Source organism: Carex rostrata, chromosome 5 (genome assembly GCF_964058835.1).
Source record: "Carex rostrata chromosome 5, lpCarRost1.2, whole genome shotgun sequence".
NCBI classification, from domain to species: Eukaryota; Viridiplantae; Streptophyta; class Magnoliopsida; order Poales; family Cyperaceae; genus Carex; species Carex rostrata.
The window spans coordinates 5,513,965-5,648,694 of record NC_135922.1 but is presented as its reverse complement, the minus strand read 5'-3'; the positions used below and the strand labels follow the sequence as shown (position 1 = coordinate 5,648,694).

At 34.0% G+C, this 134,730-nt stretch overlaps 5 protein-coding genes and 2 long non-coding RNA genes across 8 annotated transcripts; 5 read left to right on the top strand and 2 right to left on the bottom strand.

The window, feature by feature from the left end:
* Positions 1-15,085: 15,085 nt before the first annotated feature.
* LOC144554623 (uncharacterized) lies at positions 15,086-17,461 on the bottom strand. The gene is made up of 3 exons (XR_013511667.1): positions 17,369-17,461; positions 17,035-17,105; positions 15,086-15,316 (listed from the first exon to the last, which is right to left on the bottom strand). It is a non-coding gene; the product is annotated as an uncharacterized LOC144554623 (long non-coding RNA).
* Positions 17,462-18,104: 643 nt separating this feature from the next.
* LOC144554127 (uncharacterized) lies at positions 18,105-18,566 on the bottom strand. Its single transcript, XR_013511544.1, has 3 exons — positions 18,472-18,566; positions 18,288-18,380; positions 18,105-18,197 (listed from the first exon to the last, which is right to left on the bottom strand). It is a non-coding gene; the product is annotated as an uncharacterized LOC144554127 (long non-coding RNA).
* Positions 18,567-38,617: 20,051 nt separating this feature from the next.
* LOC144554590 (ricin B-like lectin R40G2) lies at positions 38,618-39,220 on the top strand. Its single transcript, XM_078302901.1, has 2 exons — positions 38,618-38,726; positions 38,833-39,220. Exons 1-2 carry the CDS (start codon positions 38,619-38,621, stop codon positions 39,070-39,072), a joined length of 348 nt encoding a protein of 115 aa, XP_078159027.1. The 5' UTR covers position 38,618; the 3' UTR covers positions 39,073-39,220.
* A 30,100-nt stretch (positions 39,221-69,320) lies between these two features.
* On the top strand, positions 69,321-129,878 carry LOC144554315 (glyoxysomal fatty acid beta-oxidation multifunctional protein MFP-a-like). 2 transcript variants are annotated; one of them, XM_078302643.1, is made up of 18 exons: positions 69,321-69,477; positions 70,220-70,291; positions 70,423-70,479; positions 70,595-70,651; positions 70,820-70,887; positions 71,484-71,565; positions 71,908-71,963; positions 72,141-72,443; positions 73,231-73,317; positions 73,392-73,566; positions 73,808-73,933; positions 74,650-74,809; positions 75,250-75,504; positions 75,889-76,010; positions 76,144-76,265; positions 128,756-128,904; positions 129,072-129,209; positions 129,708-129,878. In XM_078302643.1, exons 1-17 carry the CDS (start codon positions 69,384-69,386, stop codon positions 129,178-129,180), a joined length of 2,094 nt encoding a protein of 697 aa, XP_078158769.1. In that variant the 5' UTR covers positions 69,321-69,383; the 3' UTR covers positions 129,181-129,209; positions 129,708-129,878. The 2 variants fall into 2 exon arrangements, with proteins under 2 accessions (XP_078158769.1, XP_078158768.1); XM_078302642.1 differs by lacking the exons at positions 128,756-128,904; positions 129,072-129,209; positions 129,708-129,878 and adding exons at positions 76,689-76,837; positions 76,994-77,132; positions 77,610-77,926.
* LOC144554307 (putative disease resistance RPP13-like protein 1) lies at positions 87,402-95,234 on the top strand. Its single transcript, XM_078302632.1, has 8 exons — positions 87,402-87,887; positions 88,117-90,828; positions 91,148-91,338; positions 92,037-92,085; positions 92,622-93,974; positions 94,394-94,515; positions 94,657-94,778; positions 95,220-95,234. The coding sequence occupies exons 1-3, from the start codon at positions 87,522-87,524 to the stop codon at positions 91,229-91,231; spliced, it is 3,162 nt and encodes a 1,053-aa protein (XP_078158758.1). The 5' UTR covers positions 87,402-87,521; the 3' UTR covers positions 91,232-91,338; positions 92,037-92,085; positions 92,622-93,974; positions 94,394-94,515; positions 94,657-94,778; positions 95,220-95,234.
* On the top strand, positions 116,232-118,288 carry LOC144554316 (putative disease resistance protein RGA3). Its single transcript, XM_078302645.1, has 2 exons — positions 116,232-116,642; positions 116,816-118,288. Exons 1-2 carry the CDS (start codon positions 116,283-116,285, stop codon positions 118,271-118,273), a joined length of 1,818 nt encoding a protein of 605 aa, XP_078158771.1. The 5' UTR covers positions 116,232-116,282; the 3' UTR covers positions 118,274-118,288.
* LOC144554320 (disease resistance protein RPP4-like) lies at positions 123,124-127,184 on the top strand. The gene is made up of 4 exons (XM_078302649.1): positions 123,124-124,373; positions 124,704-125,055; positions 125,755-125,803; positions 126,805-127,184. The coding sequence occupies exons 1-2, from the start codon at positions 123,477-123,479 to the stop codon at positions 124,980-124,982; spliced, it is 1,176 nt and encodes a 391-aa protein (XP_078158775.1). The 5' UTR covers positions 123,124-123,476; the 3' UTR covers positions 124,983-125,055; positions 125,755-125,803; positions 126,805-127,184.
* Positions 129,879-134,730: the final 4,852 nt, after the last annotated feature.

The window sequence follows — 134,730 nt, the reverse complement described above, 5'->3', positions numbered from 1 at the left end:
TCTCCTGAAACTTTATCCTTCCCAGTGACTTCGTTAGGATATCGGCACGCTGGTCTTCGGTACGAACATGCTGAACTTCAATCAATCCCGATTCCACACAATCTCTTATGTAATGAAACCGAGTGTCAATATGTTTACTCCTCTCATGATGAACTGAATTCTTGCTTAAGGCAATTGCGGACTGATTATCGATCTTTAGAACCACTTTCTTAACCTCGGTCTTAAGCAAATCAGCTAACAATCGTCCCAACCATACTCCTTGACACGCTGCTGCACATGCAGCGATGTACTCTGCTTCACATGAAGACAGTGCAACCACTTTCTGTTTCTGTGAACACCAACTGATAGGATTTGACCCAAAGAAAAACATCGAACCTGAGGTGCTTTTTCTGTCATTAACATCACCTGCTAAATCGCTATCAGAATATCCAATCAGTTCCGGATTTTCTTCTTTCTTCTCATACACACAACCGAAATTCAATGTTCCCTTCACATACCTTAGTATGTGCTTTACTGCTGCCATGTGTTCCAGCGTGGGTTTCTCCATAAATCGGCTTACCATTCCAACGGCAAATGCCAAGTCTGGACGTGTGTGCAGTAAGTATCTCATACTGCCAACAATACTTCGATACAAGGTTACATCTACAGGAGGTTCAATGCTGTCCTTGTTCAATTTCAGACGGGGCTCCATAGGAATCTGTGTTGGGTTACAGTCCTTCATCCCACATTTCTCCAGTACCTTCTTTGCAAAACCCGATTGCTTTAAGGTGATTCTTGTTGGAGTCTGACACACTTCAATCCCCAAGTAATAGCTAAGTAATCCAAGATCACTCATGCTAAATACACCTTTCATCTGAGATTTGAATTTGTCAACACCTCGAATACTCTCTCCGGTGATGATCAAATCATCTACGTATACTCCAACAATTAAATTACCTTCCTTTCTCGTGTACACAGCATGTTCTAATAGACATCTCTCAAAACCCAGTGCCTTCAAAGACTTATCCAACTTGGAGTTCCATGCTCTAGGTGCTTGTCGCAAACCGTACAAAGCTTTATACAGTTTCAGCACCTTATGCTCTTCTCCTTTTATCTCAAAACCCGGTGGCTGCAGAACATACACATCCTCCTCCAATTCACCGTTAAGGAAAGCGGATTTTACATCCATGTGATGCACTTGCCACCCCTTTTGTGCAGCGATTGAAATCAATAACCGTACAGTTTCCAATCGAGCAACAGGAGCAAAAACTTCGTCAAAATCTATCCCGTGCTTTTGAACATACCCCTTTGCTACTAACCTTGCCTTGTGTTTGATTATTCTCCCTTGAGTATCTTTCTTCAATTTAAACACCCACTTCAAACCAATTGGCTTATGTTTTTCTGGTAAATCAACTAACCTCCATGTTGCATTCTCCCGTATGCTGGAAATTTCTTCTTCCATAGCCTTTCTCCATGCTAAATCTGTTCTTGCTTCTTCATAATTCGCAGGCTCCTCCTCTCCTAGCAAACATAGCCCCGTATAGTAAAGGCTTTTGATATCTCGTGTTCCTCTTGGCCCTATTTCCAAATCCTCTGGATGGTTCAATTCGGATGCCCTCTGCTCAACAGGAAACGACACTGGAGTTTGTGCATTTCCAGAGTCGAATCCATCTGCTCTGTTGCTACCAGTAGGTGTATCCTCAGGCTGGTCAGATTGATTGAACTCTTGCTGTGGAGACGCCATATTAGGATGCAGCATTTCTTCCTCAATTCGTTGATGGGCAGCAGCACTTGAATCTGCAACAGGAAAATTCAGAACAGTAAAGATATCCTTTGCTGGTCTAGATTCTGTAACCGATGAATCAGTCCAGTCCCACTTCTTTTCTTCATCAAACACGGCATCACGAGTCACTACCACCCTCTTTGTCTTTGGATCAAACATCCGATAACCCTTGGTATTCAAATCATACCCAATAAACACCATAGGTTTGCTTCGATCTTCTAGTTTCGGAAGGTGAGGTGTGACATTCTTCACGTGAGCAATACATCCGAAAACCCGCAGATGTCCTACTCTTGGTTTTCGATTGTAATAAGCTTCATAGGGAGTCTTATCTACTAGACTCTTGGTTGGTGCTCTGTTCAGCAAGTAAATTGCCGTTGACACCGCTTCTCCCCAAAATTCGCCGGGAACACTTTTACTTTTCAGCAAACTTCTTGCCATGCCAACCACTGTCTGATTTCTCCGTTCCACAACACCATTTTGCTGCGGAGAATAAGGTGTAGTAAGGTAGTGTTTAATACCATTTAATTCACAAAAGCTCTTGAACTCATTTGATGTGAATTCACCACCACGATCACTTCGAAAGCCTTTCAACTTACACCCCTTCTCCATTTCGGCTGCAGCTTTGATCCTTTTAAAACTTTCGAACGCCTCGGCTTTGCTTGAGATCAGAACCTGCCACATAAACCTTGTGCAATCATCGACAATTAGCATAAAATAACGCTTTCCTCCATTCGTAGTCGGTGTGATTGGCCCGCACAAATCTACATGCCATAACTGAAGAGGGTACTCGGCTCTGAAATTTGATTCAGCAGGGAATGGTTTTCGTTGTTGTTTTCCAATCAAACATCCATCACAAATGCGATCTTCATGATCTATCAAGGGCATGCCATGCACCATCCCATTCTTACCCATGATTTTTAAAGCATGAAAATTCACATGACCATACCTTGCGTGCCAGAGCCAAGCTCCTTCTTTGCTTCTCGCCAGGAGGCATTCTGGATGGGTTGGAGAAGTACGCAAAAGGTATAACCGATTCCCAGATCTGGTCACTTTGACTAGCACCTTCTGTGTTCTGTCCAGGATAGACAGTACTCCTCTTTCAATCACTATCTTACATCCATTCTCATCTAACTGCCCAAGACTAATTATGTTACTTTTTAACCTTGGAATATAGTAAACGTTAGTGAGTAATCTGTGTTCACCAGTGAAGCATTCAAAGAGTATCGAACCCCTTCCTTGTATCTCTACTGTTGAACCATCTCCAAACTTCACAGAGCCTCTGACTGTAGTATCAATCTCTGCAAATCTTTCAATGCAGCCGGTCATATGATTGCTTGCGCCACTGTCCAAATACCAGGTTGTGTCCAGGTTGCTGACAGCCTTTAGCGCTATTTCATCTTCTTTTAGCACCTTTCCTTCCTTCGGTATTGTGTGGATAAGTTCACAGGTTTCAGTCAACAACAGTGCTGGTTCGTCATCATTATTCTTTACAATCAAATTAGCCTTTTCTCTTCTATTTGGTTTGGGACATTCTTTAGCGAAATGACCATAATCATTGCAATTGTAACATTTCACCTTAGCAATATCAAACTTTCGTGGTTTTCGATCATCTCCCGTGTGATCAAAGCCTCCTCGGCCTGCACCTTGACCACGTCCACGGCCCCGACCCCTTCCATGTCGGCCTCCTCTTTTGGTACTGCCCGAACCTTCTTCTCTTCTACCTTTTGAGAACTTAGCCTCCCATTCGGCTTGACTAAGAAGCAACTGCTCCCCTGTGCCCTTTGTATGATGCCGCCCCTTTAGCCCTTCTTCATATGTTCTCAATCTACCAATTGCTTCAGAGACTGACATCGTGTCTAAATCTCCAAATTGCTCAATTGTTCCGATGATCTGAAGGAACCGATCTGGAACCGAACTGAATAACTTCTCTACCACTTCAGTATCTTCTAGTTTTGTGCCAAGGGATCGGATCTCACCAACTAATCCAATCAACTTCATCGAATACTCATTCACAGTTTCCGATTCTTGCATATGCAATTTGTTTAGTTGCCGTTTCAGGACTTGTACACGTGCCTTCTTGACACGATCCTCGCCTATACGCATCTCCTTGAGAGCGTCCCAGGCCTCCTTGGCCGACTGTTTCTCTGCGATTGCCATCATCACGTCGTCCGGCACTGCCTGAGATATTGCAACCATCGCTCCTTGATCCTTGTCCTCATCTTTGACCCCTCCTTCTATCACAGACCAAACTCCCAGCGAACGTAGGACTATCTTCATCTTGATAGCCCATATGCCGTAATTAATCTCGCTTAACATGGGATATTGGATCGGTATAGAGACACTTTTGGCCATGGGAACTGCAAGTGTCTTTGATTGATCTCCTTCATCACCGGCCATTGCTTTGACAACCTTGGCTCTGATACCAAATGTTGGCTATTCTTGCATACGGCCAGTGACACAATCACAGAGAGAAAAACAAAAGACAGATATTTGCGATGCTTAAAAAAACTTACTGCATCATTTTCTGGTTTTTCTTATATATACAAATCATAACTGCTATAAGAAAGGTTACATCCACTAAATAAAAAACTGGAATCTAAAATAACTGCTCACTAAGAATAACCTCTACTCTATTCTTAGCCATCCGTTAGGATTACTCTTGACAGTACACTTTATCTAAAAACAGAAAACTTAAACTTCTGCTAGAATTAAAACAAAACGTAAACAAAACAAACTGAAACATAACAACAAGATTAATTCTATCAGTTGAATCGGATTGACTCAGCCAAGTTATTTGATTTTTTGTCTGAGTCAGGCCGAGTCAAGTCCAAGTCCTTCGATTAGTCCATGCCGTGTGATCTTTACTTTTTAAGAAGAACCTTATTGGTTCATCCATTTGGTTTTATAAGCTTTAATGAATTTCGTTGTATTGCTGTTAATTAAAATGTGTGCTCTTGATGTAGTCGTATCTTTACTAAAAGCATAATTAATAGCTAAACGTATAAAAAGAAAGACGGTGGTCTGCAATTTGACAGACACCCTCATATATGCTGAAATTTTTATTAATAGAAAAATAAATTTAAAATATCGACAATAGGGAAGGAATATGGATAAATTCGACATGTAAGAAAAACGTGATAGTTTATAATGTTCAGGGGACATTATATACCATCACGTCCTGCTTAGCAAAAAATATTAACCCCTGACTAAACAACTAAAAAAAAGGGACTTCATTGTCTATCAAAACAAGCAAAAAAAAAGAAAGAAACATGACTTCATTGTCTATCACGACCAGGAAAAAAATTCCGGTATGAAAAGGAGAAAGAAAGCTAGGATGGGACGCATGGGTTATGGGGACCAATTGTGTGGTTTTTTTTTTGGTCTTTTCAACCTCTATGATAATTTGTTCGGTGATATTTTCCATCTCTAAATATTCAGGAACTTGCTCCTTGTCTAGTTTATGGCGTTTTAGTAGTGGTCCGATCAACTTTGCAACACTGGCTCCTTGGATAGTATACATAATAGGATTAATTAATTAAATGATTCATTTAGGCAATGTTTTTTTCTCAATTTACATGAAAGTTTTTGTTTAAGATCAAAATAAGAATTTAAAGTTTATCACTAACTTGATTTTAAGATAATGAGAAATCTGATACATAATTTCTAAATAACATGAATTTGTTTTGATATGTATGTTTGATAAGTCAACAACTGCATTTCTATTAATCGATTGTGATATCCAGATTGTTTGACAAATTTTCTTTAATGAGAACAAAAAATTGATTTGGACTATTCCGTTTAAAATAGTTTGATTTGAAATTGTGGAATTTTAAACTGGCAACTGATATTAACACAACGTAATTTATTATTGACATAACACTATATATTTTTTGCTATTTTATAGTCAATTTTTCCTTGAATAATCTTTCTTCTAGCATTGGACTCTCTTTCATCAACTACTGCACAATATTAGTTTCCTTAAATTCCATTATAAAAAAGTAAACAAATTTCTTATACATTTCCTACTTCTAGTAGATCATTTAAATTATTTAATTGAATAAAAAGCTGTAAGAAAATTATTTAAGGCTGTACGAAAATTTACTAAACAAAAATATTAAATTATGATAAAAAGAAAAGAAAATACTCCTATTGTCCTTGCGGTTTGTAAAAAACACTAAATTACATAATAGGCTACAAAAGTAATAAAAACAAATTGAAGCCTTATAATTCCACACCGATGTGATTAACCTCTTTCTCTTTCTTTATGGGCAATCACACTAAGAACTGAATAACCCATATTATAAAAATCTGATATCAATAAGAATTTTAGAATTTTAAGAATATTTAAATGTTCTCTCTTCCACTATTAAATTACCACTAAAATCATACTAAAATCATTTGAAATACTAAATGACACTCGTAAGTAATAGAACATATATAATGGTAACAATTATAATAAAATAATAATAAAGTAATAATAGAGAAGGTTATAATAAAACACAGAAAGATTGAAGACAACATAAAATCTTTACCTTGTAAGAGATATGATCCAAAGTAGAGAAGTTGTTGCTCTAGCATTCCATGTGTTTCTCTATTTTGTAGTTTGTTGTTCTGCTTTTGTAATTCTCCCTTAACACTGAGCACTAAAATTGATGCTCAAATTCAACTATATGTAAGATAAAAGGAAAATTAGTTGTCCGAAATTACCAAAATCTAGAAGTGCTAGTGAGAGGAGACAAGGAGATATCTTGCTCTATTTCTAAAGAAAAATAAATAAATAAAAAAGTACAAAAAGATACCCAGCTGAACAGAGAAGTAGAAGAAAGAGAGATAAAAATACTCCTAGTATACCTCTCTTTCTCTTTTAAAAGTAAAACAAAGATACCCCTATATAATATACCTATCTTCCTCTTTTAACCTGTTTGGAAGAGGAAAAAAAAGAGAAAGGGAAAAAAATGATAAAGTAAGGAAAAGAAATCTAATTGTTTGTTAAGACGAAACTTTTATTTTCACCATTAAAAAAATGATAAATAAAAAAATCACGATTTTGTGAGAATTCAAAATTTAGCATGGACACAACTTCACGAGGAGTCTTGCATCCAAAAACTTCTTCTTTTTTAACCAACTTGAGTGGCCAAAAAAAATGTGGGGCCCACCCAATATTTGGACGCAACATGAAGTTGCGTCTATGGTGAATTTTGAATTCTATAGAATTCGTGGTGAATTGGTTTCTTTTTTTTTAATGAATGGTAAATTTAAAATTTTTGGTTTGTTAAGGGGTTTAAAAGTGGAAAGAGTATGTAGCTAGTCTCTCAAGCAAAGAATTTCCATGTCATCAAAGAGGAAAGAAGAAGTAAAGAATAAAACATATCGATATCCACATTACTAAAAGCAAGAGCATTTCACCATTTCCTTGTCTTGCAATTATGCTTTACACATCTTAGGAATTATTAAATTAAGCTTCAAATTTACAAAAGAGAAAACTAAAACAAAAGGAAAAGGTACCACACACAGAACGAAAGGAATATTAAGATCATCTCTATCTCATAATACATTTAGAAATTAAAAGTAGCCACGCCACTAAATTTAACAATAAAGGGATTCATAATATCTAAATCAGCCAAAAAATTAATTATGAATTGCAATTAAGAGAGTGAGAGTGCTACATATAAGTGAAAAAGTATTTGAACTAATTAATTAGCCAGTGTGTCATTAAAAAAATATTTTATTTTAAGAGAAAAGGTTTCTATCCATCTCTGTCTGTCCACATTTTGTCCACTAACTAATTTTATCCAATTCTAACGAATTTTAACGGTCTGACAGCTACTTAGATAAACCTTCCGTTCTTCCCTTTCTTCATTAACGCCATTTAATCATTTTAAAAAATTCCGATCTCATCCTCTTTTCTTTCCAGATCTCTCTCCCCGTACAGATTTCCAATTGGAATCCCTCCACTCCTCTCATCTCAATCGGGCGCGGCACCACCGATCGACTCGGTACCACTGATCGGAGTTCTTTTTGATCTCCCTGTCTCGCTAATCCACCACCAATCGGACCCGGCACCACTGATCGGAGTTCTCTCTCTGCCTGTCTCACTAACCCCTTTATCTCTCTACAGATGACACCGATCCCTTTCAAGCAAGGTCCCAGCAGCGTCAAACAGGCGACAGCGACGGAGTACGAGCGTACGACTACGAAAGGGACCACACTGGTCGGAGTATTGGAGCAATTTTCTCTTGCCTCCACACATGGCCATCTGACCCGAAGTCGTCACAATCACTGACAAATCCTTTGTCAGCAAGTTCAAATTATTTGTGTAGCTGGCTGGGTGGAAAATCAGTAAGTACTCTTTGAGTTTCTTAAGTTTCATGTTTCATGCTGGACTCTTAAGTACTTGCAATAATTTCAAAGCAAAGAATTCTAATACCAAATCAGCACGGCGAGAAGCTGGTGGGAGTGTTAGATCAAGTTCAATATGACAATCTCGTGATATTGTGCCATGGATTCCAAGTTTCTAAGGTTTATTTAATCAGTTTTTCAAAAGTCAGTGCCATCAAGTTCGATGTGACAATTTATTAATGTTCTAAGCTTGCTTGTTAAGCTTTCATGCAATTAAATTATGGTAAATTATGGTAAGTTCAATGTGACAATTTATTAACTTCTCTCCATCTCTGCTGCTCGTGAATTGTTTGATTAAATTCTTCAAAGATTTTGGCTAGTTTTTCTGCAACAAGTAATAGCCTTACTGATATATTATGCATCCTCTTAATTTGGAGAACATTAATAAAATTGAGTGTTATTGCAGGTTTGTTGTAGATAAGACCGTGAAATGAGATCATTTAATGATCCTTACGCTTTGAGATCGGTCTTAGAGTTGCCGAACAGGCACCGTAGAACCTGGCCTTGGTCCTGGTGCATCCGTACAGTGTGCTCGGAGGCTTCCAAGGACTCCTACGTGGGATCATCACTGGACTAGCCGAGAAGGGGTATCATGCCATCACCTTCGACATGCGAGGAACGGGTCGGTCCATACAGTGCCAATTGAGTTCTCGCAACTTTGAATTTCAGGTTGTGACAGGTTTACTTGTTGCAGAAGTAAATGTAAACACCATGTGTGAGCTAGGATCTGGAGGTGTCTTGTTGGTAATTTCACAATATCTTTTCTTGATTTTACCTCAATTTTCCAGTATGAACCTCTTGGACCTGCACAGATCTTAGTTTTTTCTTTCATCTTTCCTTTTTTATTTCCAATCTTTTATTTTTCAATGTTTCCCTGGTTATATGCACTAATGCACAGCTTGAGGATTCAAGGCTTATGGTTTATGATCAATCCAATAAAGTAAATTAAGTAAAAAGATTTACAAACACATATTTTGCCAGTAATTGCAGTCTCTGACAGCATGGAACCATAAATGGTGACAGTAAATACTTACACCTGCTAGTGTATAGACAGTTTTATAAAAAATAGCAAATAATCACTTTGTTTAATTAATATCTTAATTCAGGTATATATGGCCATGCGAACTCTAGGGAAGGTTGGAGTACAAGTTGCTTGGTATGTCAGAGGCCAACATTTCAATTCCTACAGCCTTTTTATTTTTCAGAGCTTTGCAACTTAATTGGTTTTCTTCTAAATTTATTGAACACATGAGATCATGCATATGTACATAATGTCATCAATTGTATATATACACATGAAAAAATGCTACTTTGGTTGTACCAGAGTTAGAAAAGACCTCGCTTTGACAGGATTCTAGGTGTGCTTGATTTTTTTTTTTTTATATGATTTTTGGGCCACAAGTTGTAAGAACACTGACTGTATGCAATTATTCAAAATTGTAGTGTGATTTCCAAGACATTTTTTCATGTGGGCCATTTCATAAATTCACTAAGAGATGAGGTCAGAATAGTAAAGAAACTACCATCAAGGTTGACAAAGCGGTTTGAGCTTAGATTGGTGCCCTTGATGCCCCCTATAAGTTGGTATAACATCTCTTATTACCATGATAAGGTTTGTTGAAACTTTTTAGCTATTATAAAGTTTGATTGTACGTACATTTGATATACTCCTAAAGAAATACTTTTCTTTAATCATGTCTTGTTAAATGTAGAAGCCGATGAATTATTCTTTTGGATTGATATTTGATTTTTTTTATTTTGAATTTGATATCTGCATTCAAAATTACATAAATTGTTTTCGTAATATCGTCGATTTGAATTTTCTGATTTAGGAACTTACATAATTTGATATTTTGATTTACAGTATTCGATTTCACTTTTGAAAAGAAAACACGACGAATCATCATTTGCGATTTGGATTGAAGAGCAGCGGCGAAATATAAATTGAGTGAGTTATTTACGGATTTAAATTTTCAAGATGCATATAATCAGTTTATAGGTTCTATACATTATTTTACAGGATCGGTTAGTTAGGTTTTGAATTTCTGTATAGTATTTTTTATGATATGTTTCATAGTCTTACAAGATATATCATATATTTTATATGAGCTATGCATTGTATTGTTTTTATTTTATTTTATTTTACTGGATCTGTTTAATAGTTTCAAATGATATATGTGCAACAGCTTACAACATATATGCAATATTTACGAGATCTAGTTAAGAGTTTTACTTATTTAAATTTTCAGTATTTTTCTAATATATTTACATAATTTATACAATATTTTACATGATATATGAATCAAGTTCTAAGGTTATATAGAGTAATTTTATATGATATAGTTCACAATTTTACATAATATATGCACCATCTTACAGTATCTATTATTATTGATATTTATAGGTTTACAGTATATAATTCACAATTGTACATGATATAGTTTATAGTTTTACATGATATGTAGAGTTTTTTACAGGATATAGTCACAGTTTTACAGTACCTACATGATATGCAATATTTTACAGGTTATTGATGTTTACAGCATATATGCAATATTACAAGACCAAGTTAACAATTTTATTGACTTAAATTTCAAGTATTTTTCTAATAGATTTACAGGATCTATACAATATTTTACAGGATATATGAATCAGGTTTAAAAGTTATGTAGATTATTTTATCAGATATAATTCACAGTTTTACATGATATATGCATCATTTTACCATTTCTATTATTATTGATGTTTAAAGGTTTACAGTATGTAGTTCACAATTTTAAAGAATATAGTTTACGGTTTTACAGGATATGCAGAGTTTTTACAGGATATAGGTCACAGTTTTGTTTTGTTTTTTTGCAGGATGATATTTTTAAAGAACGCATTGTTCTAGTGATGAGGCTTCCAAATCATCCAAACAATACTAAACAAAGGGTTATGAAGTAAAAGTTTTTGTATGTTGAATAGTATGTTTGTGTGGAATGTATGAATTTGTGTTTAGAATGTTATTGTTTGTTTTTGCTACTGTTGAACAATGATGTTTTCAATAGTGTGGTGAATATTATAGTTTTGTTGAATAGATGATGGATACATGTTTGGATTTAGAAATTTTACAGTATACATGAAATTGATTTATAGTTTAGATTTAGAAATTTTACAGTATTGATTGTTTGTTGGTTGTATGTTTTGTTTTTGTAGTTTAAGTTGAAATTTTATATTTTTTACATTTTATTCTATCATTTTCATTTGCTTATTTTACATTATTGAAATTTTATAGTTTTTACGTTTTGTTTTCACAATTTAAATTCACAATTTTACAGTATTGAAAATTTATATTTTTTAAATTGCATTTAATCGTTATTATCTGCTAATTTTACATTGTTATAAATTTATAGTTTTTACTTTTTATTTTTACAATTTAAGTTTACAATTTTACAGTATTGAAAATTGACATTTTATCACGTTTTTTGTCAAAATAACTGCTAATAACTAACACTAACTGTCAATAATTGTAATTTCTGAAAGTATAGTTTGAAAATATATATTTGTTGTCCTGTTGTGCAAGTTGCAATATGTTTCTAACTATCATGGGACCACTTCAAATAGTTGCTGGATGTTTTGTGATTAACTGATATATTTTATGTGATATATTGTATAATTATACAGCATGTAAAAGTAGTTTTACAATATTTGCACAAGTTAAATCTGTGGACAAATGGTGGACAAAAACTTGTGGACAATTAGACGCTTCCTTATTTTAAAGCAAATTTGCTAATTTAGAAAGTGTGGTATATCCCATCAATTTGCACATCAAACATGCTTTAGAAATATTAAAATTTTGGTACATGTAACATGAACAAAAAATAATTTATTAAAATAATTTATGACATACCAATATTATGACTTGCTTAAGAATATTAATACTTTAGGAACCAATATTATGACATGCTTTAGAAATATTAAAATTTTGGTACATGTAACATGAAAAAAAAATAAGATACTAAATTACATATAACATGAAAAAAATTAAGTTACAAGAAAACCTACTAACATGAATTACATATTAGGATCGGTTCTTTATAAATAACCGATCCTGATACTATCAGGATCTAAACAACTGATCATAATAGTTCAACTATTATGATCGGTTTTTTTTCTAAGAACTGATCTTGATAGTATCAGGATCGGTTTTTATAAAAAACTGATACTGATAGTTCACAAATTAGGATCGGTTGACTAAAAAACCCGATCTGATTACTTTTTAGGATCGGTTTTGTTCAGAAAACCGATCCAGATAGGTATTAGTATCGGTTGTTTCATATAGCCGATCCTGATTCATGTTTTTCCACTAGTGTGTGGGAATCGCCTGTGATAGGGATTACACGTGTGAATATGATTTGACTGGTTTTATGGATAACCTAGACCGACGTGCTATTGCTAGTTAAATATGCATGCATAATTTGATGTGAATTTGTGTGGATTAATCCGGTCTATTTGAATGGTTGTTAAATTAAGCCAATTATAGAGAAATGCGTCGTTAAATAACTGGTTACTGAGCTTTGTAGCTGACTCTGTTTTGTTGTTTTGTTGTTTTGTTTTCATTTATGTTGGCAACGTAGGTTGACGGGCCAAGAAAAAGTGTGAAGATACTTATATAATCATGCTCGGGATGGTAAAAATCTGGAGTGTGACAGGTATCTGGTCAAATTCTCAGGCTAACCGTTTTGACCGGGACCATTTCTAGAAGGTCACTGTACGTCGACTTTCCATAACTAGCAACTAACCAGAACTACTTTTAAGTATGTAAATTGTTCATCACCAAGTTTGCAGACCATAATTTTGTAAAGCATTTGTTTGAAGTCTCTAAACTTGTAAATTAATTTTTTTTCTAAATCTGGATCTAACTGCTACTTTTAATTATTTAAATTGAAAGCTTTTCATGACTGTAAACTTTACTATACAACCATGTAAACTTAATATTTTTTTTAGTAATGATAGCGTACTTAATAGCATACATGAGCATAAAAGACAGTTGAAAGGAGCATTGATCCATCGCATTAACTTTAATTGTGAGGCATCATTGGAATACAAAATTAATGGAGCATTTGAGCATTCCTCTTAATTCATATATAACTTCAATTGTCTAGGCCGTTGTCTATCTCTTGATCTGTAAATTGCCTATCCATGGACTGGGCCTCAGGCCTAGTTAGTTATTTGTTTGAGCCGGAATAAATTGTTGAGTTTTATTGGTTCATCCATTTAGTTTTATTATTGTTAGTTCATATATAAAGTTGTGCGTGTTCATGAATATATCGTGTCTTATATTAGACATTTGTCCATCAAAACATTAAATTAATTTGTATATAACCATCAAAAGCAAATGCTTTATTATTAATGTTTCTATTTCTAAGTTTACTAAATCTAAAATATTGATTAAGAAAGAAAATAATTATTGTGCTCTTAATTAATCAACAGTTTTTGTAGATAACCCCAAGTTCAAATTAATAAAAACTCTGGTCATATAGATAACCCAAGTTCTCACATCATTAACAAAAAAATAAACACTTAAAAATAAATCCAACTTTTATGCATCCTTTCTTGTCTGATCTGAGCCGTGTGATCCACATTAAGATTTGTCCGTTCAATTTACCAATTTACAATTTTAATGTACACACAAATCCGTACCTTAGACCCCACCTGTCAGTCAATCGTGGCACAACTAACCCTTTCCCTGGGCCTTTCCAATCAAATATCCCCGGCACTTACAACAGGAACCGTACGTGTTGGTGCCAGTAGTAGTCGTGCCCATGGAACTGCTTATATGATCGATGATAACTGGACCAAGATAAATTGAAATGTGAGTTCTGGAGTTTTTTTCCTTTCTCCTTTTTTGGCATTGAAAATATTTGCTAATTGTTATGATTTGAACCCTTTGCTACTGCAGAGACAGAGAGAGAGGTAGTGAGGGTCAAGTTATTGTAACTTTAGATTATTTGTATGTGAAGGAATGGTCGAGTCGGTGCTATTAAGTATATTGTTTTAACAGCATTTTGTACTTTGAAGGTTGTTAACAGCATTTGAAAGACTCATATGTATTTCAATTTGGTTGAAGCTTTTTGTGTTAGTTGATCTTTATTTCTTTCTCATTTATGGTGTTCTCTTTTTATTGCCACCGTATTCATTTTTATTTATAAAGGAGTTTTCTTTTTATGTCAGTGTATCCCACATCTATCCATGCTTTGGCTTTATAAACCAAATCAGCTAGGTACAATGCAAAAAAAAAAAATTAATTAAATACCAAAAAATCATTTCTATTCATTTCAATTTTAATTTCACAATCCACAACCCATGTTTCACACTCAGAAAAATTTTCACATTTCAACATTTTTTACAAGGGAACAAAGGGGGCCTGATAGGCATCGGATCAAATTCTCTGTCATGCTCAATCTCGACAGTAATTTTAGATAGTCTAGAAATTGTAATTTTTTACCTAAGTAAAAAAAATAGTAAGTGAGGCGTTAAAAAAAAATAAAAAATTTGGTCTCGGAGCACATTTTTTGCATGAGGCATTTGAACCCTCAATATACAATTGACCAACTTTACTAAATTTTGTATGATATATGTAAGTGAGATCAAAACTGCCAATCACAAAATTAAAACTGAAATGAAAAATTAAACCATACTAAAAGTTAATATTAATAGTTAAATCACAAAATTATAACGTAACATTAATTGAATTGTATGACATGAAAAATCAAGTTTAGATGACTGACGAATCTACCTCATATTATAGGTGTATAAACTCATATTATAGGTGTATAAATATATTAAAGGTGAATAATTTGATATGCATAAATCAATTTATTTAATAACACATGGTACATCCATCGGATTACATGCAATTCCAATCACTCTAGCGCGCTGGCTGCTTCCCACCAAAAGATTAAATATGCTACTTTTAAATAATACATACAAATTGCAAAAGTAAATAAAGTCAAAAGCTGGAAATTAAGGATTGGATGAGATGAGAAGGCAAAAAAAAATTAAACCTTGTTAATGTTAAACACGATTAAAGCAATCCCAAGACATGCAACTCCGAATAGGACAAGGATTGTGATGTTCGACTTGCAACAAGCCTTCGTCCTGCACTTGCTTTCCCTTAATTTAATTAACAACATAAAAATAATAATAAAAACACTAAGATATGAAATGAAAGTAAAGAAGATTTTATGTGAAAAATAACTGGTACTGTACATACCATTTTGCAAACATAACAGCCATTGTAATTAATTTCCTCATCAAACTAGGGTTTTGAAGTTTAGAAGCTTATACACTATTTACTTCTTTTTTTCATGTGAAAAATAATATTTCATGGCCTCAAAAAGTTCAACAGAATAGAAAGTGAATGGGAAAATCTTGCAAAGTATATTACTCTATATATCTATTACTCTATATAAATATATATCTGCATCAGAAGACAATTATACAATAATCTGAGGATTACATAATTAGATGCATTCATGGATTTTTTTTCTTCTAAATTATACTACAAAAATGTGATTTTAAAATTTCTCTGAAGATTTCGGTTTATGTTAGACAACAGGGGATGGTACGCAGGTTATTAAAATTGGACAAGCTATGGAATGTATATTGCATCAAACTTAGATGCTAACCATTAAACCACATTATGTAACAGTAGATCTAATTTGACTAATGAAAATCGTGTTATGATATTGAACACTATAAACCATTTTTTATATTTCAATCGACATGTTTAAATTGAACATATTTTTCTCCAAGGCGCAACTGTTTTGTTACGAAAAGCCGAAGATGATATGAGTAAGGAAAGCACTGATCAGATTCATAATCTTAATTCATACATGGGGAGGAAAATGCCATATGCGGATAATGAATTGGGGCGGATTGATTCTAATTTTCACTCAGTTGAAGGACAGAGTGAAAAAGAGAAGGAACCGGGCAGCACGGTCAATGGCTTGGGCAGAAATTAAATGAAACAGTGACGCTGAGTTTGGGCCCCGCTATTAAAGGGCTGTCTGTGACCGTTGAGGGTAAATTCCTCTGCAATGGGGGTCCAGAAGCATCAGAATTGGAGGAAGTGTTAGCGAACGGCACGGGATAGAACTCGAGGAAGTGTTATAACTGCTCTTCTGATATGGCTGCTGATTTGGCATACGAATATTTAATCTAGCGTTAGGAGAAACTAAATAATGCGAACAACATTTTACCAACATGTATACTTTCTAATATTAATTAGTAGTTCTGATAATTTATGAGGACAAATGTAAAATTAAGGAAACTAAGGGAGATAAGAAAAGTAAATACACATTGTAGAGTCTGGCTAGTATGACATCAATGTCATTTCAGGCTACAAAACACTAACTCCAAAATCAATCGAAATGATTTCAAATGATGAAACCAAACCGTTCAAACTCATCTATTTCATTAGTTTTGTGTTACATGGAAAATTTATAATTTTTCAAATTTATTTAGTATGAAGTCAAGTGGTCAACTGTGTGAGTTTTTAAGTTAATTTTAATGCATTCATTTTTCAACATTTTTGACCGCTTGATTTGATACTAAAATAACTGAAAAGTATATTTTTTTTTGCATCTAAAAGCATCACTCATAAAGTAAATTGGTCTCAACTTTATATATATGCAAATAAGGACAGTTTTATGAAATATTTATATTTATATTTATTAGCAACATACTCCCGTAGGACTTAAATATAAAACGTGTCATACTCCCTTTCCCTTTCTTTCTGTTTACTTCAACCTTATAACTGATTAAAATTAAATTGAACAAACCTCATACTGGTATACAAAGCTATACGTACCTTGACTGTAGAATTCAACTCCTTGTTTGCATCTTCCAAACCCTTCTCCTTAGTCTGTAGTTCCTCATTCTCGATTTCTATGTTCTTAATCTTTCAATAGAGAAACCAATGCATATGTGGATCAATTAAAATTGAGTAACTAATTTAATAAATATGAAAAATAATATGGCTCTCAATTCTTGCAAGTGCATCAAAAGCACGACCTCTACACTAATTAAACTTAGTCTGCAGTAACTCACTCTTATTATGCAAGTATTCAACCTATAAATAGATAAACCAATGCATATGCGGGTCATTCAAAAATGGAACAACCAATTAGAAAAGTATAAAAAAGAATACTCCAACATGAGTACGTCATATTTGAGCTTCTTTTGAATTTCATCTTTGTTATCCAACTCAGTTCTCAATTTTGGTAATTCATCCTTCTTGCTTTTTAAGGACTCAATATATCAATAGATAAACCAATGCATATGCGAGTCAATGAAAAGTGAACAACCAATTAAAAAAGTATAAAAAATAATACTCCACGGTCAATACCTCAGATTCGAGCTTCTTTTGAATTTCATCTTTGTTATCCAACTCAGCTCTTAATTTTGGTAATTCATCATTATTGCTTTTTAAGAGCTCGATCTATCAATAGAAAAACCAATGCATATGCGAATCAATCAAAAGTGAAAAATCAATTAAAAAAATATCAAACATAATACTCCACGATCAGTACCTCTGGTTCGAGCTTTTTTTTAACTAAATCTTTGTTATCCAACTCAGCTCTTAATTTTGGTAATTCATCATTCTTACTTATTATGGATTCAATCTATCAATAGAAAAACCAATGCATTTGCGAGTGAATCAAAAGTGAACAACCAATTAAAAAAAAATGAAAAATAATACTCTACCATCAGTACCTCATCTTCGAGCTTCTTTTGAATTTCATTATTGTTATCCCACTCAGCTCTTAATTTTGGTGAGTCATCATTCTTTCTTTTTAAGAACTCGATCTATCAGTAAGCAAACCAATGCATTTGCGAGTCAATCAAAAGTGAACAACCAATTAAAATACAAGGAAAAATAATACTCCACGACCAGTACCTCATATTCGAGCATCTTTTGAATTTCATCTTTGTTATCCAACTCAGCTCTTGAGTTTGGTAATTCAACATTCTTGCTTTTTAAGGAGTCAATCTATCAATAGAAAAACCAATGCATTTGCAAGTCAAGCAAAAGGGAACAACAAATTAAAAAAGAATGAAAATAATACTCCACGATCAGTACCTCATCTTCGAGCTTCTTTTGAATTTCTTCTTTGTTATTTAGCTCAGCTCTTAATTTTGGTGATTCATCATTCTTGCTTTTTAAGGACTCGATCTATCAGTAGAAAAACCAATGAATATGTGAGTGAATCAAAAGGGAACAACCAATTAAAAAAGTATGAAAAATAATAATCCACGATCAGTACCTTATATTCGAGCTTCTTTTGAATTTCATCTTTGTTATCTAATTCAACTCTTAATTTTGGTAATTTATCAATCTTGCTTTTTAAGGACTCGATCTATCAACAGAAAAACCAATCCATTTACGAGTCAATCAAAAGTGAACAACTAATTAAAAAACAAGGAAAAATAATACTCCACGATCAGTACCTCATATTCGAGGTTCTTTTGAATTTCATCTTTGTCAGGCAAATCGGCTCTTAATTTTGTTAATTCATTATTCTTGCTTTTTAAGGACTCGATCTATCAATAGAAAAACCATTGCATATGCGAGTCAATCAAAAATAAACAACCAATTAGAAAAGAATGAAAAATGATACTCCATGATCACTACCTCATATTCGAACTTCTTTTCAATTTCATCTTTGTTATCCAACTCAGCTCTTAATTTTGGTAATTCATAATTCTTTCTTTTTAAGGACTCGATTTATCAGTAGAAAAACCAAAGCATATGTGAGTGAATCAAAAGGGAACAACCAATTAGAAAAGAATGAAAAATAATACTCCAAGATCAGTACCTCATATTCAAGTTTCTTTTGAATTTCATCCTTATTATCCAACTCAGCTCTTAATTTTGGTAATTCATCAATCTTCCTTTTTAAGGACTCGATCTATCAATAGAAAAACCAATGCATATGCTAGTCAATCAAAAGTGAACAACCAATTACAAAAGAATGAAAAAAAATACTCCCCGATCAGTACCTCAAATTCGAGCTTCTTTTGAATTTCATCTTTGTTATCCAACTCTGCTCTTAATTTTGGTGATTCATCATTATTGCTTTTTAAGGATTCGATCTATCAGTAGAAAAACCAATGCATAAGCAAGTGAATCTAAAGGGAACAACCAATTAGAAAAGAATGAAAAATAATACTCCACGATCAGTACCTCATATTCAAGCTTTTTTTGAATTTCATCTTTGTTAACCAACTCAGCTCTTAATTTTGGTAATTCATCAATCTTTCTTTTTAAGGACTCCATCTATCAATAGAAAAGCCAATGCATATGCTTGTCAATCAAAAGTGAACAACCAATTAAAAAAGAATGAAAAAATGATACTCCACGATCAGTAACTCATATTCGAACTTCTTTTCAATTCTATATTTGTTATCCAACTCTGGTCTTAATTTTGGTGATTCATCATTCTTGCTTTTTAAGGACTCGATCTATCAGTAGAAAAACCAATGCATATGCGAGTGAATCAAAAGGGAACAACCAATTAGAAAAGAATGAAAAATAATAGTCCATGATGAGTACCTCATATTCAAGCTTTTTTTGAATTTCATCTTTGTTATCCAACTCAGCTCTTAATTTTGGTAATTCATCAATCTTGCTTTTTAAGGACTCGATCTATCAAAAGAAAAACCAATGCATTTGCGAGTCAATCAAAAGTGAACAACCAACTAAAAAATCATGAAAAATAATACTCCACTGTCAGTACCTCATATTCGAGCTTCTTTTGAATTTCATCTTTGTTATCCAACTCAGCTCTTAATTTTGGTAATTTATCAATCTTGCTTTTTAAGGACTCAATCTATCAATAGAAAAACCAATGCATATTCGGGTCAACCAAAAGTGAAAAACCTATTATAAAATAATGAAAAATAATACTCCACGATCAGTACCTCATATTCAAGCTTCTTTTCGATTTCATCTTTGTTTTCCAACTCAGCTCTTAATTTTGGTAATTCATCATTCTTGCTTTTTAAGGACTCGATCTATCAGTAGAAAAACCAATCCATTTACGAGTGAATCAAAAATGAATAACCAAGTAAAAGAGAATGAAAAATTATACTCCACGATCAGTACCTCATATTCGAGCTTCTTTTGAATTTCATCTTTGTCATGCAACTCGGCTCTTAATTTTGGTAATTCATTATTCTTGCTTTTTAAGGACTCGATCTATCAATAGAAAAACCAATGCATATGCGAGTTAATCAAAAGTGAAGAACTAATTAAAAAATAATGAAAAATTATACTCCACGATCAGTACCTCAGATTCGAGCTTCTTTTGAACTTCATCTTTGTTATCCAAGTCAGCTCTTAATTTTGGTAATTCATCATTCTTGCTTTTTAATGACTCGATCTGTGAATGGAAAAACCAATGCATTTGCGAGTCAATCAAAAGTGAACAATCATAAAAAAATAAGAAAAATAATACTCCACGGTCAGTACCTCAGATTCGAGCTTCTTTTGTATTTCATATTTGTTATCCAACTGAGCTCTTAATTTTGGTAATTCATTATTCTTGCTTTTTAAGGACTCGATCTATTAATAGAAAAGCCAATGCATATGCGAGTCAATTCAAAGTGACAACCAATTAAAAAGTATGAAAAATAATACTCCATTACTAGTACCTCAGATTCGAGCTTCTTTTGAATTTCATCTTTGTTATCCAACTTAGCTCTTAATTTTGGTAATTCATCATTTTTGCTTTTTAAGGACTTGATCTATCAATAGAAAAGCCAATACATATGTGAGTCAATTAAAAGTGAACAATCAATTAAAAATGTATGAAAAATAATACTCCACGATCAGTACCTCAGATTCGAGCTTCTGTTGAATTTCATCTTTGTTATACAACTCAGCTCTTAATTTTGGTAATTCATCATTCTTTTTTCTTAAGGACTCTATCTAACAATAGAAAAACCAATGCATATGCTAGTCAAACAAAAGTGAAAAAGCAATTAAAAAAGTATGAAAAATCATACTCCATGGTTAATACCTCAGATTCGTGCTTCCTTTCAATTGTATTTCTGTAATTATCGAATGCAGTTCTTAATTCTTTTAAGTCAGCATTCACTCTTTTCAAGTTCTCGATCTATCAATAGAAATGCCAATGCATATGCGAGTCAATCAAAAGTGAACAAACAATTAGAAAAGTATGAAAAATAATACTCCACGATCAGTACCTCAAATTCGAGCTGCGATGTATCGATAGAGATTGTAGTGACATGGCTTGTACTGCTAGAGCTTTGATTTCCCATGGAACATTAGACGTATTTTAACCTCTAAGCACGCCGGCCTATTAAAATATTTAAATAATAATTAAACTAATTAAGTTATTAAATGACACACTGTTCCTTTTTGCTTATTATTCCTTGGAGACTTGTGAGTGGTGGACTCAACGCATTTCCCTCGTCTTGTCAACTGGATCGTTTTTAAGATCAAAGGACAGTCACAGTGTGAGTCGAAAGGTTGCATCAATTGCTAATTAAGTGATATTCAATTTCCAATAAGAAAGAGGTAAGCAAACGGTCTGATATTCTAAAATCTGTACCGCCGTATGTGTGGAACCTGATCGTCATTTTCTTTATTCAAAGAAATTGATTTGACAATAGATATTCCTCAACATCTGAGATTATATTACTTATATTGTGTAATTAATTCTGAGGCGGCAACTCATGACCCATCTATCTATAAATGCAAGAACCTTCAGAAAATTGCAATGAACTCATCCTACAACGTAACCAGGGCTCAAATATCAGTATATATAACTCTATATATTTCTCATCTAAATATTGCAATGGTCTCAGAGCCCCTGGTGTTCGTCACAGGGTCGAAAACATTTGAAATAACAGACTACTGCATCATTAAAAGCATCAGCAACATGGACAGCATTGAGTCAGAGCGCTTCCCACTGGGAGGCTACAACTAGGTGATACAATTCTACCTGCAAGGCATCACTGTGTCGATCTCCGACCACGTATCAGTTTCTATCCATCCGGGATTGGACCACCTACAAATGATCGAGCACTACCCCTGCTTCATTGAATCTGATGACTTTCTCGCCATGGCATGGCAAGGCCAGTTGGGGCTACAGCCTCAAACTATCTGAAAGATCATACGCTCCTCGTCAAGCGTACTCTCTGGGTAAAATGCCCCCACCGCTAGTACCAGCTCTGGAAGCAGATGGTTATAAGCCTGTTGGTACTAGTAATCAATGGACCATGGATTGGAAAATCGGCTGAGTCAGAACAGTATGGGTAGGGTCTGACCTGTGTCGTCTGAGTTTCACACCCATATGATTTTTTTCATCAAAACTAGGTTGAATCGGATTGACTCAGCCAAGTTTTTTGATTTTTTGTCTGAGTTAGGCCGAGTCAAGTCCAAGTCCTTCGATTAGTCCATGCCGTGTGATCTTTACTTTTTAAGAAGAACCTTATTGGTTCATCCATTTGGTTTTATAAGCTTTAATGAATTTCGTTGTATAACTATTAATTAAAATGTGTGCTCTTGATATAGTCGTATCTTTATTAAAAGCATAATTAATAGCTAAACGTATAAAAAGAAAGACGGTGGTCTGCAATTTGACAGACACCCTCATATATGCTGAAATTTTTATTAATAGAAAAATAAATTTAAAATATCGACAATAGGGAAGGAATATGGATAAATTCCACATGTAAGAAAAACGTGATAGTTTATAATGTCCAGGGGACATTATATACCATCACGTCCTGCTTAGCAAAAAATATTAACCCCTGACTAAACAACTAAAAAAAAGAGACTTCATTGTCTATCAAAACAAGCAAAAAAAAAGAAAGAAACATGACTTCATTGTCAAGGAAAAAAATTCCGGTATGAAGAGGAGAAAGAAAGCTAGGATGGGACGCGTGGGTTATGGGGACCAATTGTGTGGTTTTTTTTTGTTTTGGTCTTTTCAACCTCTATGCTAATTTGTTCGGTGATATTTTCCATCTCTAAATATTGAGCAACTTGCTCCTTGGCTAGTTTAAGGCGTTTTAGTAGTGGTCCGATCAACTTTGCAACACTGGCTCCTTGGATAGTATACATAATAGGATTAATTAATTAAATGATTCATTTAGGCAATGTTTTTTGTTTAAGATCAAAATAAGAATTTAAAGTTTATCACTAACTTGATTTTAAGATAATGAGAAATCTGATACATAATTTCTAAATAACATGAATTTGTTTTGATATGTAAGTTTCATAAGTCAACAACTGCATTTCTATTAATCGGTTGTGATAGCCAGATTGTTTGACAAATTTTCTTTAATGAGAACAAAAAATTGATTTGGACTATTCCGTTTAAAATAGTTTGATTTGAAATTGTGGAATTTTAAACTGGCAACTGATATTAACACAACGTAATTTATTATTGACATAACACTATATATTTTTTGTTATTTTATAGTCAATTTTTCCCTGAATAATCTTTCTTCTAGCATTGGACTCTCTTTCATCAACTACTGCACAATATTAGTTTCCTTAAATTCCATTATAAAAAAGTAAACAAATTTCTTATACATTTCCTACTTCTAGTAGATCATTTAAATTATTTAATTGAATAAAAAGCTGTAAGAAAATTATTTAAGGCTGTACGAAAATTTACTAAACAAAAATATTAAATTATGATAAAAAAAAAGAAAATACTCCTATTGTCCTTGTGGTTTGTAAAAAACACTAAATTACATAATAGGCTACAAAAGTAATAAAAACAAATTGAAGCCTTATAATTCCACACCGATGTAATTAACCTCTTTCTCTTTCTTTATGGGCAATCACACTAAGAACTAAATAACCCATATTGTAAAAATATAGTCTGATATCAATAAGAATTTTAGAATTTTAAGAATATTTAAATGTTCTCTCTTCCACTATTAAATTACCACTAAAATCATACTAAAATCATTTGAAATACTAAATGACACTCGTAAGTAATAGAACATATATAATGGTAACAATTATAATAAAATAATAATAAAGTAATAATAGAGAAGGTTATAATAAAACACAGAAAGATTGAAGACAACATAAAATCTTTACCTTGTAAGAGATATGATCCAAAGTAGAGAAGTTGTTGCTCTAGCATTCCATGTGTTTCTCTATTTTGTAGTTTGTTGTTCTGCTTTTGTAATTCTCCCTTAACACTGAGCACTAAAATTGATGCTCAAATTCAACTATATGTAAGATAAAAGGAAAATTAGTTGTCCGAAATTACCAAAATCTAGAAGTGCTAGTGAGAGGAGATAGGGAGATATCTTGCTCTATTTCTAAAGAAAATAAATAAATAAAAAAGTACAAAAAGATACCCTGCTGAACAGAGAAGTAGAAGAAAGAGAGATAAAAATACTCCTAGTATACCTCTCTTTCTCTTTTAAAAGTAAAACAAAGATACCCCTATATAATATACCTATCTTCCTCTTTTAACCTGTTTGGAAGAGGAAAAAAAAGAGAAAGGGAAAAAAATGATAAAGTAAGGAAAAGAAATCTAATTGTTTGTTAAGACGAAACTTTTATTTTCACCATTAAAAAAATGATAAATAAAAAAATCACGAATTTGTGAGAATTCAAAATTTAGCATGGACACAACTTCACGAGTCTTGCATCCAAAAACTTCTTCTTTTTTAACCAACTTGAGTGGCCAAAAAAAAATGTGGGGCCCACCCAATATTTGGACGCAACATGAAGTTGCGTCTATGGTGAATTTTGAATTCTATAGAATTCGTGGTGAATTGGTTTCTTTTTTTTTAATGAATGGTAAATTTAAAATTTTTGGTTTGTTAAGGGGTTTAAAAGTGGAAAGAGTATGTAGCTAGTCTCTCAAGCAAAGAATTTCCATGTCATCAAAGAGGAAACAAGAAGTAAAGAATAAAACATATGAATATCCACATTACTAAAAGCAAGAGCATTTCACCATTTCCTTGTCTTGCAATTATGCTTTACACATCTTAGGAATTATTAAATTAAGCTTCAAATTTACAAAAGAGAAAACAAAATCAAAAGGAAAAGGCACCACACACAGAACGAAAGGAATATTAAGAGCATTTCTATCTCAGAAAACATTTAGAAATTAAAATTAGTCACGTCACTGAGTTTAGCAATTAAGGGATTCATAATTTCTAAATCACTCCATCCCAAAAATTAATTATGAATTGCAATTAAGAGAGCAAGAGTGCTACATATAAGGAAATAAAATATTTGAACCAATTAATTAGCTAGTGTGTCATTAAAAAAATGTGTTATTTTAAAGAAAATTTGCTAATTTAGAAACTGTGGTACATCCCAGCAATTATCACATCAGATTATCAATCTAAAAGAAATCACCATTGTAGTAACAAAAGAAATTAATTGAACCGTGCATTAGTTGTTATTTATTTAAGCTAATAACAATAACAATAACAACAACAACAACAACAACAACAACAACAACAACAAAAAATGAAGTTCGCCTCAACGGAGAGATTACGCAAGACTGTAATGAACATATTGGAGAAGAGAAAACAGAGCTAGACAAGAGATATCTGACATCAAAAACATGGAATTCACATCCTTCCCGATACTGTAATAGGGAATCTTTTACAATTACTGGATCTGGACCATTTATTTTAACTTGGCACAAATTTCAAAGCCCAATAATACTTCTACCTGCGCTAGCCCGAATCTCAAAGCGGATGAGAGTTAATCTCAAACCATAAAGTGAAGGAATCTTTTCCAGTAACAGAGAGGATACTTGTCCAACAACATGTTGCTTCTATCCTCAAGGGCTTGTGAAGAATGAGAATAAAGAAAACATCAAAGAACAAGGATGCAACAATGCAAAAGAGAAATATTGAGAGCCATGAGAGAAAAGATTAACATGTGAATGAATAATGTGTAAGGTATAGAGCTAGAGATGCATATATTCTAATTTATTTACAATCAGATAAATATTGGAATATTTTCTACGTCTCATTCATACCTCACATCTTTATCATTATTTTTAATATTCAAACAATCGATTAGAATCATTTAACATGATATCCATATTAAAATGTGTTTGACAGCCAAATTTTAAGTTTTTTTTTTTTAAAATCATTATTTTTTTTAGATAGGTATAAAATCACTTTTTTTATGGTTGAGAATTTTATGGAAAAAAGTGATTTTAATATGGAGAAACTTGGTGAGCATAACTCCTAAATCTACGATTTTAGATTGGTTTCAAACGACAAATTCAATATGTTGAAACCGATCTACTTTACGAGTAATGTGTTTACATGCAAAATTTTGAACATTTTGAATTTATTTAGTACAATTTTGAAAGGTAAAAGAAAAAAAAACTTCTACATGTTATTTTAATACATTTATTTTGCATTATTTTTTACAATTTTATTTTATACTATATTAATTTTAAAATTTTACATGTACACATATCACTTGTGAAATTGATCGGTTTTAATGGTTTTAATAGATTTTAGAGTTACACTCATCAAATTCTCTTGATGATCATAGTACAAGCTAGCTTTGCTTGCGGTATTGTATCGATTACTCGATCAAAGAAAATTTGGTGAGCAAAACTAGAGTATTGTATCATTTATTGGATCAGAAATATTTATTGACAATTTTAATTGCATTGCCCGGATCAATTGTAGAGAGAACCATATTCTTTGAAACAACTAAATTTTAAAGTCTATCGCTAGAAATTGTACATGAAAATATATTGTAATAATAAAAAAGAAAATGAATGTCAATAGTAATGAGGTAGTGGAGTTATAAATTGACAATTAATATGAAGTTACATAATGTACCTCCACATAATTCATATTTAATTTGATTTACAATATAACCAATTTTTTATCATCACATCTTGATATTTATGTAATACTAACAATTTCAAATGCCTCTGTGAACACTACATCACATCAATCAAATTCACTAGACATTGAAAAATGATAGGGCCCATTTTGTGACTTTATTTATTGGAGTTAGTGATCCACTTATCCTTGATAAAGACCTTATGACCTTAACAGCTACTTTGGAGAGATAATTTGCTGCTTCTTCTTTGTAAGATTTTATGTGACTATTCAAGTTATGGCAGGTCATTTTATTTTTTGCCTTTCTTTTTGTAGCTTACTGTCAAGTTTATGATAAATTAATTGAAAGTAATTGGAGGAGATATTATCAACAAAACAAAAATAAAATGGAAGTAACTACAATATAAAAAAGCAGTTATATATGGCCGCTCGTCTGTCAATCAATTAAAATGGAAAGTAAATAAAAATAGTAAATCGTCAAAAATGTTCATTTTTCTCTATCACAGATTGAGAGGTGGTGTATTTGCATATTTTCAGTTTGCACGCTCATTTCCACTTACTGATCTACTACCTGCCACATTTACCACACTATACTATTATATTTAATTTTAAATTTTTGTGAGGTCCTCCTTGTAGGAGCCAGGAGATGAGCACTAAAATCTATTTTCTGTTTTTGTGCTGAATTCACATCCTCTCAGGTTACCGGATTGAGTACAATTGAATCGGATGGTCCAAAATTATTCTTTTTAACGTTATCTCTGTTGTACTTAACTATAGAAGTTGTCGTTGTTCTGATGAGCGCTAAGGAGTCGACCATTTATTAAAGGATTATAAACATTTTAGACAGGCGTAAAGAGTCGTCTCAGACTACTGCAAAGCTGATGGACGACATGCACGCATTTCATGACATTTTTTTTCAAAGGTAACTTCAATTGATTGTCTGATTTCATGGTTGGATTCAGGTAATCTCCTTGCCATATTTTGAATTTCGACTATAATTATGGATATATTGTTTTTGAGTCATTTCTAGAAAATTAGGATAATATTTGATTTACTCTAATATCTAAAATGAGAATTTCAAAAAATATTAACATATTTGTTTTTACAAATAATATATCAATAACAGTTAAATAATCTAACTTGAACAACTCATATTTCAAGCACATTCATTTAACAACTAAAAAAAATATAAATAGTAGTTTTTCACACACAAATTATTTTCACTCATGACTTGGGAGTAGTATCGATTCTATAATTTACACTAAAATCATGCAAAGTATATAACAATTGAAAAACAATGTTTAAAATAAACATAGCATGAGTAATAATCTTACTTGGATTATTTCATAAAAAATATCTGCCTTGGATTATTTATTACGATTGCCTACAAATAATGAAAACTTTATAAGTTGTATAATTGAAAAATATAATCGTTCAATTAACTATCGGCTACACATTCTATATTAATTCATTATTTTTAGTTTTGTAACATATGCGTCCGGTAAAAATTTCATAATTTTTTAATCTGTATCATTTTGATGTCTGGATTCAAAGTCAAATTTTGAGTTACTTTAGAGGAAAAACCCAAAAAAATGCTCTGTGAATCCAGTAGGGGTGTCAACGGGTACGATACGGGTCGGGTGGAGACATTTTCATACCCGTACCCGTTATGATAACGAAAAAAAATCTTTACCCTTACCCGTATTTTCGAATACGGTACGGGTCGGGTAAACGGATAAAAAACGCCATTAACATTTCAATTTGTGTTTTCGATAAAATAATTTTTAAAATAAGAAAAAATAATAATGAATACAACTAATTTGTATTATGAAAATTTAATAAAATACAAAAACTTTATTGTATCATGTATCATCTTCGTACAAATATATATTTATATATGTAATTTTATTTTTTAAAAATTATCTTATACTAAAACGGGTAAGATAACGAAAAAAAACCATTACCCTTATCCGTACCCAATTAGCTAACGGAATAAAAATCTTACCCTTACCCATGTTTTCGGATACGATACGGGTCGGATAAACGGGTAAAAGGGTGCCATTGACACCCCTAGAATCCAGCCGCTCATTTCTTCTTCTTTTTTCTTTTCTTTTTTGGTGTTACAACACCTGTAGGCAACCCGCTCATTTCTTCCGTCCAATCCGGCAACCCTCACTTTCCAATACAAGAAGATACCGTCTCCCGCTCCTCTCCCGACGTAAACATATATGGGGCAGCTCCATGTTGGCACGGGGAATATAGAAGTAAAAATGTAAATGTTGTTGCATTTTTCTTTTGATAACACATTCTTATGGTTGCTCTAAATTAAATAATAAATGTATCATATTATGGTTAATATAATGCAAACATATCAAATGATAATTGAAGAATATAAATGATAGAAACAGAAATGTGAAATTACTTGTATTTGCAATGTAAGACAGACATTTAAATAAAAATTACTATAAATAACTTATTAATTGGCTTCCTACTAATTTTCCAACTCCTAACGCCTAACGCCTAAGAATGATATTAATTCCCTTTTTGTTTTTCCCTGGAAACTTGTGAGTGATGGCCTTCGAGGCATTTCCCTTGTATGGTAAACTGGATAGTTTTTAAGATCAAAGGTTGCATCAATGGCTAATTAAGTGCTACTTAACGGCAATGCATCTCCCTATAAATACAAAAACCATCCCATGACAAGTGCATGCTCAAATATCAGTACAACTAACAATTCTATATATCCTTCTCATCAATTAGGTTTTGTTCCAATAACCATTTATCACAATGACGACCGGCTCAACAATTTTTGATGTACCACACTTCTATAAGAATTGCAAGAAGATTTGCATCCAGTCGGAACGCTTCACAGTGGGAGGCTACGACTGGGTGGCAGAATTTTACCCGCAAGGCATCGATGAGTCAATCCCAGATGGCAAAAGATCACTTTCAGTCAGGGTGCTGGGTGCAACAGAGGAAGTCTGGGCGACATGTAATTTCGAACTATGAAGCTTTTCCATGTCCAAGTGGAACAACTGCATTAACTCGAATGTAATATTCACTTTACAGCCATCAGGTGACAAGGCCTGCTGGGATCTCAACTATAAATGTTGGTCGTTCCTCAGATCGACCTATGAGGAAGATGAAACACTCAGAATCAAGTGTACTCTCTTTGCAATACCTCGACCGTCAGGTCCAGCACCAGCTCTGACTTCACACAGTGATAAGCCTGGTAATGGCATTTCTTTCAGTAACGCTTCCACACGGCAAGTTACGCTCCACCGAACACTCCCAGCAAAGAAATACACCAAGCTGCCAAGGCAACTCACAGTCAGGATTTACTGTGAGACCAACAAGGATTTCAGTGTCACCATACGCAATGGTACTGTTGTGATGTCACCTGCTGACTCTAACGATTATTATCAGGTAGTTAATCAATTGATTAATTAAATTATTCTTTAATTTCATTTCTCTTCTTCTGGGTATTAATTATTTTTCTTAAAAATGCAAAAAATGTAGCATTGGATCAAGGACATGAGTTATAGTGATAAGGTAAAAGATGAGGATGGATTTCCTGCTTTTGCATTGGTCAACAGAGTGACAGGAGAAGCCCTTCGGAATCCGGCTGGAGAAAATGAAGAGGTACTTAATTAATTATGTTAACCAAACTTGATTACTAAGATAAATACATAAAACCATGCTTAATTTGTACCTTAATACATCAGGTCACCTTAGTTCCTTACAACCCGAACCGCCTCAAGGATTCAGTGATGTGGACGGAGGTCTGGTCGCCAAGTTTCCATATCATCAGGATTGCAGACGCGACTTCCCTCAATTTGACCGCCGTCGTTTCCAATGTTAATATCTCTGACGGTGCCAAGATGGTTGTCCAGAAGTCGGTCAATGCTGCAATCCAGCGCTGGAAGATCGTTCCTTACAATTCCAATGTTCCCTATTAATTAATTTGAAATATTAAGCAGCAAGCAATTAAGGTTTCTAAAATTAACTTATGCATGTCTTCTTATTATCATTGCTGTCATCTTTTTATTATTTTCGCTGTATGTTCCATAACATGTGCTGGTGTGATTTCATAGTAAAGTGTTCATGTAATCGATTACTTGAAATATGGAAAAAAAAAAAAAGGTTCTGCTACTGTGTTTATGTTTCAATGGAAATCATCTATTATCTATATATTGTTGGCTATTCTTGCATACGGCCAGTGACACAATCACAGAGAGAAAAAACAAAAGACAGATATTTGCGATGCTTAAAAAAAAAACTACCTGCATCATTTTCTGGTTTTTCTTATATATACAAATCATAACTGCTATAAGAAAGGTTACATCCACTAAATAAAAACTGGAATCTAAATAACTGCTCACTAAGAATAACCTCTACTCTATTCTTAGCCATCCGTTAGGATTACTCTTGACAGTACACTTTATCTAAAAACAGAAAACTTAAACTTCTGCTAGAATTAAAACAAAACGTAAACAAAACAAACTGAAACATAACAACAAGATTAATTCTATCATTCTCCTCCTTAAGCTTGTTGTTCTTTATTGATGTCCAGTACACCAATCTTTCCTCTCATCTCCTGAAACTTTATCCTTCCCAGTGACTTCGTTAGGATATCGGCACGCTGGTCTTCGGTACGAACATGCTGAACTTCAATCAATCCCGATTCCACACAATCTCTTATGTAATGAAACCGAGTGTCAATATGTTTACTCCTCTCATGATGAACTGAATTCTTGCTTAAGGCAATTGCGGACTGATTATCGATCTTTAGAACCACTTTCTTAACCTCGGTCTTAAGCAAATCAGCTAACAATCGTCCCAACCATACTCCTTGACACGCTGCTGCACATGCAGCGATGTACTCTGCTTCACATGAAGACAGTGCAACCACTTTCTGTTTCTGTGAACACCAACTGATAGGATTTGACCCAAAGAAAAACATCGAACCTGAGGTGCTTTTTCTGTCATTAACATCACCTGCTAAATCGCTATCAGAATATCCAATCAGTTCCGGATTTTCTTCTTTCTTCTCATACACACAACCGAAATTCAATGTTCCCTTCACATACCTTAGTATGTGCTTTACTGCTGCCATGTGTTCCAGCGTGGGTTTCTCCATAAATCGGCTTACCATTCCAACGGCAAATGCCAAGTCTGGACGTGTGTGCAGTAAGTATCTCATACTGCCAACAATACTTCGATACAAGGTTACATCTACAGGAGGTTCAATGCTGTCCTTGTTCAATTTCAGACGGGGCTCCATAGGAATCTGTGTTGGGTTACAGTCCTTCATCCCACATTTCTCCAGTACCTTCTTTGCAAAACCCGATTGCTTTAAGGTGATTCTTGTTGGAGTCTGACACACTTCAATCCCCAAGTAATAGCTAAGTAATCCAAGATCACTCATGCTAAATACACCTTTCATCTCAGATTTGAATTTGTCAACACCTCGAATACTCTCTCCGGTGATGATCAAATCATCTACGTATACTCCAACAATTAAATTACCTTCCTTTCTCGTGTACACAGCATGTTCTAATAGACATCTCTCAAAACCCAGTGCCTTCAAAGACTTATCCAACTTGGAGTTCCATGCTCTAGGTGCTTGTCGCAAACCGTACAAAGCTTTATACAGTTTCAGCACCTTATGCTCTTCTCCTTTTATCTCAAAACCCGGTGGCTGCAGAACATACACATCCTCCTCCAATTCACCGTTAAGGAAAGCGGATTTTACATCCATGTGATGCACTTGCCACCCCTTTTGTGCAGCGATTGAAATCAATAACCGTACAGTTTCCAATCGAGCAACAGGAGCAAAAACTTCGTCAAAATCTATCCCGTGCTTTTGAACATACCCCTTTGCTACTAACCTTGCCTTGTGTTTGATTATTCTCCCTTGAGTATCTTTCTTCAATTTAAACACCCACTTCAAACCAATTGGCTTATGTTTTTCTGGTAAATCAACTAACCTCCATGTTGCATTCTCCCGTATGCTGGAAATTTCTTCTTCCATAGCCTTTCTCCATGCTAAATCTGTTCTTGCTTCTTCATAATTCGCAGGCTCCTCCTCTCCTAGCAAACATAGCCCCGTATAGTAAAGGCTTTTGATATCTCGTGTTCCTCTTGGCCCTATTTCCAAATCCTCTGGATGGTTCAATTCGGATGCCCTCTGCTCAACAGGAAACGACACTGGAGTTTGTGCATTTCCAGAGTCGAATCCATCTGCTCTGTTGCTACCAGTAGGTGTATCCTCAGGCTGGTCAGATTGATTGAACTCTTGCTGTGGAGACGCCATATTAGGATGCAGCATTTCTTCCTCAATTCGTTGATGGGCAGCAGCACTTGAATTTGCAACAGGAAAATTCAGAACAGTAAAGATATCCTTTGCTGGTCTAGATTCTGTAACCGATGAATCAGTCCAGTCCCACTTCTTTTCTTCATCAAACACGGCATCACGAGTCACTACCACCCTCTTTGTCTTTGGATCAAACATCCGATAACCCTTGGTATTCAAATCATACCCAATAAACACCATAGGTTTGCTTCGATCTTCTAGTTTCGGAAGGTGAGGTGTGACATTCTTCACGTGAGCAATACATCCGAAAACCCGCAGATGTCCTACTCTTGGTTTTCGATTGTAATAAGCTTCATAGGGAGTTTTATCTACTAGACTCTTGGTTGGTGCTCTGTTCAGCAAGTAAATTGCCGTTGACACCGCTTCTCCCCAAAATTCGCCGGGAACACTTTTACTTTTCAGCAAACTTCTTGCCATGCCAACCACTGTCTGATTTCTCCGTTCCACAACACCATTTTGCTGCGGAGAATAAGGTGTAGTAAGGTAGTGTTTAATACCATTTAATTCACAAAAGCTCTTGAACTCATTTGATGTGAATTCACCACCACGATCACTTCGAAAGCCTTTCAACTTACACCCCTTCTCCATTTCGGCTGCAGCTTTGATCCTTTTAAAACTTTCGAACGCCTCGGCTTTGCTTGAGATCAGAACCTGCCACATAAACCTTGTGCAATCATCGACAATTAGCATAAAATAACGCTTTCCTCCATTCGTAGTCGGTGTGATTGGCCCGCACAAATCTACATGCCATAACTGAAGAGGGTACTCGGCTCTGAAATTTGATTCAGCAGGGAATGGTTTTCGTTGTTGTTTTCCAATCAAACATCCATCACAAATGCGATCTTCATGATCTATCAAGGGCATGCCATGCACCATCCCGTTCTTACCCATGATTTTTAAAGCATGAAAATTCACATGACCATACCTTGCGTGCCAGAGCCAAGCTCCTTCTTTGCTTCTCGCCAGGAGGCATTCTGGATGGGTTGGAGAAGTACGCAAAAGGTATAACCGATTCCCAGATCTGGTCACTTTGACTAGCACCTTCTGTGTTCTGTCTAGGATAGACAGTACTCCTCTTTCAATCACTATCTTACATCCATTCTCATCTAACTGCCCAAGACTAATTATGTTACTTTTTAACCTTGGAATATAGTAAACGTTAGTGAGTAATCTGTGTTCACCAGTGAAGCATTCAAAGAGTATCGAACCCCTTCCTTGTATTTCTACTGTTGAACCATCTCCAAACTTCACAGAGCCTCTGACTGTAGTATCAATCTCTGCAAATCTTTCAATGCAGCCGGTCATATGATTGCTTGCGCCACTGTCCAAATACCAGGTTGTGTCCAGGTTGCTGACAGCCTTTAGCGCTATTTCATCTTCTTTTAGCACCTTTCCTTCCTTCGGTATTGTGTGGATAAGTTCACAGGTTTCAGTCAACAACAGTGCTGGTTCGTCATCATTATTCTTTACAATCAAATTAGCCTTTTCTCTTCTATTTGGTTTGGGACATTCTTTAGCGAAATGACCATAATCATTGCAATTGTAACATTTCACCTTAGCAATATCAAACTTTCGTGGTTTTCGATCATCTCCCGTGTGATCAAAGCCTCCTCGGCCTGCACCTTGACCACGTCCACGGCCCCGACCCCTTCCATGTCGGCCTCCTCTTTTGGTACTGCCCGAACCTTCTTCTCTTCTACCTTTTGAGAACTTAGCCTCCCATTCGGCTTGACTAAGAAGCAACTGCTCCCCTGTGCCCTTTGTATGATGCCGCCCCTTTAGCCCTTCTTCATATGTTCTCAATCTACCAATTGCTTCAGAGACTGACATCGTGTCTAAATCTCCAAATTGCTCAATTGTTCCGATGATCTGAAGGAACCGATCTGGAACCGAACTGAATAACTTCTCTACCACTTCAGTATCTTCTAGTTTTGTGCCAAGGGATCGGATCTCACCAACTAATCCAATCAACTTCATCGAATACTCATTCACAGTTTCCGATTCTTGCATATGCAATTTGTTTAGTTGCCGTTTCAGGACTTGTACACGTGCCTTCTTGACACGATCCTCACCTATACGCATCTCCTTGAGAGCGTCCCAGGCCTCCTTGGCCGACTGTTTCTCTGCGATTGCCATCATCACGTCGTCCGGCACTGCCTGAGATATTGCAACCATCGCTCCTTGATCCTTGTCCTCATCTTTGACCCCTCCTTCTATCACAGACCAAACTCCCAGCGAACGTAGGACTATCTTCATCTTGATAGCCCATATGCCGTAATTAATCTCGCTTAACATGGGATATTGGATCGGTATAGAGACACTTTTGGCCATGGGAACTGCAAGTGTCTTTGATTGATCTCCTTCATCACCGGCCATTGCTTTGACAACCTTGGCTCTGATACCAAATGTTGGCTATTCTTGCATACGGCCAGTGACACAATCACAGAGAGAAAAAACAAAAGACAGATATTTGCGATGCTTAAAAAAAAAACTACCTGCATCATTTTCTGGTTTTTCTTATATATACAAATCATAACTGCTATAAGAAAGGTTACATCCACTAAATAAAAACTGGAATCTAAATAACTGCTCACTAAGAATAACCTCTACTCTATTCTTAGCCATCCGTTAGGATTACTCTTGACAGTACACTTTATCTAAAAACAGAAAACTTAAACTTCTGCTAGAATTAAAACAAAACGTAAACAAAACAAACTGAAACATAACAACAAGATTAATTCTATCATATATCTGAGAAGAAGGGCACAATTAATAGATGTTCATTTATTTACACTTAAAGATGTAACTAAATTGTGTCGTTATTTGCTTTTTTTAAATTGAACTGTTGGCATTTTTCGAAGCTATTTTATTTAAATAGTTGAGCATAATAATACAGTAAGCAATTCTTCAATACATTATATTTAAGAATGGAAGTTCAATAATACAGTAAGCAATTCTTAAAATCTTAATGTTATATTCTATACAAACACTAACTAATTATACAACCCCGGCCGCGAATATGTAAGTAGTATGTGGAATATTTAAACTCAAAACATGAAATAATGGTATACATTCTGATTTACTTCATGACTCAAATATTTACATGCTGAACCTCTACTTTTACAGTCATGAAGTAAATCCAAATTACAGTTCACAATTAATGTTGAAGTTAATTCCATTATTTAAGAGTTTTGAGTTTAAAGCCATACTAATTAACTTGCATATGTGCGTGGTGGATTTAATTTGTAGTATGTGGAAGAGAGACAATTTTTTTTTAACCTTGTATAATTGTCTTCTTAATTTATTGGTGACATTTCAAGTTAATTATATGTCACATTATTTATACTACTACTAAGAATATTTTATACCTATATACCTTATAAATAATATCTAGTTATTTCACAAAAAATTCTAGACTTAGGTATTTTATTAGCTTTCTAGAACAATATTTTTTTTTAGATATTTTCATACACAATTCTAGACACCAAGATACACCAATATGTTTTTCTTACAACAATCTAAAACGATCTAGATATTTAATAAAAACATTAAATTAAATTTATAATTGAAGTACAAATATTTAATTATACCAGCAGGCCGGTATTAACGTCTATGTATAAATAGTTAGCATGTTTGTAAAGAATATAATTAAATGTCTCGCAAAATCAAAAACCGTTAATTTGTTGCACTCCTCACGACCTCATATTAAACTTCTCTAGGAATTGAGGGTGTCTAATTGGCATGGGATCATATTGATCTGATATCCGGTTGGAAGCGTATGATTCGTTTCAAAAACCATACGGATCAAGTGTTTGCAAATTTTGAAGCGAATCAAATGGTTTTGACCGTATATCAACCGATTTTGATCCGATGCGCATGGAACACACCTCTCTTCCACTTCTCTAACTTCTAAAGACATCGTCCAATTAAGATATTTAAATAAAAATTAAACTAATTAAACTGTTAAATGACACTCCGTCCTAATAAGATTTTTTGAATGACTAGCTTGTTTTAATTCCTAAAAGAAAACGCCTAAGAATGACATTAATTCCTTTATTTTATTCCCTAGAGACTTGTGAGTGATGGCATTTCTCTCTGGTCAGTCACAGTGTGTATGTTACACGAGATGACGGTAGTTGGAAGGTTGCATTATTTATAACTAAGTGCTGTTTAAGTTCCAATAATAAAGAGGGAACCAATGCATGATAGGTCCTATATTCTGAACTGTCAAAAAAGGAACCTGATCGTCATTTTCTTCATTAAATATTAAAATGACAATTACTACTGTTGTTGCCTTGTAAATATTCGCAACATTACATATTACATTAATTGGTGACCCATGCATGCATCTATCTATAAATGTAAGAACTATTTGCAAATTAATGAATTCATCCCACAACTCTAAATATCACAACCCTTATCATCAGTTAAGTTTTGCTCTAACAACCATCAATCACAATGACTCGGGAGTTCGTCACTGGGTCGAAAACTTTTGAAATAACAGACTATTCGGCCGTCAAAGTAATAAGCAACAGCAGTTGCATCCTGTTGGAGCGTTTCACAGTGGGTGGCTATGACTGGGTGATACAATTCTATCCGTAAGGCAATATCGAGTCAGTCTCTCACCATGTATCGATTTTTCTTAAAGTGCTGAATGCAACGAAAGATGTCCAGACAATATTTAACTTCCGTTTGTGGGACTGAACGATCTCCAAATGGTCAACCGCAATCCCTGCTTCTGCACAGTTCAGGACCAGTTGGGGCTACTCCAAATACTTTAAAAGGTTGATCCTCGAGGCCTCGAACTATCTGAAAGACGATATGCTCCGAATCAAGTGTACTCTCTTGGTAATACCAGATTCTGATAAGCCTGCTGGTAACCCAAGTGAGGCCAACATTTCTATTGATAATGGCTTCCACACGCCAAGCTATGCTCCACCAAATGCTCCAGCAAATACACCAACGGTCAGGATTTACTGTGAGGCCAACAAGGATCTCAGTGTCACTGTACGCAATGGAACTGTTGTGTTGGCACCTGCAGACTCTAATGATTACTATCAGGTAGTTAATCTATTGATAAATAAATTATTCCTTACCTTATTAATATGGGTGATCTCTGATAACTGATTTTGATTGATTAATATATATGAGTTATTTATTAATTTTTCTTATTCCTTTTAATTAAAATTGCAATGCATGTACATGAGTTATGGTGATAAGGTAAAAGATGTAAAGGGTATACCTGTTTTTTCACTGGTCAACAGAGTCACACGAGAAGCTCTTCAGAACCCGGCTGGAGAAAATGAAGAGGTGAGTAACTATTTATGTTAAACAAACTTAACTATCTGGCATGACAGTTGAAGAACTCATAGCTATATGATACATACATTAAACCCCTGTTTAATGAATACATCAGGTCAGCTTAGTTCCTTACAACACGAACCGCCTCGATGATTCGGTGAAGTGGACTGAGATGTGGTCAACAGGTTTCCGTGCCATCAGGATTGCAGACACGACTTCCCTCAATCTGACTGCCATCAGTTCCGATATTGATAATAATTTCTCTGACGGTGACAAAATTGTCGTCAAGAAGTGGATCAATAGCCCTGTTCAGCGCTGGATGATCGTCCCAAATGTTCCTTGTTTGTTATCTTAAGGCAGCTATCAAGGATTTCAAATTAAAATTATTCTGGCTTTATATTATTATCCCGCAAAAATGTCGTTCTTATATTCATATTTCAATTGCAGTTAATCACCTATTATCCATTGAAATTTGGTATGTCTGTTCATTAATTTACGCTTTAGCTGTAACTAAGATGTGATTTGCTACTTTTTCATATTTTTATTAATATCATATTTCTGTTAGTTAAAATATTATAGGCATCTTCACAAAAAAGATCATACATAAAAAATTAAGCTTAAGTACATCTATAACTTTATGGTCCATTAATTTTTTGTTGTACCTATATAAAAAATATTATTCAAATTAAAAAATTACAATTGTAGATGTGTTCTCAGTTCTTTGGATGAAACGAAGATTAAAGTTGAGTCAATTTAGAATTTCAATGGTAATTTATCAGAAAATCAATATTAAACTCTTCTTTAAAAATTTAAATTTTTTGATGGAAGGCTAATTATTTCTCAATTTAATTCACCAAAGGAGAAATAATAGACTATTCCATCAAAATCAGATGAATTTATTCAAGACTTTTGTCAATAAGTTATTATACTCAAATCAAGACGACTTTTCTCTCGTCTATTATAGCGTTGTTTACAAAATGAAGAGTGATCAAGTACTTGTATTGTTTGAGCCTTGCAACGAGAGCTTTGCAAGTTGCAACTCCTGTGATTTATGCTCCATAGTTGGATTCGAATATTATATTGTGATCAAATATTTTTTTTGTTCTCTTTCATAAATCAAATTCATATGACATCATCAATTGAATCAATCTTTCAGCTTTGTGAATTATATGTATTGAAAGATAGAACAAAAATAAGAATAAGACGTCAATAACTTACTTATAACAGCACCGCTAATCTAAGGTAATTTAATTTGCATTCTAACTATATCGTGTGGAGTACGTGTAGCAAGTATATATTCAAATAAATTTAGACTTCTACATGTAAAAACATAAAAATAAAAATATTAAATCTAAAGAAGACAAATTATATATATGATTGGAGGATTGATATTCAGCCTGAAATTTTATCTTTTAATTATAGTCGTTAGCGGAGCAGAACATCTACGTACTTAATATAAGAATTGAGATATTCAAGCGACCAAATTAGCCAAATTAAATATATTAAATTAGGTGCGGAGAAACAATCGGCAAGGAAAATAAAAATAGGTATATGGTAGCATTGTTACCTAAATTTGGAGGAGAGAAGCAGATTTGTTTCTTTCTTTTTTCATCCATAAAAAGCCGAAAACCCAATGCTGTCTTATTTGTTAATATATTTTGAGTTTTTTCTTCCTTTAATCCTTTTCAAATAAAGAAATGCTAAAAATTGATTAGCTTGTGGTTTTAATTTTACTACAAAAATTCTATGAAATTTTAACTCCCTTAAAAAAGACAGTTTTAACCTTCAAAAAAATAAAAAAGACAGCTTTTATGAGAATAAGATTGAAGATAAGTGTAATATATACAATCAAATATTTGTGCTCTTAAATTGATGTCGAATGCTTAATTTTACTTTTTTTAATATATACCATTAAATTAGATGTGCTCTAGAATATCATTCCCTAAAAATAACAAGTTCAATAAATTTGGGAAGTTGGGTCACAAATAAATTTACTTTCTCCATGTCCAAATCATTATTGTTTATTTTCTTTTTCAATTTCTTGCATCCTCCAAAGCATTTTCCTGTATCTAATGGAAAATGAAATCGACGCGCCAAATGATGAGAAGTTTGCGCAAGAACTCGGAATGCTTTGTGGCTGGCTTGTTTATTTCATGACTTTGTCATTTGTTCCTCTTTTCGATAAAATTATACTTGATAACTTGAAAAATGGATATGTTATGTTGCAGGTGATTCCTATGTATGTTGTCTTTGTTCTAATAGCTTTGGTCATAACACATAGAGCTATTAGAAAGCAACAAAGTGAATTGTTTTATTCCATGTGGGTCTTCCTCTTCTGCAACGTGATTCTCTATTTTATTCTTGTACCAACCTACAAGTTTTGCAACATATGGCAAAGGATATTCCTTGTACCCTTCTCTGTTAGTCTAGTTCTCATCATATGGTGTATGTTTAAAGATTGTTTTTCTCCAAAAGAGAGGTAAGGTTTCCTCTCTCTCTCTCTCTCTTTCAAACTTCCATCATCACAAATATAATTAGATGAAAAGCTAGCTAGTGTTTCATCTATAATTAATTAGCTAATTTTACTTGTTATCTATTATTTGTTAAAATTTTAGGGTTCATCCGGAAAACAACGATCCAAAACCCGGTGTCCAGACTTTGGAAAATGAAGCTGATGTTAAAATCGCAATCAATATCTGAGACAATCCCTAATTTTTATTATTTTTTTTGAAGAAATTATTATGTGGAGCTCATGCAGATAACATGTAAAATAATAACTTTTCAAATATCTTTATTTCTTGTATTACAAGAAAAAAGTTTATCATTTTTTGTGCTTAATTATGGAGTTATATTTAGTGACGGGTTCTTGTGTTTATATCCTTTTTTTAAAATGTTGTGTTATGTGTTTCATTTGACAGGTTTTCTATTACATTTTATGTATTTACATACCATTTATTCTAAGTTTTATGATTTTATGAATAAAGGAATGTCAGTAATATATCAATAGTGGCTAAATACTTTTTATAACTTAAACAATTCATTAAACAACTAAATGATATAATTGTTTTTTTTTACACACAATTCATTTTCACCTACGATTTCGGAGTATCGTATTGATTCTTCAATTCACACCAAATTATATGAAAGCTATCTAACAATTAAAAAACATTGTGAAAAAAGAATAATTACGAAAATAAACATGTCATGAAAAGTACCTAACTAGAGTGGAAAATTCATTTACATGTTGTAATATCACAATGCAATAATATATCAAATAGAAACTCTTGATAAGAACCATGAAACGACATACAATAATTTAAGCTAAATTTATCAATTTTGCTTGTTTGCTGAATTGTTGTCGATAAATACGGCACAAATAATTAGGTGATAACATATAATTTTTCTTCAATTAATGTAGACATTATTCTTTCTATACAAACAAAAATAGATTAGTGAAACGGCCCAATCAAAGATTCAAGAAGTGCAATTACAAACATTATGAGAAAAAAATAATAATTACAGAATGATATGAAAAAGCTCCTACCATGCCTTCAAAAAAATGATATGAAAAATAGTATTTTGAAGCAATTTTTAGGCATGGGATAGGTTTAATGCTCAGTAAAACGGCCCAATAAAGATTCAAGAAGTGTAATAATGGACATGGAAATAATCATGTGAAATATCTAGACGAATATAAGCCCAAAAAAGGTGTGGCATTTTGATTAATATATTGAATTCTTAACTTGTATCTATTTTAATCATCATATTATTGTTATCATATCATAATTAAAAAAATTGACTTCAGGCTCAGTGATTGGATAATAATTAAGTTAATAACATATCTTGACACATATTTTGAATGACCATTTCCCTGATTTGGGAAATTTCTTGATCCAATATAATTTTAGTAAAGGGAAAGGGGGAGGTCGGATGTCCATCGAATCAATTTTGAATTCGATGGACAAATCATTTTTTCTGCATTTAGATTAATTATTACATCAATCCCTAATGATTCGTTTCAACTTTTAAATCCGATAACCAATTAAACTCTATTAGACCCATCTCCTCACTTATGTCCTCCCCCCCCCCCCCCCCCCCCCCCCCCCCCCTCCTCTCTCTCTCTCTTTAAAATGTTAGCAGTAGCTGCCTAACAATTTGATTAAAACAAATATAGAGTTTATACATCTCTTTCCATACAATATAACTACTTTAGAAAAACATCACATAGGTGATAATAAAAAGAAATGTGATATTTAGTTAATTGTTCCAGGGAGAGAGAGCTAGAGAGATCCAACTTTGCATCATTTCTAATTAATGTGATAAAAAAAAATTTAGGAGAGCTGATTCTATTGTTTAAGATAATGTTTGTAATAAAGATAACAACCTAGATTCAATTTTAATTGTATCTTTGATTTCAAAATGGGTGTTGTCTTCCCTAAAACAATTGATATTATTATCAAGATTTGATCTGTCGTTTCATTGATCTCCTTTTTCATTCTCAAAAGTTGATCTTTACTCTAAATTAGTCAACTCTTGTCTTTGTTTCTATTATTTTGAACCCCTAAATAATTTTTTTAAGAGATTTAATTTTCATCTTGGGTGAAAAAAAAGTAGAAAATATAAAAAAAAAAAAACTAATTTATTAGGTTTGTATCTCAAAGTTAAAAATGAAAAAGAAGTGATTAAATCTTGACTGGCTTAAAATGATTTTGTTGAATTATTTTACTCGATACTATAAAAAGCTAAGATGCATTGTAATATATGCATTCATATGCTGGATTCGTATGCTGAACTTAGTAATTTCCTAACTAAATAAACGCAATTCATATGTTGTTCGTATATGTTATGGAAAAAAAGATGCAGGGGCAATACTCATTTTGATCTCCTCTCGTTCATACTGAGTTACTGAAAAACGCAATGCGGTGTGCCAATGAATTTCATGCAAAATTTAATGCCATGAACAACAATAGTCTGTATATTTTTGTATATATTTACTTCACTTTTTTGGTTTCAGGTTTCAATAAATAATTAATTCAACATTTTCAACCCATATACAAATTTACCAATTTTATATTGAACGTTAAATTTGGTATCACTTACAGAAGTTCTACACAGGAGAACTTGGCAACAAGATCTATTTGATAAATGGCCTGACGCCAACTGTGTATTGAGCCTCAATTTAAACAAATTAAACTTGCTTCAATTGACCTCATGAATGTCACCTAGGGGTGCAAATGGATCGGATAATATCCAACCGTATCTGGATTTGTATCCAAACATTAGAAATGGATATTGGATATCCGAATATCCGTACGGATACGGATACGGATATGGTTTTAAATTTTAATTATATGTATCCGAATAGTTAATATACACCATATAATTTAATATATATTATGAAATATTTATGTATATATCTACAGATATCCGATATGTATCCGTCAAATATATATCCAATCCGTATCCATATGCGATAAACAAAAGCAAATACGGATATGGTTTTACCACTATCGATCTGATCTGTATCCGATCTGTTTGCACCCCATTTGTCACCACTTCTTCGTTATAATCCACTGTTGCAATTGAGCGTCAATTTAATTTAGCCCTTAACTGTGCAATTTAGGCTTACTATAATAAAATATTTTTTACCATTACCTCTAGCTATCCAACTATCCCCCAAAGAGGAGGGTTCAAATGCCTCCATGTTTTTGTGCCTTCATCTCTCTCTATCATTTTCAAAGTTCAAACAGTCGATCCGAACCGCTCAACCTAACCTCCATACTAAATTTTTAGATAGGTACAAAATCAGTAAATCTGAACCATCTAAAAACAGTATTTTTGTATCTATCTAAAAAAATAGTAAAAAAATTCCTAAAAATATAAAATTTGGTCTCCAAACATATTTTAGTATGGAGGTCAGGTTGAGCGGTTCGGATCAACTGTTTGAACTTTGAAAATGATGGAGAGAGATGGAGGCATAATGGAGGCACAAAAACATGGAGGCATTTGAACCCTCCTCATCCCCCAAATAATAAGTTGAATTGCTTTCATTAGCTTCTAATGGATTCTCTCTCTCCAAAAAAATGATTCTAATTAAATGGATTATCACAGTACACAATTAACCTAGCTATTTATTACAGCTCGTGCTTGCTATTATTTATTAGGCAATTGTTTTGGAAATTCATGGCTTTATTTTATGTTGGCTCTCCATAAACAGATGGTGGGCCTCTCGTTTTGGAAATTCATGGCTTTATTTATTTGTTGTTTGAGAGAAGTGATAAGAGATATGATAACCACGATATCCCGAAATTTTAATTTCTAGCATAAAAAAAAATATAAACTAGAACATCCTCGTTTTTGAGAAATTTCAGACTTACTCAGTACACAGCCAATTTGCAGACTCAAATATTGAAATCCGCACAGACAATCAACTAGGATCCGCAGATTGAATCTGCGGCCCCAACTATTTCTTTTTTACTAACATTTATTAATAGAAAACAAAAAAAAACTTTGAGAATCGAACAAAACAGCTCGTTTGAGATATCTCAGAGGACGTGAATTTTAAGAAAATAACAAAAAGGAAAAGCAAATCTCAAATTTCTCTGAGATATTTCAGAGGACGCGAATTTCAAGAAAAAAGGAAATAGTAAAACTGGGGTGGCATCCGTCGGCTGTACGCGATCCATTTTTCAAAAAGGATGTGAATCTCTGAGATATCTCAAATTTCTTTTTTCGGATTGGATGGTTCCTATCCGGTGTGGACCATTTTTCAAACTTCCGGATTGTACGCGATCCAAATTATGAATGTAGGCAAAAATTCAAATTAGTTGTGCGGTCTCTATTAATTGATGGAACTCCAAAACAGAAGTGTTTTAAATTTTTTTTTTTATGCTATTAATAAAAAATTTGGCACGACATCTGATGTTGGAAAAAAACCACAGTTCAGCTATATATGTTTTAGCGAATCTTTTAATGTATGTGATATATATTGTTATTGGAGTGAGTCTATGGTACTATGCATATTACGATTTGGCATCATGCTATGGCTCTATATTCGAGTTTTCAAATCCTAACGGTTCATCCGAATCGTTCATCTTGTTCTCATATTAATATGTATTGGAGACCAAATTTTACATTTTTTGAAATTTTTTTACTATTTCTTTAAATTTATTGAAAATCACTGTTTTTGGATGGTCCAGAATTTTCAGATCAAGTGATTTTCTAAATATGTAAAAAAATAGTAATTTTTTTTAAAAAAATGTAAAATTTGGTCTCCAAACACATATTAATATGGAGAACAAGATGAACGGTTCAGATCGACCGTTAGGATTTGAAAACTCGAATATAGAGCCGTAGCACGGTGCCAAATCGTAATATGCATAGTACCATAGACTCACTCTTGTTATTGGTAGTGGTTAAGCATACTTTCCAAGCTTCCAGCTGATCAATTTCATTATTCATGTATAATTTTATAACATGTGTATCGTAAGTTTATTTTAAAAAATAATTTAACGTACCCTCATATAGTTTTATATATATAAGATGTGATGATCATTATGTGTAACTATTTCTTTATTTGTATTAATTATTTAATCCGGTCTACATGCAAATTGAATTTTTATTGTAGCTCTTATATATATAAGAAAAAAGAATTCATTTTCACAAATCTCACCGTACACATTGAAAATAAAATAGTGTGTTAATCCAATTGTAACTATGTGTAATTAAACCAACTCATTAAATTTGCGGTCTCTGTTTATGCTCCCACCAGCTAACCTCCTATGCGAGCTCAATATGGCCCAATAAGGCCCGTTCAGCCAACCTCCTATGCGAGCTCAATAAGGCCCGTTCAGCTAACCTCCTATGCGAGCTCGGGATGGTCTCCACTTTTATACGAACAATACCGCATCTACATGGCTGCTATATGTGACTTGTCAGATATTGTATGAGACTTGAATCTGTCAACGCAAACAAAACAGATGTTGTATGTAACTTTTGCCATCAGTAAACATACCCAACACCAACAGTTTGTGTTAAGCACCTTTGCCATCGGTTAATAAAACACGAGAGACGCCATTGATTGCACAACAATGTAAATTTGTAACACAATTTGGTAGAAACATTAACAGTTCATTACCTCTATCCGATAGCGTAGGTGCGCTCGGATCCGAGCAGATGGCAGAGGTGTATGCTTTTGCTATTGGGGCGATAGCTAGCCATCGGTTCGGAAACAAAAGATGAATTTAGATTTGAACCGATGGTGAAAAATTTTTCTATAGTATTGATAGGAGAACTTGGGAACAAGATCTATTTGATAAATGGCCTGACTGAAGCTTATTGTTTATGTTTTGTTGACCTTAATTTATTTTTTTTTTGTTTTTTTTTTTTTTGTTTGAGAGAAGTGTCAGATATGACAAACCACGACTTCTGATCGAGTTCCGCTGTGTTTTTGGGAATCTTTTAATTAATCCGATATTGATATTGGTAGTGCTCAAGCATACTTTCCAAACAAAGCTTCCAGCTCAATTTCATCGATCATTCATGTATTAATTTTATAATTCACATGTGTATCGTAAGGTTATTTTAAATAACTATCATTATGTGTAACGATCATTATCATGCATGCGCGTTCTTAAGAGAGAACGAAGATCTGCAGTGTATCTGCAGAATGTCTCTCAAAATGAAACTCGATCGATCGTGTAATGCTTCGGTCCGATGTACCTGGTGATACTACAGTACTGTACCTTGCTTAATTGCTGCTTTAATTTTCCCTTATACTTAATTTTGTTCACGTACGTACCTGTTTATTTAATTTATTACATGCATGCATGTTTGGTGTTTTTATCGATCTGGAATATTAAATTTATGCTGTCTTTCATGTACCTTAATTTAATTTGGATTTGCATTTTTTATTTTATTTTATTTTTATTAATTAAGCAAATTACTTATTGCTCCTTAATTTGGTTTCACAATTTTAATTACCTACCAGAGCACGTGCTAGCTGTAATATTATTTGTTCATTTATTTTTGAAGGTGATCCATTAATTTAGTACAACTAAAATCGCTTTGATGCATATGTTTAGTCTCATATTAATCCAAGTCATTATGAATCTCCTAGTAATTAATTGTTCCAAGTAATATATTGTTCCGTACAAAACTAGTGATGTACTGACGTGATTACAATTTTCTTCTAAACTACAATTAATTAATTACGAATACAACAAAAACTATTATTAATCCGGTCCTGTAATTGGCTGTCTCAGTGATCTGCCTTTAGACTTCATTATTCTGTTAAATAAAAACGCGCCATTTGTATATATACTTTAATTTATTGACAGAATTTTTCTTCCTTTTTCAGATTATTATTTGTCCACGAAATTATAGATACACCATCACTCCTTTTTTTTTTCTTAACTAAATTACACCATCAGAAATTTGTTCGTACCTTAAATTTGTTTCTTATATATGGAAGTCACTATTATTATATGTCATAAATACAGATTAATTGTTGTTTTAGAAAGAAAAAATTAATTAATAATTGTGGGGATAAAACTTTTTCAGAAATTTGAATGTCAATTATTGGTGTACACCACTAGTACAGAAAACGCAACCATACACGATATATCATACACGGATGCAAAATGTATCCACATTAACAGTGCGTAATGACAAGAAGTGCTCTTGCGAAAAAAAAGCTCCAACATACACACACGGTCTGAAAGTTTCAAACAATTACAAGAAGTGCTCTTGCGAAAAAAAAGCTCCAACATACACACACGGTCTGAAAGTTTCAAACCGTGTCCGTAAGTCACGTTTATTTTTACACAGTTTGTTAATAGTCAACCATGTACATTTATGCCACTTCATACACTGTCTTTTATTCAAAGACCGTATATTATTTTGCTCATTGTTCAAACACTATCTTTTAGTTCAAGTCGTGTAGGATTCAATTGCGTCTCTCAATCATAACCCATGTAAGTATTTAATATTCTATACATCTCAACCAGAGGCAGAGTTACTAAGTGTGAATGGGGATAAAAAAAATAGCTACACAGATTGCTCATTATCTTCAACGATATAATATAAATGAAAAGCTTAATTGTTAGTTAACCATCAGAGGAATTTGTGGATACATAAAATGAGACATTGCATAAAAAAAAAGTTGTTTATTTCAATGGTCTTCAGTAAAAATATAGAATGTGACATTCAATACCTTAACTTTTTTTTAAAATATAGTTTCCCACGTGTCATCAGTACTGTACCTTAATTGGTTGCTGCTTTTTTTTTGTTTTTCTTTCTAATTTGTTCTTGTTCTAGCTACGTCCCTGTTTATTTATTAAATGTTTGGTGTTTTTATCTGGAATATTAAATTTATGCTGTGATTGATGTAGCCTTTGGATTTGCATTTTTCTTTTATTAAGCAAATTAATGCTCCTTTGGTCTCACAATTTTATCTTCCAGAGTGTTATATTTGTTCAATTCATTTTGAAGGTGATTAATGTCATTTATGATACTTTTGATGTTGTAAAAATGCAATTTAAAGAAGTTCAGATTTAAACTCATAAAACATTTTATTATTAATCCTTCATATTTTACAAGTTAGATTTCTTATATATTTATGTGTAAATATAAAATATTTGTACGGTAACTCTACATTGGATTAGTACATATATCAAATGATAACGTAACAACTCTTAAATTAAGACTATATTTTTATTCTCAAATATTATGTCTGAATTTTGAGTTGTTATTTAATTGATTTTAGCACCATGTACTGAAATATGACCGAGGGTGTTAATTCGCTAATACTTGTAGCATATCCTTATTTATTTATCGATATTTTTTTTTTGTATTTTGCATCTTAGTTTTTTATTTTTATTTTTGTATTTTTATTGTACAGTAATTGACATAAACATAAATTACATAAATGGGCTCTAAATCTAATTTTCTCAAGTCACCTCATGATTTCTTTAATTGAAGGTCTCTATTCTCTTTAACACCCTCGACAGTCTCTTAACAAGAAAATGACCTCTCTAATTTGTTAATCAAACATAAATATAGTCAAAACTTTATAGTTATCTAATCATTTCAGTAAAAATATATTACAATATTTTGTGTTGATAACTTAATATTCATACTCAACAATTAGTACAAAACAAAATATTATATGGATATATATGAAGCAATTAATGGATCTGATCCATTCAGATAGATTAACGACTGCAAGTTTTGATCCATATCGGATTTGCTCAACAAAATAGAAGTTCTGAAAAATTAGGGCAATATTTGAATTTCTCTGATATTTAAAATGAAAATTTGTAAAAATCTTAACATATTTGTTTTTACATGTAATATATCAATAGCAGCTAATAATTTAACTTGAACAACTGATTTTTCACGTACAATTTATTTAACAACTAAAATATTTAAATAGTAGCTTTTCACACACAATTCATTTTTACTCACGACTTGGAAGTATGTATTAATTTAATAATTCACATCAAAATTATAAAAAGTACCTAACAATTAGAAAACAAAATAAAAAAAACAATAGCTACGAAAATAAAGATAGCATAATTAGTTATCTTTGTTGCAAGTTGCGATCTATTTACGGTAAGGTGAGAAAGTATATCTTTTTTTCTTCAATTATAGTAACTATTATTTCTTATTATACGAACAAAAATAGACCAAGTTATTGGGAATGCAAATACCCACAAATTCATAAATTGTTGAATTAATTAAGTATAAAATCAACCGGTCAATAATAAAAATAAATATATTAAAATTAAATTAAATTTTCTTTTTTACCTCTTCTTTTTGTAATACATTAATTAAAAAATTTGTTATTTTGACATGTAAACGTATCACTCGTTTAAGTATCAAGATTGATTAGTAGTAAATTTTTTACAAATTTATAAGTTGTATAATTGAAAAATATAATAGTTCAATTAACTACCGGCTACTCATTAATGCTCATTATCTTCAACAATATCCATATGCTTTGTGTCGTAAAAAGACGAAGTGAGAGCAAAATGGTCAGAAATTGAAATAGAGTGTGTATATTAATATGAGGAAGGTAATGAGGCACAGGTATTGTAATTTCGAAGTACTCAAGTACAAAGTAAACAAAATTTTGCTAAAGATATCAAACTAAGTAACAACCAAACAAAATTTTGCTAAAGATTAGGACATGAACAAATTTCAAATCCTTCTCACATTTCTTTAAATTGATAATTCAAACTCTATAATTTAATTCCTACAAATAACACCATATTTTTCACAATGTCTCTCTATTTTTTCTTAATCTCTCAAAAATGGAATATTCTATTTGGCTTTTTGTTTCTAATTTGTACAATATTCGTCTCTTATTAATTTTTCGTATTTAGGCTATGAACCAATGCCTAATCTACAAAATGAAAAAAAATGAATGTATCAATTTATTTAAATTAAAAAAATAATTGCTAATTACTTTTTTAAATTTATTTAAATAAAAAACATATAAACTTCTCATACTATGAAAAAGATCCGAAAATTGTCTGCATATGAATTCATCAATGAAAGTTAAGCCACCGACATCACTAAGTGTCTCTGATAACACTAACCGGTTAACCTATAAGAAAAAAGAAATATGTTAACTTTAATAAAAATATATAACATGTAAATTTGACTTCTAAAAAAACTAACCATTTCACCAATCAGCCGAGGCTATGCATATAATCCAAAAATAAACTTCAAGAAATAAATTATGTTAGTTTTTACAAATTTTGGAGAGCTAACTCTATTGTTTAAGATAATATTTATATAAAGATAACAACATATATTCAATTTTAGTTGATATCTTAGAATAATATTTGATTTATTCTGATATCTAAAATGAAAAATTTGTAGAAATATTAGAATATCTGTATATATCAATAATGGTTAATAATTTAACTTGAACAACTTATTTTTCAGGCACAATTCATTTAACAACTAAAAGGTATAAATAGTAGTTTTTTCACACAAAGTTCATTTTCACTCACGACTTGAGAATATGTATTAATTCTACAATTCACACCAAACTTATGAAAAGTATCTAACAATTGAAAAACAATGTGAAATAATTGCGAAAATAAAGATAGCATGATTAATTATCTTTCTTAGATATATTATTTACATAAAATATTTTTTGCAAGTTGTAACCTATCATGTAAAGATATATTATAATGGCGCTAAGAAATATACATGGACAAAATAGATCTCCAACTCCATGAGGTACCTCTTTCATGCAGAACGTATACATGTTTTTCAAGTAACTATTATTCTTTTAATACAAACAAAAATAAACCTCGTTGTTGGAAATACAATTACACACAAATTTGTAATTTTTTAAATTAATTTAGTATAAAATCAAGCGGTATATGTTTTTAATACACTAATCATGGAGCATATATATGATGGGTTTGCTTGACCTTGTACTTCTGTGTATGTTTTTGAAACCTTGGAACATCACACAGACAAGAAAGGGCCTCACAGCTGATGAACATGTTAAACACAATTGGTAGAGGATGGTACTGGTACACTTACTGGTACGGAGGCGCGGTACCAACAGCCCTGACAAGAGAGCCAATATTACTGTAAGAGTAATAGCGAGGGACAAAAGAGGAAATACGGTCAAAATCACTTACTGGACATGTAACAGGTATGACTGACAAGGTTATAAAATACTGGTAAAGAGATGAAGAAAATAAAATTCTGAAGAAACCGATGCCAGCACATGGAGGACAGTGGAGATTTCCACAGAAGAGTGGAATACTGGTATGACGGTGAGAATACTGGTACGAGATTAGTGCAGATTTCCGAAAATTAGATGGAGATGGGAGATACTAATACGAGATCAGGGATACTGGTACAAGATTCGGTTACTGGTACAAAGATCGGTAAGGAAATTTTTGTTGCTGGTACGAAAATTGAAGAAGGGAGTTACGTGAAGATAGGAGCAGCAGTGCAACATATGCTGTATTCTCAGAAGAACAGTGCGGCAATTCAAAACAGTGAATACAAGAAGAGTTCTTCACTTTTTGCATTTTAAACCCTGGTTTTTTTGTCAATTTTTATTTTTTTTCCTTTTTTACTTTTTTATGTCTGATTTTGTGGCTACTTTTGTTTCCTGTTTCTGTTTTTCATTTTGTTTACTTCATATTCAACTAAGTTGAATAACATTAAGTTTTTGTAATTGGTTTCATGTTGAAATCTTTTTATGATCAATAAAATAAATAAGGACTAGATTCTTATTTTTCCTCAAAAAAAAAAAATTAACTTGTAAACTTTATTTTTTTTACTGTATCATTTTGTAATAATAGATTAATTAATTTTTTTTATAAATTTAACATGTAAATGTATCATTTGTTATTTATTACAATTGCTTAAAAATAATAATAATCAAGCATGTGATCACAACAACCAGTTGGCCAGTAGTAAATTTTTGCAAATTTTAAAAAGATGTATAATTGAAAATTATATTCATTTAATTAATTGACTATTTGCTACTCATTCTTAATAATTAACTAAATATTATTAACATGCAACTAGTATTCTAAAAAAAGTGAGAGTCATATATAATATCAATTTAATTTGTATGTATAAAATAAACGGCCTTCATGATTCATTCCAACAAATTAACGGCCGCAAGTTTTGATCCATAGCAGACTTTCTCAACTTAGTAGTCGCTCAGAAATTAATGGACTAGATTTTAAGCATATTGAACAAACTTAAGTTTTGTTATTAACTTTTTTTTCTTCTTATCATAATGTCATTTGTGATACTTTTGATGTTGTAAAAATGCACTTTAAATAAGTTCAGATTTAAACTCATATATAAAATTTATTTTATTATTAATCCTTCATATTTTACAAGTTAGTTGTCTTATATATTTATGTGTAAATAAAAAAAATTGTAGTATTGTATAGTAACTCTACATTGGATTAGTACATATATCAAGTGATAATGTAACGAACTGTCAAATTAAGACTATATTTTTATTCTCAAAAATTATGTCTGAATTCTGAGTTGCAATTTAATTGATTCTAGCACCATGTACTAGACAATATATCATTTGATGAGCCAAATGACCGATGTTAATTCGCTAATACTTATATCGATGAGCATTTGCTTATTTAATTTTTATTGAATAGTAATACAAAAACATAAATTACATAAATAGGCTCTAATTTAATTTTCTCAAGTCAACTCATGATTTATCTCAATTTGATGTTTCTCTTATATACCATCTATAATCTCTTAACAAGAAAACTTTAAGAATACAAGATGGAATCCATAATTCTTTCAATTTCTACATCTGTCAATTCATTTGGAAAAAATTTCGGAACAATTTTTTGTCCTTTTGTTGCATCATAGCGAATACCTACGAATTTGAAATTATCAGTTTCTCAAGCTATATCTCTAGCAAAATCATGAAATTAAATTGTTAATAAACGTTGTTGCAAGAAATATTAAAATAACTATTACGTACAATTATTACCATAATTCACATTATGATAATTCAAGCCAGTTGTGCCACTATTTCATCTATATCTTTAGTGATATAATTTTTTGCAATCTCCTCGGCATATCCAAAAACGGAAATATGGGCAACTAAGTCCTGCATGTTTTAGTAAAATAAATTAAAACGGACTAATCTATTTATTTAAAATTAAAAAGCCTAAAGAAATGGGGTATTGCGGAGCCTAAACGAAATGAATTTGGCTTAGCGGCAAAGAATGTTTGGAATACAGTCTAAGAATAAACAAGCCCTTGGATCAATGTAATGGAGACCAAATACTATGATTGTTTTTCAAATATTCGGATAGGGTTAATGATGTTTTTTATTTTATTAAAATTTACTGAGATCATAAATTTTCAATGTAATAAATTAAGGAGAATAGTTTTGGAAATATTTTGTAAAATATCTATGTTAAAAGAGGAAGGTTAAAATGTACTTTTTTTGTGCTCCTAATGTGCACCTTTATCTCATATCTTTAATTTTAAAGTTCAAATAGTCAATTCAAACCTTTCAACTTGTTCTTCATATTAAAATGTGCTTGGAGACCAAATTTTACATTTTTTGAAAATTTTTTACTATTTTTTTCAGAATTTTTGATTAAACTAAACAATAATAAAAATTTCAGCAAAGTGATGATTTTCAAAAATTCTGAAAAAATAGTAAAAAAATTTCAAAAAATATAAAATTTGGTCTCCAAGCACATTTTAATATGAAGAACACGTTGGAAGGTTCGAATCGACTATTTGAACTTTGAAAATGAAGATATGAGAAGAGGGTGGACGTTAGGAGCACAAAAAGGAGGGTGCATTTTAACCCTCCTAATGTTAAAATACCTTTTATATATAATTGCGAATCTAGTCACTCATGAGTTGAATTTAAAATATATATTTTTTTAAAAACATCTTATAAATTTATATGTGTATTCTCAAAATTTTCAGGAGAATTATATTTATTAGGTTTTCACTATAATTATGGATATTGCTTTTTAGTAATTTTGAGAAAATTAGGATAATATTTGATTTACTCTAATATCTAACATGAAAATTTGTAGAAATATTAACATTTTTTTACAAGTAAAATATCAATAACATCTAATAATTTAACTCGAACAACTCATTTCCCACACATAATTTATTTAACAACTAAAATATATAAATAGTATCTTTTCACACACAATTCATTTTCACTCATGACTTAGAGAGTATGTATTGATTTTACGATTCACATCAAAATCATGAAAAGTACCTAACAATTAAAAAACAATATAAAAAAGGAATAATTACGAAAATAAGGATAATATGATCAGTTATCTTTCTTAGATTAATTTATATAAAATAGTTTTTGCGAGTTGCGTACAAGTATAATTTTTTTTTTCAATTGAAGTAATTAACCATTATTCTTATTATACAAACAAAAAGAGACCACGTTATTGGGTGTCACACCCCGCGGCCACGGGTCGTAACAGTCCCCCGCCGTAAGCATACAACGCCGTGTATGCTTACAAGGCTACTCACATTTCAAACCAAACAACAAGCAATTCAAACAAGTTTCTAATATATATATCAGAGTACACAGTCTGGTCAGCATATAATACAACAAATGTATCTCATCCGGATACCAACCACGAGGCCTACCCTAAATCTATACAACAAAAGATATCTAGGGTCATATACTGGTAAGCTACTAAGGCCTACTACTCTCGTGCCTCTCCGGAATCAGTCGCACCAATACCTGTAAAATAACGGGGAAGGTGGGGGTAAGAATAAATTCTCAGTGCGAATTTGCCACAGTTCAGACTATTGGACTTGCAATCAAACTCTATATTCAATAATGAAACCCAAACAACAACAATGCAAACAGTTATATAAGAAAACATAAATAACAGAATGCCACTACTCGACAACAGTTAATCAACCTGAAACACAGTTTACGGAATTTCCAAGATGAATCTCAAACACAACATATATTTTGGCTTAACTCGATTCCTAACTCAGTTCAGTAGGGCTTGTAGCAATTACAGATGTTCTTTCGAGCTGAACCTTTATCAAACCCACATCTGTAGGGTTACTGACACCTACAGATGGCCAACCGCTGGACCCTTTATCTGACACCCATCTGCAACCGCTTGGCTTAACAGTTTATTAAGGTCTGGTTCAAATCATGTAAAGAAAATCCACTTTAGAATCATTTCCAATATTCGTCATATTCAATCGACCGTTCAAATGCATTAACACGTAGGAAAATGCTACCGAGCCATAGACGTTACACAAGTCAACCACGATTTCCAATCACACATCTCATAACATAATCACCCTCCCTCGTCCCAACCGGTACTGGGAATATCGAGGGCCGTTCACCTAAGGCCATTTAGGATCCTGGGAATCCAAGTCAGCATACAGCCCGACTTGGCAAATTAATTGGATCCAAGTGCTTAACTTCGTAAATCCATTCACACACATATCAATTCCACTCGTGGTGACTTTAAATCAAAATCAGATCACAATAGATCGACATAACCTATAACCATACCAGTATGCAAATCATTCAATTCAGATCAATTCGAGTTTAATTTGATTGGGCTATGCAAATGCTCTACGCAATTCAGTGATGCAATCAATGATATTCAACATGACAAACGAAAACACAGTTTAATTCCTGAAAATAAAGTATCAAACAAGTCCAAGAATCCCGCACCTTAGTATGACGAGCGTACCGCTTAATTTAAGGATCGGACGTCTCGTATTGTCTCGCAAGTTCTTGCTCGACCGAGCCTACACCTATATTATACGTATACTTGGTTTAACATTGGTTCAGGATCGAGAGGTTTACTCGAGTTACCTCTAGGGCTTATACCTTCTCTAATCAATTCCTATGTTTTTGGTATCAATTCGTTCGGTTCCTTATTTCTTACCAAAATCCTCTAAAACCACACAAGATCTCATCTAGGTCCTCTGGACCATACAAACTCTCCATTTGGTAACCATCAATCACCGTTTCACTACTTTGGTTCTCGGTTCAATTCAATCCACTGTTTGGTTAACCCTAATTTGGTCAAAATCTCAAATCAGTCGTTAAATGTTCTAAAAATTCACGATCAGGAGGCAACCCTACCGATTACAAGTCTAATTGGTCGGGTTAAGCAACTCAAATCACGATTATGCCAACTTTCAATTTTGGCACGAAACCCTAGAAATCAGATTTCATAAATCGGAAGAAATCGGGAAAAAGATTGGCAAACAAACTAGTAAGGAGTGTAGAGGAACTAGTCCTCGAGCAATTCGAACACAAATCTCAGGTTTAAAACGAGAATCTGAGAAATCGAGAAGATTCGAGTTTTCGAAAGAAAGAAGGAGAGAAAGAAATACCAAATAGGAGGGTTCGGAGAGATCCTCGGCTGCTTTCTTGGTTCCAAACTCGATTTCTCGCAACAATCGGGAGTCTGAAAGAAACGGAAAGTTCTCGCACTCTTTTCCTTCTCTTTGGCCGAAAATCACGAAATAATGGGGAAATGGTGAAGTGAGAGAGAGAGAGAAGGTTGGATTTGAGTTTTAGGGCAAAAATCACCCTGAGTGCGGATGCCCCCATCCGCACTGCGGGTGGCTTGACCCGCACTCGGGACTTAGAAAGTTTTCAGACCAAAATCAAGAAAAATCCGAGCCTAGTGCGGATGAACCCCACCCGCACTACGGATGGACCCTTACCCGCACTGCGGATGGACCCTTACCCGCACTGCGGATGGACCCCATCCGCACTCACTACTTAGCCGATTTTGGACCAACACAGAATTTCATGAGTGCGGATGCACCCCACCCGCACTGCGGATGGACCCTTACCCGCACTGCGGATGAACCCCATCCGCACTGAGCCTATAATGTTCCGAAATCTCGAAATTTCGACGCGATTTCAATTCACAATTAACTTACTTATTTAGGGAAACCTTAATTAAGGTTTAAACTTCCATTTTATTAACACAATTTACTTGATTCTTTCTTTTAAATCATTTTAATTTAATTGTAAAAATTTCGTAACGTAACATTTCTCCCCCCTTAGAATAAAGTTCAGTCCTCTGAACTAAATTGCGTACCTGATTCGTTGAATAGTTCCGGGTACTTCTCACGAATGGTTTCCTCATGTTCCCATGTTGCTTCCTTAGTCGAATGGCGTCCCCATTTGACCAAGACAAGCTTAATCGTCTTGCTCCGTAGTTGCTGTTCTTTTCGGTCCAATATCTGCATTGGCTCTTCTTGATAGGACAAGTCACCTTGGACATGCAGGTCCGAGTGATTAATGCAATGAGATGGATCTCGTACGTATCGGCGCAATTGTGACACATGAAACACCGGATGAACCCGGTCCAATGCTGGTGGCAATGCAAGCTCATATGCCACCGGTCCCATTCGCCTCAAAATCTGAAACGGTCCAATGTATCTAGGACTCAACTTGCCTGATACGCCAAATCGGTGTACACCCCTGACGGGTGAAACTCGAAGCCACACGTGATCCCCTTCTTGAAACTCCAACGGTCTTCTATGCACATCTGCATATTTCTTTTGTCTCTCTTGGGCCGACTTAAGCCGACTCAAAACGACTTTCGTCTTTTCGGCAATCTCTTCCAGCATCTGAGGCCCGGTAGGTGAATACGTACCTGCGGGTCCCCACCACAGCGGTGTGCGACACTGCTGTCCCGTAAGTGCCTCTTGTGGTGACATTCCAATGCTCGAATGGTAGCTATTGTTGTACGCAAACTCTACCAAGTACAAATGGTTGATCCAAGATTCTCGGAAACTCAAAGCACAGGATCGAAGCATGTCCTCCAATGTTTGTATGGTTCGTTCGGATTGACCGTCGGTTTGCGGATGATGGGCTGTACTGAATCTCAGTTTCGTGCCCATGGCTTCTTGAAAGTTTCCCCAAAAGTGAGATGTAAATCGAGTGTCTCGGTCGGAGACAATGTGTCGCGAACATCCGTGATATTTAAACTGGTATTGCAGGAACAAATCGGCTAGCTCTCTTCCGGATGTCTCGATCCGGAGTGGAATGAAGTGTGCAATCTTCGTCAACCGATCCACTATCACCCATATGGCATCATATCGTCCAACGGTTCTCGGAAATCCAGTCACGAAGTCCATAGTGATAGACTCGAATTTCCGCATGGGTATCTCCAAAGGTCTTAGTAAGCCCGCCCTCTTCCGTCTATCTGCCTTAACTTGCTGACAGACCTGACATTTCTCCACATAGTTTTGCACGTTCCTTTTCATCTTTGGCCACCAGAAATATCGCTTTAGATCTTGATACATCTTGACTTCACCAGGGTGAATGGTATACCCCGAGTCATGTGCTTCTGACAGAATCAGATTCTTCAGTTCTGAGACATTCGGAACGCATATGCGGTCATGGAACCGCAGAATACCATCTTCGTGGAGTTGAAATGGCGAGTCTGCCTTTGACTCGAAATGTTGTCGGAATTTCTGGCACTTTGGGTCCTCTTGTTGTGCTGCTCGAATCTGCTCGTGTAACTCTGGTCGAACCTCGACCGCAGCCAAGATAATCGAGGCAACTGTAGCTGTACCTGCACTATTGCTCGCTCCAATCAATCGAGATGAGGTTTCCAATGCAAACTCACGGGATGCACCCACGTGCAGATTCATTCTTCTCATTTCTTCGAGGAGGTGTGTCTCGCTGGTGATAATCGATGCCAGATTGATCTGACTCTTCCTGCTTAGCGCATCTGCTACCACGTTTGCCTTTCCGGCATGATACTGGATATCCAGATCGTAGTCCTTCATCAGCTCCAACCATCTCCTCTGCCTCAAATTCAACTCCCTTTGAGTGAAGATATACTTCAAGCTTTGGTGATCCGTGAAGATACGGCACTTCACTCCATACAGGTAATGCCGCCAAATCTTTAAAGCGAAGATCACTGCAGCTAGCTCCAGATCATGGGTCGGATAATTCTGTTCGTGTGATCGTAACTGCCGAGAAGCATATGCTATAACATGGTCCTTCTGCATCAATACACATCCTAAACCAGATCCGGATGCGTCGGTGTAGACGGTATACTCCTCGTCGGTGATGGGCATGGCAAGAACCGGTGCAGTTACCAACCGACTCTTCAACTCCTCAAAACTTTGATCTTGAGTGGCACCCCACTCGAACTTCACACCTTTATGCAAAAGCTTCGTAAGGGGAGCAGCTAACTGTGAGAATCCAAGTACGAACCTTCTATAATATCCGGCTAGCCCCAGAAAACTGCGAATCTCCGTAACTGTTTCTGGCCTCTTCCAATCGGTCACCGCCCGAATCTTTTCTGAATCCACGGCCAACCCTTCACCTGATATCACGTGCCCAAGGAAGGCCACTTTCTCAAGCCAGAACTCACACTTCGAAAACTTTGCGAATAGTTGATGATCCCTCAATCTCTGTAACACTATCCGCAAATGTACCTCATGCTCCTCACGTGACCTTGAATATATCAGGATGTCATCGATGAACACCACCAAAGTTGAATCCAATAGGTCGTGAAACACTCGCTGCATCATGTCCATAAATGCAGCCGGAGCGTTCGTTAGCCCGAACGGCATCACCATATATTCGTAATGCCCATAGCGCGTTCGGAAGGCTGTCTTTTCCACATCAGTTGGACGTATTCTCAGCTGGTGGTACCCCGTTCTCAAGTCTATCTTGGAGTAGATCGAAGATCCTTGCAGCTGATCAAACAAGTCATCGATTCGGGGTAACGGGTATCTATTCTTGACGGTCACCTTGTTCAATTCACGGTAGTCGATACATAACCGCAAGGTACCATCCTTCTTCTTCACAAACAGCACCGGAGCACCCCATGGAGATGTGCTCGGTCTAATAAACCCGCTTTCCAGCATCTCTTCTAATTGGGCCTTGAGTTCCTTCAATTCTGCAGGAGCCATACGATACGGACTCTTGGAAATTGGTGTCGTACCTGGTACCACTTCTATGCCAAACTCCACTTCTCGTTCCGGTGGTAATCCGACTATTTCTTCCGGAAACACATCCACGAACTCCGACACCACTGGAATCGTATTCATCTCAGGAACTTCCGTATCAATGTACACTATTGCTGCCAGATATGCAGTGCACCCTGAATCGATCAGGTGCCTAACTTCCACAGCCGAGATGCACGGTATCAACCCTCCAACCTTCCTACAGTTCAGAATGCACGACATACCACCTTTTGCGGTCACAAAACAAATCCTGCGGTGCGGACAGTCGATCGTTGCGGCATGTCTTGTTAACCAATCCATCCCCAATAGAACGTCGTAACCCGTGATCTCCATAACCAACAGGTCTATCTCGAGATCCCTTCCATCAACTCTGACTTTTCGGTTTCGGCATATGGTTATTTTTCGGTCAATCGAACCGAAAGGGGTTTGGACACTCAGGACTTGGTTATTGGTTTTAGTTGACCAGTTATACTTTTCTACCCAAGCCTTCGATACAATGGAATGGCTACACCCAGTATCTATCAAACAATAGGCACTCTCATCCGAGATAGAAAGTATACCTGTCATCACATCAGCTCGAGAATCAGATGGTTGCGGGCCTTCACCTTCCTCCAGAGCCCTCGTTGCGTCATATGCAACATCTGTTATGCCGAGTGCGTGGGCAACCACTCGACCTCCAATCCTGCCTCCGCTGGTCTGTGACGCACCTCGACCACGGAATGGTGGTCTACCAGATCCACGTCCCATGGGCCCTCTGCCACCGCCGTTCCTCTGGAACCCTAGTGCCGCATTCGGGCACTCTCTTGCCCAATGTTCCATGCTGCCGCAGGTGTAACACGCTTGGTTGCGGCGTCTGCAATCGATCTCAGAGTGTGCTTGGTTGCATGAACGGCACCACACAGAAACGAAGCCCGGCCGGAGTACCGGTGCTGCTATCTGCTTCGGAGGGGGTCTAGGTGCCATAAACTGTCTCGGGGGTGGTCTAGCTGTCGACGGTCCTCCCCTTGACCTAAACCGTCGGTTTTGGTCCTCCCTCTGCTTGACATTCCTCTCTGTCATCTCCGACCTCCTTCTCTTGCTGTGCAACTCCACTTGCTCAGCGTGATCCATCATGGCCTGCAACTCAGTAGCCATAGGGGTATCCACAATCATCGATATCCCTCCATCCAGTCCATCCAGGTACTGCCTATGGTATCTCACCACATCAGTCTGCACATCAATCGCGTACCTGGACAAGGCAAGGAACTCATTGTTATACTCCGCCACTGCTCGCCCACTCTGCTTTAAGTCTAGGAACTTCCTCCGCAGCGCCTCTCGCTGGATGTTACTCAAAAACCGTCGAGTGAACTGCAGTTCAAACCACTCCCACGGAATCTTGGCCTCCTCCCCGACATAACTACGTCGGGCTCCATCCCACCAGAACCTCGCACCCTCCTCTAACTGCTGCTCTGCCAGCTCCACCATATCTTGTTCTGGTGCTCTACATAGAACTAGCTTCGCACTCACGCTCGCGAGCCATTCTTCAGCAGCGGCATACTCACCAATGCCATTAAACCGAGGTGGATTAAGGCGCATAAAGGAGTCGTATAACCTCCTAAAATCTTCCGGACCTCCTCGGGGAGCCTCCGGTGCCACCTCACGTCTTTCTGCTTGGCGACCTCTCTCGTAAGCCGCGATCAACCTATCGTCTAGATCTCGGTCCCGGTTCTGCGCACCTCCAGGTCCAAGATCAACTCTCTGGACCTCAGGCCCTGCAGATCCGGCCTCGCTCGCATGAATGATCGGTTCGTTCAGTGGGTTCCTGGTTCTAGGTCGTCCCCTACCTCGACGTCCTTCCATAATTCTTAAATAAGAAGAAAATAGTCATTAGATTTGCATATACTTATCTCATAGAACGAACAAGTCGTTAGCCGTGACGACCCGAAGTATAACGTACCCCACTCACGTATCCTATCAGTCTGGTTAGGGTTTAAACCTTGAGCTCTGATACCACCGAAGAGAGCTGTCACACCCCGCGGCCACGGGTCGTAACAGTCCCCCGCCGTAAGCATACAACGCCGTGTATGCTTACAAGGCTACTCACATTTCAAACCAAACAACAAGCAATTCAAACAAGTTTCTAATATATATATCAGAGTACACAGTCTGGTCAGCATATAATACAACAAAAGTATCTCATCCGGATACCAACCACGAGGCCTACCCTAAATCTATACAACAAAAGATATCTAGGGTCATATACTGGTAAGCTACTAAGGCCTACTACTCTCGTGCCTCTCCGGAATCAGTCGCACCAATACCTGTAAAATAACGGGGAAGGTGGGGGTGAGAATAAATTCTCAGTGCGAATTTGCCACAGTTCAGACTATTGGACTTGCAATCAAACTCTATATTCAATAATGAAACCCAAACAACAACAATGCAAACAGTTATATAAGAAAACATAAATAACAGAATGCCACTACTCGACAACAGTTAATCAACCTGAAACACAGTTTACGGAATTTCCAAGATGAATCTCAAACACAACATATATTTTGGCTTAACTCGATTCCTAACTCAGTTCAGTAGGGCTTGTAGCAATTACAGATGTTCTTTCGAGCTGAACCTTTATCAAACCCACATCTGTAGGGTTACTGACACCTACAGATGGCCAACCGCTGGACCCTTTATCTGACACCCATCTGCAACCGCTTGGCTTAACAGTTTATTAAGGTCTGGTTCAAATCATGTAAAGAAAATCCACTTTAGAATCGTTTCCAATATTCGTCATATTCAATCGACCGTTCAAATGCATTAACACGTAGGAAAATGCTACCGAGCCATAGACGTTACACAAGTCAACCACGATTTCCAATCACACATCTCATAACATAATCACCCTCCCTCGTCCCAACCGGTACTGGGAATATCGAGGGCCGTTCACCTAAGGCCATTTAGGATCCTGGGAATCCAAGTCAGCATACAGCCCGACTTGGCAAATTAATTGGATCCAAGTGCTTAACTTCGTAAATCCATTCACACACATATCAATTCCACTCGTGGTGACTTTAAATCAAAATTAGATCACAATAGATCGACATAACCTATAACCATACCAGTATGCAAATCATTCAATTCAGATCAATTCGAGTTTAATTTGATTGGGCTATGCAAATGCTCTACGCAATTCAGTGATGCAATCAATGATATTCAACATGGCAAACGAAAACACAGTTTAATTCCTGAAAATAAAGTATCAAACAAGTCCAAGAATCCCGCACCTTAGTATGACGAGCGTACCGCTTAATTTAAGGATCGGACGTCTCGTATTGTCTCGCAAGTTCTTGCTCGACCGAGCCTACACCTATATTATACGTATACTTGGTTTAACATTGGTTCAGGATCGAGAGGTTTACTCGAGTTACCTCTAGGGCTTATACCTTCTCTAATCAATTCCTATGTTTTTGGTATCAATTCGTTCGGTTCCTTATTTCTTACCAAAATCCTCTAAAACCACACAAGATCTCATCTAGGTCCTCTGGACCATACAAACTCTCCATTTGGTAACCATCAATCACCGTTTCACTACTTTGGTTCTCGGTTCAATTCAATCCACTGTTTGGTTAACCCTAATTTGGTCAAAATCTCAAATCAGTCGTTAAATGTTCTAAAAATTCACGATCAGGAGGCAACCCTACCGATTACAAGTCTAATTGGTCGGGTTAAGCAACTCAAATCACGATTATGCCAACTTTCAATTTTGGCACGAAACCCTAGAAATCAGATTTCATAAATCGGAAGAAATCGGGAAAAAGATTGGCAAACAAACTAGTAAGGAGTGTAGAGGAACTAGTCCTCGAGCAATTCGAACACAAATCTCAGGTTTAAAACGAGAATCTGAGAAATCGAGAAGATTCGAGTTTTCGAAAGAAAGAAGGAGAGAAAGAAATACCAAATAGGAGGGTTCGGAGAGATCCTCGGCTGCTTTCTCGGTTCCAAACTCGATTTCTCGCAACAATCGGGAGTCTGAAAGAAACGGAAAGTTCTCGCACTCTTTTCCTTCTCTTTGGCCGAAAATCACGAAATAATGGGAAAATGGTGAAGTGAGAGAGAGAGAGAAGGTTGGATTTGAGTTTTAGGGCAAAAATCACCCTGAGTGCGGATGCCCCCATCCGCACTGCGGGTGGCTTGACCCGCACTCGGGACTTAGAAAGTTTTCAGACCAAAATCAAGAAAAATCCGAGCCTAGTGCGGATGAACCCCACCCGCACTACGGATGGACCCTTACCCGCACTGCGGATGGACCCTTACCCGCACTGCGGATGGACCCCATCCGCACTCACTACTTAGCCGATTTTGGACCAACACAGAATTTCATGAGTGCGGATGCACCCCACCCGCACTGCGGATGGACCCTTACCCGCACTGCGGATGGACCCTTACCCGCACTGCGGATGAACCCTTATCCGCACTGCGGATGGACCCCATCCGCACTGAGCCTATAATGTTCCGAAATCTCGAAATTTCGACGCGATTTCAATTCACAATTAACTTACTTATTTAGGGAAACCTTAATTAAGGTTTAAACTTCCATTTTATTAACACAATTTACTTGATTCTTTCTTTTAAATCATTTTAATTTAATTGTAAAAATTTCGTAACGTAACATTGGGAATGTAAATACACACAAAGTTATAATTTTTGGAATTAATTTAGTATAAAGTTAAGTAGTAAAAATTAATAAAAATTAAACGTATTAAATAATTTATAAAACTTAATTTTTTACCGCTTCATTTTAAAATATATTAATTATAAATTTTAACATGTAAATCGATTGTCTAAAATAATGATAATCAAGCATGCGAGGTTAGCACATCACAATAGCAAATTTTTACAAACTTTATAAGTTGTATATTTGAATAATATAATCGTTCAATTAACTATCGGCTATTCATTCTTAATATTTAACAAGATATTATTGACATTTGACTAATTAAAATTTCAAAATGAATAAATTAGCTCAATAATAAATTATATTTTGTTTTTGTTTTTCAATTGTAACCAAATTAGACACAAGCCCAATTGAAGAAAATTGCATGTCGAGGCTTGCAAATTGTAACTTATATAATGGACACAGTATCATTTGTTCTTTTATTATTTAGAGAGGAATTTTAATACAACAAAGTTCCATTTTTTTGCATTACGGTGTTAATGTGTTATAAATTATCATAATTTCTTTTATAAATTTTAATTCAAAATATGCATTATTATTATTTATTCTTTTTTGGCAATGTATGCGTCCGATAAAATTTCATAATATTTTTAATCTGTATCATTTAGAAGATCAATAGCCTACAATGAACATACTGAAAATTTATCTCCTTGTAATTGTTTCAGTTTTTGTTGAAATTCAGTATTTTTATTTCTCAAAATAGAAAAAAAAAAGAACATAATTAAGGTTATTTCCAAAACAAACTGGATTCATAAGCAGAACTTAATCATTTTCTAATTAAATAAAAAATTTGGTAAACAGCTACTAATAATTGTGCACACCTTGTAATGATAAGGATACAAAACAATTACCAAAAATAAATAAGCAAGAAATAGATTTCTTATGGTTCTATCATGTTAGAAGAGGCCTGTTTGAGCACTTTCAGAAGCATGAATTCTCTTAATAAATAACAAATGAAATTTAAACCCCATAAGCAAAAAAAAACTAACATTACTAAAGAAACACTTGAATTTGGTCACAAATCGGAAGTACCCTGACCAATTGGAAAGAAGATACAGGAAACGCTATAGAATTAGAAGTCACAAAAGACCACAAATGAAATCGCTCTACCAGCGTAACCAGGCCCCCTTGACCCATCTGTTATTACTAACGCTTAGATAATAACAGGATACTGCTTTTAAATATCAACGGTCTGATCTAAACTGAACGGACAAAGTTTGATAACAGAGTTGTGTTATTTCGGGTAAAATAACAGAAACAAAGAAACTGTTACGCCCCAGCGGGGTCAATATTCCCTAAAGTAATTCAAAATTTGTGTTTCAAGTCGGACAGTCTGTCCGAAATCCGTGCCTTTCATAATTGTTTAGATTATGATCAGACGGTGTTGATACAAACATAAAATATGAGGTACTTTAGGGGTTCAGATTCCCCGAGGGGACCAGACCTACTTAAGAAGGAATGCTTTGGTAAACATCTAATAATAAAATTTGAATCATTTATAAGATCAATGAACATAATAAAATTTGTATCTTCTTGCTCGCTCTTTCAATTTTGTTGAAATTCAGTATTTATATTTCTCAAAATTGAAAAAATTACCTAATTAAGGTTATTTCCAAAACAAACTGGATTCATAAGCAGGACTCAATCTTTTTCTAACTAAATATATAAAAGAAGTTGGTTAACAACTACTAATAATTGTGCACACCTTTTAAAGATAAATAAGGTGCAAATTAAACAATTACCAAATCAATCAATCTCATCTTGAAAATAACAAGGTTCTAAAATAGTGTTTATCGCGTCATAGCGGGAAGCCTACAAAAAAACTATAGCGAAAGCTATGCTACATAGCGTTTTTGTTTTATTTTTATCAAAATTATATCATATATTTATACTAAATATCAATATTATCTAAGTCTCATATAACAATAAATAACATCAAATTGATTAAAAAATTATAATATTCATATTGAACTAATACAAAGTCCAAATTGCGACTAAAAATATCTATAGTAATACTAATATAATAAACTATCGATCTTTTTCTATTTAAAATATATTCAGCATCATAACATAATCTATCTTTTTTTCTATTTAAATTTCAAAATAACCTAGATATCATGGCATAATTAACTATCTTAATCTATTCAAAATATTCAAACTACTATATAGTAAGTATCATTTCGTTACTTCAAGAAATATCTTAATACATTCAATCTGAGCCTTTATTTAAAACCCATATAAATTGAAAAGAAGAAAAAAAAAAAAGCTTATGTTGCATAACGCGTGCTATTTGCACTACACGCTATGTGCTATAGCTGATCGCTATTACCGCTATAGTGTATGTAGCTCAAATAGCACGTTATTATGCCATAGCTTAGTGTTTAGGGTTCAAAAACGCTATAGCGCGCTATTTAGAACACTGGAAAATAAAGAATCCTCTTTGAGCACATTTCAGAAGTGGGAATTCTCTTTATAAATAACAAATGAAAAAAAAATTAAAATAAAGAACTTGAAATTGGTCACAAGAGACTTCAAGACACAAAACGGAAGCACCCTGACCAGTAAATAAGTGGCCATAGGAAATGCGATAGTATCATGAGTCACAAAAGACCACAAATGAAATCGCCATACCCCCTGGAGGCCTGGAGTGCGTATCCTCTGAGATATCTCATATTTTGCGTGACCGACGTGTCCGGTGCCTATTCGGGGGTGACGTGGGGGCCAGTATTATTTGAGCTTTGAGATTCGCGTAGAACGTATTGTAACGGTTGAGATGTTCCAAAAAGTCACGCAAAATATGAGATTCTCAGAGGATGCGAATTCGGAGGGCTGAACACATCTGGCCCTCTGTTATCATTAACGGTTAGATAATAACAGATTGCTGCTTTTAAATATTAACCGTCTGATCTAAACTGAACGGATAATGTTTGATAACAGAGTTCTGTTATTTGGGGGAAAATAGCAGAAACAAATAAACTGTTACGCCCCAGCGACCGGGGTCTGGATTCCCTAAAGTAATTTAAAATTTGTATTTCGAGTCGGAACGTCCGTCACAATCTGAGCCTTTTATATTTGTTTAGATTATGATCAGACGATGGTGATCCAAACATAAAAATATGAGATACTTTAGGGGATCAGTTTCCCCGAGGGGACCAGGCCTACTTAAAAAGGAGAGTTCATTTGTTATAAGTAGACTACTTTATACGGACTTATACTAGTATTGACGTGGCACTCTAAAAATAGTAAAATTCAGGATGAGTTGGTTATTCCTGTACAGTTGGAGATGAACGCGTAAACAATTCAAGTGCCCATAGAATAGAATCAGCACCCCTCTATTTATTTATTTATTTTGAAGAAGCAGTGGATCTCATTTTTTTATTCGCTAAGTGACGATCCCTCACTGCAATTGTAATACTGAGAGAGAGAGAGAGGAAATGGCGAAGGGGAAGACAGAAATGGCGGTGAGAGAAGATGGCGTGGCAGTGATAACCATTGTCAACCCTCCTGTCAATGCTCTCTCATTTGACGGTAACCTCTACTTCCCCCATTGTAATGTTATATAGTGTTGATTTGAGAGATTTTGTTAATATCCATATTTTTCGAGGGGCAAAAAAGTTATTTCTATTTTATACAACTGAAGCATGACATTCGATGGGAATATTATGATAAGCCCCTTCCCTTTTCATGTAATTTCATTTATCACCTTAAGTTGATCAATTGTCGGAATCAAGGAACAAGGGCCAACTGCTTTTGAAAATATGATATAGTACTGAGAGTGTGGATTTTAAATGGTTGCAAAATTTCAATTATAAAGGCAATTTCACATATAGAAATTGCTTGGTTTCCAAAAAAGAAATGCAGGCACCTTTTCGCAAATTCAAGGCAGGTATTCTGATTTGTCAACACTTAATCGTGGCTCTTTGCAAATTGCATGCTTTAGTTTTCCATATTTAGAAAATGCCATATTTTCAATTTCTGCCTAACATTATTAAGTATTTGCAAATGATAGTTAAATCATGCAAAACGACAAATAATTTCCAACAACCTGTTACCATATGTTCATATGAATAGGCAAAAGTTGTCAATATTTGATAAGGTCTATCTTCTCCACATGCTATTTTAATGGTCGGATCTTATTTGCATATATCTCAATCAATCTATGGTGCTATTTGCTAATATAATAAATATTGGGTATTATTTCTCAATCCGGTCATATACTTGCACTATGCGAAATGAACTTTTGAGAGTTTATTTATTTATTTATTTTCAGTTTTGATCAGCTTAAATAAGCACTATGAGGAAGCATTAAGAAGAGATGATGTGAAGGCTATCGTTCTCACTGGTATAGCCCTTGGGACTTTTGCTTACTTCACTGTTCTTAAAAAAAAATGGATTTTGTTTATAGTTGTTATTATTCTTTATGTTAAATTCTTCTGATTAAGTTTAGATAACTAATTAATAGTAGTGAAACAGGTGCCACTGGCAGGTTCTGTGGTGGTTTTGATATCAATGCTTTTCAGAGCCCAACAAGTATTCTTTAAACACTTGATTATTTATTTCCTTTACTTTTCTGGTATATTAAATGTTGAGCAACTTATTGTGTTCTTTTTTGTTGTTATTTGATATTTTTCTACTGTACCATTAGGTGCCAAGGAGGATCTTAAGATCGCACCAAGTGAATTTATCACATACTTCATGGAAGGTACCTCCATTAACTTATCACATCAGTAAATTTTTTTAGTTTTTACCAGTAATCTTGCTAATAACCAATGTTCTCATTTGCATCTTTCTATCGAAAAATTAATATTGGTGGCTTACAGTAGATTTCTAATAGGATTATTATAAAATACAAAATTCATATTCTTTTCAGGTGGTAAGAAACCGGTAGTGGCTGCTATAGATGGTCTTGCTCTTGGTGGTGGTTTAGAGGTTGCCATGGTATAGTTTTACATTACCACATTTGTATTAATATTTGAAAAAGAGACAATTTACTAGGCCTGAAAAACTATGTTTTATGACTCATAGAAGAAAGATTCTACAAACCCTGCAAACAAAGAAGCTATTCCCCAAATATGAGAAACTACCAAATTTGCCCTCTTCCCTCACTTGTTTTTTCTGGAATGACTAATGAAAATGGAAGCACTAATTTGGAACATTTCAATAAGAAGTGATGAGATGACGGGTGTAGAGGAGTTCCGCTATGTATAAGGGATTGGGACTAAGTTACTAAGTTTTTTATGTTAGGTTGTTTAAGGGTTCAAAGGAAAGAGTCCGTATCCTCTGAGATATCTCAAATTTTCAGTTTATCCAGAACGGGCCAAATTTTTTTCGGTGCCTATTCGGAAAGCAGGGAGCCAGTATTATTTTGCTTTGAGATTCATGCAGAAAGGATTTGAACAGTCCGGATTTTCCACAGATCAACTCAAAGTTTGAGATATCTTAGAGGATGCAAATTCCAAAGGTTATCCCTTTCTTTTCTCTTTTGGAAAAAAGTGGTAATTGTTTTATAATAAGTTTTGTTTTGATTTCAATAGGCATGCCATGCTCGTGTTAGTACTCCAAATGCTCAGCTGGGTTTGCCAGAGCTTCAACTAGGGATTATTCCTGGAATGGGAGGTGTAAAATTCAACTTTTCCTGCCTTTTAGTTTTTTTTTTTTTTTGTAATTCCGGATTTGCCCCTACTTGTTACCAAAGGGCTTACAGTGGTTTAAAACAGTTTATCTCTTTTTTTTTTTTATTGTTTTTCTAGGAACTTTTTGAGTTCTTGGTTAATAATAACCTGTATTAAGAGTATAAATAGAAAACAACATTATGTTAAGTATAATACACCAATCATTTCAGAAAAAACTGAGAAAAAGATACACATTCATTTTCGTAATAATTTATTTGCTTATGATGTTTATTTCCATCCTCATCTTTTTTTTCGTACATTGTTTTTCAAAAATAATCTATTTTAGGTACACAAAGGCTTCCTCGTCTTATTGGTTTGCCAAAATCTCTTGAAATGATGATCGTAAGTTAATTCTTTTTTGTGTCCCTACTTATCTTTAACCAGTAGTGTATCTTACTGATTGAACAAAAAATTTCAACTCTAAAACCTTAATTAAGGAATTGGGGAAAGATCTTGCCTTAACGAAGAAACTTTATAGTTGTCATTGTTCTTCTAGCTAAATTATATTAATTACTGCAGCTCTCAAAGTCGATAAAGGGGAAAGAAGCACATTCTCTTGGCTTGATTAATGCAATTGCTTCACCTACTGATCTAATCTCAGCTGCTTGTTTGTTCGCTCTTCAAATTGCCGATCACAAAAAACCATGGGTCAAGACTATTCATAGAACCGATAGATTACCATCCTCTGAGGAGTCTCGACAGATTCTCAATTTTGCAAGGGCCCAAGCACGAAAGCAAGCTCCTAATGTCAATCATCCGTTGGTTTGTATTGATGTCATAGAAGAGGGTATTGTTTCAGGACCTCAAGCTGGACTTATCAAGGTACATTTCTGCAATAAAATAACGAATTAACATAGTCAACCAAAATTTTTTTCAGTTTTAAAAAATATAACCGAACAAACCGAATTAAACTTGTCATGGATAACAACCGAACCAAAATAACCAAAGTAAATTTTGTTTTGTTTGGTTGAACCAAAATAAAAGAGATTAAATTTTAAAGGCCAAAACTTGATACATACACCAATACCATTTAATAATCATTGAAATAAAATATGAATATATAAATATTAGTTGTTGAATTCCATACAAAATATGTAGATGTTCAAAATATCCAAACCAACAATTTTCTTCATTTTTAGTCCAAAAACTGAAGCATGGATTTGAACCATATAGAGAGTTCGGTCAGTTCTGTCTTTTCGGTTTAGAAAAATCTAAACCGGACCAAATATTAAAAACCGAAGTAATTCAAAAACTCAACTGAAATGATCCATTTTAACCAAAAAAAAACCAAACCATTTAATCCAAACTTTTTTTGTTTGGTTGAAAACCGAATAAACTGGACCCAATGAACGCCCCTAGCAATAAATGGGGAAAAGTAACTTTTTCCTGCAAAAATTACCGTTCAAGGCTCATGAAGCTTTTAAACCGTTGCAAGTAGCACCATGAGTTGTGAAAAAGAAAGAATTAGTGAGATTGACAGTCGGTACTGCTGTTATAACATTTTACGAGAAAGATTGGTATTGTACCAGTGTATGTACAAGTACATAGTTCATAAAACGTTTTTTATTCTTTTCTCCAGAGATGTTTAAATCTCCTTATATATTTCCAGGAAACAAACTGTGCAAAAGAATTACAAGCCTCGCAAACAAGTAAAAGCTTAATTCATGTCTTTTTTGCTCAACGTGCCACTTCAAAGGTAAACTCCTTGCAGCTTTTTCACAATTTTTTTACATGATTTCTGTGATTTATAATTTTGATAAACTGTGACAGGTACCTGGTATAACTAATATCGGTCTCGTACCAAGGAAAATTAAAAAGGTGGCTATTGTGGGAGGTGGCTTGATGGGGTCTGGTATTGCTACTGCGTTGTTATTAAATAATATATCGGTAATATTAAAGGAGATAAATGAGAAGTTCTTACAATCTGGCATTGCCAGAGTCAGAGGTGAGAAACCTTTTTGGTACATAATTTGTTTGTTATTGGCCATTTTATAACTTTTTCGTGTAAATTTGTACTACTTTTATAATAGGCCATTTTAGCACATTTTTTGTCTGTGTATAACTTTATTTTTTTTTTCTTACTATTCAAATTGTATAAAACTATACCATTCAAATTTGTATATGCTATATTGTTTATTTGTCTTTTTTTTTTGTTTCGTAATAATGTGGAATTTTTTTGGTTGCAGCAAACTTACAAAGTCGTGTGAAGAAAGGAAATATGACACAAGAAGGGCTTGAAAAGGCTCTCTCTTTACTAAGTGGTGCTCTTGACTATGAACAATTCAGAGATGTAGATGTTGTGATAGAGGCAAGTATAGACTACAAATGTATCATTTATTATTCTTTATAGCTGAACAATTTGCATATATACCCATCATAATTTTTGCATAGAAAGATTCACATGCAACAGAACCAGCCCAATGCTAATATTGTTCTTTGAATGAGGCTATGGTACTATGCATAGCGCGGATTGGTCCGTACTATGGATCAATATCTCTGTTTTCGAAGTCAAAACAGTCGATTTTAACTGTTCAACATGACTCCATATTAAAATGTACGTGAAGACCAAATTTTACATTTTAAAATTATTTTATACTATTTGTTTAGATAGGTAGAAAATCACTTGAGCTAAAGATTTTGGACCGTTAAAAAATAGTGATTTTTAACCTATATAAAAAAATAGTAAAATAATTCTAAAAAATGTAAAATTTGGTCTCCAAATACATTTTAATATGGAAATCATGTTAAGCTGTTCGGATCGACTTTTTGGACTTTAAAAATGGAGATATTTATCCATAGTACAGAAACATCTGCGCTATGCATAGTACCATAGCTTCTCTCTTAGGAATAGTATTCTAATATTTTTCTTTATTTAGTGTGAGCATCAGAGACCATGGGTTGATGCATAATTTCCTTTTACATTCATCATTCTACAATAAATTTATACATAAATAAAAGAAGGTAAAACTATACCAAAAGAATTTGAACTGATATATTTCTCTTTTAAAACCTTGTGTCTGACAGGCAGTAATAGAGGATGTTTCACTAAAGCAACAGATATTCTGTGACCTAGAGAAATACTGCAACTCGAATTGTGTGCTTGCTACAAATACTTCTACAATAGACTTGGATTTGATTGGCCAAAAAACTGCCTCACAAGATCGCATTGCGGGTGCACATTTTTTCAGGAAAGGCCTCTTTTTCTAATTAGTTGGTTCTGCATCTATTGTCTGTTTGATTTTACTGCCACTACTTTGCACCTATTTTAGTTTTGATTGGGTCACTGTTTGTCAGGAAATTTTGGATCATAGAAAAGACAGTGATTTCCAAAAATTCTAAAAAAATAGTAAAATATTTAAAAAAAATGTAAAATTTGGTCTCCAAGCACATGTTAATATGGAGATCATATTTATTGGCTGTTCGAACTTTGAAATCACAAAATATGGCAGGAAGTAAAATAAAAGCTTTACTTCCCAAAGTATGGTAGCCCACCTCATTTTAACCACTATCAGGTCAGGTTCAAACCAACCAGGTATAGATTTCACCTTCTTTGGTTAAACAAAGAATATTACTATTATCCCTACAGGTTCTTACTGCAGTAAAATCATTTACCATTTTCTATCTACAGCCCGGCACAAGTGATGCCGCTTTTGGAAATAGTTCGCACCCACAACACCTCCCCTCAAGTTGTGGTTGACCTGCTTGACTTGGCCAAAAAGATTCGCAAAATCCCAATAGTCGTCAGAAACTGTACTGGTTTCGCTGTCAATCGCATGTTCTTCCCTTACACTCAGGCAGCTTTCCTTCTGGTTGATCACGGTGTCGATTTGTACCGAATTGACCGGGCCATGGTTGAGTTCGGCATGCCCATGGGACCCTTTAGGTATTTTCTAATTGTGATGTTTTTATATTGGGGGAACTTCGTATATACCCCTGAAAAACCTTAAAATTGTGTATCTCACCCTCTAAAATTCATAATATCATATTTACCTTTCTAAATTTCCAAAACTCACAAATTTACCCAATTTATTGACTTTTCTATTAAAACTTATTTTAAATTTATAAGAAATATGTCCCGTCATCTAATTACTTGTGACGCATACAAAGTGGCTTTTCTCTACAAATTTTGTTAAACATAGAAATAATACAGGATTCGGACACACATTCAGCTGTGATTCTATTATATTTGTGGAAGAGAGTTTAGTTGTAAACAATGAAGAAGTTTCAAAACAAAGTTTGATTTTTAATTCTTGTTTAATGTCTTTAGACTAGTTGATCTGGTCGGATTTGGTGTTGCTGCAGCAACTGGTACGCAATACCTCCGGAGTTATCCTAAAAGATGCTATAACTCCTCACTCATTCCATCTATGCTTCAGGATGAAAGAACTGGTAGTTATATGTTCTTCTACCATATGTTTTAATAATTACAAAATAAACCGAGCTAATCAAAACCCTAAAGTAGATCCAGTTCAGTCCAGTACTAGTACAACTGGTACTAAGGTCTATTAATAAATTTTGCCAGGAGAAGCATCTGGCAAGGGCTTTTACATTTATGATGATAAGAGAAAGGCAAGCATAGATCCTGAGATTGCAAAATATGTTGAAAAATCAAGGAGGCTATTTGGTTTTGCCCCCGATTCCATGGTATCTTTCAATGTTAACATATACTGTTTTCTTTTCTTTCTACCCATATTCTCCATTCTTTGTATTTTGTTTAAGATTTTATGGATCAGTGAAGCAAAATCAATCAATCGATGGATTCTAAAATAATTGAAGTGATCAAAATTGTGATAAATTGACCTCTTGTAGCACTCCTGAAACCATTCCTCGAACATATATGTTTTTAGCAGCAAAAGTGAGCAGATGTATAAATATGCTGAGGAATTTCACATATACCCCTCAAAAAATTCACAATATCATATTTACCCAATTTATTGACTTTTCTATTGAGACTCATTTTAAATTTATAGAAGTACCAATTTTACCCTTTATTAGACAATAAAAACATGTGGTCTGTGTAAGAAAAATGTTGTCTTCTAATGCATTTGACACACTTGCCCATGACAGATTGCAGGATTAACAGATAAGGATATAGTAGAGATGCTGTTTTTCCCAGTTGTGAACGAGGCATGTTGGATACTTGATGAGGGTATTTCAGTCAAATTTCCTGACCTGGATATTGCATCAATCATGGGCATGGGTTTTCCTTCTTACAGGTTACTTTTTATTAAAACCCCTCAAGTTTTGTAAATTTGCAATTACTCCCTCTTGAAAAATTAATTCCAATGTGATTCATTCATACATGTTTAGATTGTAATTCCAATTACTGATATCATATTTTTCTTTTATATATATATATATATATATATTAGGGGAGGCATACTGTTTTGGGCTGATGCAATGGGAACAAATTATGTGTATAGTAGACTGATGACTTGGTGCAAATTATATGGTGGATTTTTCAAGCCATGCAATTATCTAGCCGAAAGAGCAGTTAGAGGATTATCTCTTGTAAGAAGCAATCTTTTAAAATTTTATAATTTGGGTTTTATAGTTTTAATGCATCAAAATAATATCCTGCATCTTTTTGTTGCAAATATGACCACATCTGAAAAAACTGCACAAATCTGACCCAAATAACCCACATTTTCACATAATTTCTTTATTAATAGAAAAAATATTAAAATATAGGTTTCTAGACGAATTACATGGGCATTTTGATTTGGTAGAAAGAACTGAAATGAAATGCCCATGTAATCCATCGAGAATCCTATATTAATTTAATATTATTTCTATAAATACAAAATTCTGGTATTTTCATGGTACTGTCTTCTTTAGTTCAGATAAGGTTTAAAGTAATTTTTGCTTGGCTTTGTATTTTATAAAAATAGCACCGTAGTACCATACTATAGGGCCTGTATGAAATCCCTTTTTTTTGTATTTTACTTATTTTTGCAACTCACACTAATATCAATTTAAATTGTGCAGGGAGCTCGGATTGATCAGGTGAAATCTCAGTTATAAGGGGTTTAAAATTGTTCCTCTTTGTCTTTGGTTAATTCAAATTAAAGCGAAAGAATAAGTAATGCTGTTACTCTTTCAAGCTTTCAAGTCTTAAATGATATTCTTTGGATGTTCAAATGCCTCCATCATGTCTTCATTGTTTAAATTTTATTAACTCAAAATTCAAAACTAAAATGTCAAAATAAAACTGTTAGATATGATCTATATTATTTTCTCTATGTAGATGTAAAGATTATGATATTTCAACTTGATTTTGATTGTTATCATGAGCTTGTAAAAATACATTGATATGAATAATTTTTGTGTCAATTTTTTAACTTATTGATTCACGTAAAAACAAAATCAAAATATATTAATTTTTATGTGCATATAGTGAAATAAACATAAATCACATTGATGGTTTTATTTTGTCATATAGTTTTTTTTTTCTTTTATATAATTGTTGTTATTAAAAAAAGAGTGATGGTTTTATTTTGTCATATAGTTTTTTTTTCTTTTATATAATTGTTGTTATTAAAAAAAGAGGCATGATGGATATTAAACATTCTAAAATTTTGAAATGAAGCGAGAAAGTTATTTCACCTATTATGTTTAAGAATAAAATGGTTTAAATTTGAATTGGCTTCGTCAGATGAACACAATGAAATCGTCAAAAAAAAATTTGCTCGTCGGAAAATTTTCACCTACGGCTATATTTTTTTAATATATATAAAAAATGAGATAAGTAAACTACTGATAAAATTAGAGGTAGTTACTGTTTTTATTAAAATTATATACATAGGTGAAACAACTTTAGAACATATGAGATAAAGGTGCCTTGCAAATTTCTCTTGAAACTACAAATACCTAAAGGAAACAATCCTCAAAAAGCATTATCCACATAGATTCTTCCAGAATATAACATCTTTTTTTACAACTTTAGAATTGTTCCACGTGCATATTTTTTAGAGCAAACAAATATCTAATTTTCTTTTTATCTTTTCCAAGGGTCAACGAAACTTATCAACATAATTCAGTCGCAACTTTTTTATTTTTAGAAATTAAAAGTATCATATTATAAGAAAGAAGATGATATTTTTTTTTATCCCATGAATTATTGATTCGGTTTCAATAGAGACAATTAAATTTGCATGTCATCTCTTCTCTTTTCTTTTTTTATTCCACCCTGGCCTCAATTGAAGAGAAGTCAGTTAAACCACACTAACGGTTCAGTTCCATTAAATTTTCACATTGTGTAATCGTTGGTGTGGTAAATTAGTTCAATCATACTGGCTTCTCTCCAATAAAGACCGAACCATTGATTAAGTTCCATTCATTTATTTAAAAATAAAATAATTCATCTTATTTCTAACAATTTTTTTTTTATTTCTAAGAATAAAAAATTTGGTTCAGTCGTCTCTGGCATATCATACGAGACATGCTTTATTCTCATACCAACAGCATGATATCAAAAAAAGCATAGATACCCAACCAAGATAGAATTAAAAATGATTTTAATGCCTGTCGTTATTAAACAAGTGTAACACACACTTATACTTTTCTTTTGCTAGAAATATATCTTTTCATGAACTAATATTCCTTTTCTTTATATTTATAATTCATGAATCTTGCAGCTTTTATTGAGATCTCTAATCAAGTTTCTTAGCATCTTGCTTAAACTATTAAGCCAATCGTTTATACTATTAAATTAAAATAAAAAGATAAATTAAATTGACTACAACTAGTTTGATAATCTTGACAACTGATACAACACTTACCAAAATATAAATAAATAAATAAATATTTTATTCATTGTTAATGATTTAAAAAAAATTAACATTTGACTTAAAAACCAAATGATTGGAGAGCAATAATAAAAAAAAATATGAGAGTATTTATATCCTCTCAAATATTGACAGGTCATTGACAGGTTTCAACTAGAAAATATTTTTTGTTTAATCCAAGGAACAAAAAAATTAAACTGATTTGACAAAGGCACTTTTGAAATATTATCCCTAATACTCGGTATTATAGTAGAACTAGGGTGTTCCTAAGTTCATCAAGACTCCCGGTGAACTCAAGTCTAAAATCCATTAAATTGGCTTCAAATGATGAATTCAACTCATTAAAATCCATTTACCTTACGAGTGATACCTCTACTTGTGAAAGTTTTAAACATTCAAATTAATTTAGTTTAAAGTCAAGCGGTCAAAATTAGAAGGTTAATAAATTAATTTTAATGCATTTATTTTTTGAACATATTTTGACCACTTGACTCTATACAAAGTTAATTTTAAAATTAAATTGTTTTTACATGTAGACGCATCACTATAAAGTAGACAGATTTCAACGGTTTGAATTCATCATATAAAACTAATTCGATAAGGTTTAGACTTGAGTTCATCAAGAGACTTGATGAACTTATTAAGAACACCCTATTTCTACTCTTGGTATTAACTTGTATTATGAAAAACATATTATTAAAGTAATGGCATCCTTATCTCTTAAATATTGGTGCAAACATATCTAATATTTTAATTTTCAGGATTCTCTCACTTTTAAGGTTAGCGGCAAAATGCCCAACTAACAGTTGTATTAATAAATCAAAAGCTATATACAAAGACTAGCTAATTAACAGCTAGTAATTACCCAAGGAATCGAAAAGCAGCATATAATATTTACTTCAAATATGCATGTAATAATGTTTTAACGTTAGAAATCGAATATGAAGAATTTAGAGAATATAGAATCGGTAAAATAAAAATATATTACTGTACTAAAATATAATTAATATTGAGCCCATTTCACTTCCAAAATGAGACAAATAATTGGAGAACAAACATAACTTAAAATAATTACATTGAAAGATCAAGGAGACTGCTTAAAAAAACAATTAAATTTAGATGTACTTGTGAAAATAAAATTTTTAAGGGGCTGAATACAAAAAAGTTGATAGGATTTTTATGGTTTGGATTTGCTTCTCTCTTGGAAGCAACGTGGAAAACGGCCATTGTTTGATTAATAATATCTCGCCATTCTCAGAAATTCATTTCATCAATCAATGTGGATGAAATTCGAATAGAGAATGTTTTTTGAATATTAAAACAATTAAATGACTTAATCTCAACTTTACTTCAAAGAAAATGATTAAGCTTGGTAAAAATAAAGTTTGGGTTACATAGTTGACCACACAAATAACGCCATCGAAAAGTTACACAAACGTGAAGGGCTGATATATGAATGAAAAAACTATTTATTCTATTTCTCCAAATAATTGCCACGTGGTGCATTACCATTCGTCCAAGTAGGTTAGCACCCAGAGGTCCCGCTACATGAACCAAAGATTTTATCTGGTCACTTTTCTGCAACTTTTCCGTGTGCTATGCTGTTGCTGGGTTTAATTCACACAACATGAATGCTTAGATTTAGAAAAACGTACGTTGTGCCACTCAGAATTTACAATAAACAAAGCTGATTGATTAGAACAGCTGGATGAAGAACGCAGATGCTAGCTCTGAGCTGCACTCAAGCTTCACCTCCTTTCAAGGGTAGATGTAGAATGGGAAAAAGGGCACTGCGGAACCGGTTCTGTCACAGAATGGCATGGTACACGTGCTGGTTACGTGTTATGACTTGTGTGTTATGTACTGTGGTTATCTTTTAAAAATTTGGTACAACACGTCGCGCAAAATATCTAGTCACGGCACGTGGTCATGCAAGTCACGTGTAATTAGGACTGTTAGATCTACATTAAATGGTGAATCTTGAATAAACTAATATAATGTGTGATAAAATGACCACACGAGTCACATTTGGTCACGACACATTTGGGCACGACGTGACCATTCGCGTGCCATGACAAATCCTTGACATTTTGAACACACCACGACTCGTGAAATATTAACTTAATCACAGTATGACACAACACGGAATCAAAGGCATATTAGTTACAACACAACACTTTTTTTTTTTCAATCTAGATAAATGCAAGGAATTGACTTTGAAACAAAGCATCTTGCACCAAAATTACTTTCAATCAAAAATTATTTTCGATCGCCCTCCTTTATTATTATTGTTAGAAAACAACAAATCAATATGATTCATGACAAATCGGGTTTTTTATTTCTAAAATAAAAAAATTGTTTAATAAATCATTCACTTATTATTTTATTTTACAATCATTCAATATTTTTGATGGTCTTAAAACTATTTGGTTTTTTAATATCCAATGAGATGTTGACAATATAATATATTATAATTTATAACGATAGCTGCTAGATGGACCTCAGATATAAATAATATGAATGATGCGTCTAAATGTGAAAAAAAATTAATTTTGTATAGGGTCAAATGGTCAAAAAAAATTCAAAAAATAAATGCATTAAAATTAATATATTAACCTTCTAATTTTGACCGTTTGAAATTATACTAAATTAATTCGAATGTTTAAAATATTTACATGTAGACACATCACTTGTAAAGTTGACAGGTTTCAATAGTTCGAATTCGTCATTTGAAGATGATTTAACGGATTTTAGACTTAAATTCACTAAAAAACTTGATAAATTGAAGAACACCTTAGTTCTACTCAATATAATAACTATGCATTTACCTCCCTTCTATTCTCAAGAATAGAAGGACCCACCTCTCCTTATTTCTTTCCATCCAATTGCTGCAAGTCCCCATATACATAAATACATAATCTGCTTTTGCATATAGGTCCATAATATAATTTGATTTGCATATAGATCAATAATCGTCAAACTCCATAAACTATAAAATATATTAATAATATCAAACTAATATAAAACATCAAACACTGGACGAAGTGATCATGCAAACTGGAGATAATCGTCAGATCAATTTTTATCTAGAAAAGAGCCGTCTCATTATATTCTGTCCGAGTATTGAAACATCCTACTGCCCTCCATTATTGTACCTTTTGATTATTTAAGTTGCAACTTGTATTTATATATGGTACATTTTCTAAAAGATGTGCAACCTGTACTTCTAAATAACAAATCTGACTCATATTTTTTTCTATAGAATGTGCTCATAATTGTCTAAGATATATGGTGACAGGTGCGTAATATATTTATTTATAATGTTTTGATATGAATTATTGGATTGATTATTTGTGCATTTTTTTTTTCTTGAAGTAATTAACGGGTGAAGTTTATTTTTCTCAGATCTCAAATAACAACATATTTTTTGACGTACATGATTGGGGCTGCAAACGAATCGAACCGAATCAAACTTACCATAGTTTGAGTTTGAATTTGAATAAAATTCAAACCAAATTGGTTTGATTTGTTTCAGAACTAACTAATTTTGAATCGAATTAATTGCGAACTACAAATTTTTTGAATCAAAGTTAATCGAATTACGAACTACAATTTTTTTTTGGCAGCCCTAGTTATACTGGTAGCTTATGCATTAGTTTTCTTCTCGCGGAACAAAATTCACACGGTTTCATTTTACCTTTTACAAATTCACACTGATGGATTATGAGCCAGCTTAAGATTTCCTTACATTTTACGCTGCTGGCCAGATTGATTAAAATCATGGCATGGACCTAGTCAAATGATACTTATTCCATTGTTAATTTGTTGCATTGCTAAAACAATTTTTCTATTATAAGTTATCATTATATTAACAATTTTGAGCTCCGATATAAATTTTTTTCTTGCATTATTAAAAAATTTATTGTTGAATTCATTAGTTGCATTATTTGAGATTCGAATTTAAATAATTTGCGATAATTTCGAACGAATTATACCCAGTTTGAGTTTGATTTGAATAAGATTCGAACCGAACTGATTTGATTTGTTTCAGAACAAACTAATTTCAAATTGAATTAATAGCGAACTTTTTTGCGAATCAATCACGAACTACAAACTTTTTGTGCAACCCTATACATGGTTGCTTTACAAAATAGATAGACCTTATATAAAAAATAATAAAATAATATAATAAAGGTAGAAATGAGTGGAGAGGGATAGTGCTAAGTGTCTCGGATTTACATATTATAATTAATTCTATATCATTTTGTGCGTCTGAACATCTCATGTGGTGTCAACTTTTTTTTTGTTAGTGCATCGACAATGATAAATTTAAAATGTCAAGATTTGAAAAAAGTGAGCAAAGTGGATCAAATAATTGAGTCAAGTTGGCTTCACTGAAAGTTGCACATATTTATTTTTTATTTTTAATGGGAGGTGATGTTTTTTCTATTGTTTTGAATGAAGTTAAAATTATGTTGATTGCTTTCATTTATGTATAATTATCTATTACAGTAGTCATGATGACATTATAGCTATAAAATCAGGCTATTAATTCAATAAATTTTAATTAAACAATATATACACATATAGATCTACTGTGAATTTAGAGACATAACTAAACATTTGAAATTGTGAGGTAAATAAATTATCGTAGTGTAATTTTATTTTATAAGAAAGCTAGCGAGGGAGTGTCGGCTAAGTTAAATTATGACTCTCTATCTTGGATTTTAATTTTATCAGGTAAATGGACGACCGATGTTATTATGAGATTTGAACCATAAAAGTAACCGAACCCATTTCGATCGAACCAGGCTAGGTTTGAGCTTGGTTTGAATTAATTTCGAACCGAACCTGGTTTAGTTCGTTTCAATTCGAACCCATTTCGAATCGAATTAAACTCGAATCAAACCCGAATCAAACCCAAATCTACGAATTTTTTTGCCAGCCCTAAACATGTCTATCTAAATATAAATCTTTAAAAGTGGATGCATTTGATATATAACTTATTGCCTATCAAAATATATAGGCTAGAATTTTTTTGTCTACAATTAGAAAATTTTCATTTTGCCCATTTTTGTGAAGATTGTCAAAAAAAATTCATCTGTAGATCGAGATCTACTCTGACATTATTTTTAACTTGTAAATTTACTTTTATATTAATTTATTAAGAGCAATGATTTTGATTGTCGAGGGTACTTAATTTATAATTAACATAAGAGGTGTATATCTAGTGATGATAGCTAAGGAGGGTACTTAATTTTTATTAATACTTGAATTAATGGACCCCAGTGCCCAGAGATACACAAAAGGCTTGCCATTGCTGCTATGATTCCCTCTAGAATTACTAGTCAATCGTACAATGATACAATCCAAATGCTGTCATTAATTATATTTAGCATGCAACAATGACACTTTTACAGCAGTATTTATTTGCCAAATTGGTTGTAGGCTTAACTCTTATATAAGTAAAATAATTAATAAATAAAACAAGTAATATTGAATTTAGTAATTTTTTTTAGATGAATAGACGATACATATTAATATTGGAAATTCCTAGGAGAACACTCACTGTAGGCACTCATTTTTATAAAAAAATAATTTTTTTAATAGATTTTTCTGGAACGAATACGGAGCAGACTTGGACCGAAATTATTTTAGTTAGCACTCCAATAATTCGAAATTAAGCAACCATCATTCAAACTCCAGATTTCAAATTTTACCACCCACGCACCCTGGGGTGCGCACCAAATATTTTGGTGTGCCAGCTGGGGGTGAGCACCAAATTAATTTCTTTTTGGTAGGAAGCGCCCCAAATATTTTTTTTAGTTATGTTCTATTATGTTCTGCGTATAATTTGTAGTATAAAACGTTGATCAGATTGTGCATATAATTTGTAGTAATTTGCGCACTTACTTAGTACAAAGCGCTGCTCAGATTATGCGTATAATTTGTAGTATTTTTTTAGTTCAAATTTAGTACAAAATTTTATTTGTGGAATATGTGCGATTTATTTTCTACAATTTCACCGTCAAATTTGATGTGTACATATAATTCTAATCACCACAGAACAAATAGAATAGAATAGGAAAAAAATTTAGTCCAAAAATTTTAAACAAAACAGAATAGAACTTAAAAAAAATGGTGCGCTTTCTAAGGGTGTGCACCAAAAATAAAAAAAAGAAATTAATTTGATGCGCATCTCCAGTTGGTGTATTAAAAAATTTAGTACATGTCATGGGGGTGAGTTGGTTGTAAAAATTGAAATTTGAAGATATGAGTGATGGATATTTCCGAATTCGTTCGTACCCCTAAAGCAATATTGTTTTGGACTAATAAAGTAACAATGGTCATAATACCTGATCTTTGTGCACCAACAGCACATGCACGCCACCAACCAAGAGAAACTTAATTTACAATAATTACTTTACTTTACCTTTTTTCTGAGGAAAACCCGTGGGAATAATTACTTTACTTTACTTTTTTTTTAATTTTTAATAATTACTTTACTTGACTCACAGTCTTCTCCGACTCCCCAATAATTTATTTTTCTATCTAACATATCTTTCGTTTCATTTTCATATCAACAGCACAAGAGAAAAAGTCTGCAATTGTAGAACCATGATGGGTCTAGGTGGAGTGATTAACAACCTTCTCACCAAATTGCTGCCCTCTGTCATTGCATCTGCACAAGCTCCGTCTTCTTCCAAGTAAAATTGGTCTGCCTTCTTTGATTAAATACACCATTTTTATGTATAAAAGTCTAAATTTAGTAAAATTATACCTGTCGCACGTAATGTCACACATATTATTACATGTGTTTCTATTCAGCACCGTCGGATCTGAATCAAAATTCGTGCAGATTCAATCTAAGATGTGCAAATTTTTCGCTGGAGAGCTCGTCCGTTCTATTGGAACAGGTAATATTGAATTTAGTCTCTTTTAGATGAATAGACGATACATATTAATTAATATTGGAAATTCTTAGGAAAACACTTACTGTAGGCACTCATTTTTATAAATAATATATTTTTCTGAAACGAATACGGAGCAGATTTGGACTGAAACTTTTTTAATTAGAACTCTAATAATTCAAAATTAAATAGCCACCATCCAAAACTCCAGGTTTCAAAATTTTCACGTACCCTGGAGGCACGCACCAAATATTTTGGTGCACAGCTGGGATGCGTACGAAATTAATTTTTTTTTTTTTGGTAGGAAGCGCATCAAATATTTTTTTCTTAGTTCTGTTATGTTCTATTTTGCGTATAATTTGAAGTATAACACGTCGATTAGACTGTGCTTATAATTTGTAGTAATTTGTGTAATTACTTAGTACAAAACGCTACTCAGATTATGCGTATAATTTGTAGTAGTATTTTTTTGGTAAAAATTTAGTACAAAATTTTATTTGTTGAACATGTGCATTTTATTTTCTACAATTTCACCATCAAATTTGATGTATAAATATAATTCTAATCACCACAGAACAAATAGAATAGAATAGGAAAAAAATTTAGTCCAAAAATTTTAAACAAAATAGAATAGAACTTAAAAAAAATGGTGCGCTTTCTAAGATTGTGCGCCAAAAAATGAAAAAAAACTAAAAAAAGAAATCAATTTGATGGGCATCTTCATTTGGTGTATTAAAAAATTTAATTAGTACGCATCAAGAGGGTGAGTGGGTCGTAAAAATTAAAATTTGAAGATATGAGTAATGGTTGTTTAATTTTGATTAATTGAGGTAATAACTAAAAAATTTCGGGGATTTGGATGGATATTTCCGAATTCGTTCACACACCTAAAGCAATATTGTTTTGGACTAATAAAGTAGCAATGGTCATAATACCTAATCTTTATGCACCGACAGCACATGCACGCCACCAACCAAGAGAAACTTAATTTACAATAATTACTTTACTTTACCTTTTTTCGAGGAAAACCCGTGGGAATAATTACTTAACTTTACTTTACTTTTTTTAATTTGCAATAATTACTTTACTTGACTCACAGTCTTCTCCGACTCCCCAATAATCTATTTTTCTATCTAACATATCTATCGTTTCATTTTCATATCAACAGCACAAGAGAAAACAGAGTTTGCAATTGTAGAACCATGATGGGTCTACGTGGAGTGATTAACAACCTTCTCTCTTTATTGGGCACCAAATTGCTGCCCTCTGTCATTGCATCTGCACAAGCTCCGTCTTCTTCCAACTGTCCTCCAGCAGATCAAAACCACCAAGTTGAGGCTGAATTGAAAAAACTGCAGGGGATGCTGGAGCGGATCAAAGCCACGCTGTACGATGCCGAGCAGAGGGAGATCAGAGACAAGTCAGTCAAGCTTTGGTTGAAGGAGCTCAAGGGTGTTGCGTATGATGCAGAGGATGTACTGGATGAGTACCACTACGAATTCTTACGGGCAGAAGTTGAGGCAAGAGATGCTTCTTCACAAGATTCTCGTAAAAGGAAGCTAATTCAGGTAATTAATTTAATTTAATTTCCTTTTGCAAAGGGTTTTCTGTTCAAGAATTGCAAAGAGTAAATAATGGAATTGCTTATGAAATGCAAAGCCTGTATCACTGTATGGCTGTATATGTCAACCTGGTTAAATTCATTTGTCAGTAAGCAAAGACCTGTAAGATACAACTAGTTATGTACAAGAACATTATAGTAGGTCATACATTCTCAAGGTCATTATAACTCTCCAGGTTCCATACGACATGCTTGGTCAAATTCAGCAAATAAGGAGCAGATTTGATGAGATTATGGAACATCGGATAGCACTTCAATTGTCAGAGGGAGATGGGCCCATGCGTTGCAACAACGAATTGCATATAGCTCCAGTAGGCCCCTTTGTAGTTGAGTCGAATATCTTTGGGCGAGAGAGTGAAAAGGAGAAGCTGATTAAATTATTGTCCTCTGAACGTGATGTTGTTTCGGTGGTGACAATTGTTGGCATGGGGGGCATTGGCAAAACAACCCTTGCACAACTTACCTATAATGATCAAAGAATCCGACAAAAGTTTGATAAATTTGGGTGGATATGCGTATCAGAGGATTTCAATGTTGAAAGGCTCACCAAAGAATCACTGGAGTCTATTACAGAAGATGTGTGTGGTATTACAAATTTAGGTGCTTTGCAAGAGAAACTTTTGAGGGTAATAAGTGGGAAAAGGGTCCTTTTGGTCCTTGATGATGTCTGGAATGAGAAGAAGAGTTTTTGGGATTCATTTCAGACTCCTTTTATGTCAGCAAAATTTGCAAAAATTCTAGTTACTACAAGGAACGATCCTGTCGCGCGAATCATGCAAACAGAGCCAACATTCAAAATTGGTTGTTTGTCAACTGAACAATGTTGGCGATTGTTCGAACATTATGCATTTGGTGGCGTAGATCAGAATAAGAGCCCAAAGTTGGTAGGAATTGGGAAGCAAATCATGAAAAAGTGTGGAATGTTGCCCCTGGCTGTGAAGTCAATTGCTAGCCTTTTGAGGTATGAGGCGGAAGAAGAGAGTTGGAGAGAGATTTTGGAAAGTGAGCTATGGGAGTCAGATGCTAGCAAGGAGATATTTCCACCTCTTCAAATAAGCTATGCACGCCTTCCTACATATCTGAAGTCTTGTTTTTTATATTGTTCCATGTTTCCTAAAGACCACGTATACGATGTAGAAGATTTGGTGAAATTATGGATGTATCAGGGTTTTATTGAGTCTAAAGGAAACAAGACTCCAGAAAAGATTGGTTTTGAATATGTACAGCAGCTATGCCAAAGGTCCTTGTTTGAAAGAGAAGGCATGTATGAGAGGAATGATTTGGTTTGCCGGAAGTTTAAGTTGCATGATATAGTTCACGATTTAGCACGATGTAATTCGGAAGATGGTTGCCTTTCAATTACATCTAGTAAGCTCCCAATTTTTCCTAATGTACTACATCATTTGTATATCGCTGAATATGTGATGCTAAGAGATCCTATTCCCTCTGACAAGGTGGCTACTCTGCGTACACTCATTATAACTATCGAAAACTTTTCAGATGCTTTTGACTTTTCAATGGCACCAAAATTAAGAGCTCTAGTAATGCAATCCGATGATTATGGATTAGGTCAACCTCTTTCCTCCATGAAACATCTTCGTTATCTTTCACTTGGTAATGTTGAAACGTTACCTGAATGCATATGCTCCCTTTACAGCTTGCGAAATCTCTCTCTTAAGGAATGTTCTCTCAAAGTGTTGCCAAGAAAAATAGGAAATTTAATTAGCCTGGAAGAGCTGATAATTAATGAATGTAAGAAACTCGAGGTGTTGCCTGAGTCCCTTTGTCAACTCAAGGCCTTGAGGAAACTCTCTATTTCTTCATGCTATAAAATGAAGGAGTTACCAAACAACATAGGAAATGTAGTTAGCTTAGAAGAGCTCCGAATTGATAGTTGCTCTGGCCTCCGGGTGTTGCCTGGTTCCCTTTGTCAATTAAAGGCCTTGAGGAAACTCTGTCTTATGGAATGCGTGCTTCTTGAAGAGCTTCCTAGTGACATGGGGAGCCTTACAGATCTTAAAACTCTGAAAATCTGGGATACTGGTGTGAGTTGTTTACCTAGCTTGAGCAAATTTGTAGAAATTCAAGAACTAGAGGTGGGGATTGAATGCAAGACAATAGGATGGTTAAAGAATTTTCATGATCTGGGCGGAAAACTCTGTCTAACTGGATTGAAAAATATTTCTAATTTAATGGATGTCCGATGTGCTAACCTTATGAGTATGCATAACTTGGAACACTTGGCACTAAACTGGCATGAGGGTTACGGTTGGAATAGATTTGACATGCCAAAATTGATTGGCACCAGACTGCACAGTATATTTCATTTAAAGATCAAAAGAGGTGAGAACATATTTCTTGAAAAACAGAGTTGTTTTTCGGTGATGGCTAGTCTCCGGCCTCACCCTAATCTTACCAAGCTAGAAATAGGAGGTTGCAATTGCATTACATTTCCAGAATGGATTGGCAGCCTATGCAAGCTAAAGTATTTGAAAATTACCTCCTGTGATAGTTTGCAGTTCTTAAAAGCAGAGTCCCTGCCATTAGAACTTGAACAGTTGGAAATTTGTGGGTGCTATTCGCTAGTATCTATGCCTGGAATACAAAACCTGAAATCATTGGTCAAACTTTCCATCAGTTTTTGTCAGAACTTGTGCTCATTTATGGAACCATATCTTGAATTGACAATGAGAGCAGGGGTGGGTTCATATTGGACCTCATTGTTGGGGTTGACAAACCTTCCTTCACTCAGAAGTTTGAAGATTTCATTCTGTAAAAAATTGCAAGTATCGGTGCATGAGTTGCTTCCTGCAGAGCCTTGCAAAGTTGAGGTTTGGGAATGCCGTGGATTAATGGAGTGGTGCTTGCAACATGGAATAAACTACGAGGTACTTCCAAGTTCCTATTATTACATAATATTGTTGGTAGATAATTGACAAGTGTCAATATCTACTTTCTAAGCTTTATTTCTTTTAGTCGAATACAAAGTTTGAATCAGAATATATTTCTTTACTTTGTTTTTTCTTTCCACGCATACCATTCAGCTCAGGAAATACATTTTTTGGTAGTCATGTCATACGGTACTCTTACATACGAGTTGTCATGGTTGCAATCTGTTTATCCTCTAAATTAAACCACCTCGGATGAAATTTATATGATCTGGTGCCAATTCTTAATCAAAATTTCAAATTTCAAATATTAATTTAGGATCTCCTCCCTCTCCCCCCAACTACCCATACCCCCTCGGCCCCTCTCCCCCCCCCCGGTGGAGATGATCTGGTCCCAGAATAATGATGATAATGATGAAGTTAATGAAGATAATGATGATAATGATGATGACGATGAAGAGAATGAAGATGATGATGATGATGATGAAGATAATTCACAACTAGGTTAAGGTACTTTCTATTATTTAATTTGCTATTTCGAAAGTGGGCTATTATAAATTTGAGTCAAGTATCCCCATCAACCATACAACCAATGTTACTTTTTATCTATATTAGAAAATCAGGATAGGATTAAAAATTTCTATCATGTAAAACAATCAATCCAGAAATTCTTAACAATCGTAATTTTGTCGATTTTTTTTATTAATATCCAACATTAAATAGAAAATTACAAAACTGCCCATATTTTTTGAGGAATTTTAAAAATTGCCCAAACCACTGAGAATGCTGGCAATTCTAATTTTTTATTTGATTTGACATCATTCGACAAAGCAGAAGATTAAATTTAAGATTTATGATTTTTCTATTTTAATTAAATAGAAGATGTTATGACTTTTTTATTTTTTCGGTTGAAATATTAGAAATATTTTATATTTTTTTTGAAAATAGATGAAATACTATAAGATACTATTTATTAGAAAGATTGCGACTAATAACACGGATCAACATTTTTCAGTCAGGATTATTTGCAGCTGTAAAAAAAATTAAAATATTTCTTTGTGTGTTCTGAAAAAAATATAAAATGTTTTGGATCTGAGTTATTAATCCTGGTTCAAAAGTCAGTTCTGGATAAATAAAGAAATTATTGTGGTCTTTCTAGTACATTTAAATTCTAAAGTACTCCATCTATTTTTGTGTTTGTTGTGTAGCGAGGAAGGTTTGCAAGCTAAAGGGTTACTTCACTACAAGAGAATGCTGGTAATTAAACAACATTGGGTTTTCAAAACAAATATAAAAATTCTTAAATGTACTAGCAAATTTTATATTTTCAAAAATATAAAATTTTACTTTTAAATTTTATTACTTTTATTATTTGTTTAGATAGGTAGAAAATCACTTGAGCTAAAGATTGTGGACTGTTCAAAAGTAGTGGTTTTTAACCTATATAAAAATAGTAAAATTATTCTAAAAAATGTAAAATTTGGTGTCCAAGTACATTTTAATATGGAGATCATGTTAAGCTGTTCGGATCAACTTTTTGGACTTGAAAAATGGAGATATTTATCCATAGTATGAAAACATCTGTGCTATGCATAGTACCATAGCTTCTCTCTTAGGAATAGTATTCTAATCTTTTTCTTTATTTAGTTTGAGCGTCAGAGACCATGGGTTGATACATAATTTTCTGTTACATTCATCATTCTACAATAACTTTATACACAAATGAAAGAAGGTAAAACTATACTACAAAAATTTGGACTAATGCATTTCCCTTTTAAATACTTCTATGACAGGCAGTAATAAAGGATATTTCACTAAAGCAACCGATATTCTGTGACCTAGAGAAATACTGCAACTAGGGCTGTAAATGAGCCGAGTTTGAGCGAGTTACCCCCAACTCGAACTCGGCTCGTTTAATAAACGAGCGAGCCAACTCGAGTTGAGATGGTAATAACGAGTTGTAGAGGTAACTCGAACTCGGCTCGTTATCAACTCGAGTTGGCTCACAACTCGTTTATAACTCGTTTAACCAGTGATAGTATTACAACACAAGTTCAAATATATTTTGCACGAATCTCAAAGCACAAATAACAGTCTAGAGATTCGGGTTTGATTATTTTGGAATTTATTGTGACCAATAATTTGCAACTCGAGTTATAAATGAGCGAGTTGGGGCCAACTCGAACTCGGCTCATTTATTAAACGAGTTGGCCAACTCGAGTTGTAAATGAGCTGAGCTGTAAATGAGCCGAGTTAAACGAGCTGTAAATGAGCGAGTTACGAGCGAGTTACGAGTTCGAGCTTTTTTGCCCAGCCCTAACTGCAACTCGAGTTGTGTGCTTGCTACAAATACTTCTACAATTGACTTGGGACTTGATTGGCCAAAAAACTGCCTCACAAGATCGCATAGCTGGTGCACATTTTTTCAGGAAAGGCCTCTTTTTCTCATTAATTAGTTGGTTCTGCATCAATTGTATGCTTGATTTTACTTCCCTTATGACTTGCTCCTATGTTAGTTTTGATTGGATCACTGTTTATCATAAAAATTTGGATCATAAAAGAACAGTGATTTTCAAAAATTCAAAAAAATAGTAAAAATATTTCAAAAAAATGTAAAAGTTGGTCTCCAAGCACATGTTAATATGGAGATCATATTTAATGGTTTGGATTAACCGTTTGAACTTTTAAATCATAAAATAAGGGCGGGAAGTAAACCAAGAGCTTTACTTCCCAAAGGATGGTAGTCCACCTCATTTTAACCACTATCAGGTCAGGTCCAAACCAACCAGGTAAAGATTTCACCTTCTCTGTTAAACAAAGAATATTACTATTATCCCTACAGGTTCTTACTTCAGTAATATCATTTATCATTTATCATTTTCCATCTACAGCCCGGCACAAGTGATGCCGCTTTTAGAAATAGTTCACACCCGTAACACCTCTCCTCAGGTCGTGGTCGTCCTGCTCGACTTGGCCAGAAAGATTCGCAAAACTCCGATAGTCGTCAAAAACTGTATTAGTTTTGCTGTCAATTGCATGTTTTTCCCTTACACTCAAGCAGCTTTCCTTCTGGTTGATCACGGGGTCGATTTGTACCGAATTAACTAGGCCATGGTTGAGTTCGGCATGCCCATGGGACCCTTTAGGTATTTTCTAATTGTGATGTTTTTTATATTGGGGGAATTTCATATATACCCCTCAAAAACCTTAAAATTACGTATGCCCCCCTCTAAAATTCATAATATTATATTTACCTTTCTAAATTTCCAAAACTCACAAATTTACCCAATTTATTGACTTTTCTATTAAAACTCATTTTAAATTTATACGAAAAATGTCCCGTCATCTAATTGATCAGTTTCCGAGGACAAATAGTTCATTTCTCTACTTGTGATGCATACAAAATGGCATTTCTCTACAAATTTTATTAAACAGAGAAATAATACCGGATGTGGATACACATTCAGCTGTGGTTCTATTCTCTTTGTGGAAGAAAGTTTAGTTGTAAACAATGAAGAACTTTCAAAACAAAGTTTGATTTTTAATTCTTGTTTTATGCCTTTAGACTGGCTGATCTGGTAGGATTTGGTGTTGCTGTAGCGACTTGTACGCAATACCTCTGAAGTTATCCTAAAAGATGCTATAACTCCTCACTCATTCCATCTATGCTTCAGGATAAAAGAACTGGTACTTATGTGTTCTTCTACCATATGTTTTAATAATTAAAAAATAAACCCAGCTAATCAAAACCCTAAAGAAATCCAATTCAGTCCAGTACTGGTATAACTGGTACAACTGATACTAAGGTCTATTGATAAATTTTGCCAGGAGAAGCTTCTGGCAAGGGTTTTTTCATTTATGATGATAAGAGAAAAGCAAGCATAGATCCTGAGATTGCAAAATATGTTGAAAAATCAAGGAGATTATCTGATTTTGCCGCCAATTCCATGGTATCTTTCAATGTTAACATATATTGTTTTCTTTTCTTTCTACCTATATTCTCCCATTCTTTTTATTTTGTTTAAGATTTTATGGATTAGTGAAAAAAAATCAATGAGTTGATGGATTCTAAAATAATTGAAGTGATCAAAACAGTGATGGGTTGGCCTCTTGTAGTACTGAAACCATTCCATGAACAGATATGCTTTTAGTAGAAAAAATAGGTATATGTATAAATATGCTAAGGGGGAATTTCACGTTTATCCCTCAAAAACTTCGAAATTACATATTTCCATATATACCCTTCTAAATTTAAAAATCTCACAAATTTACACAATTTATTGACTTTTCTATTAAGACTCATTTTAAATTTATAGAAGTACCAATTTTGCCCTTTATTATAAAAAAAATGTTCCATCTTCTAACGCAATTGACACACTTGCCCATGACAGATTGCTGGATTAACGGATAAGGATATATATAGTAGAGATGTTGTTTTTCCCAGTTGTGAACGAGGCATGTCGGATACTTGATGAGGGTATTTCAGTCAAATTTCCTGACCTGGATATTGCATCAATCATGGGCATGGGTTTTTCTTCTTACAGGTTACTTTTTATTAAAACCCCTCAAGTTTTGTAAAATTGCAATTACTCCCTCTTGAAAAATTAATTCCAATGTGATTCATTCATACATGTTTAGATTGTAATTCCAATTACTGATATCATATTTTTCTTTTAATATATATATATATATATATATATATATTAGGGGAGGCATACTGTTTTGGGCTGATACAATGGGAACAAATTATGTGTATAGTAGACTGATGACTTGGTGCAAATTATACGGTGGATTTTTCAAGCCATGCGATTATCTAGCCGAAAGAGCAGTTAGAGGATTATCTCTTGTAAGAAGCAATCTTTTAAAATTTTATAATTTGGGTTTATTGTTTTGATGCATGAAATAATATCCTGCATCTTTTTGTTGCAAATATGACCACATGATCTGAAAAAACTGCACAAATCTGACCCAAATAACCCACATTTTCACAGAATTTCTTTATTAATAGAAATAATATTAAAATATAGGTTTCTAGATGGATTACATGGGTATTTTGATTTGGTAGAAAGAACCGAAAAAATATCGTTTATTTTCTACCGAATTGAAATGCCCATGTAATCCATCAAGAATCTGTAATATTACGTTACATCGATTATTATTTTTATACCGATAAATTTAGGAACAAATAATAATTATATACACGTCTGGAGTTAGGATCACACGTGTGATTATCCCTATAGAAAATATTGTAGGAACTCTCACAAAAATTCAAATAATATCCCATTTAATTTTTAAAATAAATATATTCTTTAGCGGGTCTCAGCAATTATGAAATAAATACAAATCAAAAACATCGATTTGAGTTACTTCTTTTCGATAACCTCTCGAATTTAGCTTCAATTGTAATTTTCAGATGGACAACTGTTAGTATTTCGATCACAGATCACTCATATCAATTCGGATTGGAATGAAATTTAATACCTGAAAATATAATTTCCTGATCTACAACTTTCGTGTAGAAGACTATCCTAAATTCCAAACGTAGGATTCTCCATAAAATTATAAAGTCAGTAAATATTTCAGTTCGGAGACTGCAGACCTTTATCGATCATTTTTATCTTTTCTCCTCACTGGAAATTAGGATTAAGGTGAAACTAATTGCGTTAGAACCGTAACAGAAAAACTTACAACTCTTACATTTTAACTTTCTTCAAATTTCGAACTTATAATTCCAGTTATTTCAATCTTAGGAGACAAACATTAAAACAAAATTCTGTCATGGGCTCAAACCCGAATTTACAACATGTTGGTCCACTAAACTCAAGCCCAAAAATCACAAATCATCTTTTAAACCTAACCCTACCTTATATAAAGCCTCTCCACAGCCACCCCCCCTTCTTTTCCCTAACCCTAGCCGCCACAGCACCCTTTCCCTCCTCATTTCGGATCTAAACCCCTGCTGGACCCAAACCGGCCAGCCAACTTCCGAAGAGAACCACTGCCTGTACGTCCGGATTTTGGAGAAGCAATCAACATGAGAGTTGTAGTGCTCGGCGATACAGAACCGTGAGCGCTGGAATCATCCCAATCGGTGTCTCGACTGATGAGAACCGTCCAAAACAGTGACTGCTGCGCCTACCTTCCTAAACTGCAAATTTCAAGTAATAAGTTTATTCTTAGATTATAATAATTCATGAATAAGTACATCTAATTATATTCTGAATTTTTATTTACTTTTAAGAATTTCTGAAATTATATTTAAAAAGAAATAAGAAGTTAATTAAGCGTTTAAAACTTAGGAGCAAACCGCGTGAATTTAGGAGACGCTGAGAATACGCGAGATCCTGACAACCGCTCAAACGAAGGCACTGAAAATACAGGTGCGGGTTCCTGGTCTTTTTACAAATAATACAAAAAAAATGCATGGATTGAGGTAAGTAGTCATTTTTCTTAATCTGGTGGATAAACTGCATGTTGTGAATGTCGAACAATCGTTTGAATTTGTGTAGAATTGCATGATAGGAACTCTTGGTGCATGAAATTGAATTGATAGAAATTGAATTGTGAATTTGAGAATGGGGAACTTGAATGAATCGTTTTAAATTGGGGCCGTCCGTGTGAGGCGGTTCTGCATGTGTTTTTGAAAAGCGGGCTGTCCATGTGTGGCAGCCCAGTGTGTGAACAGGACAGAACAGAACAGAACAGAACAGAACGGGTCGCCAAATTCGCGGCGGTTCGCCGGATGGGTCCCCGAAATGGCCCATCTAGAGTGTGATAATCGGGTCGTCCTTGCGTGGCGATTCGCCGGGTTTTCATGTACGGGCATGGATTCCCAGAGTGTGGAATTTTAAAACCTTTTGAAATGAGTTAGAAAGGGGCGGGAATAAAAACTGGTTATTTTAAAGTGATTTGCATATCCGAATTGATAGGGACATGGGGAAAAATTCAAAAACCTTCTTTTTATGTTATTTGGGGAATTAAATGCATTGATTTGTAAAAGCACCAGCTGGAACTAAATTCCGCACTGAGAGTTAGTTCGATCTCTCACCGTACCACCTGTTATGTGGGTTCCAGGAAACGAAGAAGAAAGCATGGAGGAAGGCCGCGGGTGAGGAAATTAGCGGAAGTTGTTAAGATAGCCACTATCTGTTTATTTTATATTTGTATGAACAATATATTGTGTGGACATGGCAGTGACTGTTTGACTAGCCTTGTCTGACATATTGTCTCTTTTCTGTTTGTTTGTGAACTCCATTTACTTTTAAATAAAGTGGCTTGTTGAATGTTTTTTTATTGATAATGTATGTGATGTGCTTAACGCCTAGCGCATAAATGCGCGGCGGGTTGTCCGGGGGTGTGACAACTTAGTTGGTATCAGAGCCAGCACATACAATATCAATAATTTCCCGCTAAGTGAGTGCGTATTAAGGTCTTATCTTTAGAATTCAAATAATACAATTTAAATACATAATTTCGATGAGACTTCATATAATACAGTTTATGTATGTAGAAATAAGTGTTAAGGTCTTGTCTTTAGAATTTTAAACTTAATAATTTTTATTCGAAATTTAATTCTTGTTTTCAGTTAATATCCCACAATTGTATCCCCAAATTTGAATAGTTATCAAACTTTAGAAATTCTGAAATTGATACTTCTATATATATAATATTCGCCTAAATTTCGGTTTTAAGGTCTTTATTACATTAATCATTAATTTGTTAATATTAAAGCAAAGAAACTTGACTATTTTAGTCTAATTTTCAGATTGAATATTTTTTTTCTATTGAATGAAGAACTTTATAATTAAGGAATACAATAATTAGATTTTAATATCCCAATTATGTAAAGAATTTATTGAATTTTATCCTGACAAAGATACTTTCTTCCAAGATCACTACATATTAGAGAAATAAACAATTTCCAACAGAGCTATTAGTTAGAAAATATATTTTCCAATTTGTTAATTTCACAGATGGAAACTTTTCTTAAAATATCTCTTGTAATAGAATTAGTACACCCTGAATATTTTCTCAATGATATCAAAAAAAAAAAAATGATGAAGAATGAACAAAAAAATGCAGGTAGTATAGATTACATAAACAATGTCCCCCGTACAACCAGTTATTATTATTATTATTATTATTATTATTATTATTATTATTATTATTATTATTTTATTTTTAAAAGACAAAAATGTAATATCAATTTTTGGTATGAAAATGACTACCACTACAGATTTTGAATGATTAGTCGATTAACTGCATCTAATCTGACCTCATAGGATTTTCGTTAAATCATCATTTATTATTAGTCTTAATAAATTTCTTATCAAGAATTCATTCAAATTATTTTGAAATAATATGGTAATTTTATCAGAGTTGCGCAGCAAAAGCGTAGTGAAAGTATTTCTAGTTTTATATTTGAATTTTGCGGACAAAATTCCTTTTAAGAGGGGAAGGATGCAACGTTCCATCACATCAATTTTTCTTAGTTTTTGTCATAAATCATCCCAAGAAAATGTAACAACTATTTATGTAACACTTCATCACGATTAGATACATTTTAGAACTTATTTAAATAAGATTTTTATACAAATTAATATTAAAAAGTTTAAACACTTTGTAAAAGAATAGTCCAAACAAGAAATCGGTCTAACATGCATCTTGGGTTAGAATCACATGTGCAGTTAAATTTGCGTGAAATTTAATATCTGAAAAGATAACTTTAATATCTACAATTTTTGTTTACAAAGTTATCCCAAATTCCTAACGTAAAATTCAGCATAAAATTCTAAAGTCAGTAAACAGTGTTGTTCAGAAACTGCAAACCTCTATCGACTATTTTAATGATTCCGCCTCACTGAAAATTTCGATTAACTTGAAATCAGTCTTGATTGAACCATAATGGAAAATCCTATGATTATTATGGAGTAAATTTTCTCAAATTCTGAACCTTTAAGTCTAGGTATGTTTATTTTCAAGAACAAAAATTAAAACTGCATAAAACAGAATTTTGTAAATAGCACAAAATAGTAATGTTAATTAATTATGGTTTATTAAAATCCAATCCGACTCAAAGAATGAGATAGCACTCGCGATCGATAGAAAAAGTATGCAAATGTTAGGAGACGGCCCCTATAATTCAAGACAGGAGATCACGTGCGTCTAAATGGATATCCAGGAAGTAAGTACGACATTTCAGAGTCACGACAAAGCGAAACCCTAGATATGTTGAACCTTTCAAAACATTAAAGCATATAGAAACCATTTGCCTAAGAGTCAGCACTATTTCCAACCAGGATAAAGTACATCTAATCTTCTCTAGCTCACAACAGTAACTATATATTCTCGTACTCATCCTACATCATCGACCATTCTAACTCAAGCTTAAAATGAGATGTTAGTGTATGAAATTTTTTATGATGTTATATTTGAATTTTGAGGACAAAATTCATTTCTGAAGAGGGGAGGAATGTAGCATTTAGTCATAGTCAATAAAAGTAAATTACGATTAGTGTTTGAATTTTGAGGACAAAATTCTTTTTAAGGGGGGAAGGATGTAATATTACGTTACATCGATTATTATTTTTATACCGATAAATTTAGGAACAAATAATAATTATATACACGTCTGGAGTTAGGATCACACGTGTGATTATCCCTATAGAAAATATTGTAGGAACTCTCACAAAAATTCAAATAATATCCCATTTAATTTTTAAAATAAATATATTCTTTAGCGGGTCTCAGCAATTATGAAATAAATACAAATCAAAAACATCGATTTGAGTTACTTCTTTTCGATAACCTCTCGAATTTAGCTTCAATTGTAATTTTCAGATGGACAACTGTTAGTATTTCGATCACAGATCACTCATATCAATTCGGATTGGAATGAAATTTAATACCTGAAAATATAATTTCCTGATCTACAACTTTCGTGTAGAAGACTATCCTAAATTCCAAACGTAGGATTCTCCATAAAATTATAAAGTCAGTAAATATTTCAGTTCGGAGACTGCAGACCTTTATCGATCATTTTTATCTTTTCTCCTCACTGGAAATTAGGATTAAGGTGAAACTAATTGCGTTAGAACCGTAACAGAAAAACTTACAACTCTTACATTTTAACTTTCTTCAAATTTCGAACTTATAATTCCAGTTATTTCAATCTTAGGAGACAAACATTAAAACAAAATTCTGTCATGGGCTCAAACCCGAATTTACAACATGTTGGTCCACTAAACTCAAGCCCAAAAATCACAAATCATCTTCTAAACCTAACCCTACCTTATATAAAGCCTCTCCACAGCCACCCCCCTTCTTTTCCCTAACCCTAGCCGCCACAGCACCCTTTCCCTCCTCATTTCGGATCTGAACCCCTGCTGGACCCAAACCGGCCAGCCAACTTCCGAAGAGAACCACTGCCTGTACGTCCGGATTTTGGAGAAGCAATCAACATGAGAGTTGTAGTGCTCGGCGATACAGAACCGTGAGCGCTGGAATCATCCCAATCGGTGTCTCGACTGATGAGAACCGTCCAAAACAGTAACTGCTGCGCCTACCTTCCTAAACTGCAAATTTCAAGTAATAAGTTTATTCTTAGATTATAATAATTCATGAATAAGTACATCTAATTATATTCTGAATTTTTATTTACTTTTAAGAATTTCTGAAATTATATTTAAAAAGAAATAAGAAGTTAATTAAGCGTTTAAAACTTAGGAGCAAACCGCGTGAATTTAGGAGACGCTGAGAATACGCGAGATCCTGACAACCGCTCAAACGAAGGCACTGAAAATACAGGTGCGGGTTCCTGGTCTTTTTACAAATAATACAAAAAAAATGCATGGTTTGAGGTAAGTAGTCATTTTTCTTAATCTGGTGGATAAACTACATGTTGTGAATGTCGAACAATCGTTTGAATTTGTGTAGAATTGCATGATAGGAACTCTTGGTGCATGAAATTGAATTGATAGGAATTGAATTGTGAATTTGAGAATGGGGAACTTGAATGAATCGTTTTAAATTGGGGCCGTCCGTGTGAGGCGGCTCTGCATGTGTTTTTGAAAAGCGGGCTGTCCATGTGTGGCAGCCCAGTGTGTGAACAGGACAGAACAGAACAGAACAGAACAGAACGGGTCGCCAAATTCGCGGCGGTTCGCCGGATGGGTCCCCGAAATGGCCCATCTAGAGTGTGATAATCGGGTCGTCCTTGCGTGGCGATTCGCCGGGTTTTCATGTACGGGCATGGATTCCCAGAGTGTGGAATTTTAAAACCTTTTGAAATGAGTTAGAAAGGGGCGGGAATAAAAACTGGTTATTTTAAAGTGATTTGCATATCCGAATTGATAGGGACATGGGGAAAAATTCAAAAACCTTCTTTTTATGTTATTTGGGGAATTAAATGCATTGATTTGTAAAAGCACCGGGCTGGAACTAAATTCCGCACTGAGAGTTAGTTCGATCTCTCACCGTACCACCTGTTATGTGGGTTCCAGGAAACGAAGAAGAAAGCATGGAGGAAGGCCGCGGGTGAGGAAATTAGCGGAAGTTGTTAAGATAGCCACTATCTGTTTATTTTATATTTGTATGAACAATATATTGTGTGGACATGGCAGTGACTGTTTGACTAGCCATGTCTGACATATTGTCTCTTTTCTGTTTGTTTGTGAACTCCATTTACTTTTAAATAAAGTGGCTTGTTGAATGTTTTTTTATTGATGATGTATGTGATGTGCTTAACGCCTAGCGCATAAATGCGCGGCGGGTTGTCCGGGGGTGTGACAGAATCCTATATTAATTTAATATTATTTCTATAAATACAAAATACTGGTATTTTCATGGTACTGTGTCTTCTTTAGTTCAGTTGAGGTTTAAAGTAATTTTTGCTTGGCTTTGTATTTTGTAAAAATGGCACCATATATAGTACTATACTATAGGGCCTGTATGAAATCTGTTTTTTGTATTTCATTTATTTTTGCAACTTACACTAATTTCAATTTAAATTGTGCAGGGAGCTCGGATTGATCAGATGAAATCTTAGTTATAAGGGGTTTAAAATTGTTCCTCTTTGTCTATGGTTAATTCAAATTAAAGCGAAAGAATAAGTAATGCTGTTGCTCTTTCAAGCTTTCAAGTCTTAAATGATATTCTTTGGATGTAACCCAGATATATATTAAACAAAATAAGGAGAGTTCTTCATTGTTTAAATTTTATTAACTCAAAATTCAAAACTTAAATGTCAAAATAAAACTGTTAGATATGATCTATATTATTTTCTCTATGTACATGTAAAAATTATAATATAGACTATGATATTTCAACTTGATTTTAATTGTTATCATGAGCTTTTAAAAATACATTGATATGAATAATTCTTTTATGTCAATTTTTTAACTTATTGATTCACGTAAAACCAAAATCAAAAGATATTAATTTTTATGTGCATCTAGTGAAATAAACATACAGTCTTGTTAAATTTTCACGTTATGTGATCATTGGTGTGGTAAATTAATTTGATCATGCTGGCCTCTCTCCAATAAAGACCGAACCATTGGTTCATTTAATCGTTTCCATCCATTTATTTAATAATAAAATAATTCATCTTATTTCTAACAAATTATTTTTTTAGCTCCTAAGAATAAAATTTTTGGTTCAGTCGTCTCTTGCATATCATATGAGACATGCTTTATTCTCAATACCAACAGCATGATTTTAATGCTTGTCGTTATTAAAAATGATTTTAATCAAGAAAAGCATATATACCCAGCCAAGATAGAATTAAAAATGATTTTAATGCCTGTCGTTATTAAACAAGTGTAACACACACTTGTACTTTTTTTTTTGCCAGAAATATATCTTTTCATGAACTAATATTTCTTCTCTTTATATTTATAATTCATGAATCTTGCAGCTTTTAATGAGATCTCTAATTCATGAACCAAAATATAAATAAATAAATATTTTTTAATTCATTGTTAATGATTTACAAAAAAATTAACATTTGACTTAAAAACCAAATGATAGGAGAGCAATAAAAAAAAAATGAGAGTATTTATATCCTCCCAAATCTTGACAGATCACTGACAGGTTTCAACTTGAAAATATTTTTTGTTTAATCCAGGGAACAAAATAAATAAATTGATTTGACAGAGCCAATTTTCACGATATTATCCCTAATAGTTTGGTATTAACTTAACTTGTATTAGGAAAAGCATAGTATTATACTAATGGGGCGGTGGCCTCCTTGAGACTTCCTATAATTTTGTCTCCCTTGGCATCCTTATCTCTTAATATTGCTGCAAACATATCTAATATTTTAATTTCCATGATTCTCTCTCTTTTAAGGTTTTTAGGATTCTCTCTCTTAATATTGCTAACAGCTAGTAATTACCTAAGGAATCGAAAAGCAACATATAATATTTACTTCAAATATGCATGTAATATTTTAACGTTAGAGATCGAATATGAAGAATTTAGAGAATACAGAAGCAGTAAAATAAAAAATCTGTTATTACTGTACTAAAATATAATTAATATTGAGCCCATTTCACTTCCAAAATGAGACAAATAATTGGAGAAAAAACATAACTTAAAAAAATTACATTGAAAGATTCAGTGTTCTAAATAGCGCGCTATAGCGCCGCTATAGTGTTTTTGGAGACAAAACGCTATGCTATGGCATTAAAACACGCTATTTGCACTACAGACGCTATAGCGGTAATAGCGGTCCGCTATAGCGTATAGCGTGTAGCGCAAATAGCGCGCACTATGCAACATTTGCTGTTTTTTTTTTTCAATTTATATGAGCTTTAAAATAAATAAATAGTGAAGATATTGTTTAATTTTGATGAATATTACATTATATCAAATTTAAGTCCGCTATAATAATTTTTTCATTTTGCTCTTGGTTTTTTTTTTCAACTGATGATAAATCAAATAAATAATTGCTAAATTATGAAAATTTTAGGGACTAACAAGAATTTCTTCAAGGATCATCTGTTTATTTTACTAGAAGTATGATTTTTTTTTCTTTTCAATTTCTAGGTTATTTTGAAATTAAAATAGAAAAAAATATAAATTATGTTATGATGTTGAAGATATTTTAAATAGAAAAATATCGATAGTTTATGATATGAGTATTATTATAGATATTTTGAGTCGCAATTTGGACTTTGTATTGGTTCAATATGAATATTATAATCTTTTAATCAATTTGATATTATTTATTGTTCTATGAGATTAAATAATGTTGATATTTAGTACAAATATATAATATAATTTTTATAAAAATAAAAAACGCTATTTGAAATAGTTTTCGCTATAGCGTCGCTATTCGCTATAACTTTTTTTGGAGGCTTCCCGCTATGACGCGATAAACGCTATTTAGAACCTTGGAAAGATCAAAGAGACGTACTGCATTCTTAAAAACAATTAAATTTAGACGTACTTGTAAAAATATAATTTTTAAGGGACTGAATACAAAAAAGTTGATAGTACTATGGTTTGGATTTGTTTCTCTCTTGGAACTTGGAAGCAACCTGGAAAACGGCCACGGATTGATTAATAATGTCTCGCCATCCTCAGAAATTCATTTCTTCATTCAATGTGTATGAAATTCGAATAGAGAATGTTTTCTGATTATTAAAACAATTAAGTGACTTAATCTCAACTTTACTTTAAAGAAAACGATTAAGCTTCGTAAAAATAAAGTTTGGGTTACATAGTTGACCACACAAATAACGCCATCGAAACGTTACACAACGTGAAGGGCTTAAGGCTGAATATGAATGAAAAAAACTATTTATTCTATTTCTCCAAATAATCGCCACATGGTGCATTACCATTCGTCCAAGTAGGTTAGCACCCAGAGGTCCCACTACCTGAATCGAAGATTTTCTCTGGTTACTTTCCTGCGATGTTTCCGTGTGCTATGCTGTTTCTGGGTTTAATTCAAATCCCATGTGCTATGCTGTTGCTGGGTTACGTGTCATGATTTATATGTTCCGTGTTGTGATTATTTGTGTACTGTGATTATCTTTTAAAAATTTGATATGGTACGACATGTCACACGAAAGATCTAGTTACGTCACGTGGTCACACAAGTCATGTGTAATTAGTAGGGCTGTTAATGATTAAGACTTAGCTCAAACTCGACAAGGCTCAATAAGAGAAGCAAAAAGATTCTGCTCATAACTTGGTTCGACTCAACTCATGTAAATACTTGACTCGACTCGACTCAGTTCGCGAGCCGGCTCAAATTTTTGGTACATATTTCGGCTGATGTAAACACTGTAAAAATTTGGGCATAGGCACCAGCGTGACCGCGTCTAAATTTGTGGTTTCTGTTTTATGTGAATTTATCTATGTTACTTCCGTGCAACAGTTGACGATAAGGCAATAGCTCTCTCAGTGGATTTAGAAATGTCGACCCGGATATAAATTAGAACACAAGTTAGAGTCATCTATCTTTTTCAGCTCAGATGAAGTGAGAATTGAATGACTTGATTGAATGAGGAGTTTCGAACTGGGAATTCTTTTTCGATTCATAGATTGAAGGAAGATACGTGGAGATTGTTTGGCTCATGAGACACGTGGATGGAAATTAATGGCTAACGAGGAGTCCCCTGTTTACAACAGTGTACCCAATACATTGACCTAAGACCGTACGTCAGCAGGAGTGTATCTAGATTAGCTTTGAGAAACAAACATAAAACAGTAATCAGATTTCATAAAAAAAAAATTCATCAAAAAAAAAAAAACCAGTAATCAGACGAGTAGATTTCTGCCACGTTGATATCGGAAGGATGTAGTATTGTAATAGGATCTGTTTCCAGGGGATTTGCTGCATTCGCAAGGATAACAGAAGTTTTTCAAAATTAATTAGTTCCAATTTATTGCAAACTGAAGTTTCAATGGATTTTATTTAATTATAATTTTATACTTATTTAATCCTTTCTATGCGTACGTGGAGTGGTGAGTTGAATATTAATACAAAATCTTTCTATATATGCGTATGCGATCACGCTCGTGACTAGGCCCAAATTTTCTATACATGAGTCAGGCTCGTGAGCTCGTGAGCTGAGTCAAGTGTTTACATTAGTCGAGCCGAATCAAGCCAGCTGAGTTTTTTCTTTCAAAATCGAGCTGAATCGAGTTCGAGTTTTTTTCAGTTTCGAGTCCAATTCGTCATGAAATATTGAGTCGCTCAACTCATCGATTCGTGAGCCAGCTCGACTCATTAGCAGACTAATTAGGACCGTTGTATAATAATCTAAATTATAATAAAATAGTCACACAAGTGATGTTTGGTCACGACACATTTGAGTACGATGTGAGACCAAAATTATGGCGTGTTAGTCACGACACAACATGTTTTTTTTTCAATTTAAATAAATGTAAGGAATTGACTTTGAAACAGAGCATGTTGGAGCAAAATTACTTTCAAATGATAAATTTTCTTTTTTTCACATTCAGTACACACACTAATTAGGATATGTTCGTTTGTCACGGAATTATACGGAATGAGATTTGATGGGGACGGAAATCCACTTTTGAAAAAGTGGGAACCCATGGTTATGTGTATGTAAGGGTTTGATAATGGGAATGTGCTCAAATGAGTGTTCGGTTGTACTGTGAGATTAGCTGTGAAAAATCTTATTTTTCTTTCTAAAATGATTAATATTATACAATTATTCTTATTTATAAAATTATTAATAATATAATTAAATAAAATAGGAAAGTGGATACAAATAAATTAAATAAATATTTATAAAAATAAAAACTAACATATTAATGATTTTAAAATAATATATATTTAATTTTTTTTACATACTAAGGACAAGACACGAAGTATTTAAAATTTTAAATTATTAGCTAAATCCAATTTAATATTAATAATTATGATGAAATAGCTTAATTATGCTAAGAAGTAACTAATTTTTATCGATTGTGATAAGCTGTGCCAATTGGAAAGAAAAAAATGAGCTTTGATTAAATTTGTTTTTTCCCATAATTAAGAATAGTGTTATTAGAAGAGAAAAATAAAACTTCTTGGGATTGAATTGGGAACTCAAATAGAAAAATACCATGCTGCCAAACGCATATGGGGACGAAAACTCATATTTTGTTTTTTGCTATCAAAACCCAAGCAACCTAACGGGGCCTAATTTATTTGATCTTGTGATCAAATCACCACTTTTTATCACATCTTTACAAGATAAATAACACAGAAAATTCGAAAAAGACTGACTGTTACATTCAGAAATTTTAAAACTTGATTAAATTGATAAATCGATCAATTTGCTTAAATAAAAAGTTTAATTAACTTAACGATCGTTCAGAAATTGTCTGACCGACTAAAATGAAACGAAAATTTCGTAATATAAATGATGTATGAAATTAAGTATAATAAAATTTAGAGATTTAGAAATAAAATAAAATATATCACTAGGAATAAAATTATAATTATTTGGTAAATCAGAAACTTAGAAAATCCGTTACAATTCTTTTGACCGTTTTAGGAAAGAAGAAATTGATTTAATTAGATTCGTGTAAAGGAATAAATAAATTGAATTCCAAATAAGAGCATAATTATACGGAATTATTCGTACAATTGGATTTTAGAATTTATAAAACTAGTTTAATTAGGAATTTTAGAGATTTAATGGAATATATAAAAATTATATAAATTGAAAACGAATTATTCGAATCTTAAATTTAGAGTGTTAAATACACAAATTTTATGTACAAATATAGTTACAAAAATATTATGAACTTTCGACTCGAATTTATAAAAGAAACGGATCATAAATCAATTAAATGAGACTATACTTGAATTTCAGAATTTTGTGAACCCTTAGATTTATTTCAACACGGATCTTAAATGTTGTAAATTAAGTGTTGGAATTTCATTAGCCACCCATCCCACCCAGCACGAATCTTAAAGCAACTCATTTAATATCCCACCCTCTCCCTTCTCTCTTTCTCTCCTCTCCCTCCCAACCCGTGACAGACCCAGCCCCCCTCCCCACCCGTCCCCTTCCCTCCCTGTTACGCCAAAGGAAAGGAAAAAAAAAGAGAGGGGCTCCGCCCCCTCCGCCCCATCCCGTCGCCGGCGAGCCGTCCACGCCCACGCCCCCCTCTCCTCTCTCTCTCCTTCTCGGTTTGGGAAACCCCAAACCCCACTCCCTCTCCTCTCTTCTACACCGAAAAACAGGGGGCCCCGCCCCTCCCCTTCCGCCGCTGCCACGGCCAGCAGCCCGCTGCCCCACTCTCTCCTCTCTTTCCTTCTCGGTCTGACCCGCCAGAACCGCCAGACCCGCCAGACCCGCTTAGGATCCGAAACCCTAGAAATTGGGGGTCCGTCCTTGTTGCTTGCGGGTGCTAATCGGGTGTCTCTTGGTGCAAATATGGTGGTTGGAGACGCTAAATCAGCGGTGGTTGATTCAATTTTGGTGGCCACAAGGCACGGCGAAACCCGCGGAACCGATCTCTTGTTTCGACATTTTCTCTTTCGGTTAATTTCTAAAATTCTTAATTTGTGTTTTGATGAATTGATTAATGTCGTAGGATGTGAAATTGTTAGTTTCGAGTACGGGTTGTTGATTTTCCCGACTCGATCGAATTTCTCGAATAAATTAAGTATAAGGGGTTATATTGCAAAATGATTTTTATTAATGGTTGGAATTGTAAAATATAGGACTATAGTGATTTGTATGAATTAAAGGGACTGAAATGTAAGAAATGATTTGTTTGAGATGGTATTGTCTGTTATTGCGACTGGGCGTTTGATTTCTGTGATGACTTGTGTGGTGCGGGTACTAATGTACCTGTCCAGTGTAGACACTAGTATGGTTCTGAATTGATTACCAGACACTTACTTGAGAGGGACCATATTGCAAATTAATTATATTTAGGGGTATGAATTATAAAATATAAGGCCTATGTGGGTTGTATAAAAATAAGGGACCAAATTGTAAGATGTAAATTTAAGGCTATGGCCGGCCATGCATGTGAAGTATTATAAATTGAGCCATATGTGAATTGAAATAATTGTAAAGAGGTCTTAAATTGAAATGTTGGTAGAAAGGCTTTGAAATAACTTGTTATGACCATATGTATGAATTTATGTGAGATTGTAAAAAGGATTGACACCAAAAATATATGAATTTCGTTGAGGAAATTATAAAGAAAGTAATATCACTCAAGTAAGCCGATAAATCGTCGAACAATGATCTAAATTAAGTATACGTGTAATATAGGCATAGGCTCAGTCGAGCAAGACGTTGTGAGGCAATTCGAGACGCCCGATCCTTAAATTAAGCGGTACGCTTGTCATAATAAGGTGCAGGATTCTTGGACTTGTTTGATACTTTATTTTCAGGAATTAAACTGTGTTTTCGTTTGTCATGTTGAATATCATTGATTGCATCACTGAATTGCGTAGAGCATTTGCATAGCCCAATTAAATTAAACTCGAATTGATCTGAATTGAATGATTTGCATGCTGGTATGGTTATAGGTTATGTTGATCTATTGTGATCTGATTTTGATTGAAAGTCACCACGAACTGTGTATGTGAATGTATGTAAATGGATTTACGAAGTTAAGCACTTGGATCCAATGAATTTGCCAAGTCGGGCTGTAAGCTGACTTGGATTCCCAGGATCCTAAATGGCCTTAGGTGAACGGCCCTCGATATTCCCAGTACCGGTTGGGACGAGGGAGGGTGATTATGTTATGAGATGTGTGATTGGAAATCGTGGGTGACTTGTGTAACGTCTATGGCTCGGTAGCATTTTCCTACGTGTTAATGCATTTGAACGATCGATTGAATATGACGAATATTGGAAACGATTCTCAAAGTGGATTTTCTTTATGTGATTCGAACCAGACCGTAATAACTGTTAAGCCAAGCGATTACAGATGGGTGTCAGATAAAGGGTCCAGCGGTTGGCCATCTGTAGGTGTCAGTAACCCTACAGATGTGGGTTTGATAAAGGTTCAGCTCGAAAGAACATCTGTAATTGCTACAAGCCCTAATGAACTGAGTTATGAATCGAGTTAAGTCAAAATATATGTTGTGTTTGAGATTCATCTTGGAAATTCCGTAAACTGTGTTTCAGGTTGATTAAACTGTTGTCGAGTAGTGGCATTCTGTTATTTATGTTTTCTTATATAACTGTTGCATTGTTATTGTTTGGGTTTCATTTTTGAATATAGAGTTTGATTGCAAGTCCAATAATCTAAACTGTGGCAAATTTCGCACTGAGAATTTTGACCCCAGATAGATACACGCGGCAGGCTGTCAGACCCCGGTGGATTTGGGGTGTGACACTGACTGAACTATTTCTTGAATCCATCCATGATTTCAAATCCTCAAATAACGCTAAGGAGGACTGAATTATTGACTCAAGGTGGTGGACCGATTCAATGGTTCCGTAAACAAAATATGTGTAGCTTGTTATGTGGAAATATAAACAAAAGTGGATCAAACCATTAATTCGGTTGCCCTCCTACTTAGTTCAAATCAATAATTCGATCCTTATTATTATTGTTAGAAAACAACAAAATCAATATGATTCATGAGTCATGACAAATCGGATTTTTTTATTTCTAAAATAAAAAAATGTTTAGTATATCATTCACTTATTTTATTTTACAATCATTTAATATTTTTGGTGGTGTTAAAACATAAAAAGTATTTGGTTTTTTATATCCAATGAGATGTTGACAATATAATATATATTACAATAATAGTTGCTACTTGCTAGTGGACCTCAGATATGAAAAACAACAACCCGTGACTGAGTGACTCTTTCCAGGAATCCTGACAGCCTCCATCCAATAGCTGCAAGTCCCCATACATTTAATCTGCTTTTGCATATAGGTCCATAATATAATTTGATTTACATTTATGACTTAAAAAATTATCATTACCATTTCTCAAAAGGAAAAAAATCTGCTCTTCCAAAGTTTTGTTATTGATTACAATAAAAATTGTAATCAATAAATATAACTGATAACTAAGTACTGTTAAATTATTTCCATGTAGCAAGTTCTTTTTTTATATTTTTTTAACCACAATTAATTACATAAAAAAAAAAATTCAGAATTCAGATGAAACCATGGAAACAATTTAGAACAAATCATTAGAAAAAATCCATTAGAAAAATCAAACTAAATTTAGGAGGTCCGAATAAAATCAGGAAATAAATCTGCCACGAAGGATTCTGACTGATTTTTAAAACCAGTTCCATAAAATCAGACGGTTTCTACAAAATTAAGTTTAACTTATTTTATTGTCCTTAATTATTTGGTTGATTCTGACAGATTGTAACTGGTTTTAAGAATCATTTGATTAATTTTCCTTTAGCATGTAACATGTCTATCTAATTATAAATCTTTAAAGTAGATGCATTTGATATATAACATGTCTATCAAAATATATAGGCTGGAATTTTTTGTCTACAATTAGAAAATTTTTATTTTGCCCATTTTTGTGAAGATTGTAGAAGAAAAAATCATCTGTAGATCGAGATGTACTCTGACATTATTTTTAACTTGTAAATTTACTTTTATATTAATTTATTAAGAGCAATGATTTTGATTGTCGAGAGTACTTAATTTATAATTAACATAGGAGGTGTATATCTAGTGATAGCTAAGGAGCCGAGTTTTTTAAAAATACCCAAATTTATTAATATTTTATTATAAATAACCAAAACTTTGCCAAAATTATATTTTTACTCAAACCGTAAGGAAATCTTACGGTTTGAATTAAAAATCCAAACCGTAAGATTTCCTTAAGGTTTGGAATTTTTTTTTTTGATTTAAAAATGCGGACCATATATATTTCTTACGGTTTGACTTTTTTTTTTAGCCCAATTTGCACCTCTGATTAACATATCAAAACACCTTCAAATATCATGAAAATTTATCGACATGCATTTTTGACTTCATAGAACAAGACTGTGAAGTTTTATACAAAATCACAAAACAGATCGTGAGATATCGGCTCTCAAAAATTGCCCGAACTGCTGAAGGAGTGCTTCTGAGCCCAACTTTGCACCTCTGGTTAACATATCAAAACACCTTCAAAAATAATGAAAATTTACCGACATACATTTTTGACTTCATAGAACAAGACTGTGAAGTTTTATACAAAATCACAAAACAGATCGTGAGATATCGGCTCTCAAAAATTGCCCGAACTGCTGAAGGAGTGCTTCTGAGCCCAAATTTGCACCTCTGATTAACATAACAAAACACCTTCAAAAATCATAAAAATTTACTGACATGCATTCTTGACTTCATAGAACAAGACTGTGCAGTTTCATACAAAATCACAAAACAGATCGTGAGATATCGGCTCTCAAAAATTGCCCGAACTGCTGAAGGAGTGCTTCTGAGCCCAAATTTGCACCTCTGATTAACATATCAAAACACCTTCAAAAATCATGAAAATTTACCAACATGCATTCTTATCTTCATAGAACAAGACTGTGAAGTTTCATACAAAATCACAAAACAGATCGTGAGATATCGGCTCTCAAAAATTGCTCGAATTGCTGAAGGAGTGCTTCTGAGCCCAAATTTGCACTTCTGATTAGCATATCAAAACACCTTCAAAAATTGCCTGAACTGCTGAAGGAATGCTTTCGAGTTTTAGTTCAGTTTAGCTATATTATGTTTTATTATGTTTGAGTTTTCAGTTTTGTTATGTTTTTTATTATCTCACGATCTGTTATGTTCAGTTTAGCTATATTATGTTTTATTTTGTTATGTTTGAGTTTTAGTTCAGTTTTAGTTCATGATTTTTGAAGGCGTTTCGCCTACCTTGCAGTTCGGGCAATTTTGAAGGTGTTTTGATATGTTAATCAGAGGTGCAAATTTGGGCTCAAAGCACTCTTTCAGCAGTTCGGGCAATTTTTGAGAGCCAATATCTCACGATCTGTTTTGTGATTTTGTATGAAACTTTACAGTCTTGTTCTATGAAGTCAAGAATGCATGTCGGTAAATTTTCATAATATTTGAAGGTGCTTTGATATGTTAATCAGAGGTGCAAATTTGGGCTCATAAGCACTCCTTCAGCAGTTCGGGCAATTTTTGAGAGCCGATATCTCACGATCTGTTTCGTGATTTTGTATGAACCTTCACAGTCTTGTTCTATGCAGTCAAAAATGCATGTAGGTAAAGTTTCATGATTTTTGAAGGTGTTTTGGTATGTTAATCAGAGGTGCAAATTTGAGCTCAGAAGCACTCCTTCAGCAGTTCGGGCAATTTTTGAGAGCCGATATCTCACGATCTGTTTTGTAATTTTATATGAAACTTCACAGTCTTGTTCTATAAAGTCAAGAATGCATGTCAGTAAATTTTCATGATTTTTGAAGGTGTTTTGTTATGTTAATCAGAGGTGCAAATTTGGGCTCAGAAGCACTCCTTCAGCAGTTCGGACAATTTTTGAGAGCCGATATCTCATGATCTGTTTTATGATTTTGTATAAAACTTCACAGTCTTGTTCTATGAAGTCAAAAATGCATGTCGGTAAATTTTCATTATTTTTGAAGGTGTTTTGATATGTTAACTAGAGATGCAAAGTTGGGCTAAAAAAAAAAATTAAACCGTAAGAAATTTATACAGTCCGAATTTTTAAATCAAAAAAAAAAAAATTTCAAACCCTAAGGAAATCTTACGGTTTGGATTTTTAATTGAAACCGTAAGATTTCCTTACGGTTTGGATTTTTAATTCAAATCGTAAGATTTCCTTACGGTTTGGGTAAAAATATAATTTTAGTAAAGATCTGATTATTTATAAAAAATAATATTAATAAATTTTGGTATTTTTAAAAAACTCGGGCTAAGGAGGGTACTTAATTTTTATTAATACTTGAATTAATGGAGCCCAGTGCCCAGCGAGACACAAAAAGGCTTGCCATTGCTGCTATGATTCCCTCTAGAATTACTTGTCAATCGTACAATGATACAAACCAAATGCTGTCTTTAATTATGTTTAATTGTTTAGCATGCAGCAATGGCAAACTCAAGTATTTATTTGCCAGATTGGTTGTAGGCTTAACTCTTATATAAGTAAAATAAAAACAAACATATAATATTGGCAAGATGCTAATAATGAATTTAGTATTTTTTAATGAACAGACGATATATTATATATATTAATATTGGAAATTCTTGGGAGAACACTGAGACACTCATTTAATTACAAATATTGTTTTTTTAAATAAATTTTTCTGGAACAAATAGGAGCGGACATGGACCGAATTTTTTTAGTTAATACTTCAATAATACAAAATTAAACAATCACCATTCAAAACTTCAGATTTTAAATTTTACCATCCACGCATCCTAGGATGCACACCAAATTAATTTTGTTTTGGTAGGAAGAGCACTAATATATTTTTTTTAGTTTTGTTATGTTCTGCTCTGCGTATAATTTGTAATATAAAACGTTAACCAGATTGTGAATATAATTTGTAGTAATTTGTGCACTAACTTACATAGTACAAAACGCTGATCTGATTGTGTGTATAATTTGTTGTGGTATTTTTTTAGTTCAAATTTAGTATAATATTTATTTGTTATACATGTGCGTTTTATTTTCTACAATTTCACCATCAAATTTGATGTATACATATAATTCTAAGCACTGCAAAACAAATATAATAGAACAAAAAAAAAAATTGGTGCACTTCTTAAGAGTGTGCACCTAAAAATAAAGAAAACTAAAAAAAAGGAAAACCAATTTGGTGTGGATTTTCAGCTGACGCATCAAAAAATTTGATGCATGTCATGGAGGTGCATGGGTGGTAAAAATTAAAATTTGAAGATATGAGCGGTGATTATTTAATTGTGATTAATTGAGTTAACAACTAAAAGGTTTCAAGGATGGATTGATATTTCTGAATTTTTTTTTTAAAAACCATAAATAAGAAACAATATGTTATCAAATCAACTTGATTGTTTTTTTTTTTTTTACAAAACCATAAGAACTGAAATAACATTTCGGTCTCAATTTTTTTTTCGGGACCAAAATGTTATTTCGGTCCAATGTGTTTTTACAAATTTAATCATCATTTTTTTTATCGAGACGTACGAAAATGGGTATGACCGAAATGTTGTTTTGGACTAATTGATAAACTATTTTTATTTTTTAAATATTGTTTTGGACTAATTTCAATATGTAGTCAATGTCTTCACTCATAGTCACAATGGTCATAATACCTTATCTTTATGCACCGGCAGCACATGCACACCACCAACCGCCAACTACCAACCAAGATATTTAATTTGCAATAATTACTTTACGTACGGAGTTGACTCAGAGTCTTCTCCGACTCCCCAATTATTTATTTTTCAATCTAACATATCTATGTTTCCATTTTCATATCAACAGCACAAGAGAAAAGAGAGTTTGCAATTGTAGAACCATCATGGGTCTAGGTGGAGTGATTAACAACCTTCTCTCTTTGGGCACCAAATTGCTGCCCTCTGTCATTGCATCTGCACAAGCTCCGTCTTCTTCCAAGTGTCCTCCAGCAGATCAAAACCACCAAGTTGAGGCTGAATTGAAAAAACTGATGGGGATGCTGGAGCGGATCAAGGCCACGCTGTATGATGCCGAGCAGAGGGAGATCAGAGATGAGTCAGTCAAGCTTTGGTTGAAGGAGCTCAAGGGTGTTGCGTATGATGCAGAGAATGTACTGGATGAGTACCACTACGAATTCTTACGGGCAGAAGTTGAGGCAAGAGATGCTTCTTCACAAGATTCTCGTAAAAGGAAGCTAATTCAGGTAATTAATTTAATTTAACTTAATTACCTTTTGCAAAAGCTTTTCTGTTCAAGAATTGCAAAGAGTAAATAATGAAATTGCTTATGAAATGCAAAGACCTGTAATATACAACTAGTTGTGTACAAGAACATTATAGTAGGTCATACATTCTCAAGGTAATTATAACTCTTCAGGTTCCATACGGCATGCTTGATCAAATTCAGCAAATAAGGAGCAGATTTGATTTGATTACGAAAGATCGGATAGCACTTCAATTGTCAGAGGGAGATGGGCCCATGCGTTACAACAACGAATTGCAAATAGCTCCAACAAGCCACTTTGTAGTTGAGTCGAATATCTTTGGGCGAGAGAGTGAAAAGGAGGAGCTGATTGAAGTATTGTCCTCTGAACGTGATGTTGTTTCGGTGGTGACAATTGTTGCCATGGGGGGCATTGGCAAAACAACCATTGCACAACTTGCCTATAATGATCAAAGAATCCAACAACGGTTTGATAAATTTGGGTGGATGTGCGCATCGGAGGATTTCAATGTTGAAAGACTCACCAAAGAATTCATGGAGTCTGTTACAAAAAAGGGGTGTGATCTCACAAATTTGAGTGTTTTGCAAGATAAAATTCGTGAGGAGATAAGTGGGAAAAGGGTCCTTTTGGTCCTTGATGATGTCTGGAATGACAATAAGAGTTCTTGGGATTCATTTCAGGCTCCTTTTATGTCAGCAAAATTTACAAAAATTCTAGTTACTACAAGGAACGATCCTGTCGCGCGAATCATGCAAACAGAGCCAACATTCAAAATTGGTTGTTTGTCAACTGAACAATGTTGGCAATTGTTCGAACGTTATGCATTTGGTGGCATAGATCAGAATAAGAGCCCAAAGTTGGTAGAAATTGGGAAGCAAATCATGGAAAAGTGCGGAATGTTGCCCCTGGCTGTGAAGTCAATTGCTAGCCTTTTGAGTTATGAGGGGGAAGAAGAGAGTTGGAGAGATATTTTGGAAAGCGAGCTATGGGAGACAGATGCTAGCAAGGAGATATTTCCACCTCTTCAAATAAGCTATGCACGTCTTCCCACATACCTGAAGTCTTGTTTTCTATATTGTTCCATGTTTCCTAAAGATCACGTGTACGATGTAGAAGCTTTGGTGAAATTATGGATGTATCAGGGTTTCATTGAGTCTAAAGGAAACAAGACTGCAGAAAAGATTGGTTTTGAATATGCACAGCAGCTGTGCCAAAGGTCCTTGTTTGAAAGAGAAGGCATGGATGAGAGGAATGATTTGGTTTGCCGGAAGTTTAAGTTGCATGATCTAGTTCACGATTTAGCACGACGTAATTCGGAAAATAGTTGCCTTTCAATTACGTTTAGTAAGCTCCCAATTTTTCCTAATGTATTACATCATTTGTATATTGATGAATATGTGAAATTAGAAGATCCTATTCCCTCTGACAAGATCACTACTCTGCGTACACTCATAATACACTCTTTTATCAAAACCTATTTCGATAGTTTTGACTTTTCAATGGCACCAAAATTAAGAGCTCTACAAATAGGATCCCTTTATGGTAAATTTGATCTATCTCTTTCCTCCATTGGTAATTTGAAACATCTTCGTTATCTTTTACTTTGTTAGGTTTTCTAGGGTTTGAGAAGAGGAAGAGAGAAAGAGACAGAGACAACTAAAAGTGATATTCTGATTAGACTTAGTTCTCTCTCATGACAAGAGACTACATATTAAAGATACAAAGCCCAATGGGCCCGAATAGCAATTTGGGTCAAAACATAACAATCTCCACCTTGAACCAAATTGCATCTAAAACAAACTAAAACATAAAGCAAATGCATAAAGCAAACATAAAGATACACTAGCAACATGCTAGAAACAAAACTAGCTCAAACTAGCTAGAAACAAACTGACACCAAACTTGAACAAAGCTTGAACTTTGCAATTGGAAGAGGCTTTGTGAGCATATCGGCCGGATTTGATTCGGTACCAATCTTCTTCACGGCAACCTTGCCTTCCGAGATCACATCTCGAACAAAATGGTACCGAATGTCAATGTGCTTCGTCTTCTCATGGTACATGCGGTCCTTGGTCAAATGAATCGCGCTTTGGTTGTCACAAAACACCGTAATAGGACCCTCGAAAGAAGACATCTCACCAACAAACGCCTTGAGCCAAATAGCCTCCTTAATAGCCTCGGTAATTGCCATGTATTCGGCCTCAGTACTTGAGAGTGCAACAGTGGCTTGAAGTGTAAACTTCCAACTAATTGCACAATCTCCAAGGGTAAAAACATAACCCGTCAAAGAACGCCTCTTATCTAAATCACCCGCAAAATCCGCATCCACATAACCCGTTAGTGCCTTGCCATTACCAAACTCCAAACGAGCATCAATGGTACCTCTCAAATAGCGGAAGATCCACTTCACTGCTTCCCAATGCCCTTTCCCGGGACAAGAGAGATATCTACTTACCACACTAACAGCTTGAGCAATGTCGGGTCAAGTACACACCATCAAGTACATGAGACTCCCGACTGCACTCGAATATGGAACCTTTTCCATATATTTCTTCTCAGCATCAGATTTTGGGCTTAAAGCGGACGAAAGGTTGAAATGTGCCGCAAGAGGTGTTGAAACAACCTTTGCTTTTTCCATGCCAAAACGGCGTAGCACTTTCTCGGCAAAACTCTTTTGTGAAAGAAACAACTTTCTTTTGGACCTATCCCTTCTGATCTCCATCCCGAGAATCCTTTTGGCGGCCCCCAAATCTTTCATCTCAAATGCCGAACTTAATTGCTCTTTCAACCTCCTAACTTCTTTCAAGTTTGAGGATGTAATCAACATGTCATCCACATAGAGCAACAAGTAAACAAAATCCCCACCATCCAACTTCTTAAAATAGACACAACTATCATAATTGGAACGATGGAAATCAATACTCACCATAAATGAGTCAAATTTCTTGTACCATTGCCGCGGTGACTGCTTAAGGCCATAAAGGGACTTCTTCAAAAGACACACACGGTCCGTCTTTCCCGTAACCTCAAAACCCTCCGGTTGACTCATGTAAATTTGCTCTTCCAAATCACCATGCAAGAAGACGGTTTTCACATCCATTTGCTCCAACTCTAAATCCTTCATTGCCACCAAAGAGAGCAAAACTCGAATGGAGGTATGCTTTACTACGGGAGAAAACACATCATTGAAGTCCACACCTTGGACTTGACTATACCCTTTAGCCACAAGCCTTGCCTTGTATCGAAAATCCGCGGGATTTGAGCCATCAATCTTTCTCTTAAACACCCACTTGCAACCCACAATCCTCTTACTACTAGGAGGCTTTACAAGAGACCAAGTCTCATTTTGTTGCAAGGATTGTAACTCTTCATTCATAGCAGCGACCCAATTGGCTGCATCCTTGGAAGAAATTGCTTCCTTGTAGGAAGATGGCTCACAATACTCCACATCCTCTGCAATTGCCAAACAATAAGCAAAGTCGGAGTATCCATACCTTGTAGGTGGTCGAATTTCTCTTCTAGCTCGGTCCCTTGCCAATGCATATGGTTGTGCCTCTTCTTGGCCTTCATCTAAATTGGCATCATCATGTGAGATCGCATCATCACCTTCTTGGACCGGTTCCTCAAACTCCACCTTCTTCTCAACCTTCTCATTCTCCTTAATAGTCGGCTCGGGTGCAACATCATTTGCCTTCAACATTGCCGACTCATTGAAAATGACATCTCTCGAAATAAGGAACTTGGATGATTCAGGACACCACAATTTATACCCCTTCACATTTTTGGGATACCCAACAAAAACACACTTCTTTGATCTAGGCTCCAACTTTCCTTCATTCACATGTGCATAAGCGGGACAACCAAACACCCTCAAATTCGAATAATCGGCCGGCTTACCCGACCACACTTCTTCGGGTGTCTTCAACTCAATTGAAGTGGTAGGAGATCGATTCACCAAATAGCAAGATGTGTTAATGGCTTCCGCCCAAAACTCCTTACCCAAACCCGCATTTGAAATCATGCTTCTAGACCTCTCAAGTAGTGTCCTATTCATCCTCTCTGCAACACCATTTTGTTGAGGAGTGTGGACCACCGTCTTGTGCCGAACAATCCCTTCGGCCTTACAAAAATTATCAAACTCACGGTTGCAAAACTCCAAACCATTATCGGTTCTCAATCTCTTAACTTTCCTTCCCGTTTGGTTCTCCAAAAGTGACTTCCATTCTTTGAAGGTGCGAAACACATCGCTTTTCTCTTTCAAGAAATAAACCCAAACCTTCCTTGAGAAATCATCAATGAAAGTAAGCATGTAACGAGGACCATTACCTTTAGAAGGCTCGCGAGAAGGTCCCCAAAGATCCGAATGGATATAGTCTAATGTTCCCTTGGTCGAATGAATGGCCGTGGAGAAGCTCAACCTCTTATGCTTGCCAAATACACAATGCTCACAAAACTCCAAGTTGCCCGTGCATTGGCCACACAACAAGCCTCTCTTGCTCAAAATGGTCATTCCTCGCTCACTCATATGCCCCAATCTCATATGCCACAACTTTGTAGCATCTGCATCCGAGATAGTACCCGAACGCGCAATGGCAGCCGAGCCCGTGACCGTGGAACCTTGTAGGAAATAAAGAGTTCCAATCCTCTTTGCCTTCATAATTGTGAGAGCCCCTTTAGAAACCCTAAGGACTCCACCTTCACTTTGGAACTTGCACCCTTTTTCCTCAAGAGACCCCAAAGAAATCAAATTCTTAGACAAATCGGGTATATGCCTCACACCCGTTAACCTTCGGACCTTTCCATCATGGAACTTAATTGTCACCGAACCAATTCCGGCAACCTTACACATGTTGTTGTTCCCCATGAGAACCTTACCATCTGTAGGCTCATAAGTCTCAAACCAATCTCTATTTGGAGTCATATGTTGCGAAGCACCTGTATCCATCACCCAACAATGCATGTCATCAACATTGGTGTCTACCACACAAAGAGTATCAACTGTGTCACACTCGGCCACATTGGCCTCCTCAGAAGAAGTACCTTTAGTATCCGCCTTTTGTTTATTTTTGAGCTTGAAACAATCGGCCTTAATGTGTCCCTTCTTCTTACAATAGTTACACACCAAATTATTGTGCCTAGACTTCGAACGGGTCCTTGTATCTTTCGAGTTTCGGTCCCATGACCTACCTCGATCAACAACTAAACCAACACCTTGACTCCCTTTCTCATTATTGGTCATTTCACTATCAATGTGCAACTTGGCTTGCAAATTGCTCTTAACATCCTCAAGAGAAATCTTGTCTCTACTATAAATCAACATGTCTCTAAATGCCTTGTATGATGCGGGTAATGAGCACAATAACAAAAGCGCTTGGTCCTCATCCTCCACCTTAACATCAATCTTACCCAAATCATTCAAAATAGATGCAAACTCTGAAATATGATCGGAAACTGATGTACCTTCAACCATGCGAAGGGTGTAGAGGCGCAATTTCAACCGCAACCGATTGGTGAGAGACTTCTTCATGTAAATGCTCTCCAATTTCTCCCACAAACCCTTAGCAGTTTTCTCCGATAGGACCTCTTGTAGTGTCGAATTGCTCAAACACAATTGGATAATGGAGAGTGCCTTATCATCCATATTTCTCCACTTACTATCCGTCAACGCATCAATCAAATTATCTCGACCAAAAATGGCATCCTTAACGCCTTGGCTTGACAAAATTGCCGCCATGCGCACTTGCCATAATGCAAAACTCGTCTTCCCATCATACTTCTCAATATCATACTTCGCCGACATATCCATTCAATTTCTCAAACCCAAATTCACAAATCTCCCAAATAAAATACACCGCGAAACCAAAGTAGCAAATTATAATTCAAATAATTAAATCAGAATTACCAAATTGAATCACTTCTGACCGAAATGCAAAAAACCAATTAGATATTGACTCTTTGACCAAAATGTTAAAGTCCAAAAAAAAACTTCAACCAGCACATCAAATAAATTTCCCTTGGTCTACTTGCGCGGTCCACAGAACAGAAAATGAAAAATCTGCTTTGGTTGGTTTGTCGCGGTGTACAGATGGAGAACAATAATTGGGACTGATCTAAAATCGCGGCTCACAGAAGCATTCGCCAAAGAAATCGCGACTCAGCAGAATTTCTCAACGCGATTTGAACAGAAGCGGCTCGCGACGAACGGATCTGACTGGAGAAACGAAAATTGAAAACCTAGTGGCAGCGGAACAGATCTGAACTCTGAAACTACCGATCGAACCGGCGGCGAGATGGCTCTGATACCAATTTGTTAGGTTTTCTAGGGTTTGAGAAGAGGAAGAGAGAAAGAGACAGAGACAACTGAAAGTGATATTCTGATTAGACTTAGTTCTCTCTCATGACAAGAGACTACATATTAAAGATACAAAGCCCAATGGGCCCGAATAGCAATTTGGGTCAAAACATAACACACTTGAACTTGGTAATGTTGAAACGTTACCTGAATGCATATGCTCCCTTTACAGCTTGCGAAATCTCTCTCTTAGGGGAAGTTCTGTCATAGTGTTGCCAAGAAAAATAGGAAATCTAATTAGCCTGGAAGAGCTGATAATTAAAGAATGTGATGAACTCGAGGTGTTGCCTGATTCCCTTTGTCAACTCAAGGCCTTGAGGGAACTCACTATTTTTTCATGCAATAAAATTAAGGAGTTACCAAACAACATAGGAAATGTAGTTAGCTTAGAAGTGCTCAGAATTGAACATTGTTCTGGCCTCCAGGTGTTACCTGGTTTCCTTTGTTGTTTACCTAGTGACATGGGGAGCCTTACAAATCTTAAAACTCTGAAAATCTGGGATACTGGTGTTAGTTGTTTACCTAGCTTGAGCAAATTTGTAGAAATTCAAGAACTAGAGGTGGGGATTGAATGCAAGACAATAGGATGGTTAAAGAATTTTCATGATCTGGGTGGAAAACTCTGTCTAAGTGGATTGAAAAATATTTCCAATTTAATGGATGTCCAATGTGCTAACCTTATGAGTATGCATAACTTGGAACACTTGGAACTAAACTGGAAAGAGGATTCCATTTGGAAAGAGTTTGATATGCCAGAATTGATTGGCACTAGACTGCACAGTATTCAGTTACACATCAAAAGAGGTGAGAACATATTTCTTGAAAAACAGAGTTGTTTTTCGGTGATGGCTAGTCTCCAGCCTCACCCTAATCTTACCAAGCTAGAAATAATCGGTTACAATGGCATTACATTTCCAGAATGGATTGGCAGCCTATGCAAGCTAAAGTATTTGTATATTAGCTCCTGGGATAGTTTGCAGTTCTTAAAAGCAGAGTCCCTGCCATTAGAACTTGAACAGTTGGAAATTTACGCGTGCGATCAGCTAGTATCTATGCCTGGAATACAAAACCTGAAATCATTGGTCAAACTTTCCATCCGTTATTGTAAGAACTTGTGCTCGTTTATGGAACGATCTCCAAGCAAAAAAAAAAAATTGACAAAGAGAGCAGGGGTGGGTTGTGGGACCTCATTGTTGGGGTTGACAAACCTTCCTTCACTTAGAAGTTTGGAGATTTCAAACTGTAAAAAATTGCAAGTATCGGTGCATGAGTTGCTTCCTGCAGAGCCTTGCAAAGTTGAGGTTGAGACTTGCCCTGGATTAAAGGAGTGGTGCTTGCAACATGGAATAATCTACGAGGTACTTCCAAGTTCCTATTATTATATAATATTGTTGGAAGATAATTGATAAGTGTCAATATCTACTTTCTAAGCTTTATTTCTTTTACTCGAATATATAAAGTTTGAATCAGAATATATTAATCTTTACTTTGTTTTTTCTTACCGCGCATACCGTCCAGCTCAGGAATTAATACATTTTTTGGTAGTCATGTCATACGGTACTCTTACATACGAGTTGTCATGGTTGCAATCTGTTTATATATCCTCTAAATTAAACCACCTCGGATGAAATTTATATGATCTGGTGTCAATTCTTAATAAAAAATTCAAATTTCAAATCTTAATTTAGGAACTCCTCCCCGCCACCCCCCCCACCCCCGGTGGAGATGATGATGAGGATAATGATGATGATGAAGATAATGATGATGATGATGATGAAGATAATGATGATAATGATGAAGATGAAGATGATGATAATGACGATGATGAAGATAATGATGATAATGATGATGATGAAGATAATGATGATGATGATGATGAAGATAATGATGATGATGACGATGAAGATAATGATGATGATGATGATGATGATGATGATGATGATGACGACGACGATGAAGATAATTAATGATGATGATGATGATGAAGAAGATAATTCACAACTATGAATCAAGATTTGACAACACTGGCCATAAGTTAAGGTACTTTCTATTATTTAATTTGCTATTTCGAAAGTGGGCTATTATAAATTTGAGTCGAGTATCCCCATCAACCATACAACCAATGTTACTTTTTATCTATATTAGAAAATCCGAATAGGATTAGAAATTTCTATCATGTAAAACAATAAAATCCAGAAATTCTTAACAATGGTAGTTTTGTTGATTTTTTTATTAATATCCAACATTAAATAGAAAATTACAAAACTGCCCATATTTTTTGAGGAATTTTAAAAATTGCCCAAACCACTGAGAATACTGGCAATTCTAATTTTTTTATTTGATTTGACATCATTCGACAAAGCAAAAGATTAAATTTAAGATTTCTGATTTTTCTATTTTAATTAAATAGAAGATGTTATGACTTTTTGATTTTTTTCGGTTGAAATATTAGAAATATTTTATATTTTTTTGAAAATAGATGAAATACTATAGGATAGTATTTATTAGAAAGATTGCGACCAATAACACGGATCAACATTTTTCAGTCAGGATTATTTGCAGCTGTAAAAAAAATTAAAATATTTCATTGTGTGATCTAAAAAAAATATAAAATGTTTTGGATCTGAGTTATTAATCCTGGTTCAAAAGTTAGTTTTGGATAAATAAAGAAATTATTGTGATCCTTCTAGTACATTTAAATTCTAAAGTACTCCATCTATTTTTGTGTTTGTTGTGTAGCGAGGAAGGTTTGCAAGCTAAAGGGTTACTTCACTGCAAGAGAATGCTGGTAATTAAACGAAATTGGGTTTTCAAAACAGTGCCCCTATGAACTAGAAATGCCCAATATTATATTCTGTATTAGTTGACATGCAAAAGAGAATAATTACAACATTGTGTGGTCATTAGTGTGGCAAGTGTAGACTACAAATATATCATTTATTATTCTTTATAGCTGAACAATTTGCATATATACCCATTATAATTATTGCATAGAAAGCTTCACATGCAACAGAGAATAATTACAACATAGTGTGGTCATTAGTGTGGCAAGTATAGACTACAAATATATCACGTATTATTCTTTATAGCTGAACAATTTGCATATATACCCATTATAATTATTTCACAGAAAGATTCACATGCAACAGAACCAGCCCAAAGCTAATATTGTTGTTTGAATGAGGCTATCATACTATGGATATCACGGATTGATTCGTACTATAGATCAATATCTTTATTTCAAAGTCAAAACAGTCAATCTGAACTGTTCATCATGACTCCATATTAAAATGTATGTGGAGACCAAATTTTACCTTTTTTTTTTTTACAATTTGTTTAGATAGGTAGAAAATCACTTGAGCTATAGAATTTTGGACTGGTCGAAAGTAGTGATTCTTTCTTTTTTAGATAACTTGACCGATACACAGCCAAGGATGAAAGTAGTTATTCTTAACCTATATAAAAAATACTAAAATAATTCTGAAAAATGTAAAATTTGATGTCCATGTACATTTTAATATGGAGATCATGTTAAGCTACTCAGATTGACTTTTTGGACTATAAACATGGAGATATCGATCCATAGTACAGACTCATCTGTGCTATGCAAAATACCATAGGCTCTCTTAGGAATATTATTCTAATCTTTTTCTTTATTTACTCGGTACATAATTTTCCTGTTACGTTCATCATTCTACAATAAATTTATACATAAAATGAAAGAAGGTAAAACAATACCGAAATTTTTTTGACTAATATATTTCTCTTTTCAAACCTTGTCTCTGACAGGCAGTAATAGAGGATGTGGATGTTTCACTAAAGCAACAGATATTTTGTGACCTAGAGAAATACTGCAACTCGAATTGCGTGCTTTCTAGTTGCTACAAATACTTCTACAATAGACTTGGACTTGATTGGCCAAAGAACTGCCTCACAAGATCGCATTGCTGGTTCACATTTTTTCAGGAAAGGCCTATTTTTCTCATTAATTAGTTGGTTCTGCATCAATTGTATGCTTGATTTTACTGCCTTTACTACTTTGCACCTATTTTAGTTTTGATTGGGTCACTGTTTATAAGAAAATTTTGGACCATAAAGAAACAGTGATTTTCAAAAATTCAAAAACTAGTAAAAAGTTCAAAAAAATGTAAAATTTGGTCTCCAAACACATGTTAATATGGAGATCATATTTAATGGTTTGAATTGACCATTTGAATTTTTGAAATCACAAAATATGAGCGGGAAGAGCTTTACTTCTCAAAGCATGGTAGCCCACCTTATTCTAGCCTGGCACAAGTGATGCCGCTTTCCTGCAACACCTCCCCTCAAGTCGTGGTTGACCTGCTTGACTTGGCCAAAAAGATTTGCAAAACCCCAATAGTCGTCAGAAACTGTACTGGTTTCGTTGTCAATCACATGTTCTTTCCTTACACTCAGGTAGCTTTTCTTCTGGTTGATCACGCTGTCAATTTGTACTGAATTGACAGGGCAATGGTTGAGTTCGGCATGCCCATGGGACCCTTTAGGTATTTTCTAATTGTAATGTTTTTTATATTGGGGGAACTTCATATAAATCATATTTACCTTTCTAAATTTCCAAAACTCACAAATTTACCCAACTTATTGACTTTTCTATTAAAACTCATTTTAAATTTATAAGACCATCATCTAATTGATCGGTTTCTGAGGACAAATAGTTCATTTCTCTACTTGTGATGCATACAAAGAGGCATTTCTCTACAAATTTTATTAAACATAGAAGTAATACAGTATGTGGACACACATTCAGCTGTGGTTCTATTCTTTTTGTGGAATAGAGTTTAGATGTAAAATATGAAGAACTTTCAAAACAAAGTTTGATTTTTAATTCTTGTTTTATGCCTTTAGACTGGTTGATATGGTAGGATTTGGTGTTGCTGCAGCAACTGGTAAGCAATACCTCCGGAGTTATCCTGAAAGATGCTATAGCTCCTCACTCATTCCATCTATGCTCCAGGATGAAAGAACCGGTAGTTATATGTTCTTCTACCATATGTTTTAATAATTACAAAATAAGCCGAGCTAATAAAAACCCTAAAGAAGATCCAGTTCAGTCCAGTACTGATATAACTGGTACAACTGGTACTAAGGTCTACTGATAAATTTTGCCAGGAGAAGCTTCTGGCAAGGGTTTTTACATTTATCATGATAAGAGAAAGGCAAGCATAGATCTTGAGATTGCAAAATATGTTGAAAAATCAAGGAGGTTATCTGGTTTTGCCGCCAATTCCATGGTATCTTTCAATGTTAACATATACTGTTTTCTTTTCTTTCTACCTATATTCTCCCATTCTTTGTATTTTGTTTAAGATTTTATGGATTAGTGAAAAAAATCAATGAGTCCATGGATTCTAAAATAATTGAAGTGATCAAAATAGTGATGGGTTGGCCTCTTGTAGTACTCCTGAAACCATTCCATGAACAGATATGCTTTTAGCAGAAAAAGTAGGCAGATGTATAAATATGCTAAGGGGGAATTTCACGTATACCCCTCAAAAACTTCAAAATTATGTATTTCCATATATGTCCTTCTAAATTTAAAACACTCACAAATTTACACAATTTATTGACTTTTCTATTAAGACTCGCTTTAAATTTATAGCAGTACCAATTTTGCCCTTTATTAGAAAAGAAGGATGTGTCATTTGTGTAAGAAAAATGTTTTGTCTTCTAATGCAATTGACACACTTCCCCATGACAGATTGCTGGATTAACAGAAAAGGATATAGTAGAGATGTTGTTTTTCCCAGTTGTGAATGAGGCATGTCGGATACTTGATGAGGGTATTTCAGTCAAATTTCCTAATCTGGATATTGCATCCATCATGGGCATGGGTTTTCCTTCTTACAGGTTACTTTTTATTAAAACCCCTCAAGTTTTGTAAATTTGCAATTACTCCCTCTTGAAAAATTAATTCCAATGTGATTCATTCATACATGTTTAGATTGTATTCCAATTACTGATATCATATTTTTCTTTTCTTTATATATATATATATATATATATATATATATTAGGGGAGGCATACTGTTTTGGGCTGATACAATGGGAACAAATTATGTGTATAGTAGACTGATGACTTGGTGCAAATTATACGGTGATTTTTCAAGCCATGCGATTATCTAACCGAAAGAGCAGTTAGAGGATTATCTCTTGTAAGAAGCAATCCTTTAAAATTTTATAATTTGGGTTTATAGTTTTGATGCATGAAATAATAGCCTGCATCTTTTTGTTGCAAATCTGACCACATCTGAAAAAACTGCACAAATCTGACCCAAATAACCCACATTTTCACATAATTTCTTTATTAATAGAAATAATATTAAAATATAGGTTTCTAGACGGATTACATGGGTATTTTGATTCGGTAGAAGGAACCGAAAAAAAATCTGTTCTTTTCTACTTAATTGAAATGCCCATGTAATCCATCGAGAATCCTATATTAATTTAATATTATTTCTATAAAAACAAAATACTGGTATTTTCATGGTACTGTGTCTTCTTTAGTTCAGTTGAGGTTTAAAGTAATTTTTTCTTGGCTTTGTATTTGTAAAAATGGCACCATAGTACCATACTATAGGGCCTGTATGAAATCTGTTTTTGTATTTTACTTATTTTTGCAACTTACACTAATTTGAATTTAAATTGTGCAGGGAGCTCGGATTGATCAGGTGAAATCTCAGTTATAAGGGGTTTAAAATAGTTCCTCTCTGTCTTTAGTTAATTCAAATTAAAGCGAAAGAATAAGTAATGCTGTTGCTCTTTCAAGCTTTCAAGTCTTAAATGATATTCTTTGGATGTAACCCAATATATATTAAACAAAATAAGGAGAGCTCTTCATTGTTTAAATTTTATTAGCTCAAAATTCAAAACTTAAATGTTAAAATAAAATTGTTAGATATGATCTATATTATTTTTTCTATGTACATGTAAAGATTATGTTATAGATTATGATATTTCAACTTGATTTTAATTGTTATCGTGAGCTTGAAAAAAATACATTGATATGAATAATTTTTTTATGTCAATTTTTTAACTTATTGATTCACGTAAAACCAAAATCAAAAGATATTAATTTTTATGTGCATCTAGTGAAATAAACATACAGTCTTGTTAAATTTTCACATTGTGTGATCATTGGTGTGGTAAATTAATTCGTTCATGCTAGCCTCTCTCCAATAAAGACCGAACCATTTGTTCATTTAATCATTTCCATCCATTTATTTAAAAATAAAATAATTCATCTTATTTCTAACAAATTATTATTTTAGTTCCTAAGAATAAAAAATTTGATTCAGTCGTCTCTTGCATATCATATGAGACATGCTTTATTCTCATACCAACACCATCATTTCAATCAAGAAAAGCTTAATGCCTGTCATTATTAAACAAGTGTAACACACACTTGTACTCTTTTTTTGCTAGAAATATATCTTTTCATGAACTAATATTTCTTCTCTTTATATTTATAATTCATGAATCTTGCAGCTTTTAATGAGATCATCATTGTTAATGATTTATAAAAAAAAAATCACATATGACTTAAAAACCAAATGATAGGAGAGCAATAAAAAAAAAATGAGAGTATTTATATCCTCCCAAATCTTGACAGATCACTGACAGGTTTCAACTTGAAAATATTTTTTGTTTAATCCAGGGAACAAAATAAATAAACTGATTTGACAGAGCCACTTTTCACAAAATTATCCCTAATAGTTTTGTATTAACTTAACTTGTATTATGAAAAGCATATTATTATACTAATCGGGTGGTGGCCTCCTTGAGACTTCCTATAATTTTGTCTCCCTTGGCATCCTTATCTCTTAATATTGCTGCAAACATATCTAATATTTTAATTTCCATGATTCTCTCTCTTTTAAGGTTTTTAGGATTCTCTCTCTTAATATTGCTAACAGCTAGTAATTACCTAAGGAATCGAAAAGCAACATATAATATTTACTTCAAATATGCATGTAATATTTTAACGTTAGAGATCGAATATGAAGAATTTAGAGAATACAGAAGCAGTAAAATAAAAAATCTGTTATTACTGTACTAAAATATAATTAATATTGAGCCCATTTCACTTCCAAAATGAGACAAATAATTGGAGAAAAAACATAACTTAAAAAAATTACATTGAAAGATTCAGTGTTCTAAATAGCGCGCTATAGCGTTTTTGGAGACAAAACGCTATGCTATGGCATTAAAACACGCTATTTGCACTACAGACGCTATAGCGGTAATAGCGGTCCGCTATAGCGTATAGCGTGTAGCGCAAATAGCGCGCGCTATGCAACATTTGCTGTTTTTTTTTTTCAATTTATATGAGCTTTAAAATAAATAAATAGTGAAGATATTGTTTAATTTTGATGAATATTACATTATATCAAATTTAAGTCCGCTATAATAATTTTTTCATTTTGCTCTTGGTTTTTTTTTTCAACTGATGATAAATCAAATAAATAATTGCTAAATTATGAAAATTTTAGGGACTAACAAGAATTTCTTCAAGGATCATCTGTTTATTTTACTAGAAGTATGATTTTTTTTTCTTTTCAATTTCTAGGTTATTTTGAAATTTAAATAGAAAAAAAGATAAATTATGTTATGATGTTGAAGATATTTTAAATAGAAAAATATCGATAGTTTATGATATTAGTATTACTATAGATATTTTGAGTCGCAATTTGGACTTTGTATTGGTTCAATATGAATATTATAATTTTTTAATCAATTTGATATTATTTATTGTTCTATGAGATTAAATAATGTTGATATTTAGTACAAATAAATAATATAATTTTTATAAAAATAAAAAACGCTATTTGGAATAGCTTTCGCTATAGCGTCGCTATTCGCTATAACTTTTTTTGGAGGCTTCCCGCTATGACGCGATAAACGCTATTTAGAACCTTGGAAAGATCAAAGAGACGTACTGCATTCTTAAAAACAATTAAATTTAGACGTACTTGTAAAAATATAATTTTTAAGGGACTGAATACAAAAAAGTTGATAGTACTATGGTTTGGATTTGCTTCTCTCTTGGAACTTGGAAGCAACCTGGAAAACGGCCACTGATTGATTAATAATATCTCGCCATGCTCATAAATTCATTTCTTCATTCAATGTGTATGAAATTCGAATAGAGAATGTTTTTTTATTATTAAAACAATTAAGTGACTTAATCTCAACTTTACTTTAAAGAAAATGATTAAGTTTCGTAAAAATAAAGTTTGGGTTACATAGTTGACCACACAAATAACGCCATCGAAATGTTACACAACGTGAAGGGCTGAATATGAATGAAAAAACTATTTATTCTATTTCTCCAAATAATCGCCACATGGTGCATTACCATTCGTCCAAGTAGGTTAGCACCCAGAGGTCCCACTATGTGAATCGAAGATTTTCTCTGGTTACTTTCCTGTGATGTTTCCGTGTGCTATGCTGTTTCTGGGTTTAATTCAAATCCCATGTGCTATGCTGTTGCTGGGTTACCTGTCATGATTTATATGTTCCGTGTTGTGATTATTTGTGTACTGTGATTATCTTTTAAAAATTTGATATGGTACGACATGTCACACGAAAGATCTAGTTACGTAACGTGGTTACACAAGTCATGTGTAATTAGTAGGGCTGCTAATGATTAAGGCTTAGCTCAAACTCAGCTCGGCTCAATGAGAGAAGCAAAAAGATTTAGCTCGTAACTTGGTTCGACTCAACTCATGTAAATATTTAGCTCGGCTTGACTCGATTCGCGAGCCGGCTCAAATTTTTGGTACATATTTCGGCTCATGTAAACACTGTAAAAATTTGGGCATAGGCACCAGCGTGACCGCGTCTAAATTTGTGGTTTTTGTTTTATGTGAATTTATCTATATTACTTCCGTGCAACAGTTGACGATAAGGCAACAGCTCTCTCAGTGGATTTAGAAATGTCGACCCGGATATAAATTGGAACACAAGTTGGAGTCATCTATCTTTTTCAGCTCAGATGAAGTGAGAATTGAATGACTTGATTGAATGAGGAGTTTCGAACTGGGAATTCTTTTTCGATTCATAGATTGAAGGAAGATTTGTGGAGATTGTTTGGCTCATGAGACACGTGGATAGAAATGAATGGCTAACGAGGAGTCCCCTGTTTACAACAGTGTACCCAATTCATTGACCTAAGACCGTACGTCAGCAGGAGCGTATCTATATTAGCTTTGAAAAACAAACATAAAACAGTAATCAGATTTCATCAAAAAAAAAAATTCATCAAAAAAAAAAAAACCAGTAATCAGACGAGTAGATTTCTGCCACGTTGATATCGGAAGGATGTAGTATTGTAATAGGATCTTTTTCCAGGGGATTTGCTGCATTCGCAAGGATAACAGAAGTTTTGCAAAATTAATTAGTTCCAATTTATTGCAAACTGAAGTTTCAATGGATTTTATTTAATTATAATTTTATACTTATTTAATCCTTTCTATGCGTACGTGGAGTGGTGAGTTGAATATTAATACAAAATCTTTCTATATATGCGTATGCGATCACGCTCGTGACTAGGCCCAAATTTTTACAGTGTTTACATGAGCTGAAATATGTATCAAAAATTTGAGTCGGCTCGCGACCTCGTGAGCTGAGCCAAGTGTTTACATTAGTCGAGCCGAGTCAAGCCGGCTGAGTTTTTTCTTTCAAAATTGAGCCGAATCGAGTTTGAGTTTTTTTCAGTTTCGAGTCCAATTCGTCATGAAATATTGAGTCGCTCAACTCATCGATTCGTGAGCCGGCTCGACTCATTAGCAGACTAATTAGGACCGTTGTATAATAATCTAAATTATAATAAAATAGTCACACAAGTGATGTTTGGTCACGACACATTTGAGCACGATGTGAGACCAAAATTATGGCGTGTTAGTCACGACACAACATGTTTTTTTTTTCAATTTAAATAAATGTAAGGAATTGACTTTGAAACAGAGCATGTTGGAGCAAAATTACTTTCAAATGATAAATTTTCTTTTTTTTGTATTAATTAAACTTTCTTTTTTTCCCATTCAGTACACATACTAATTAGGGCATGTTCATTTGTCACGGGATTATACGGAATGAGATTTGATGGGGACGGGAACCCACTTTTGAAAAAGTGGGAACCCATGGTTATGTGTATGTAAGGGTTTGATAATGGGAATATGCTCAAATGGGTGTTTGGTTGTACTGTGAAAAATCTTATTTTTCTTTCTAAAATGATTAATATTATACAATTATTTTTATTTATAAAATTATTAATAATATAATTAAATAAAATAGGAAAATGGATACAAATAAATTAAATAAATACTTATAAAAATAAAAACTAACATATTAATGATTTTAAAATAATATATATATATTTTTAGACACGAAGTATTTAAAATTTTAAATTATTACCTAAATCCAATTTAATATTAATAATTATGATAAAATAGCTTAATTATGCTAAGAAGTAACTAATTTTTAGTGATTGTGATAAGCTGTGTCAATTGGGAAGAAAAAAAATGAGCTTTGATTAAATTTGTTTTTTTCCATGAGACTAGCGTTATTAGAAGAGAAAAAAGAAAACTTCTTGGGATTGAATTGGGAACTCAAATAGAAAAATACCATGCTGCCAAACGCATATGGGGACGAAAACTCATATTTTGTTTTTTG

What these genes read in the sequence shown, in the direction of transcription:
- LOC144554590 (XM_078302901.1), top strand. Translation starts at nt 38,619, where the DNA reads ATGAGTTATGGTGATAAGGTAAAAGATGTAAAGGGTATACCTGTTTTT. An exon ending in CGGCTGGAGAAAATGAAGAG is followed by an intron (nt 38,727 to 38,832) that starts GTGAGTAACTAT and finishes TGAATACATCAG; the next exon opens with GTCAGCTTAGTTCCTTACAA.
- LOC144554315 (XM_078302642.1), top strand. Translation starts at nt 69,384, where the DNA reads ATGGCGAAGGGGAAGACAGAAATGGCGGTGAGAGAAGATGGCGTGGCA. An exon ending in TGCTTTTCAGAGCCCAACAA is followed by an intron (nt 70,480 to 70,594) that starts GTATTCTTTAAA and finishes CTGTACCATTAG; the next exon opens with GTGCCAAGGAGGATCTTAAG. An exon ending in CTCAACGTGCCACTTCAAAG is followed by an intron (nt 73,318 to 73,391) that starts GTAAACTCCTTG and finishes AAACTGTGACAG; the next exon opens with GTACCTGGTATAACTAATAT.
- LOC144554307 (XM_078302632.1), top strand. Translation starts at nt 87,522, where the DNA reads ATGATGGGTCTACGTGGAGTGATTAACAACCTTCTCTCTTTATTGGGC. An exon ending in GTAAAAGGAAGCTAATTCAG is followed by an intron (nt 87,888 to 88,116) that starts GTAATTAATTTA and finishes ATAACTCTCCAG; the next exon opens with GTTCCATACGACATGCTTGG. An exon ending in AACATGGAATAAACTACGAG is followed by an intron (nt 90,829 to 91,147) that starts GTACTTCCAAGT and finishes ATATTAATTTAG; the next exon opens with GATCTCCTCCCTCTCCCCCC.
- LOC144554316 (XM_078302645.1), top strand. Translation starts at nt 116,283, where the DNA reads ATGGGTCTAGGTGGAGTGATTAACAACCTTCTCTCTTTGGGCACCAAA. An exon ending in GTAAAAGGAAGCTAATTCAG is followed by an intron (nt 116,643 to 116,815) that starts GTAATTAATTTA and finishes ATAACTCTTCAG; the next exon opens with GTTCCATACGGCATGCTTGA.
- LOC144554320 (XM_078302649.1), top strand. Translation starts at nt 123,477, where the DNA reads ATGGGGAGCCTTACAAATCTTAAAACTCTGAAAATCTGGGATACTGGT. An exon ending in AACATGGAATAATCTACGAG is followed by an intron (nt 124,374 to 124,703) that starts GTACTTCCAAGT and finishes ATCTTAATTTAG; the next exon opens with GAACTCCTCCCCGCCACCCC.